Source organism: Somniosus microcephalus, chromosome 7 (genome assembly GCF_052327205.1).
Source record: "Somniosus microcephalus isolate GS21.2 chromosome 7, FLI_Smic_1.0, whole genome shotgun sequence".
Taxonomy (NCBI): domain Eukaryota; kingdom Metazoa; phylum Chordata; class Chondrichthyes; order Squaliformes; family Somniosidae; genus Somniosus; species Somniosus microcephalus.
Window position 1 is genome coordinate 65,727,759 of NC_140993.1, and position 144,179 is coordinate 65,871,937.

Consider the following 144,179-nt stretch of genomic DNA (forward strand, 5'->3'; position numbering starts at 1 on the left):
CTGTGTAATTCTCTACCACAGAAGGCAGTTGAGGCCAATTCATTAAATATATTCAAGATGGAGTTAGATATATTTCTTAAGGCTAAAGGGATCAAGGGATATGGGGAGAAAGCAGGGACAGGGTACTGAATTTGGATGATCAGCCATGATCGCATTAAATGGCGGAGCAGGCTCGAGGGGCCGAATGGCCTACTCCTGCTCCTATCTTCTATGTTTCTATTTTTCTATGGAGCTTGAATTACACTTTGCAAAGTACTTGATTATTTAGGCAGGCAGGATCTAATTACACATTCCAGATAAACTGCTGGATGTGTCTTGTCCTCCAAGGGGACCAAACCAAAATCAGGTCTAATCCACCAAGGTGACTAATCAGAAATCTGGTGTTACATAGAAACATAGAAGATAGGAGCAGGAGTAGGCCATTCGGCCCCTCGAGCCTGTTCCGCCATTCAATGCGATCATGGCTGATCATCCAAATTCAGTACACTCTCCCTGATTTCTCCCAATACCCCTTGATCCCTTTAGCCTTAAGAGATATATCCAACTCCTTCCTGAATATATTTAATGAATTGGCCTCTACTGCCTTCTGTGGTGGAGAATTCCACAGGTTCACCACTCTCTGGGTGAAGAAACTCCTCATTTCTGTCCTAAATGGCTTACCCCTTATCCTTAGACTGTGACTCCTGGTTCTGGACTCCCCAACCATCGGGAACATCCTTCCTGCATCTAGTCTTTCCAGTCCTGTTGGAATTTTATAAGTTTCAATGAGATCCCCTCTCGTTCTTCTAAACTCCAGCGAGTATAAGCCCAGTCGACCCAATCTCTCCTCATACGTCATTCCTGCCATCCCAGGTATCAGCCTGGTGAATCTTCGCTGAACTCCTTCCATGGCAAGAACATCCTTCCTCAGATAAGGCGACCAAAACTGCACACAATACTCAAGATGTGGTCACACCAAGGCCCTGTACAACTGCAGCAAGTCTTCCTTGTTCCTGTACTCAAACCCTCTCGCTACAAAGGCCAACATACGATTTGCCTTCTTAACCGCCTGCTGCACCTGCATGCTTACCTTCAGCGACTGGTGCACAAGGACACCCAGGTCTCGTTGCACTTCCCCTTCTCCCAATTGTTGGAAGTAAACGTGACCCAGATAATTTGCACACAGTCAAAAAAAAAGGAGATGAAACACCTGCCCTTTCACCTATTCCATTCCCACCATTCAGGGCCGAAAACACTTCATTCGGGTGAAACAGCGATTTACTTGTACTTCTTCCAACTTAGTATACTGTATTCGCTGGTCACGATACATCGGGGACCAAACGCAGATTCGATGATCGCTTTGCTGAGCACTTCCGTTCAGCCAGCAAGCATGACCCTGAGCTTCTGGTCGCTTGCCACTTTAATTCTGCATCCCACTCCCAATCGGACTCTGTCCTAGGCCTCCTACACTCTTCCAATGAGGCTAAACAAACAGTCATCGCAAGAATTCTCCTCAATCACCTTCTCCCAGTGGCTGAAGAGCTCCTCCCAGAGTCGCAATGCGGATTCCCCCACTAAGGGGCACAATGGACATGATCTTCACCGCACGTCAAATACAAGAGAAATGCAGGGATCAGCAGCAACCGTTGTACATGGCCTTCTTTACCTCACAAAGGCCTTTGACACTGTCAACCGTGAGGGATTATGGAGTGTCCTCCTCATTTGTCTGCCCTCAAAAGTTTGTCACCATCCTCTGCCTGCTTCATGACGTCATGTAAACTGTGATCCTGACCAACAGATCTACCACAAACCCAATTCACATACGGACCGAGGTCAAGCAAGGCTGTGTCATCGCACCAATGCTCTTCTCGATCTTCCTTGCTGCAATGCTCCATCTCACCCTCAGTAAGCTCCCCACTGGAGTGGAGCTAATCTACAGAACAAACGGGAAACTGTTCAACCTCCATCGCCTCCAGTCCAGATCCATGATCGTCCCATCCTCTGTCATCGAATTACAGTATGCAGATGACTGCGCATACTTGGAGGTCGAACTTCAAACCTTCGTCAACACCTTCACCGAAGCACATGAGAGCATGGGCCTTATACTAAACATCCATAAGACAAAGGTCTTCTACCAACCTGCCCCCGCCACACAATACTGCCCCCTGATTAGCAAAATCCACAACAAGGCCTTGGACAACGTGAACCACTTTCCATACCTCGGGAGCCTGCTGTCAACAAGGGCAGACGTCGATGACTAAGTCCAACACCGCCTTCAGTGTGCCAGTGCAGCCTTCGGTCATCTGAAGAAGAGAGTGTTTGAAGGCCAGGACCTCAATCCTGGCACCAAGCTCATGGTCTACAGAGCAGTAGTGATTCTTGCCCTCCTGTATGCTTCAGAGACATGGACCATGTACAGCAGGCACCTCAAAGCACTGGAGAGGTACCAGCAACGCTGCCTCCGCAAGATCCTGCAAATCCATTGGCAGGATAGGCGCACCAATGTCGGTGTTCTCGCCCAGGCCAACATCCCCAGCATTGAAGCTTTGACCACGCTCGATCAGCTTCGATGGATGGGCCACATCGCCTGCATGCCCGATACGAGACTCCCAAAACAAGCGCTCTACTCGGAGCTCCGACACGGCAAGAGAGCCCCAGGTGGGCAGAGGAAACACTTCAAAGACACCCTCAAAGCCTCCTGGAAAAAGTGCAACATCCCCACCGACACCTGGGAATCCCTGGCCCAAGACCGCTCAAAGTGGAGGAGAAGCATCCGGGAAGGCGCCAAACACCTCGATTCTCTTCGCCAGGAGCAAGTGGAAACCAAGCACAAATAGCGGAAGGAGCACACGTCAACCCAAGCACCCCACCCACTCGCCCCTTCAACCAACGTCTGCCCCACCTGTGACAGAGACTGTAGGTCCCACATTGGACTCGTCAGTCACCTGAGAACTCATTTTTAACGTGGAAGCAAGTCAGCCTCCATTCCGAGGGACTGCCTAAGAAGAAGAAAACAAACAACACCACATCTTTCTACTAGGCACTTAACAGTCTTTTGATCTTAACATTGAGTTTAACAACTTTAGATCTTAACCACCGCACCCATTTTCTCTTGGACAGCGGGCACTGCTAATGGAGGATTGCTATACCAGAGCCACTAGGATTGGAGGAGGTGTGGGCTGGTGCATGGGGTGGAGATCTACTACCGGTACATGGCCGGCTGGGTAGTCTGTAACTTTGGAGTCTACCTACCTTTCTTCTGCCACTTTCCTGGGCCACGGGAGCCTTCTACGCTTTGCCAGATTTTTCAAGCCTCCTTCCTACTCTGCTATTCTACTGTAACCATTTACACCTCATCTGGCCCATATTTTGTTTTTATACTTGTCCCTTTATCGCCACCTTTTGCCTTGCATCATTATTACTTTTGTCATGTAATCTCTTCTGCCCTCCACACTATCACAGACCACCACACCCTGCTACCCCCTCCCCCTCCCTCTCCCCACTCCACTATTACACACACCATTTCCTTGGCTCTGCTATTGCTGTTCATCTCTAACATCTTCCAGTCCTGTTGAAAGGGCATCATCCTGAAATGTTAACTCTGTTTCTCCCTCCAGATGCTGCCTGGCCAGCATTTACTGTTTTTTTTTTTTTTTAAACAGAGCTTAATTCTTAATGTAACTAACATTAAAAAAAAAGTATTCCTGCCAGAATGGACCAGCCAACAGATCCCTGCTTCCTTGCCAAGGTACTTCAGTCAAAAGAGGCCAATTTGCTGCCAATGAAGTCCAAGCAGAACAGATTTGTCTGTTGCCAAAATAGGTTTTCCAAAAAAAAACTAAATTCTAAATGATTTTGTTTTGAAAAATTCAAGGAATTAGGCCCCAGAATGAGGCAATAGGTCCTAGTGTCTGAAACGGACTTTTTTTTTGTTGGAAAGAAATGACAAAATGCAACAGGAAATTCTGATTGGGAACTTCACTTACGAATGCTTCACCTGCTCGCACTACAAATTAGGCCATTTATTTCAAATTAGGCTAATGTTTCCATAAAAACAGCGCTCACGGGAATGCAGCATAGGAACAGGAGTAGGCCATTCACTCCCTCAAGCCCATTCCGTCATTCAATTAGATCACGACTGATCTGTACCTCAACTCCATTCACCCGCCTTAGCTCCATATCCCTTGATACCTTTACCTAACAAAAATCTATCAGTCTCAGTCCTGAAAGCTCCAATTGTCCCAGTATTCACAGCCTTTTGGGGAGAGCGTTCCAGATTTCCATTACCACATGAAGTTCACTGATTGGAATTTCTACTCTTCGAGCATCATGATGTCAATAAACATGCTGTGAAAACAGCGACATTAAAATGATAGATAATTAAACAAGTTACAAAATATACAAGTTGATGAAGCTGTAAGTGAAGCTGCCAGTAAGTTTTATAAATGGAGCCATTGCTTAGGCTGCAGTTAGGATATTGGGGCCAATCTTCCTGATGAATTACGTTAATCTGAGTGGACAATGGATGAAAATAAAGCAGGAAGCCATACCACCAGCCCCCTCCTTCCTCATCACCTGGCTCTATTTCCGGGATTTTTCCCTGGAGGTGATGTCAGGTATACAATACATCCACCTACATAAGATACAAATAATGGGCTAATGGCAATTGGCAGGATGCTGCCATACAACATATTTCTCATTATTTGTGCCTGGGTGTAATGAACTCTACTGTTGGTATAATCCTGGCATTAGCATTGCTTATAGTGGTTTAAAATTTGAATCACCCATTTTCCCAATTCGAAGTGACAAATTAAAAGTTTCAGACTAAATAAATATTTTTACCGATCATCAACTGGCAACCACCAGGTGCACAAAGTACTGTGACAAAGTACCGCAGCAGCTTCGCTCCCTCACCTCACCTCACCTGAGGCAGGTGCTGCAGTGGCAACATAAATGGACTCGGTGCCTGCCCTATGCCTCGATGATCTTGCCTCCAGAGAATGGACCAAGGCCAGAGACACAGGCAAGGGGTGGGAGAAAGTTCCACCCTGCTGAAGATCTCCCACCATTGTGGCAAAGAGGGCAAGTTGGTGTGTACAGCCGTGGCTCTGTCGGTAACACACTTGCCTCTGTGTTAGAAGGTTGTGAGTTCAGCGTCTTGAGCATATAATCCAGGCTGACAGTTCAGTGCATGGAGTGCTGCATTGTTGGAGGTGCTGTCTTTCAGATTAGATGGCATGTTAGGCTTTACTGCAAGGGGGTTGGAGCATGAGAGTAAGGAAGTCTTACTACAGTCACACTCGCCTCACCTTTGGAATTCAGCTCTTTTGTCCATGTTTGGACAAAGGCTGTAATTAGGTCTGGAGCCCAGTATTCCTGGCGGAACCCAAACTGAGCATCGGTAAGTAAGTGCCGTTTGTTAACACTGTCGACGACACCTTCACTTTGCTGATGATTGAGAGTAGACTGACAGGGCGGTAATTGGCCAGATTGATTTGTTCTTTTTGTGGACAGGACATACCTAGGCAATTTTCCACTTTTTCGGGTAGATGCCAGTGTTCTAGCTGTACTGGAACAGCTTGGCAAGAGACACGGCTAGTTCTGGAGCACCAGTCTTCAACCTTGTCTTTTGCACTCTCATGCTGGGCACCGCCATCATTGAGGATGTGTTTGTTCTTGGAGCCTCCTCCTCCCGTTAGTTGTTTAATTGTCCACCACCATTCACGACTGGAAGTGGCAGGACTGTAGAGCTTTGATCTGATCCGTTGGTGTTTTAATGCTTAATTCTGTCTATAGCATGCTGCTTCTGTCATTTAGCATGCATGTAGTCCTGTGTTGTAGCTTCACTAGGTTGACACCTCATTTTTAGGTACGCCTGGTGCTGCTCCTGGCATGTTCTTGTACACTACTCATTGAACTAGGGTTGGTCCCCTGGCTTGATGGTAATCATAGTGTGAGGGATATGTGACTAGTGGGGTACCGCAAGGATCGGTGCTTGGGCCCCAGCTATTCATGATCTATATCAATGATTTGGATGAGGGGACTAAATGTAACCTTTCCAAATTTGCTGATGATACAAAGCTAGATGACCATGTCACAGAAATCACAGAAACCCCACAGTGCAGATAGAGGCCATTTCGGCCCATCGAGCCTGCACCGACACATATCCCACCTGATCCCCGTAACCTCTACACCAACACATATCCCACCCTATCCCCGTGTATTTAATCCCCCTAACACTAAGGGTCAATTAATCATAGCCAATTAACCTAACCCGCACATCTTTGGACTGTGGGAGGAAACCGGAGCACCCGGAGGAAACCCACGCAAACACGGGGAGAATGTGCAAACTCCACACAGACAGTCACCCGAGGCCAGATTCGAACCCGGGTCCCTGGCGCTGTGAGGCAACAGTGCTAACCACTATGCCACCGTGTCAGTTGTGAAGAGGGTGTGAAGAGGCTTCAAGGCGATCTCGACAGGCTCAGTGAGTGGGCGAGAACATGGCAGATGGAATATAATGCGGATAAATGTGAAGTTATCCACTTTGGTAGAAAAAACAGAAAGGCAGAGTATTTCCTAAATGGTGAAAGATTGGGGAATGCAAATGCTCAAAGGGACCTGGGTGTCCTTGTACATGAGTCACTGAAAGTGAATGTGCAGGTGCAGCAAGCCATTAGGAAGGCAAATGGTATGCTGGCCTTCATTACAAGAGGATTTGAGTACAGGAGTAAAGAAATCTTACACCAATTATACAGGGCCTTGGTGAGACCACAACTGCAGTACTGTGTACAATTTTGGTCTCCTTACATAAGAACATAAGAACGTAAGAAATAGGAGCAGGAGTAGGCCAATCAGCCCCTCGAGCCTGCTCCGCCATTCAATAAGTTCATGGCTGATCCGATCCTAACCGCCAATCCACTATCACAGAACCATCTCCTGAATCTAACAGAATTAGACACACGAAATAGGAGCAGGATCAAGCTACACGGCCCCTGGGCCCGCTCCGCTACCCACAGGGCCATGTCCGATCCGAACCTAGACTCATGTCCAAATTCCTGCCCGCTCCCCGTAACCCTTAATTCCCGTTACTTCTAGGAAACTGTCTATTTCTGTTTTAAATTTATGTAATGATGTAACTTCTACAGCTTTTTGGGGCAGCATATTCCATGGACCTACCACCCTCTGAGTGAAGTAGTTCCTCCTCATCTCAGTTTTGAAAGAGCAGCCACTTATTCTAAGACTATGTCCCCTAGTTCTAGTTTCGCCCATCATCAGGAACATCCTCCCCGCATCCACCCGATCCAACCCCTTTACAATCTTATATGTTTCAATAAGATCGCCTCTCATTCTTCTGAACTCCAATGAGTAGAGTCCCAATCTACTCAACCTCTCCTCATATGTCCATCCCCTCATCCCCGGGATGAACCGAGTGAACCTTCTTTGTACTGACTCGAGAGCAAGTATGTCTTTTCTTAAGTATGGACACCAAAACTGTATGCAGTATTCCAGGTGCGGTCTCACCAATACCTTGTACAACTGAAGCAATACCTCCCTATTTTTATATTCTATCCCCCTAGCAATGAAAGCCAACATTCCATTGACCTTCTTAATCATTTGCTGCACCTGCATACTAACCTTTTGAGTTTCGTGCACAAGGACCCCCAGATCCCGTTGTACTTCAGTACTTTCCAGTTTCTTGCCATTAAGATAATAACTTGCTCTACGATTTTTCCTGCCAAAGTGCATAACCTCACACTTTCCAGTATTGTATTCCATCTGCCAAATCTCTGCCCACTTACTTAGCCTGTCTATGTCCCCTTGCAGGTTTTTTATGTCCTCCTCACTCACTACTTTCCCTCCCATCTTAGTATCATCTGCAAACTTTGATATGTTACACTCGGTCCCCTCCTCCAAATCATTAATATAGATTGTAAAGAGTTGGGGACCCAGCACTGACCCCTGCGGAACACCACTAGTTACTGATTGCCAGTCTGAGAATGAACCATTTATCCCAACTCTCTGCCTTCTGTTAGATAGCCAATTCTCTATCCATGCCAGAATATTACCCCCAATCCCGTGATTTTTTATCTTAAGCAATAATCTTTTGTGTGGCACCTTGTCAAATGCCTTTTGGAAGTCTAAATACACTACGTCCACTGGTTCCCCTTTATCCACCCTATATGTTACTTCCTCAAAGAACTCCAGCAAATTTGTCAAACATGACTTCCCCTTCATAAAACCATGCTGACTTTGTCCTATTAAATTATGATTATCCAAATGTCCTGTTACTGTCTCCTTAATAATGGACTCCAAAATTTTACCTACCACAGATGTTAGGCTAACCAGTCTATAGTTTCCAGCCTTCTGTCTACTGCCCTTTTTAAATAAGGGTGTTACATTAGCAGTTTTCCAGTCTGCCGGGACCTTTGCTGAGTCCAGGGAGTTTTGGAAAATTATTACCAATGCATCCACAATCCCTACCGCCACTTCCCTCAAGACCCTAGGATGTAAGCCATCAGGTCCAGGTGATTTATCTGCCTTGAGTCCCATTATTTTACCTAAGGAAGGATATACTTGCCATAGAGGGAGTGCAACGAAGGTTCACGAGATTGATTCCTGGGATGGCGGGACTGTCGTATTAGAAGAGATTGAGTAAACTAGGCCTGTATTCCCTTGAATTCAGAAGAATGAGAGGGGATCTCATTGAAGCATACAAAATTATTACAGGCTTGATAGGGTGGATGCTGGGAGAATGTTTCCCTTGGCTGGGGAGTCTAGAACCATGGGCCACAGCTTCAGGATAAAGGGCCAGCCATTCAGGACTGAGATGAGAAGAAATTTCTTCACACAGAGGGTGGTGAATCTTTGGAATTCTCTATCCCAGAGGGCTGTGGAGGCTCAGTCATTGGGTATATTCAAAACAGAAGTCAATAGATTTCTGGATAGTAAGGGCATCAAGGGATATGGCAATAGGGCCGGTGAATGGAGTTGATGCAGAAGATCAGCCATGATCTCATTGAATGGCGGAGCAGGCTCGAACGGCTGAATGCCTACTCCTGCTCCTATTTCTTATGTTCTTATGTACAGGGCTTTGGTGAGACCACACCTGGAGTACTGCACAGTTTTGGTCGTCTTATCTGAGGAAGGACATAGTTGCCTTAGAGGCGGTGCAACAAAGGCTCATTAGATTGATCCCAGGGATGAGAAGGTTGTCCTATGAGGAGAGATTGAGTAGATTGGGTCTGTACTATCTGGACTTTAGAAGAATGAGAGGTGATCTCTTTGAAACATAAGATTCTGAGGGGGATTGACAGGGTAGATGCTGAGCGGTTAATTCCCCTGGCTGGAGTGTCTAGAACTAGGGGGCAGAGTCTCAGGATAAGGGATCGGCCATTTAAGACTGAGATGAGGAGGAATTTCTTCACTCAGAGGGTTGTGAATCTTTGGAATTCCCAAAGGGCAGTGGATGCTGAGTCATTGAATATATTCAAGGCTGAGATAGATAGATTTTTGGACTCTAGGAGAATCAAGGGATATGGGGATTGGGCCGTTGAGGTCAAAGATCAGCCATGATCTTACTAAATGGCAGAGCAAGCTCGAGGGGCCGTATGCTTACTCCTGCTCCTAATTCTTATGTTCTTAATTTCTTAAACCAAGGCCTAGTCTGCCCTCTCAGGTGGATATAATTGATCCCGTGACACTATCCAAAGAAGAGTTCTCCCCGGTGTCCTGGCCAATATTCATTCCTCAGCCAACATCAACAACAACAACTATAACGCCTTTAACGTAATAAAATATCCCAAGGAGCTTCACAGGAGCATTATAAAACAAAATTTGACACCGAGCCACATAAGGATATTAGGGCATGTCACCAAAAGCTTGGGCAAAGAGGTAGGGTTTAAGGAGCATCTTAAAAGAGGAAAGAGAGGCGGAGAGGTTTAGGGAGGGAATTCCAGAGTTTAGGGCCTTGCCAGCTGAAGGCATGGCCACCAATGGTGGAGCAACTGAAATTGGGTTGCTCAAGAGGCCAGAATTAGAGGACCGTAGATACCTCAGAGCGTTGTGGGGCTGGAGGAGATTACAGAGATAGGGAGGGACGAGACCATGGAGGGATTTGAAAACAAGGATGAGCATTTTAAAATCGAGGCGTTGCTTAACCGGGATAGGTCAACGAGCACAGGGGTGATGGGCGAATGGGACTTTGTGAGAGGACACGGGCAACAGAGTTTAGGATGACCTCAAGTTTAAGGAGGGTTGAACGTGGGAGGCTGGCCAGGAGTGCATTGAAATAGTCAAGTCTTGAGGTAGCAAAGGAATGGATGAGCGTTCAGCAGCAGATGAGCTGAGGCTGGGATGGAGTCGGGCAATGATCCAGAGGTGGAAATAGGCGGTCTCAGTGATGGTGCGGCTATATGGTCAGAAGCTCATCTCGGGGTCAAATATGACACCAAGGATGCGAACAGTCTGGTTCAGCCTCAGAGTTGCCAGGGAGAGGGATAGAGTCAGTGGCTAGTTGGAAGAAATTTCTGCTCATCCAGAACTGGATGTCGGGCAAGCAGTCTGATAATTTAGGTACAGTGGAGGGGCTGAGAGAGGTGGTGATGTAGCCCTGGGTGTCGTCGTGTGGAAACTGATGCTGTGTTTTCGGATGATGTCGTCAAGGGGCAACATGTAGATGAGAAATAGGAGGGATCAAGGATATATCCTTGGGGGACACCAGAGATAATGGTGTGGGAGTGGGAAGAGAAGCCATTGCAGGTGATCCTCTAGCTACGATTAGATAGATAAGAATGGAACAAGGCTAGTGCAGTCCCACCCAGCTGGACGATGGCAGAGAGCCGTTCATAGAATCATAGAAATTTACAGCACAGAAGGAGGCCATTCGGCCTATCTTGTCTGTGCTGGCTGACAAAGAGCTATCCAGCCTAATCCCACTTTCCAGCACTTGGTCCGTAGCCTTGTAGGTTATGGCACTTAAATGCATATCTAAGTACTTCTTAAATGTGATGAGGGTCTCTACCTCTACCACCCTTTCAGGCAGTGAGTTCCAGACCCCCACCACCCTTTGGGTGCAAGAATTTCTCCTCAAATCCCCTCCAAACCTCCGACCAATTACTTTAAATCTATGCCTCCTGGTTATTGATCCTTCTGCTAAGGGAAATAGATCCTTCCTATCCACTCTATCTAGGCCCCTCATCATTTTATACACCTCAATTAGGTCTCCCCTCATCCTGCTCTGTTCCAAAGAAAACAACCCCAGCCTATCCAATCTTTCCTCATAGCTAAAATTCCCCAGCCCAGGCAACATCGCGTAAATCTCCTCTGCACCCCTTCTAATGCAATCACATCCTTCCTGTAATGTGGTGACCAGAAGGAGAGACTAGGCAAATTGGGACTCTTTTGACTAGAACAGAGAAGGTTAAGTGGAGATCTAATAGATGTGTTCAAAATTATGAGGGGTTTTCGATAAGGTAAATCAAGATACTTTACTGAACCAATGTAACATTTTCCAGTTCACCGCTGGCCAATTTCAAAGTAAGATTTCTGAACTAGTGTCAAATAATACCAAATTTATGTTGCAGTCCGCTAAGAACTGGGTTGGAGACAAAACATCCCCTTTCATCCCCTCCCTTGAGTACAGTATTATATGTGTGTGCACATGGATTTATGGTCTGTGAATTGTAAAGGGCATCAAATTAAAATCAGCACCAAGAGAACAAAATGAGAGGTTAGCTGGTCTTTTTTTTAAGACGGAGGATTGCTAGGACATGGAATGCCTTACCAGAACCAATGGTTGAAGCAGAATCCATAACAGATTTTAAAAGGAAAGTGAAAGGGCAGGGAAATGGGACAAAGTGGATTGGCATGGTAGGCTAAATGGCTTTTTTCTGTGCTGAAATTTGTGACTCTTTAACTCTGGGGTCACTTCATCGATCTGATTGCTGAACAGACTAAAGCCAAAAAGTGTGTGACCAGCTGCCGTGTACAGTATAACTCCATTCCGGGTGGACCCAAGTTTGAGAAATTCCCAGTCACTCCATTAAACCGCATGCATATTTTTCCACACTTAAGTTTGAATGTTTGCAATGCTAATAGAAGACATTCCTCAGGGGGAGGGGTTGAGGGGAGTAATGTTCTCCTGCAGCACCACTGTAAATTTGCCAAACGCCCCATAAATAGACAAGGGAAGCCGAAGAGCAGAGAAGATTAAGAGGAGATTCAATAGAGGTTTTCAAAATTATGAGGTGTTTTGATGGAGTAGATAGGGAGAAACTGTTTCCACTAGCAGGAAAGTCGATTAACAGAGGACGCAGAATTAAGATAATTGACAAAAGAACCAGGAGAGAGATGAGGAGAAATGTTTTACACAGCAAGCGTTATAATCTAGAATGCACCACCTGAAAGGATGGTGGAAGCAGATTCAATAGTAACTTTCAAAGGGACTTAGATATATACTTGAAAAGGAAAGATTTGTAGGCTATGGGGAAAGAGCAGGGGAGTGGGACTAAATGGATTGCTCTTTCAAATAGCCGGCACAGGCACGATGGGTTGAATGGCCTCCTTCTGTGCTGTAAGATTCTATGATTCTATTGTATTAAGTTATTGGCTTAGTTACAGTGGCAACAAGAGAAGCCTCAAGTCGATTCACCCCCATAGTTGCACTAATACTGTGGCGAGCTATTTATTGACGTGCAGTGTCAGTTGTTACGTTGACGAGGAACTCGTGTTCTCCTAATCTTAAAATCTAAACGCCAGTAAGAGAATTGGGTTTTATTCCAACAAGGACCTGCTCACCCTGGCATCACTTCATCTGGCGTAGAGAGAGAGGCAAACATAGATGGGAGATGAGGGATAGGGGATTGGGGGAGGGTGGAGGGGGGAGTGGTGCAGCTGTTATGTCTGACATTGGTGATAGGTAATCGATTGCCTTGGCCTGAGCACATGGAGTTTGATAGTGCTGTTATCGTTGTATTGTGTCTGACATTGGATACAGGTATTCGATTGCTTTTGCCTGTGAGAGTGTGTTTGGATCAGCCATTAAAAGCAACATGAACTGAGCTCTGCATACGGCCTCTGGATTATCTTTGCAAACGCAACATTTGGCGATGAGGATGGCTGAAATCTCTCTTCCACCACCTCCTCCCTTCCTTGCACTACCCGGTGAGCCCCCGATCCCACGGGTACGCTGGTTACAGTCCTTTGAAACCTACCTCATTGCTCTTGGACTAGAAAATGTGAGCACAGCACGGAAAAAGGCACTGTTATCCCATTGCTTGGGAGCGGAGGGCCAGCATGTTCTTGGGACATTATGCGCAGCAGACTCAATTCAAACATATGATGTGGCTGTGGCTCTGTTAAGCACACACTTCTTTGCTCCAAAAAGTGCCCTCCTGCGGCGATTCATTTTTAGACAGCGTCACCAACTCCCCGGCGAGTCGGTGCATCAATACGTAGCTAATTTGAGGGGGTTAGCTAGCTCGTGCAAGTTCGGTGCACTACAAGATGAGATGGTGTGTGATCAACCAATAGAGCACACCAACAATGTGAGAGTGCGTGAAAGACTGTTACTCGAGTCCGACGATCTGTCGTTGTCACAGGCAGTCAACATTGCCTTTCAAGTGGAGTCTGCAGCCGAATGTGCAGCGAAACTAGCACACACACCCAGTGACAGCGCCCTCGGCCCCGACAGCTCTGACACTGTAATTCTTGCGCGACGGCAGCAACGCGCGCTACCGCAGCAACAGTGTGGAAACTGCAGATCTCGTTCACATGCTACTAGAGCGCAGAATTGCCCCGCGCGCGGCCAAGCCTGCCACAATTGTGGAAAACAAAATCACTTTGCCAATGTCTGCCGCTCTGCCCCTGTTGCTACAAATGAACACTCTCAGTCCTCAAGCAGTTGGCCTATAATTATAACGTGAGCTCTGGGCCAGTAGTGGCTTTCAAGTCATGCACAATTAACCTGAATGAGGTGTGCATCTCTCTGTTGTTGGATACCGATGCCAGCGTCTCACTGCTGAATGTGGACACATTCAAACGCTTTTTCAGCTCCCTGCCACTCTCTGCGCCCTCCACTGCCCTTTGCGGGTATGGTAATTCGAAAATTGGACTAGTGGGCTCAGTCAACCTCACTGTACGCTATTGAACAAAAGTTTTGCCAGATTTTTGTTTTCATGTGGCATGCCAAGGAGCTAACCTGATGGGACTGGATCTTTTCACTGACCTGGGTTTTTCTCTCTTGGACACCGGCAGGTCTGCGATTCTCCATGCCGCCTCACCGTGGTGCCAAACATGGCCAGCACTCTTCGAGGGTCTGGGCTGCCTGACTGCCTTCACCCACCAGCCCATGGTTGACTCCACCGTTACCCCTGTCATTCAGCCACTGCGCCGCATCCCGCTTGCTCTCCATGACGGGGTCACAGCTGAACTAAAGCAGCTCCTGGAAGCTGGCATCATTGAACCAGTTGATGCCTCCCCATGGGTCTCCAACCTGGTGGTCGCAACGAAAAAGTCAGGTGGTCTACGCGTCTGTGTCGATCTTCGAGCAGTGAATAAGGCCGTAATCCCTGACAAATATCCACTGCCCATGTCAGAGGAACTCACAGCGCAGTTCTATGGTTCCATCCTGTTCTCGAAACTGGACCTTCGACAGGGCTATCTACAGGTTCCCCTCCACCCCAGCAGCAGGGACCTCACTGCTTTTGTGACACATGCTGGCGTCTTTCGGTACACCAGGATGCCATTTGGACTTAGCTCTGCACCCAGCTGCTTCCAAAAGGTGATGTCCTCTGTGCTCGCGGGCATTCCTGGGGTGGCCATCTACCTGGATAACATCGTCGTGCATGGGCCCTCGACCTCCACTCACGACGAACGCCTTCACAGAGTTTTCGTGGCTCTAGCAAAACACAAGCTCACACTGAATGGCGAAAAGTGTGTCTTTGCTGTTTCAGAGATCGAATTTGTGGGGTTTCGGTTGTCGGCTGACGGTATATCCCCACTCCAGTCAAACGTGGATGCCATTCACAGCATCCCAGAACCCAGCTCTGCAGCACAGGTTGCCTCCTTCCTTGGCATGACTGGGTACTACCTGAAGTTTTTGCCCTAGTACTCAGCCACCACAGCCCCACTGCGCCAGCTCCTGCGAAAGGATGTGGTCACAAGCCTGTACGGAAGCTGTTCGTCTCCTCAAGTCGCAGCTCACATCGCCTCCAGTGTTGGCTCACTTTGATGTCGCCAGCCCTACCTTCGTCACCTGTGACGCGTCCGCTGCAGCTGTGGGGGCGGTTTTATCGCAGATATAGAATGGAGTGGAGAAACCAATCGCCTTTGCCTCCCGAGCCCTTAGCCCCACCGAACAGAAGTACTCAGTAGGCGAGCGTGAGGCGCTGGCGTCCGTCTGGGCATGTGAGTGGTGGCACCTGTACACGTATGGTCGTGTCTTCACCCTGCGAACCGATCACCAGGCTCTCACTGCCCTGCTGTCGACATCCGGCACGGGCCACAGACCAATGCGTCTACACCACTGGTCTGACCGCCTCCGCCAATACAATTTCAGTCTCCAGTTCACACCAGGACGTGACAATGTTGTTGCAGATCTGCTCTCCCGCACTGTCTCTGCCCCAGCCCCACTCGTCGAGTCTGAACATGTGGAACAGGATATCGTCCAGATGCTGCACATGCCTCTCCAAACCACAGTCTCTCTCCAGGAGCTCAGAGGCCTCTGAACAGGATCCGACCCTCTCCCAGCTGTGCACCTTCATCAGAGATGGCTGGCCTCGCAAGGTGCCTGAGGAACTGTCTGCCTACTCCAGAGTTAAAGAAGAGCTCTCCTGCTGGAATGACTCTTGTGTTGCACGTGGACTCTGCACTGTGGTCCCAAGTGCCCTTCGTGCGTGTGTTTTATCCATGGCGCACGAGGGCCACTTGGACATAGTGAAGCTCAAACAACGATGCCGAGACCTAGTGTGGTGGCCGGGTATCGACAGGGAAATCGAGGCCCTGGTCAAGGACTGTGCAGCCTGCCTTGTAAGTGGCAAGACTGGCCACCAAGCTCCTCCACCCTGCAACCCCTTGCCTGGCCCTCTCAGCCCTGGGAGCACCTGCAGCTGGACGTCTGCGGGGAGATCCATGGTGTCCTCCACCATCAACAGTTCCTAGTGGTGACCTATGACCTGCACTCAAAATGGCCAGAGGTCACTGCTGTGGGCTCCGTCACCTCTCGGGTCATCATCGATATCCTTGAGTCCCTCTTCTCCCGCTGGGGGCATCCAAGGGCCATCACCACAGACAATGGCCCCCAAATGGTCTCTTTGGAACTCTTCTCTTACCTTGAGAGCAAGGGCATCCGTCACATACGCACAGCGTACTACCACCCTGAGTCAAATGGGGGGTGTGATGAAATATGCCATTCATCAGGCACTCTGTATTCTCTGTGTTTGATTGTGCCTGTGACTGTGACAAGCAGGGGAGTTTAGTTTCAGTTTCATTTCCTTACCTGTATTGTATTGTGTGTAGGGCACCGCCCATACCTGGCCCCTACTTAAGCAGGCCCCAGCGTGTCTCACAGGCAGTACAGCAGATCTCTGGATGAGAGACACTTCTCCACTGTGTATTACTTTCTGAGTTAATAAAAGCCTTGCTTTGCTCCGTTAACGTTGAGTCTCGGATTCATTGAGGCACATCAATTTTATTAACTCAATTTTCAACGCAGTGGATCAATTCTTGAAACCCGAACATTTGGATTTGGACCCGCATGCTTCGGACGCATCGGCATGATTCGGACACTGGTTTAAGTGTATGGAATTCTTCCTGGACAATTCTGCAGCCATCACAGACGCTACGGATGCTGAAAGTATGAAACTCGGAATCCTGCGGAATTGGGTAAGCCACCGGGTTTACCCCCTCATCCAAGACGCCGACACGTACCCGGCCGCCTGCGACATCCTAAAGGCGCATTACCAGCAGCCTACGAACGAGGTGTACGCTAGGCATCTGCTCGCTACTCGCACACAGCGACCTGGGGAATCGCTGGATGAGTTCCTAGTAACCCTGAAAACGCTTGGCAAAGACTGCAAGTGCCAAGAGGTAAAAGCCGCAGTGTACACTGACGAGCTTGTTCATGATGCCTTGATCACAGGCCTCAGCTCCACTTACGTCCGGCAGAGACTACTGGAAAAAACGGGATTGGACCTGAAACAGGCTGTGGACACAGTGCGATCCCTGGATGTGGCCCAGAGAAACTCGGACGCCTACTCTTCAGCCCGCGCCGCCCACGCCGCCACGTGTGCACCAAGGGCGCCGCCATCTTGGAAGGCATCTTCCCCGCCCGGCAGCCTGACACCATCGGGGCCCCGCTCTCCCCCCAGAAGCCCTACGACAGCCGCGACACATCGGGGCCCCAACTGCTACTTCTGTGGGCAGCCGAAGTACACCAGAAACCTGTGCCCGGCGAAAGGCACCACCTGCTTTAAGTGCGGTAAGAAGGGGCACTTCGGGAAGGTGTGCAGAGGGAACCCCGCTGGAAAACCCGCCACCGCCGCGTGTGCGCCGTGGGAGCGGCCATCTTGGACGCCATCTTGCCCGACCTCGTGGGGTCCGCCATCTTGTGAGCAGACAGCGTGGACACCATCTTGTGTCGATCAGGGCCCTACAGTGGCATCGGTCACAGTGGACCAGACCAGACCGCACCCGCTATCCAAATCAATGGTGGACATCGAGGTAAACGGGTGCGGGGTTAAATGTTTAATAGACAGTGGAAGCATGGAGAGTTTTATCCACCCTGAACTAGCACAACAACTCTCTCTAACGGTGGTCCCTGCTCGGGGCACCATCAATCAACATGTACACCCAACTAGATGCCTACCCGCTACCCCGCATATCAGAAATGGTGAACCAAATTGCCCAATACCGGGTGTTCTCCACCATCGACCTCAAGTCAGCGTACCACCAGCTCCCTATCAGACCAGAGGACTGCCCGTACACCGCCTTCGAGGTGAACGGACGCCTCTACCAATTCCTCAGAGTCCCCTTTGGGGTGACGAATGGGGTCTCGGTCTTCCAGAGGGAGATGGACCACATGGTCGATGACCACCACTTGCAGGCAACCTTCCCCTACCTCGACAACGTCACCATCTGCGGTCACAACCAGCAGGATCACGACACGAACCTCGAGAGGTTCCTGAAAACCGCACAAAAACTCAACCTCACTTACAACGAGGACAAGTGCGTTTTCAACACCACGCGCCTCTGCATACTAGGCAGCGTGGTGGAGAATGGGGAAATCGGACCAGACCTCGACCAACGGTGCCCCCACCAACTACCCCTTCAACAACCCTGGCGGCGCCACCAGCAGAGACCCAGGAGGCCACCGGGGACACCCAGCCGACACCCGCGGCACCACAACAGCTACGTCGGTCACAGAGGACTATCAAACCCCCGAACAGACTAAATCTGGAGAAGGGGTGAATGTGATGAAATATGCCATTCATCAGGCACTCTGTATTCTCTGTGTTTGATTGTGCCTGTGACTGTGACAAGCAGGGGAGTTTAGTTTCAGTTTCATTTCCTTACCTGTATTGTATTGTGTGTAGGGCTCCGCCCATACCTGGCCCCTACTTAAGCAGGCCCCAGCGTGTCTCACAGGCAGTACAGCAGATCTCTGGATGAGAGACACTTCTCCACTGTGTATTACTTTCTGAGTTAATAAAAGCCTTGCTTTGCTCCGTTAACGTTGAGTCTCGGATTCATTGAGGCACATCAGGGGGGTGGAGCGTTTTAACCAGACACTGAAAAATGGCCTCAGAGCACACCTATCCCAGGGGTGTGCGTTTGACAAGGCCCTCCTCCACACACTGCTGCACTACAGAGCCCCCCAGCATTCCACTACAGGGGTCTCACCCGCATCCCTCATGCTAGGCCGTGAGCTCATGCCGCCCCTTGGCAGGCTCCGCCCCTCGCTAGCTCAGAGCCCTGCTCCACGGGCTCAAGCCACAGTTGCTAGACAGCAGGAGAAGATGAAACTCCACTTCGACCAGTCGAAGAGGGCCAAGGTGCTCAACATCTCAGTCTCCGATTGGGTCAGAGTCCGCAGGTCTCACCGCAATAATAAGATGGCCTCATTCTGGTCCTCCCCTCTCCAAATCAGCCGCCAACTTGGACCAGCCACTTTCTGCCTCACTGACAGCTCTCGGTGGCATGCCAGCCGCCTTCGGAAGGTGCCAGCACCCCCTTCTTCTTCTTATCATGTCCACGGACAGTCTATACATAGCCCAGCCAGAACTGGACACATTTTTGCGCCTTGTTGTTGAATTCGACAAGATCTGCAACATTGCAGGAGATGTTGCATAGTCTGTGCCTCAGTTCCACATTCACAAGTTGTTGGGCTAGTTGAATATCCCCATTTGCTTAGTGACACCTTTGAGCAACCTACACCGGTCCTAAGTCTGTTAAGGCACTTCCAGGTTGCCCAGTTGCAATTAGCTCCTGGGGGAAGGCTTTCATCAAGTAAAATTTCCATCGCTGGGGGTTGTTCAAGACTGGCGAGCCGGTCTTTCCGCAAGGCGATGCGGGCTTCAGATGAGGTTGATTGTAATGGAACAACGCTGTTCATGAAGCTCTTTCTTGACTTTAGGCGGCTGGGTGTAGGTGTATGACAATGCAGAGGGTGTCTCTCATCTGATGTTTGACGGAGTCGCTCTTTCTTGCTGGCTACTGTTCTTCTTATATCAGGGGGAGCGATACCCACCAGGATATATAGGCTGTTGGTGTTTGTTGGTTTTAAGCAACCTGTGATAAATCGGCAGCTTGCATTCAGAACGGCATCCATCTTCTTGGCATGAGTAGACCTTTCCCATGCAGGGCAGGCGTATTCGGCAGTGGAATAGCAAAGAGCAAGTGCACTGGTTCGCAATGTTTTCGGGCTTGTTCCCCATCTTGTGTTAGTGAGCTTATTCAGGATGTTGTTTCGTACGCTCACTTTTGCCTTTGTCTTCTCGATGTGGTTCTTGAAGGTGAGGCATCGGTCAAGGGTGACTCCTAAGTAGATAGGGTGCTCGCAATGCGTCAGTGTTGCTCCACACCAAGTTACTTTCAGCTGGCGTTTGGCTTCACGGTTTCTGAGGTGGAATGCACAAACTTGCGTCTTTGATGGGTTTGCGCGAAGGTGGTTTTCTTCATAGTAGGATTTTAGTCCCTCCAAGGCCTCAGAAAGCGTTTTCTCCACGGTGTTAAAATCAGTGCTTTGGGCAGTGACACAAGTCATCAGCATATATAAAATGGCGTGTAACACCGTCTATAGGTTGGTCATTCGTGTAAATGTTGTACAGCAGCGGTGCAAGCACACTTCCCTGAGGAAGACCATTCTTCTGAATACGCCACCTGCTGCGCTTCCCACCTAGTTCAACATAGAACCGGCGATTCTGAAGCATGCTTTCTAACAGCTCTGTTAAGTGAATCTCTTTTGTCATCTCTAGAATCTTGCAGAGGAGACGTCTATGGTTCACTGTATCGTATGCTGCTGACAGGTCTACAAAAACAGCACTTGTTACCATCCCTTGCTCAAAACCATCTTCGATGTGTTGTGTGAGGTTGAGCAGTTGGCTTGTTGTTGATTTGCCAGGGCGGAAACCCGCTTGCTCTGGAATGATCTTCTCATCTACAGTTGGTGCTATCCTATTGAGTATCAGGCGTTCAAATAGCTTATAGGTGTGGCAAAGCAGTGAAATTGGCCGAAAACTCTTAAGATCTGAGGGATCTTTTCCAGGCTTTAATAGTGCTATTACATGTGTCTTCTGCCAGATATTAGGTAGCTTGTGTGTTGCCAGACAGTGGTTGAACAATTGTAGGAGCCATTTCTTTGCTTTCTGTCCAAAATGCTTTATCTGCTCCGTTGCTATGTTGTCAAGACCAATTGCTTTCCCGTGTTTTAGACTAGATATACCAGTTCCCTGATGCGGGATTATACGGACCTAATCCCCAAGCCTTACCCCCAGAGTGGCGGGATGCACATGTGGCTCAGCCAGCCAACCCTCAAGCAGCTATTGTGCCTCAGCCTGCTCCTCACCAGTCCCCACTTCAGCCTGCTCTTCACCAGTCCGCACCTCGGCCTGTTCGTACACGTTCTCGCCCTGGCCACCTACAGGACTTTGTCACTACATTTCATGTTTGAAATTCTGTGAGGGGGGAGGAAATGTTATGTCTGACATTGGTGATAGGTACTCGATTGCCTTGGCCTGAGCACATGGAGTTTGATAGTGCTGTTATCGTTGTATTGTGTCTGACATTGGATATAGATATTCGATTGCTTTTGCCTGTGAGAGTGTGTTTGGATCAGCCATTAAAAGCAACATGAACTGAGCTCTGCATACGGCCTCTGGATTATCTTTGCAAACGCAACAGCAGCAGTTCCCACTGATTGCTCATAACTTTCAACAATGGTTGGAGACACGCGTCAGCTGTGGCTCAGTGGATAGCACACTTGCCTCTGAGTCAGAAGGTTGTGGGACCCAGTCCAGGAACTTGAGCACATAATCTAAGCACAAAAATCTAGGCTGACACTCCAGTGCAGTGCTGAGGGAGTGCTGTGCTGTCGGAGGCGGCGTCATTTTGAATGAGACGTTAAGCCGAGGTCCTGTCTGCTCTCTCAGGTGGACGTAAAAAATCTCATGGCACTATTCCGAAGAAGAGCAGGGGAGTTATCCCCGGTGTCCTGCCCAATATTTATCACTCAATCAACATCATAAAAACAGATTATCTGGTCATTATTACATTGCTGTTTGTGGGAGCTTGTTGTGCACAAATTGGCTGCCGTGTTTCCTACATTACAGCAGTGACGACACTTCAAAAAGTACTTTTGGACGTCCTGAGGCCGTGAAAGGTGCTATATAAATACATGACTGACTTTCTTTTCTTTCTTATTGGCCTGGATTTTAACCTGGAGTTCTGTGCCGGGGGTGCTGTTATGAGGTCAGGAAATCCGGAAGAATGGGTTTCCCAAATGTCCTGCAGAATTTAACTGCAGGGCTCCTTTAAATGGGGTTCCCGCCCACAGGCAGCCTGATTGACAGGCTTGGAGGCCTTTCGGGCAGGAAGCCTGCTTCACAAGGCTGAAGCCTACAAGAGCAGGTAGGTGTATTGAGGAAGTGAGAGCAATCAGGGGCGGCGGGGGTGGGGGTGGTCTGGATCGTGGTGGGGGGTCCGATGGTGGTTGGGGCGGGGGAGGGGTTGATGCGGAACAGACAGATCATTGGAGGGAGGTTTTACTGGTTAGCTTGTTGGCCCACAAGCAGTGCTGTAAAGGCACATCACGGATTCAGCCCTTTGCGCCTGCTTTCAGCTGCCAAGTTTACCAAGGCCCTGGAAACACGGCCGCCTGAGGTTAAAAATAGAATCACTTAAAATGAAGGCAGGCAGTCTCATAATATTTAAATGACCAGCCTCCTTCCTGCGAGCAGATTGCTTGCCCGCCCCTTGCCCCGCCTCCGTTGAAACTGGAAGTGGGCGGGTTTGGTTCTCATTCCAGATGTTTTGCATTTTAACCTTTGACACGACACCAATCCACCTGTTTTAGGGAGTTAAGATTCAGCCCATTATGAGAGTCTTGCATTTCTATAGTATAACAGTTAAGGACAGATTCTTGGGCCTAGAAATTGAGTGGGGTTAGCGCCCATTTTGAGGCGCTAGAGGGCCTAGCGCCGCAAGTACAGCCGATTGAGAAATTCACTTGGGCGCTGCCATCGGCATTAGCCGGTTGCGCTGCGCCGGCACCGATGACGTCATCGGTGTGCGCAGCGTCCCGGTTGCCGTGGCAACGCGCCCGAACGCCGAAATTGAGTTGCGGCCGCCTCGCCCGTGGCAGCCGCAACCAACGATTTTTCAAAAGTTCGCTACGGGTCTTAGCACCGGCGCATTAAGGTCGCGCGGCGGCCGGCCGCTTTCCCGGCGGCCGCCTGCCCGCACCTCCCTCCCCGGACTCCTCCAACACCCCCCCGCGGCACAGATGCGTGTGGGCCGCGAGCCCGGCACTTCTCCGAGGTGCCGGGCTCATTTTTCTCCACAGATCAACGGCCAGCGGTCGGGTGCAGGCAGCTCCTCCTTAACGGAAGGAGGAGGCCTGCACTTCCCCAGCCTGCCGCACCGCATCGGGTGCCGCAGCGGCGGATTAGCGCCGCAATGCGGCAGTCAGCGCCCATTGCGAGGCGCTGACACCCTCCAGTAGCGCCGGCAGCCGTCTGGGCGCAGCGCTACTGAATTTTTGGCGCGCGCAGGGGGACTTAGCGCCGGCGCTAAATTTCCGGCGCTAAAGCCCTGGCGCGGCGCCAACTCAATTTCTAGGCCTTGGGCTATTATTGGTAACATGAGAAATTTAATGTTAATGTTTTTTCCAAGAAAGAGCCATTGGGGTACCCTACAAACAAACAACCTATTCATCATTCATGAGGCTTGAATCTCCATGACGATAGTGCCAAGCTCCCTACTCTGCCAGACCGTGGGAAGACTCAAATACTGGCTGACAGGTGACTATGAGACAATCCCAGGTGTCCTGCCTATGGCTGTTACCACTGGGAGCCCTCCATACGATTCCTATTTGTCTTGTTGAGGCTGTGTTTGCTCCACATGCTGTCCAGAGGGTCTCCTCTCCTGCCAATGCCACTATTCTAAGAAGTTGGGCAGCCAACCAACAGCCTCCACGAATCAGCAACCTCCACAGTGGTCAATTTTGGCAGTGCCAGACCCATCAAATGCCAACCATATATATTCACACATACATATGCACACACATACCCACATACACATGCACGCACACATGCACACACAGACCTGCGTGCATGTATACACATACACAGGTACATGTGCGCACACTCATGCATTCAAGTACATATACATGCACTCACATGCATGTGAACACACACAACATTGGAGAGAGGGATAAAAAGGGATGTTTTGTCTCAAACCGAGTTCTCGGTGGACTATGAGTTTGCAGCATAAATATTAGAATATAAGTTGGCACTAGTTCAACAATCTCACTTCAAAATTGGGAGTTGGAAGGTGTTACGTTGATTCAGTCAAGTAACATTATTGGGCTAGTTTAGAGGGAGCTGTTCCTTGATCTATGCTATGAGGAAAAAAAATAAACAACAATAATGACCTGTTTTAATGATGTTAGTTGAGGGATAAATGTTGGCCAGGACACCGGGGAAAAATTCCCTGCTCTTCTTCGAATAGTGCCTTGGAATCCTTTATGTCCACCTGAGAGGGCATCTCATCCGAAAGACAACACCTCCAACAGTGCAGTGCTCCCTCAGTACTGCACTGAGGACCTAGATTTTGTGCTCAAGTCTCTGGAGTGGGATGTAATGTGATACGGTCCCATGGATCAGCTCCAGATTTCAATCATGTGGCAGCAGTGGAGTTGCCAAGTAGCCCTTCCACTTAGATGCCATGAACAGCCCACCTCCTAATATTGGTTCCCCTCTTTTCTCTCACTGGACTGTGAGAGAAAGATTGAGATCAGCACCAATGTGGCGATTTTCTGACTTCCCTCTCAGTCAGAAGTGTCACCCACTGGAAGCACGTATCAGAGATTTAGGCACATGCGCGATTTTACGACAATGGTTGCTGCCAAAAGCACAAAGTCAGAAAATTGTGCCTTAAATTACAACTCGACCAAGTAACCACTGAGAATGAGTATGGAACCTGGGCCCTTGCTCACGGGGTATATTCATCCATTAAGTAATTGAAAGAACCCCCAATCCTTTCCTCTCCCCTCCCCCTTCCCTCCTGTCCCAGCCTTTATTGCTTGAGTAAAACTGAAAACTTGCCTCGCTCACACACTCACACACCATCAAACACAAGCTCTTTGCTTTTCACACCATCCTTTGTCCCTTGTGACAAGAGTACACTCTCTTTTCTGAAGAGGTTCTTCTGTAATCTGTGGAGTTGGTACACATTTTCCTTAGTGAGGTGAATTGGACTGTTGACAGAAGGCATTAGGCCTAGGCGATAAACCCAGCTGGTGTTTGACTACTATGGAGGAACTAAAGCACATTTTGACATCTCTGGCAAATGAACTGTTGACTCCTCAAGTTACAGAGTTAGTCTCAGCTGTAATGTGTTTTCCAATTGATCAGACACTAGATGATTGATTTAAGAGCAACAAAACGTTTAATTATTTTCTCATGATGGATTCCTTAACCCTTCCCAATCTCAGTTCTTTTAAAATCTTTGCTTAAAAAAAACTACACGTGATAATCACAATTGTACGGAGACGTGGTGAATTAACTAATCTGAAATAGGATGGTTGTAAATCTGGTAATTGGCCTTAGTTGCCCCTGAGCCAAGGAGTGGGAGGAAGGAGAAATCAGCACGAGTTCCTGCTCCTGATCCAATGCAGTGATCCCAGTCATAAAGAGTGTTGGCGTGAATCTTCTCTCCCCAATCCCTGCCTGCCACGAGGTTTGGTAGTCCGCTGCGATCACATATGAAGAGTATCCAGTTGGGTGAAATGTCTGGAGGAGGTCCGTCAGTCACAGGCATGAGTTCAACTCCATGAGGAGAAGAGGGGGGCAAAACCATGAGAGAAAACCCTAGAACGGGTGGTCCTACAAAAGCACTGTAGTAAACTGAGCACAGAAGAAAAATATTTAGCCTTTCTACTGCCAATCTGTGGGGCTCACTGCCTTCTGGCATTAAATAATTCCAGTCCTGCCAGGCTTTGGAGCTCCTAGCCCATTGGCTTCAAAGAGGCTTCATCCTGCCAACATGTGTTGTTCCCTGCCTACTGGGACAAAGTAATCTTCATCTTTATTGGTATAATGACTATGGGCCATATATTTTCCTGGTAATAAACTATTATAGGTGCTGTAACAGGAAGAAGGTAGGACTGGTTTAGTGACAATGGTCAACGGGTATGGTAGTGTAATTGTTATATTACTGGACTAGTAATACAGAGACCTGGACTAATAATACAATGAATATGAGTTCAAATACCACCATGACAGTTTGAGAATTTGAATTCAGATCTTTTTTTAAATCTGGAAATAAAAAGCTGGTGTCAGTAAAAGTGACCATGAAGCTGTTGGGGTCTCGTAAAAACCCAATTGGTTCACTAGGGAAGGAATCCTGTTGTCCTTGCCCGGTCTAGCCTACATGAAACTCCAGTCCCACACTAACTTAATTGACTCTTAACTGCCCTTGAGGTGGCCTAGCAAGCCACTCAGTTGTATCAAAACACTACAGTCCCTACCTAACAACGTTGTGGGGGCACCTTCACCACATAGACTACAGCGGTTCAAGAAGAAGGCCCACCACCACCTTCTCACCTTTGTTAGTTAAGGTTATTAAGGGATATGGGATCAAGGCGGGTAAATGGAGTTGAGATACAGATTAGCCATGATCTAATTAAATGGCAGAACAGGCTTGAGGGGCTGAATGGCCCTGTTCCTATGTTCCTCAGGACAACTAGGAATGGGCAATAATTGCTGGTCTTACCAGCGATACCCACATCCCAAAAATGAAGAAAACAAAAGGAGATACATTAAAAGACTTATTTTATGAACATGCCCGCTTAGCTTAATTAGTAACACTCTTGCCCGCCAGTCAGAAAAGAAAGAACTTGCATTTGTATAGGCTGCAGATTCAAGTTGTATAACAGAGCTTGAGTCACAAGATCATGGGTACAAGGCCCACTACAGGGATGTGAGCATTTTCCAGTACTGAAAGAATTTTGCATTGTCAGAGGTGCCATCCTTCAGATAAAACATTAAGCTGAGGCCCTCTCTGACTATTCAGGTGAATGTTAAAGATTCCTTGGCGCTATTTGAAAAAGAGTGTGGAATTCTTCCATTATACTGGCCAATATTCTTCCTTCAACTAACACTAGTAACAAAAAATAGTTATATAGATAGAACTTGCATTTATAAAACATCTTTCATGACCTCAGCACATTGGGATTCCCTGCTGTTCTTCAAATAGTGCCATGGGATATTTTACATGCATTTTGAACAAGGAGATGGACCCTCAATAAATGCTTCATATGAAAGATGGCACCTCTAGCAGTGCAGCACTAAAGTGATAGGCTAGATTGCATGTTCAAGTCTCTAGAGTGGGGCTTGAACCAACAACCTTCAGGCTCAGAAGTGAGACTCCCATCACTGAGCCAAGGCTGAAACCCACTGTCCAGCCTCTCAAAGAAGAAGGGACATTTTGGTGAAGAACTTGAAGGCAGCTGATGGACATGAATCTGTACTGTATGTTACACAATATCTATATATTATTAAAAACCTTTCTTAGGGCATACACCTCCTACCTACAAACCTTACTTTTATCACGATTTTTGTTCACACTTTTTTGTCAACATTTATCATTATAAACTACTATGTCAACATTTCCCATTCAATTTTGATATGTCAACAGTCACAATGTAGTTGCGGGCACTGACCACTAGGTAAAGTGAAGTTCTGCAACCTCTCCCAACTCCGTCACCATCATGTATATTGTATATAAAAAAAATCATCTATATGTACTTCCTATCTTTACAAAATGTGTACATATGCATTGTACACAATGTACATGAAGTACTATATGTAGCATACAACGCATTATTTAATGTTAAATATATCTATCTATAACATATTACACACTTTCGTATTTCCTGTATCACAATTTTGTCACACCTTGCAACACTTCTTAACAAGCTATCATCTGTATGCATTATTTTTAAGAGGTAGCCAGTGACCCTCACTGTCCTAACCATGTTTCACTCCTTCTACACTAGGTATTGATTTACTAGAATGGCACCAAGGATGAGGGACCTCAATTATGTGGACTAGAGAAGCTGGGTTTGTTCTCCTTAGAGGAAGATTAAGTGGAGATTTAATACAGGTGTTCAAAATTATGAAGGGTTTATTAGAGTAGACAAAGAGAAATTGTTTCCACTGGCAGGAGGATTGGTAACTAGAGGACACAGATTTCAGATAATTGGCAGAAGAACCAAAGAGGAGATGAAGGAATTATTTTTACGCAGCGAGTTGTCATGATCTGGAATGCGCTGCCTGAAAGTGTGGTGGAAGCAGATTCAATAGTAACTTTCAAAAGGGAATTGGATAAATACTTGAATAGGAAAGATTTGTAGGGCAGGGAGGTGAGTGGGACAAAGCAGCCCACTTGATTGGCACCTCATCCACCACCTTAAACATTCACTCCCTCCACCACTAGCACATCATGGCTACAGTATGCACCATCTACAAGATGCACTGCAGCAACTCGCCAAGGCTTCTTCGGCAGCACCTCCCAAACCCGTGACCACTACCACCTAGAAGGACAAGGGCAGCAGGCGCATGGGAACACCACCAAGTTACACACCATCCCGACTTGGAAATATATCGCCGTTCCTTTATCGTCGCTGGGTCAAAATCCTGGAACTCCCTCTCTAACAGCACTGTGGGAGTACCTTCACCACACGGACTGCAGCGGTTCAAGAAGGTGGCTCACCACCACCTTCTCAATGGCAATTAGGGATGGGCAATAAATGCTGGCCTTGCCAGCGACGCCACATCCCATGAAAAAAATTGGATAGCTCTTTCAAAGAGCCACCACAGCATGGCACAAGGGGTTGAATGACCTCCTTCTGTGCTGTAAAATTCTATAATTCTGATAGAAAAATAGAAACTTAGAAGATAGGAGCAGGAGTAGGCCATTCGGCCCCTCGAGTCTGCTCCGCCATTCAATGAGATCATGGCTGATCATCCAAATTCAGTACCCTGTCCCTGCCTTCTCCACATATCCCTTGATCCCTTTAGCCTTAAGAAATATATCCAACTCCTTCTTGAATATATTTAATGAACTGGCCTCCACCGCCCTCTGTGGCACAGAATTCCACAGGTTCACCACTCTCTGGGTGAAGAAATTCCTCCTCATCTCAGTCCTAAATGGCTTACCCCTTATGCTTAGACTATGACCTCTGGTTCTGGACTCCCCGGCCATCGGGAACATCCTTCCTGCATCTAGTCTGCCCAGGCCTGACAGAATTTTATAGGTTTTGATGAGATCCCCTCTCAATCTTCTAAACTCCAGTGAGTATAAGCCCAATCGACACAATCTCTCCTCATACGTTATTCCTTCCATCCCAGGTGTCAGCCTGGTGAATCTTCGCTGCACTCCCTCCATGGCAAGAACATCCTTCCTCAGATAAGGCAACCAAAACTGCACACAATACTCAAGATGCGGTCTCACCAAGGCCCTGTACAACTGCAGCAAGACATCCTTGTTCCTGTACTCGAACCCTCTTGCTACGAAGGCCAACATATCATTTGCCTTCTTAACCGCCTGCTGCACCTGCATGCTTACCTTCAGTGACTGGTGCACAAGAACACCCAGGTCTCTTTGCACTTCCCTTTCTCCCAATCTATTGCCATTCAAATAATAATCTGCCTTCCTGTTTTTGCCACCAAAATGGATAACCTCACATTTATCCACATTATAGTGCATTTGCCATGTTTCTGCCCAATCACCCAATCTGTCCAAATCATACTGGAGTTTCACGACATCCTCCTCACAGCTTACCCTCCCGCCCAGCTTTGTGTCGTCTGCAAATTTGGAGATATTACATCCAATTCCCTCGTCCAGATCATTAATATATATTGTGAACAGCTGGGGTCCTAGGACCGATCCTTGTGGTACCCCACTAGTCACTGCCTGATTTTGATTCTATGATTCTATGATTCTGATTCTATGACTTTAAGATTCTTAGTTTCTAAGATTCTATACATCTATGATTCTCTGATTTTATGATTCTATGATGATGATTCTGATTATATGATCCTATGATGATGATTCTGATTATATGATTCTATGGCCAGGAAATTTACCTCTGTAGCGCTGGTGCATTTGTCCATTAAAAAAAAAAAATGGTGTCCACCTCGCTTCCACCCACATCCGCCACAGCCCTCACCATTCGCCATCTTGGTGAGGGCGATAGTGTGGGCGGTATGTGCACACGCCAGCAGTATGCACAGTAGCCAGTCAGTCAGCATTTAACGCTGATTTGATGCACGACCTGCCATTTTTGACATCGCCGCTCCATTCAATGTCCTTTCCTGAACAATCACAGCTGAACGTGTGTTCAGCTGCACCCACCAGCGCTATTTAAAGGGATACATCCAACTTGCAAGTAAGTTAGAAAACACTAGTTTGACTTCAACTGGAAGGATGTGAAGGCCTTAGAGAGGGTGCAGAAAAGGTTTACAAGAATGGTTCCAGGGATGAGGGACTTCAGTTACGTGGATAGACTGAAGAAGCTGGGGTTGTTCTCCTTAGAGCAGAGAAAGTTGAGAGGAGATTTGATAGGGGTGTTCAAAATCATGAGGGGTCTAGGCAGAGTAGATAGAGAGAAACTGTTCCCATTGGCGGAAGGGTCGAGAACCAGAGGACACAGATTTAAGGTGATTGGCAGAAGAATCAAAGGTCGACATGAGGAAAAACCTTTTTACGCAGTGAGTGGTTATGATCTGGAATGCACTACCTGAAGGGTGGTGGAGGGGGATTCAATCATTGCTTTCAAAAGGGAGTTGGATAAGTACCTGAAGGAAAAAAATTTGCAGGGCTACAGGGAAAGGGTGGGGAGTGGGACTAGCTGAAGTGCTCTTGCAGAGAGCCTGCACGGGCTCGATTGGCCAAATGGCCTCCTTCTGTGCTGTAACCATTCTATGATTCTGAATTTGCTTATTGCTTTTGTACTGGCTCTTACAGCATTTGTAGGAGTACTGGGTTGCTGTAAGAGATTTCAAAAGTTGTTAAAGTGGGTAGGGAGTGCTGCTGGATGTTGGGATGGTGTTGACTGCTCCTGAATGGCCTCTGAGTACACCACTTGCTCCCAGTCCTGGGGGCTCTAGTTACAGTCTCCATTGGGCTGCAGGGAGATGGCGAAGAGGCAGCAAAGAAGACAAGCTGCTCATAGAGGGAGGAGGAGGGCTCTCAGGAGGAGGCCTTACACACCTAGGGTCTTCAGAGAGCAGTTCTGCCTGCACCTATGCCATGAGCAGTGTGTTCGTCGACTCCACTTCACCAAGAAGGTGCTCACAGAACTGTGCCACCTCTTGGAACCAGACCTGCAGCCTCAGAGCAGGGTGATGACGGTGCTCAAGGTGACTGTGGCCCTGAATTTCTTCGCCAGCGGATCCTTCCAGGCAGAACCTGTGACAGAGCAAATATCTCGCAGTTCGCCGTCCATCACTGCTAACCCACTAGCTGTAGCATGGCTGGTGAAAGGCTGCTGACTTTCAGTGCGCAAGAGTGCAGATGGCCTTGCAGAACAACCTCGCGCGGCTCTCGGCCTCAGAGGCCTGTCGGCGGACTGCACCACCTCGGCATGGGTGGCAGCAGTCTGGGCTGGCTGGCTAACAGGCAACAGCAAGGGCATTGGTGGAGTGGCAGTGGTGGGAGAACGAATGCTGTCATCCTGAGAGCAGACAACAGGTTCGTGCTCCATGGAGTCACTGCCGCTTCCCCGGGATGGCGCCTCAGCAATCCTAGTAAACAGTTGGAGGACAGGCTGTTGGACTGCTGTGACACCCTGCAAGCCCCTTTCAACACTGGTAAATGCAGCCACGATGGCAGCAGTCTGAGCTTGTATGGCAGCAAGCTGAGCCTGCATGGCAGCAGTCTGACCTTGCATGACAGAAGTCTGAGCTTCCACTGCAGCACTCAGATGTTGGGTTGCTTCCACTTCTGCTGCGATGAAAGCTGAGATGCGGCCATCAGACCCTGCATCATGGTTGGGTCCACAAGTGCGCTAATGAAGTTGCCCATCACTTCCATCCTGGAAATTATGGGCTCCAAGCTCTGCGCAATGCCCTGTGCAAAATTGGTGCCGGACTCCTCCATGTTCCTTGACAGTGACAACAGGCTTTCTTGCAGGCCTGCCAATGCACCAATCATTTCTGTGTGCATGACCATCAGCCTTCTTCTGTAGTGTAGGGGGTGGTGTGGTTGGGTGGCACGTGCGCCCAGTCAGTTATGCCCCTGGCTGTTTGTGAGCAGTTCAAATCGCTCCCATGCCCCTGGGTTCTAGACACCGGACTTAGGTACAGGTGGCGATACAGAAAAGACTCGAGTAGACAGTTCTGATGAAGGGTCCCAGACCTGAAACGTTAACTCTGTTTCTCTCTCCATGGATGCTGCCTGGCCTGCTGAGTATTTCCAGCATTTTCTGTTGTTATTTCAGATTTCCAGCATCCGCAGTATTTTGCTATTATATTAGTGTAGACAGGTGGTTTGGATGTAAGAAAACCAAGATTTTATTAAAATAGAAATTAACAGTCCTACGAGAAATTACTAGTATAAAATTACAGGCAAATACAAATAACTATTATACTTATACAAGGAATGGGGAGCACACAGCACATCGAGGGAAAACAAACTACCTTAACAATCCCCTTATCCTTATCCCACCCCTTATACCTAACTAGATTAAGCTATGAGGGGCCAGAATTCATGCTCACCAATCCAAAATAGAGCCAACTGTTAACGAGTGCGAGTTTTGAGGTCTGGTCTTTGGTCCTTCTAGGTACCCCTCGCCACGTGGTCTTCAGGGGCGCGGTGCTGGATCTGCTACTGCGACACACCTTCTCCCCTCCGCTGCCGTCGTCATCTCGTCGCGATGGATTCTCCTCTTCTTCTCCCTCGGGCGGTCTTCGGCGGCAACGTTGTGCCTACAGGGCAGTTGGCAGTTTTAACTGCCTAGATTTTCCTACCCAAGCTTAAGAATGCCAGTCTATTCGTCGTGGCGTGGCCACCTGCGTTCTCGCAGTGTTCAACAAGATGTTCGTCTTCCCAAGCGCCAGCTTATAACTAGGCGCTTCATCTTTATCGATACGTTTTCCGCTGCCCTGCTCTGCCCTTATCGAGTTGTTATCGTCTTCTTCGTCTCTACTCGTCTCGTCTCACCGGACTACTATACAAGTCCTGGGCTACCTGCTCAACTTCGTCTCGCCCCTTTCTGCAGCCTGGGCGTCTTGGATGGCTATGGACTTGGGTCTCGTTCCCCTCCCCTGCTGTTGGTATGGTGCAACTGGTTACTGAAAATCTACTACGGGGAGCGAGGAGAGAACCCGCCACGAGGCCAGGGCACGAGTACGAGCAGCAGCCCAAGAGGCCGGGGCCACGAGAGCAGGGACCAGAGCAAGCGAGCAAGAGAGAGATTGCTACCCGGTGCCTACAGTTATACTCCTCACGAAAACCCTTATCTGCGCGCCAAATCAGGTTAGTTCATTGTTCCAATCTTGGCGGGCTAGTTTAAATAATTGTAGCAATCTAAACTAATTGTTTTTAGATGGTTGTTTATCGCACCTACTGGCCTGATGTCTGAGCTGTATTGTTATTAATGCATTTTATCGGCCTGTCCAGCCTCGATGGTTTCCTTAAGCTGTTTCCGATTATAGATGCAAACAACTTGATGGCCTCAATTATAGGCCTAACTGGTTTTGGTCTGTCTACGATTTGGCTTAATGCATATTCAATGTTCTGTCTGCTTTCCAAAATACAAAGTCCTTCTTCACAGAAACTGCATTTTAGGTTTCGATTTCCCCAAAAGCTGCCTGTGCCACAGAGTCCAAGCTTTTAAAATCTTGCAGGCTTTTGGTCACGAGGTGCGGACACCATTTTTGGGTACCCTTTTTAAAATGTCCATGCAGGGTCCCTTTTATTATTAATAACCTTTGGGGCAAATGTGGAAATTTTGCGAATCTTACAGTAGGCCGTCCCATCGAAGTCTTTATCTGAGTCCTCTGTAGCAGGACTCATGTGCAACCATGCCCTCCTGGGAGTTGGCACCTGCGCTAACCTTTCCCCCGGCCTGGCTACAGTCCACTCGTGCCCGGTGACTCACCACATGCAGATGCTGCCTCTATACTACCCTCTAAAGTCCGCTCAGTGCCAGTATCTGAGCTGGTGCCTGCGAGTGTCAGATCAAGTGATGGTGTCTTTTCTTCTCCCTCACTCTCCTCTTCCTCCACTGGCTGGCCAGGTTGATGTTCTTGAGTATCTGAAAGGAGAAAGGCACAAGGGTAGGCTTGTGGTGAGGGTAGGGAGGGAAGCAAGAGGTGCATGCTTACAAAATTAGCTGTTTGCAAGTGAGAAGAGATAGTGGGATGTGAGAAGGAGGATTAGTTATGAGCATAGCGTCATCTTGAACGGTTTCAGCCTTGCTAATCGCAACGGCTCAGTGACGGCCAGTCCATTCATGTCGATCACCATCTCCTCCACCTGGGTAAGGACATGCAGGCTTGCCCATCCCCTGCCAATTAGGTGCTGCTGCCTGAGATTATGAAGCACATTGCCCTGCAAGAGAAAAGGTGTGTCAGTGAGTATGGTGCAATGTCTATAGGTGATGTGTGTCAGTGAGTGTGGTGCAATGTCTATAGGTGATGTGTGTCAGTGAGTGTGGTGCAATGTCTATAGGTGATGTGTGTCAGTGAGTGTGGGGCAAAGTCTATAGGTGATGTGTGTCAGTGAGTGTGGTGCAATGTCTATAGGTGATGTGTGTGTCAGTGAGTGTGGTGTAATGTGTTTGGGTGATGTGTGTGTCAGTGAATGTAGTGCTATGTGTTTGGGTGAAGTGTGTCAGTGAGTGTGGTGCAATGTGTTTGGGTGAAGTGTGTCAGTGAGTGTGGTGTAATGTGTTTGGGTGAAGTGTGTCAGTGAGTGTGGTGCAATGTGTTTGGGTGAAGTGTGTCAGTGAGTGTGGTGCAATGTGTTTGGGTGATGTGTGTCAGTGAGTGTGGTGCAATATGTTTGGGTGATGTGTGTCAGTGAGTGTGGTGCAATGTGTTTGGGTGATGTGTGTCAGTGAGTGTGGTGCAATATGTTTGGGTGATGTGTGTCAGTGAGTGTGGTGCTATGTGTTTGGGTGATGTGTGTCAGTGAGTGTGGTGCTATGTGTTTGGGTGATGTGTGTCAGTGAGTGTGGTGCAATGTGTTTGGGTGATGTGTGTCAGTGAGTGTGGTGCAATATGTTTGGGTGATGTGTGTCAGTGAGTGTGGTGCAATATGTTTGGGTGATGTGTGTCAGTGAGTGTGGTGCAATGTGTTTGGGTGATGTGTGTCAGTGAGTGTGGTGCAATATGTTTGGGTGATGTGTGTCAGTGAGTGTGGTGCTGTGTGCTTGGGTGATGTGTGTCAGTGAGTGTGGTGCAATGTGTTTGGGTGAAGTGTGTCAGTGAGTGTGGTGCAATGTGTTTGGGTGAAGTGTGTCAGTGAGTGTGGTGCAATGTGTTTGGGTGAAGTGTGTCAGTGAGTGTGGTGCAATGTGTTTGGGTGAAGTGTGTCAGTGAGTGTGGTGCAATGTGTTTGGGTGAAGTGTGTCAGTGAGTGTGGTGCAATGTGTTTGGGTGAAGTGTGTCAGTGAGTGTGGTGCAATGTGTTTGGGTGATGTGTGTTTCACTGAGTGTGGGGCAATGTGTTTGGGTGAAGTGTGTCAGTGAGTGTGGTGCAATGTGTTTGGGTGATGTGTGTCACTGAGTGTGGTGCAATGTGTTTGGGTGAAGTGTGTCAGTGAGTGTGGTGCAATGTGATTGGGTGAAGTGTGTCAGTGAGTGTGGTGCAATGTGTTTGGGTGAAGTGTGTCAGTGAGTGTGGTGCAATGTGATTGGGTGAAGTGTGTCAGTGAGTGTGGTGCAATGTGTTTGGGTGAAGTGTGTCAGTGAGTGTGGTGCAATGTGTTTGGGTGAAGTGTGTCAGTGAGTGTGGTGCAATGTGTTTGGGTGATGTGTGTCAGTGAGTGTGGTGCAATGTGTTTGGGTGAAGTGTGTCAGTGAGTGTGGTGCAATGTGTTTGGGTGATGTGTGTCAGTGAGTGTGGTGCAATGTGTTTGGGTGAAGTGTGTCAGTGAGTGTGGTGCAATGTGTTTGGGTGATGTGCGTCAGTGACTGTGGTGCAATGTGTTTGGCTAAAGTGTGTCATTGAGTGTTGTGCAATGTGTTTGGGTGAAGTGTGTCAGTGAGTGTGGAGCAATGTGTTTGGGTGATGTGTGTCAGTGAGTGTGGTGCAATGTGTTTGGGTGATGTGTGTCAGTGAGTGTGGTGCAATGTGTTTGGGTGATGTGTGTCAGTGAGTGTGGTGCAATGTGTTTGGGTGATGTGTGTCAGTGAGTGTGGTGCAATGTGTTTGGGTGATGTGTGTCAGTGAGTGTGGTGCAATATGTTTGGGTGATGTGTTTCAGTGAGTGTGGTGCAATGTCTATAGGTGATGTGTGTCAGTGAGTGTGGTGCAATGTGTTTGGGTGAAGTGTGTCAGTGAGTGTGGTGCAATGTCTATAGGTGATGTGTGTCAGTGAGTGTGGTGCAATGTGTTTGGTTGATGTGTGTCAGTGAGTGTGGGGCAGTGTGTTTCGGTGATGTGTGTGTCAGTGAGTGTGGTGCAATGTGTTTGGGTGACGTGTGTGTCAGTGAGTGTGGTGTAATGTGTTTGGGTGATGTGTGTCAGTGAGTGTGGTGCAATGTGTTTGGTTGATGTGTGTCAGTGAGTGTGGGGCAGTGTGTTTGGGTGACGTGTGTGTCAGTGAGTGTGGTGTAATGTGTTTGGGTGATGTGTGTCAGTGAGTGTGATGCAATGTGTTTGGGTGACGTGTGTGTCAGTGAGTGTAGTGCAATGTGTTTGGGTGATGAGTGTCAGTGAGTGTGGTGCAATGTCTATAGGTGAGGTGTGTCAGTGAGTGTGGTGCAATGTCTATAGGTGATGTGCTTATCATGGTTGAATAGTTGGTAGTGTGGACAAGGTGTGAGATGTGGGTGTGAGGCTTGCAGCAGTGGTAATTGTGTGAGGGTGAGGTGAAGCTATGAATGTGAGATATGAGTCGTGATTGATAGAGATTGTTGGTAGGTGAGTGATGGGGGTGTGATACATTGTGCAGTGTGTGGGGCTAATGGTGCAGTTGGTGGGAGATGGCTTTTGAAGATGCATTCACTGACATTGACCATTTGTGTGAGGTCATTGAATTTCTTTCAGCACTGGATCCAGGTCCTCGTGGCAACACTGCTAGCAGTGACCACTTCGGCTATCTGATCCCACTGCCTTCTCACTGTGCATCTAGAGGGTCTCCTGGCCCCCTGCAGGTAGAGGACCTGTCTCCTCCTTTCCATCCCCTGCACTAAGGCCGCTAGTGCTGCGTCCGAGAACCTTGGTGCCCTTTCTCTGCCCTGGTGAGCCATTATTCTTTCACAGTTGCCTTCACAAGCAGTTCCAGCAGCTGTTGAATGCAGAATGCAGAATGCACTTCACCTTTAAGAGGTGCAGACTGCCTTTACGAAGTGGAGGCTAGCTTTAACTAGAGCTAGCCTCGTACGAACTTTGGCCCCCTGCTGAGCGCTCAACCATTCAGCAGCACAACCAGTGCTGTAATCATGATAATTAGCAGGCAGCATAAAGTTGCATGCTGCCTTCATTACTTTGAACAAGTGCGGGCCGATCGAGTATCACGATTCCCGCACCCGTTTTCGTGCCTAATCAAATTTTTAGCCCTATGACTCTTTGATAGGTGGCGCAGCTCCTGTTCTGTCAGTCTACTATCTCAATTGACAAGACCTGAGGCTCTTTCCTCCTCACTGCCACAAAGTTGAAGCTACTTTATTTTAAAAAGAATCAGCTCCTAAATGTTTTAGTAATTATTTATTATTTACACATTTTTAGAAATCCTATTTCTTGTTATCACTGGCATTGATTAAAAAAATAAGTCACTAACACACTACCACTGCAGCTGCTGGCTGCTCAATATATTAAAGAAAAGACGTAAAGGTTTTTGGAATTTACAGAAAACTCTAAATGTTTTGGCTTCTCTTTATTCCACAAGGAATTAATATTTTGCTGCCCGTTATTACTTCCATGATATTTTGCCCCTGGCTTGACAACAGAATACATAACTCTTGCCATTGCAGCTGCTGACTCCACAGTGCATTGAAGATGAAGTTTCCTTTTTATAGTATCAATAACAGTCTTGGACGTTCCACTCTAGTGCGCTCCTGTTGTACTATTGATGCAGGGGCAGCCGATTGTTGGCGTTGTGCACTGTGTAGGTGATGTGCTGATGTCCTCATCACAAACCTTTTCCTGTGGTGTGGGAGCCAGTGTTGGTGGATTTAATGTGCATTGTTTTACCTGGGTTCAGTGCTCCTGCTGTTGTATAGTGACTAAACAAAACATTTCTCAATTATTAAAGCTCTCTGAATTAATCATTTTTTAACGTGTACCACCTTTCAGTAGAATATTCTGTCTTCCACTGCTTTAAGGATTCTTGCCATCACATTCTTCAGTTCAACATTACACTGGCCTTTGAAAGCAAGACTTATATTTATACAGTGCCTTTCATGACCTCATGACATCCCAAAGCACTTTACAGCCAATAAAACACTTTTGAAGTGTAGCTACTGTTATAATGTAGGATACTGGCAGCCAATTTATACATAGCAAGGTCTCACAATGAGATAAATTGTAGTGTATGTACCTTTAAGAGAGAACTACTTTTACAGCTCCTGTATACTGTAGTACCGGCAGTGACCACACCTGTATATAAGCCTTGAGCATGCCTCTGTACCCCAGTCTTGAGACTACCCTACTCCAGTAAATACCTGTTGATTGTTAAGTTACAGCATCCGTGTGGTTATTGAAAAACATCATACTCTCCGAATCACGGATCTAACAGTGGCAACGAGTGTCGATTCGAATCTACCTGCAACTCTGCATTTCCCTTCGAGGATTCGCTCCGGGAGGGCGGTGGAAGAAAGTCGAGGCCAGAAACACGGGCGTCGACCACGAGCAACCGCCCAGTCATCCGGCAGAGAGTGAACATCGCAGGGGAGGCTGTGGAGAGCCGGGCTTGGTTCCCTAGCCACGACGATCAGCAATAGACTGACGACAGGTGCAGCGCAGACCCTTCCCGGACAGCGGCGACTGGAGCTGACCGACGGCGGAGAGAAAGCCGAGCAGCGTCGACGGGGTAAGACAGAGGGTGAAGTGCACAGGGCGCAGCCGGGGGTTGAAAACCGAGCGGCGTCGAGGAAAAACAAAACGGAGAGAGAGAGGGTAAAGCAACAGCCGGGTTCAGGACCGAGCGGCGGTAATGGGAAAGGCACACAAAAAAAAGAACGCGCAGAGCACAGCCAGGGCTCAAGGGCTAAACAATGTCCGCGGGGAGAAGAAGGGAGAGCACGGGAGATGCCATTGAGCCGCGGAGAAGAAGGGAGAGCGCGGGAGATGCCATTGAGCTGCGGAGAAGAAGGAAGAGCACGGGAGATGCCATTTTTAGAAGCCGCAGCGGAGAAGAAGGGCGAGCGCGGGAAGGAAGGAAAGCGCGGGAGACACCATTTTGTGCCAGCGGAGAAGAAGGGGAAGCGCGGGAGACACCATTTTTGACAGTTAAATCACACCCAGGGATGCCGAAGAGTGGCAGTATCTCTACGTTCGACAATGAAGTCGAAGATTGGGCGACATATGTGGAACGTATTGAGGTGTACTGCAGGGCGAATGAAGTGCCAGATGCTAGGAAAGCACTGGTTTTGTTAAATTCCATGGGTGCAAAAACTTATGGGTTACTGCGAAACCTAATAACCCCAGAGAAGCCGGTGAACAAGAATTTCGAAAGCATAGTAGAAATCCTACAGGACCACTTAAACCCCACACCGCTGCTGATAGCAGAACAATTTAAGTTCCATAAAAGGAACCAATACAAAGACAAAAGCAATGCTGAGTACCTAACGGAACTGCGCAAGCTATCGAAACACTGCCAGTTTGGAGCGGGACTAGCAGATACGTTAAGGGACAAGTTTGTGTGTGGGCTGCAAAGTGAAGGAACCCAGAAACGGCTTCTATCAGAAAAGGATCTTACGCTGGACAAGGCTTTCAGTATGGCAGTATCACACGAAGCAGCTGGCGCTGCAGAGATGCAACGGAGACTGCAAGAATATGGCACCAATGAAATGTTCTATGGAACAGGGAAGTGCTATCGCTGCGGCAGAACAACACATGACCAGAAGGATTGTTGGTTCAAGGACCAAGTGTGCAGACAGTGTGGAAAAGCAGGACACATAGCAAGAGTCTGCAGGTCTGGAAAGAAAACCAACAGTAAGAAATCTCCACAGGAGAAGTACAAAAAGGTACACCAGGTGATGGACAGTAGTTCAGACGAACAGAAAAGTGACACAGACTCCGGAAGCAAGGAGCTGGGTTGTCTGAAACTACATAAGGTAACCAAAATGGAGGATCACCAGACTATCTGGGTTACACTCAAGATAGACGGAGTTCAAGTGAAAATGGAATTGGACACAGGATCAGCCCTAATCGTCATAAACCAAAGGGACTACAAGCGGCTATTTTCACATATACCCTTGAAAGCTACAGAGATTGTCTTGAAGACGTACACGGGGCAAAAAGTCTACCCCAAAGGAAAAATAAGGGTGAAAGTGATATATAAAGGCCAGGAAATACCTAAAATGGATATATATGTATTGCCAGATGGAGGACCACCACTGCTAGGACGTGAATGGATCCAGAAGATACAATTAGATTGGCATTCCATACAGGCACTGAAGGTTGAGGCCGAAAAGGATGACGACGTCACACCTGGACGACTGTCAAAATTGCTAACTGACGCAAAAGAAGTGTTCCAGGAGGGACTCGGAACACTAAAAGGCATAACAGCAATGATTAAAATAGAGGAAAAGGCAAGCCCAAAGTTTCTTAAGGCCAGACCAGTGCCTTATGCGATCAGACCAGCTGTTGAAGCAGAGCTGGAAGGGTTGGAACGTTCAGGAGTACTGTCCAAAGTAGACTGGAGTGAGTGGGCTACACCCATCGTTCCTGTAATGAAGAGGTCGTTGAGTAATATGCCTGGGGAACCAAAGAAGGTCCGCATCTGTGGGGATTTTAAGGTGACAGTGAACCCAGTCCTTCACATGGTACAATATCCGCTTCCACGAATTGAGGATATTTTCGCCTCGCTATCTGGAGGTAAACGCTTCACCAAAATTGATCTAGCCCAGGCGTACTTGCAAATGGAGGTAGAAGAAGCCTCGAAACAATACCTTACGATCAACACTCATAAACGTCTTTATCAATACAACCGGCTGGTGTTCGGGGTAGCATCAGCTCTGGCTATTTGGCAAAGGGCGATGGATCAAGTCCTGCAAGGGATTACAGGGACCCAGTGTTATTTGGACGACATCCTGGTCACGGGCGAAAATGACAGTGATCACCTCGCCAACTTGGAGAAGGTGCTCACCAGATTAAAGGAATATGGGCTCCGAGCTAATCGCCACAAGTGCGAGTTTTTCCAGAAGCAGATCTCGTATTGTGGCCATGTCATCGATGAAGAGGGGTTACATAAGTCCCCTGAAAAGATTGAGGCAGTAGTCAAAGCTCCAGCACCGGAAAATGTGTCACAACTGAGGTTGTTCCTCGGGCTGCTAAACTACTACCACAAGTTCTTACCTAAATTGTCCACGGTATTACACCCACTGAACACCCTACTGCAAACATGGGTACCATGGAAGTGGAATGACGAACGTAGACGAGCTTTCCAGAAGTGTAAAGAATTGATCACATCAAAAGAGGTGTTGGCCCATTTCAACCCAGCACTACCAATTCATTTGGCATGTGATGCATCACCCTATCGTATTGGAGCGGTGCTGTCGCACAAATTCCCAGACGGGTTGGAAAGGCCAGTAGCCTTTGAGTCTCGGTCACTAACCTCAGCCGAGCGCAACTACGCCCAGATTGACAGGGAGGCCCTCAGCCTAGTATGGGGAGTAAAAAAATTCAACCACTATCTGCATGGGCAGAAGTTCACCTTGCTGACTGACCACCAACCACTTGTCTCCATCTTTAATCCTAAGAAGGGCGTTCCAGTAATGACGGCACAACAGTTACAAAGATGGTCCCTGTTTCTTGGGGTGAATCAATATGAAATAGAATATAAAGGCACGAAACAGCATGGAAACGCTGATGGGCTATCATGCCTGCCACTGCCTACTGTGGAGGAAGCACCAGCAGTGGACCCTATCGAGATATTTTATTCATCAATAATTGAACGATTGCCAGTAACGAACGCGGATATAGAGAAGGAGACCTGCAATGATCCGACGCTGTCTCGGGTATATGATTTGACGGTGAGGGGATGGCCAACACATGGCGACTCACTGTTGCCAGCATTCTCATCCAGAAGAGAACAGCTGTCAGTATGCCAGGGGACAGTGATGTGTGGATCCAGAGTGGTGATTCCACCCAAGTTAAGGGAGAGAGTGCTAAATGAGCTACATGAAGGTCATCTGGGGGGAGTGAAAATGAAAAGCCTTGCTAGGGCTTATGTGTGGTGGCCGGGAATCGATCAACAAATCGAAGACCTAACCAAGAGCTGCTCAGGATGCCAGAAGGTCCAAAATGCACCACCACATGCCCCTCTACACCCATGGGAGTGGCCCTCCTCTCCGTGGCAACGGGTGCATATTGATTTTGCTGGTCCATTCATGGGCTCAATGTTCTTAATAGCAGTGGATGCTCATTCGAAGTGACCTGAGATGAAAAAAATGTCCTCAACCACTACAGAGAAAACGATTGCAGTCCTACGGACCGTATTTGCCAGAAACGGCTTGCCAGAGCAGATTTGCTCTGATAATGGACCACAGTTTGTGTCTGAAGAGTTTTGAAAATTTATGAGAAGGAATGGGGTAAGGCATTACACTTCCGCCCCATATCATCCAGCCACAAATGGATTGGCTGAGAGGTTCGTAGAAACCTTTAAGAAGGCGATAAAGGCCATGTGCGACGATGAAATTCCACTACACAGCATAAGGTGGACAATTTCTTATTAGCCTACCGAAACGCGACACATGCAGTTGCCAACCAGACCCCGGCCATGATGTTCTTTAACCGAAGGTTGCGATCTCGTCTGGACTTGCTTAGACCAAATGTGCGAAGAAATGTTGAGGATAAACAATTCCAGCACATCAATGAGAAGCCGACAAGGAGCTTCAATATAGGATAACCAGTCTTGTCCCGTGACTACCGAACAGAGAAATGGCAACCCGGAACGATATGCACAAGGCAGGGGCCATTAATGTACACAGTGGATGTCGGGGAGAACATTGTGAGACGCCACGTTGATCAGATCTTAGCGTCACAGGAACGAGTCAACCCCATGTCTTGCGTACCTGGGGATGAACCCGACATACCGGTAGCATCTACCTCCGAACCAGTAGCAGTGGAAACCGATGAACTAACCGATGAAAAGGGGCCAGAATTGCCTCCGCACCAAGAACAAGAACCTCAGGAAAGGTGCTATCCCGAAAGGATCAGGAAGCCGCCCCAAAGACTGAATCTATAAATGGACTATTGTTGTTTAATGTACATGTTAAAGTGTTAATTGTTATTTGAATATTATGGGTACTACTAATCTAAAAGGGGAGGAATTGTAGTGTATGTACCTTTAAGAGAGAACTACTTTTACAGCTCCTGTATACTGTAGTACCGGCAGTGACCACATCTGTATATAAGCCTTGAGCATGCCTCTGTACCCCAGTCTTGAGACTACCCTACTCCAGTAAATACCAGTTGATTGTTAAGTTACAGCATCCGTGTGGTTATTGAAAAACATCATACTCTCCGAATCACGGATCTCACATAAATGATAACAGAAATGAGTTAAATGCCCAGATAATCTGTCTTTAGGGGTTGGTTGAGGACTAAATATTAGCCAGGACACCGAGGAGCACTCCCCTGCCCTTCTTCGAATAGTGCCACAAGATCTTGTACGTCCATCGCAGAGGGCAGGTTTAACGTCTTATCCGAAAGATGGTACATCTGACAGGGCAGCAGTCTCTCTGTACTGCACCAAAGGGGGGAATTTTAACCTAAACAAAACAGGTGGGTTGGGGGAGTGGGGGTAATTAAAGTGTTAAAAATTGAAATCCCTACCTCAACCTGCCTCCAACACGCCCACTTCTGGTTTTAACGGAGGTGAGACGGGGGTCGGGCAGCTAGTCCGCTGCCAGGAGGCGGGTCGTCTATTTAAATATTATAATGAGGCTGAAAGCCTCTGCTTTAACTGTAGTGTATGTAACCGTTCTACCTTTAAGAGAACTATTTTAGGTGTTGCACTACTTTATCTTGGCTGCGGTATACTGTAATACCGATGGTGACCACACCGGTATATAAGTGCTGTGTAATGAGTGATTGGGCAGATTCGCCCTGACCTTCGAATAGTAAAGTCCTGTTAAAGTTTACTCTTGTAGTCTGTGTAATAATTTGCAATATAACACACAGATTTTACAGTGGCGACGAGTTCGATCTTACCCTGCGGCAGCGATACATCCGAAGCAGTTAACGAGCGTCGAGATGAGGCATCCGCCCTCGTCGTTCTGCTGAGAGAAGACTCGAGTCTGCAGAGCAAGGAAGAAGGAAGAATTCAGACACGAAGCCTTCCATCAGCAACAGGCAGTGATCGTCCCTTCTGTCACGGTGGTGAGTGAGCCGATCAGCCACGAGAAGCAAGTCGGCCACGTTGACTGTGAGTAGGGGGGAAATAAAAAGAAACGGAGGATAAGGGCGGTGAACTCGACCACGGTCGGGGGAAAGGAGCCGGACAGAAGTCGGGGCCAGAGACGCTGAGACTGGGGCAGCGTAGGGCACGGAAGCCACGGTACAAGCGGGAACGCAGCCGGTGTGAGAGACCGGGCTACAAGCGGGAACGCAGCCGGTGTGAGAGACCGGGCTACAAGCGGGCTGGGAGATGCAACAGCATCGGGAGACAGCTCGACCGCGACCGGCGAAAAAGGCCGGGCAGCTACCGAGGCCGCGAGGCACTGCGACCGGGATCGTAAGGCGCGGGAAGAAATAAAAAAATAATAAATAAATAAAACCGCGGAGAACTCAGCCGCAGCCGGGGGAGGAAAGGACCGGACTGCGAGAGGGCTGGGAGGCGCGATTGGAAGCCGCTGAGGGAGAGACAGAGCCCGAGCGAGCGGGAGAGACAGAGCCCGAGCGAGGGGGAACGGGACCGAGCGAGGGAGACCGAGCGAGATTCCGCCCAGCAGCTGGAACTGTTCGCCGCCAATGGGTTGTCCCCAGCGCCGGTTGCCCTGCCGAGAAAAGGGAACAAGGAACGCACTGAAGCCGGCGCGCAGGCTGCGAACCCCGAAAGCCAGCGGTCGTCACCCGAGAGCAAAGCTTACCCCTCCCGCCAGGGGAAGAAACGCGGGAAGCCGCCAGTAGGCGGGGAAGAAGACAGGAGCGGGAAACCGCCATTTTGAAAGTGGGCGGGGAAGAAGACAAGCGCGGGAAACCGCCATTTTTGGAAAAAAAAAGTAACGAACAAATTCGTTGTTGTTTCTCAGAAAGATAGTGAAGATGCCTAAGCATGGTAACATCAACGACTTCGATTCCGAGGTGGAAGATTGGGCCACGTATGTAGAACGCATCGAGATATATTGTGAGGCCAATAAAATAGCAGATGATGATAAAGCTCTAACCTTACTAAACTCAATGGGGGCAAAGACATACGGGCTATTGAAGCATCTTCTATCACCAGCTAAACCGGCAGATCAGACTTTCGCTAATATTGTTGCTGTCCTGAAGGATCATTTGAACCCCACACCGCTGATGTTGGCGGAACGATTCAAATTTTATGCGAGAACGCAACGGAAAGAGGAAAGCGACGCGGAATACTTGGTTGAACTGCGTAGATTAGCGAAATACTGAAAGTTTGGGGAAAATCTGACAGAGGCATTGAGAGACAAGTTCGTGTGCGGGTTGTCGAAGGAAGGAACACAAAAGCGACTGCTAGAAGAGAACGATCTTACACTTGATAAGGCTGTCCTTATTGCAGCATCGCACGAAGCCGCAGCGAGAGGCACTGCAGAAATGCAGCTGAAGGCAGCGGTACTCAGCGTGGATCAAATGACTTCGGGTACAACGAAATGTTATCGTTGTGGGAAGACAACACACGACCAGAACCAATGCTGGTTTAAAAACCAGGAATGTAGAAAATGTGGCAAGCTTGGTCACATAGCTAAAGTATGCCGGTCAGGAAAGAAGACCAGCAACAAAAAAAAGTCACCGCAGGAAAAGTACAGCAAGGTACACAAGGTGGCTGAGAAGAGTTCGGATGAACAGAATTCGGATTCAGACCCAAACGGCCAGGAACTGGGTAGTCTGAGAATTCACAATGTGAGTAAGGAAGCTGACCTACAAACTATCTGGGTCATGCTAAAAATAGCCGGAGTCCAAGTAAAAATGGAATTGGACACAGGATCAGCCCTATCAGTCATAAATCGAAGGGATTACAACCGGCTATTCTCACATATACCCTTGAGAGATACCAAGATCGTATTGCAGACATACACGGGGCATAAAGTATACCCCATCGGAAAGATAAAAGTCAAGGTGAGAGACAAGGGCAAAGAACACCAAGGAATGGACTTATATGTACTACCTGAGGGAGGTCCACCACTTCTGGGACGGGAGTGGATCAGGGAAATAAACATGGAATGGCACTACCTAAAAGCAATAACGAGTGAGAACTCGGTGAAGACAATCAGCTCAGACTCTGAAACTGATGACGATAAGACCAGCCCAGGTGCGAAAGACAAGTCTAAAATGGACTTGCTGACTAAGGTTGGAAAAACGAAGGAGTGCATAAATGCTTATGCTTCAGAGGAGAACAAAGTTTCAGAACAGAATTCCACTGAACAACAACAACATAGTTTGACAGAGAATTCTGAGTCTGTCCAGTTTACAGACACGCACAATTCTGAGGAACACCGGGCTCGAACTCAACTCCATTTCAAATTACAACAGCAATTAGAACAATTGAGTTGCCGTCTTGAGCAAGAGATGAAAGCAATGAAAAAGTTCTTTGACACAGAGTGGGAGAATCTGGAAAGACAACAGAAGCAGCTGATGGAGAAAAGGGAGCAGGAGCACACAAACTGTCTGCGCGAGGAGGCCAAACGAATCAAAGCTGATTCGGTTTCTGAAGGTGCGTGCTCTAATCTGGTGGAGCAAGATGTTCAGCAACTGAAGGCGCTTGTTAGCAGGTTGCAGGCAGAAAAGGCTGATTTGGTCACCATGAATTCCGAGCTCCTACTGAAGTTGGGTGCAGCATCACCGGATGATTCATTTGTGGAAATTCGAATGGTGGAGGCTGCGGATGATGGCGAAGTAGAAACAGCAAAGGAGCCCCAGGGCAAGGTTATAAACATCCCTGCAGCTACTGGGAAACGGATGATGTCAGAAGAGTTAACGGTCAGCCAACTCCTTCATATGCTGAGGGACAAGACTCTGAAATGGGAACAATTTGAACATGAGCTTAAATCTTCAAAGGAGAGGGGTTTGGAGCTCTCAAAAGTTATTGAAATAGCTGAGGTTGCAACACAGACTGAGAAGATGGCAGCAGAGCAACCCTTGGATGCCAAAAGTACGCTGACTCACGTCAATGTTGAACAACAGAATGCTGAAACAACTGCTCCAGTAGAGGGATTGAATAATACGATCAATCAATCTCCGAATGAAGTTGAAGTATTGAAATCACGAATGAGGTCATTAGTAAAAGACTTGCAGGAAGCCCAGAAAAAGCTGGAGGAAGCTGAAGACATGAAGAAGTCTCTTCAGGAGAGATGTCTGGAATTGGAACAAAAGCTGACTAATGTCCAGCTGGGCATGGAGGAAATAAAAGACCCTCTCGCTGGCCTAGCTCAGGACGACACCGATTATTACCACATCCTGTTGAACGACACCGAATATAACGATGACCTGTTCTGCCCAGCTTGTGGGGAAATCTTCCGAAGTGCAAAAACCCTGAAGAATCACAAAAAGTCTAAGAAACACCGGGAGATGGTGGCGCTGCTAAGGCAACAGGAGAAAGAGGAGGAGGAACTGTGCATGCGGCTGGCAGCGGAGCACAGAGAGTCTCCAAGAAGCAGGAAAGGAAAAGACAAAACAGAAGAAGATGACCCATCTGAACCATTATCACCCCTACCAGATCACGCATGTGGTCCCTCCGAACGGAACCATATCAGTTTGGAAGTAGAAAACTTCCCAAGGTACTCAAGCTTTTAGAAGTCAGCAATGCTGGTTCAGAAGTGACGGAAGTTCAAGCTGTTAAGTCCAGTGAAGGACTATTGGATGAGTCACCCCAGCAAAGTGAACCGACTACACCACAGGGAACTGCTACACCACCGAGGCATTGTCCAGACCGAGTCAAGAAGCACAGGAGGCGCCTCCACAGAGACTGAATCTGTGAACTGTTTTCCGCAGAGACTGAATCTGTGAACTGTTTTCCGCAGAGACTACATCTGTGAACAGTCTGCAGCCTTCCGGACTCAATATCGAGTTCAACAATTTCAGATCATAAGCTCGGCCCCCATTTCATTTTCTCTTGTAATTGTTCCACTCCTTCCCCCCCCCCTTTCCTTTTGTTTCTCTCTCACACCTGGCAGCTATCTTTTGCCCTGCCAGTACACTTTACACCTAATCCCAGCCTATTACGATCTCGTCTAGCTTCTAATCTCTTTTACTTCTTTTGTCCGATCGCAGCCCTGCCTCCGATCTAGTTTCTTTTCTTTCCAGTTTTGAAGAAGGGTCCAACCCGAAACGTCAACTCAAATTTCTCTCCACGGATGTTGCCTGACCTGCTGAGTTTTTCCAGCATTTTCTGTTGTTTTTACATGAAGTTGGATATATGTTATGATGTTATGTTTAATGGGGAATAAGTATGTTGTAAGCTAAAAAGGGAGGATTGTAGTGTATGTAACCGTTCTACCTTTAAGAGAACTATTTTAGGTGTTGCACTACTTTATCTTGGCTGCGGTATACTGTAATACCGGTGGTGACCACACTGGTATATAAGTGCTGTGTAATGAGTGATTGGGCAGATTCGCCCTGACCTTCGAATAGTAAAGTCCTGTTAAAGTTTACTCTTGTAGTCTGTGTAATAATTTGCAATATAACACACAGATTTTACATTAACCTCCATTTTAAATTTAACAGTGGCTGGTCAGGTTTTGCACGCCTCGTGAAACCCGCCAGCTAATGCAAGGCGAGGACTGCTGGATCCAGGAGATAAGTGCCTTTACACTTACCTCCTGAATCCAGGGTTCCTGCCTAACCACCCCCCCCAAGGCCTCCAATCCCCCCCTCCCAGGCCTCCGTTTCCCCACGAGGCCACTCCCTGCTCCTTTGGCCCCCACCGTGCTACTCCTCCGGCTCCCAATCCCTTCAGACTCCTCCCGTGCTGCTCCTCCAGCCCCCGATCCTGTTCAGACACCCCACTCCATGCTGTTCCTCCAGCCCCCATCCTTTCAGATCCCCACCCCCAATCCTGCTCCAGCTAACCCCGGCCCCCGATCTTCTTGCCGACCCGCCCCCCCTCGATCCCCTTGCCGCTGCCGGCCCCTACGCAATCTTTTACCGCTCCCCTCTCCCCGATTTTCTTGCCGATCCCTCCCTTCTCTAGTGCCGCAGGCCTACTCGCCTGGAGCCAGCCAGCCTCTCAATCTGGCTGCCAGGAGGTGGGAAACAGGCTACTCATTCAAATCAGGCCTTGTCGTTAAATTTGGCAGGGCCTGCGGGAAACCCGTTCTCCCAGGTTTCCCGACCGCCTCGGAGCCCCTCTGCCCCAACCCGCCTTCCCCATGAAAATCCCGCCCAAAGTGTTTATCTACATTTTGTGCTCAAGTCTCTGGAGTTGGACTTGAATCAAACAACCTTCTGATTCAGAGGCGCGAGTGCTACCACTGAGCTACAGCTAGAACATTGCTTTCCATCTGCAATGCCACGAGACATTGCCTAGTAATATATTAAAATTCTTGAGTTGGTAATACTGTCGCTCTCCTTGTCCTTTGAAATCAATGAGGAGGACAGACTTCTGGATGACATAGACAGTCTGATGAAATAGGCAGACACATGACAGATGAAATTTAGAGCAGAGGTGTGAAGTGATACATGTTGGTAATGAGAAGAATGAGGAAAAGCAATATAAAATAAATGGTACAAATTTAAAGGGGTGCAGGAACAGAGGGATCTGGTTTTGTATGTACACAAATCTGAATGTCACAGGGCAAGTTGAGAAAGCTGTTAAAAAAAGCACACGGGATCCTTGACTTTATAAATAGAGGCAGAGTATAAAAGCAAGGAAGTTATACTAATCCTTTATAAAACACTGTTCAGGCGTCAGCTGGAGTATTGTGTTTAATTCTGGGCAACACACTTTAGGAAGGATATCAAGATCTTGGTGAGGGTGCAGAAGAGACTTATTGGAATGGTACCAGGGATGAGGGACTTCAGTTATGTGGAAAGACTGGAGACGCTGATGTTGTTCTCTTTAGAGAAGAAAAGGTTAAGAGAAGGTTTAATAGAGGTGTTCAAAATCACAAAGGATAGTGTAATTAAAGAGAATATGTTGCCAGTGGTAGAAGGGTCGGTTACCAAAGGACACAGATTTAAGCTGATTGGCAAAAGAACCAGAGGCGATATGAGGAAAAAAAAATATGCAGTGAATTGTTGTGACCTGGAATGCACTGCCTGAAAGGGTGGTGGAATCAAATTCAGTATTAACATTCAAAAGGGAATAAGATAAATACTTGAAGGGAAAAAAATTACAGGGCTACGGGAAAATAGCAGGGGAGCTGGACTAATTGGATAGCGCTACCAAAGAGCTGGTAAGGCACGATGGGCCAAATGGCCTCCTTCTGTGCTGTATAAATATATGATTCTATGGGGGAACTTTAACCCCCAAGAATGGGTGGGTTGGGGGCAAGTGCGTAGTTTGGAATGTGACTGCAACCCGGTTCCAATACGTCCACTAAAGGATTTAATGGAGGTGCGTTTGGATGCCTGTGAGTAAACTATTCGCCGCAGTTGGAACGCTAATTATTGGAGGTGGGCTGGGATTTATCATAGCAATTAACGTCCTTATGAGAAGTTAATTAGGTCTTTTTAAATTGAATATCACTCAAATTTAATCTCTCCAGAACGGCGCAGCTGAAGGGAGGATGAAACAGGTTTGTGCTTTTCCATCACTGCTTGTGGGCCAGGAGGAGCAGGAGTGCTTCCCCCCCCCCAGGGCACCAAGCTACCATGTAAACCACTCTGCGATCTGACCCCCTCGATCGGACCCCCACCCAAGATCAGACCCCCGATGTCCAACTCGCTTCCCGACCTCCGATGTCCAACTCTCCCCCCTCCCCCAACCTCCCCCCCACCTCCCCCCCACCTCCCTCCCAACCTCTACCCCTCCCCCAACCTCCACCCCCTCCCCCCAACCTCCCCCCTCCCCCCCAACCTCCTTCCCTCCCCCCCACCTCCTTCCCTCCCCCCCCCAACCTCCCCCCTCCTCCCCCCCTCCCAGTTGCAATTGTCCCCTGATTGACCTCACCAGTTTGCAATTACAGGTTAGTTGCTAACATTAAAATCGTGCTCCAGACCTCAGAGTATGCAGGAGTCACAGCAAGGGAGATCTGCTATGATTATACTGGTTTACCTAAAGTATGCTTCATATAGAGAATACTGACTAGTTGTCATTAAATTACAAAGCAATCATCCAATTGAGGGCTACAGATAACGTAAGAGTGAGATTTATGGACATGCCTCTGTGTTATGCGGTACCTCCAACTGGATCATAGTCAATGAAATTGACAGACATCCAACCGGTGTTATTAACTTAATCTTGTTAGAACTGTAACAAATGAAGATTGAAGCATCGATGTTCAATATCTCTGGCATCTACATTAAAGCAAAGACACATGATCAAGGGGACCACAGGACATTAAATTAATGACAAAGGACCCCATGGAGTCCCAGATTAATTTCAGTGCTGAAATAGACAAATGTCTCTTGTTAAATAATTAGCAACAGCCAGTTAGTATTCTCTACATAGTGTACTAGCTGGGGGGGCCCGGCGTGCCAGGGCAGTTTAGAGGGCCGCGCAGTTGATGGCCGGCCGCTGTCGCTCCCCCGCTCTGTGTCTCGGGCTGCGCGGTTGATGGCCGGCCGCTGCCGCTCCCCTGCTCTGTGTCTCGGGCCGAGCAGTTGTCAGGCCTGGCCCGAGTGACCCCATCGGCCCGAGTGACCCCAACTCATGTCCCGCTCCGGCAGGCCGCCGCAGCTGGTAAAAGCAGGGGGAAAAAAATGGCGGCAATGTTTTGGGAGGCTGCAGGATTAGGTCCCACCGTGACGCACCGATTGGTCAACCATCAGGTCACTGAACTGTAGGATTGGTCAACCATCACGTCACTCAACGTTAATGAGCGGTAGGATTGGTCAACTGCTATTGAATGGATTTTTGAACGTTTTTTGTATACTGTCTGAACAATTTTTGTCTGACCAAAAAGTAAATACACCTATGACACTCCCCTGAGCATCAGCTTTCTTTTGATATAACATATGTGTAGGTACGCTCTATAACTTTTGAGTGTATAGTGGACATACAGACAGACATACAGACGGACAGACAGACGGACAGACACCACTATCCTTTTTATATATATAGATAGATACTGTACATGGACTAGAGTGAATAATATAGTTCATATTAGATCTCTTGTGGTATTACTTATACATAATATGGGGACTAGAGCAGGCTTGTTAATGCTAACCTGGCCAGTGCTCTTATGAGGCAAGAGCATGTGCTTATAAGCGGCAGGCTGGAATTTACAAAATAGTCATAACTGCCTGCTGCGAGGCTCTTGGATACTTTACATAAATGCAACTTATTTTTTCTTGACAGCTACTGACACCTGACCCAGGTGGCCATTCTTCATGTGTGACCCTAGCCTGTGAGTGCTGGCATGCTATTCAACTATGAAGGCATTGCAGGCAAGTTTCCTCCTGTTTCTGGGGGAGTCATTGGATACTGATCAGGAATGTGAATGCTGAATGATTTCTCCTCTCCCATGCCCAGAGATGATGATCTAAACACTGGTATCCCCACCCCTGGCTGACTTGGCACAGGCCAGGGATTGAACCTAGCACCTTCCTGGTCTGTATAGCTCAGCACCTCACTGGAAATGGCACAATTGACGCAGTGAGGAAAAGGACATAAGGTAGTTTCAACTCATTGGACCAAATTACACAGCAAGGAAAGGCCTAGAGCACACAGGCTCAATTAAACACACAAAATCAAATCTTGTTTTGAAGCTTGGTAGACAAAAATGCTTTATTTTCCACACTTTGTGCTTGAAACTGTTCTGTGCTCCTCTCAGATCGCTTAAACAAAATCACTAGCTGCTATGTTAGGACTTTTTAATCAGCTGGACTACCTGTCAGGCTTCTGAAAGCAGGGGTGTCCTTTCACTCTGTGTGTTTCTTCTCCTCCCCCTCCCCCTTTTCTCTTATCGCAGGCTTATCTGGGACCTTTCACTTCGATCTCTGCCGCTATCTCAGCTCTGATTGGAGTTTACAATAGGGTCAAGGCTCATAGTCAGACTGGATTTAATGAATTGCACAAACAGAGGCCGCCACTCAAATAAACATAAAGACCAATTAATCAGCTGGATTTAATATTGCAGTGTAATTGGCCTCTCTTAAAGGTATAGCCTGGCTCCCTGGACAGCTGATTGTGGAGCTGAGTCCTACATACCAGGTCCCAGGTTCCACTTCCCTCATCTGTGCTGAGTAAGCTAACCTCAGACAGGGCTCGGGAGCAGGAAAAATGTATCCAGCTACTGCTCCTGATTGCTACTCAGTGACCTCCTGGGCCAGGGCCAGGGCCAGGGCAATCTTTATCAGACAGGGAGCCCAAAACTGAATGCAATATTCTAAATAAGGTCTGACCAGTGCCCCGTGTAACTGTAGTGCCACTTTCATTGTTTTTATATTTTATAACCTAAAAATCACTGGCAATATTAGTGGATGGAAATTTAATGCATTGTTTGCCATTCCACTGTCCTCTATTTAACAGCCTTTAACCAGTTTATTGCAACCAGATTAACATCTCTTTAAAAGATGAGGACAGTTGGGATAAAAGGGGCAGGGTAGCAGCATGGATACAAAATTGACTAAAGGATAGAAAATGGAGAGTTGTGCTGAATGGCTGTTTTTTGGACTGGAGGGAGGTATACAGTGGCATTCTCCAAGGTTCAGCACTAGGACCACTGCTGTTTTTGTATACATTAATGACTTGGACTTGGGGGTATAGAGCACAATTTTGAAATTTGCAGATGACATGAAACTTGGAAGTGTAGTAAACAGTGAGGAAGATAGTAATAGACTTCAAGAATTGACAGTCTGGTGGAATGGGTGGACACAAGGGCCTAGAAATTCAGTTTTGCCAGTTTTGGGGCGCTAACGTTAGCGCCCGCCCGACTTTAGCGCCCGCCCCAAAGTTGCGCCCCCTTCGCCGAAATTCAGTCGCTTCGCCCTAAGAGGTTGCTGGAGCGCTAAAAGAGGCGTTACACGACTATCTTTAGGCGCTAAGCCGGCGGTGCAGAGGGATAGCGCCGAGGCGGGGCGCAGCGCGGGTGCGGTCATTTTTTGATTGACAGCAGACCCCGTGGCGCCGGCCAGCTCTTAAAGGGGGAAGGGATGATTTGGTCTGCTGCCACGCCCTGCACACTGCAGCTTTCAAACTAGGCCTCAACACTGCTGCTGAGCCCAAGGAGCCATGGCAACGCATGAGAAGGCCCGTGAGCGTGCCCTGCGCTTCTCAGAGCGTGATCTGGATATCATGCTGACAGCATTGGAGAAGAGGCGCAGGATCTTGTTCCCAGACACTGGCAGGAATCCCACCCACCGCGTCTACACCAAAGCCTGGAGGGAGATCGCCACCAGGGTGTCATCCTACGGCGATGCCCCCAGGGACAAGGTGCAATGTCGGAAGAAATACAATGACCTGACCAGGATTGTCAGGGTGAGTACCCTTTCCACTCTCCTCCTCATTCTTGCATGTACACCTGACATGATGGGCAAAGGGACCTGAAAGGCCTAATGGGCAGCCCTCAGCCAGCAGCTTTGGGACAGTCATGAGCATCAATTGCACATTCTGCACTTTACACACTGGCCAAGCTATTCCACCATGGGAGGCAGTGCACACTAGATCAGGGCTACACTCTGGCCAAGCTATTCCACCATGGGAGGCAGTGCACACTACGTCACGGCTACACACCGTACTTAGAGCCCGTCCTTTCTCTTGCAGGCTAAAGTTGCGAATAATCGCAAGCGCCGCGACATCACCGGGGGAGGCCGCCCCAAGTTCCAGAAGCTCACTCCCCTGGAGGAGCGCGTGAGTGGCCTCATGGGAGGCCGGGTGATTGTGCCCAGAGCGTGCGGAGAAGCCGACCCTCCGCTGCCCGGCAATGGTAAGGACCTCGCCTTTTGGCCCTCTCTCGTCGCACTTGCGCACCCGAGCTACCTCCTTTGCCACTGTGCCACCAATGCGCTGAATGCCACCAGTCATGACTCCCTCGCTGACGCCCTCTCCTCACTCTGAAGCTACTCTTGTGCCTTCCTGCTTTCAGCTGGTGACGAAGAGCTCCCTGAAGCTGCCAGTGACAGCCCCTCCAAACAGGAGGAGGAGGAGGAGGAGGAGGAAGAGCAACCCGGACCATCAGGGGAGGACTCAGGTCCCGCAGCAGAGGGTGAAGTGTTGGACACGTCTTCCCTGGACGAGAGCCTGGAGCAACTTTCGGAGGGGAGTGCAGCTGCTGGGACCAGTGGCGTCCAGCCACCCAGGAGGGCTGCGGGTGGGCCGCGGCCTTCCCCCCAGAGGGGGGAAGGATCGGAGGGGAGTGCAGTTGCTGCGGACATTCGGCGCCAGCAACGTGGCAAGGGTCGCCTAGCTCGGACCCCTGCTCCCCAGCGGGAGAGTCCCGCCTCCAGTCCGGGCACCTTCACCTCGGAGGAGGCGCGCCAGCTGGACAAAGTGGCCGAGGATTCGGACCGCCGCCACACAGAGCTCATGCAGGTGGTGGGACGGATGCCTGAGGCCGTCGAGTCGCTGGCGACCAGTGTGCGGGAGTTTGGGGCATCAAATGCCGAGAGTGGCTGGATGATGATGGAGGTAGTGGAACGGATGCCTCCGGCGATGGAGTCGCTGGCTGATGCCGTCAAGTCAGTGGCGGATGCGATGCGGGCGCAGACCAGGGCAACAGGGGCACTCACTGCTGCCACACGCGCTGCCTCAGCCAGGCATCGCCAGGACACCCGCCGCGCTGCAGCAGCACAGCGATCCGCCCTTCGGCTGATTGGTGCGGATCCTGCAGTGCGGGCCCGGGCGAGTGCCAGCGTGCGACATCACCAGCCAGCGCCTCCAATACGCCAGCTTGCCCACATTGCGCCATCCGTCGCCGCCACTCCCCCAGTGGAGCATCAACGGCAAGCGGCTGGAGCTGATGGTGGGCAGGCACATGTGCGCCAATCAACAGCCGGCCCCTCGAGGCCCAAAGCCCGTGTAGGCCGCCCCCCAAGGCCATCTGGCGGAAGGACATCTGACCCTCAGGCGCCTTCCCCCAGCCTCGCAGCAGCCACTGGGCAGAGCTTGCGGAGGAGCAGCAGGCCGGGCAGGGGCGCCAAAAGGCTGGACAAGGTCTCGCCCTCGCGGGCCACTAAGTAGAGGGTGTGGCCAGCTTTCATTTTATATGGCTGTGGACATCTTTATTTTGGCCATGGTTGTTTTGTTTATGGGTATGTTTTTTGCGTTAAGGCCGAGGTTGAGGCCTGGTCTGTTCAAATGTGGAGTTACTCCTCCCCAGGTTGTGGGAGTGAGTCGTTTGTTACACTTTTTGTGGGGGCCGTTGATTGTTTTTGGGATTCATGTGGGAAGGGGTTTCATTTTTGTCAAAAAAAAATGTATCTTTATTCAGACAGTGTCCATGGTTGTTCTTGTTAGTCTTTGTTGCCTTCGCCGGCTGAGGGCTTGCGGAGCGGCTGCATTCATCTTCCTTCATGGCCACAAGGCATTCCCTGACAGGGGGCTTAGAAGTTACGTTCAATAAGCTGGCGACGGACGGCCCTTGGACCTTGTCGCTCCCTCCTGGGAACGTACTCCTCCTCCTCCTCCTGCTCCTCCTGCTCCTCCTCCTGAGGTGGTGGTCCAACGTCAGGTGGCAGTGCCTGAATCCTGCGGAGAGCCAGGTTGTGCAGCATGCAGCAAACTACGACAAATTGGGAGACCCGGTGCGGCGAATACTGCAGAGATCCGCCGGAACGATCAAGGCAGCGGAACCGCTGCTTGAGGACCCCAATAGTTTGCTCGATGATGTTTCTGCTCGTTTGATGGCTCTCGTTGTATGCCTCTTCAGCAGCGGTCCTGGGCGCGCGGAGTGGGGTCATGAGCCAGGTACACAAAGGATAGCCTTTGTCCCCGAGTAGCCATCCTCTTGGGGGAGGCTGTGCCTCGAACATGTCATGCACAGTACTCTGCCGCAGGATAAAGGCATCGTGGCAGCTGCCTGGAAAGCGGGCATTGACAGCCAGGATGCGCTGCTTGTGGTCACACACCAGCTGCACATTGAGAGAATGGTAGCCATTCCGGTTGCGATACTGCTCGCCATGCTCCAGAGGTGCCCGCAAAGCCACATGCGTACAGTCAATGGCGCCCTGCACCAAGGGGAAGGCCGCGAGTCTTGCAAATCCCACTGCACGCTGATGCTGGCTCTCCAGGGCCATGGGGAAGGAGATGAATTGGCGTCTCCTTCTGAAAAGGGCATCGGTCACCTGGCGATGCAGCGATGCACGCCGAACTGGGATATGTTAGCTATGTCCCCAGCAGCGGATTGGAAGGAGCCGGTGGCATAGAAGTTCAATGCCACCGTCACCTTCACTTCCACCGACAGAGACGTCCTGCACCTGAGCTTTGGACGCAGATCTCTGCGAAGCAGGTGGCAGATCTCTGCAACCACCTCCTTTCGGAATCTCAGCCTTCTTACACATCGCGCGCCACTCATGGTGAGGTAGGAGCGCTGCTGGCGGTATACCCTGACTGGGTAAGGCCTATGTTGCCGACGCCTGTTGCCCCCTCTGCCTCTAGCCAGGGCTGCCCCTCTGACCCCACGTCTGCGAGCCCTACGCACATGGTGCTGAAACTCCGCGTTGGCACCCCATGCAACCCCCATCAAATGCTGGCAAACAGTCAAATTTCCAACAGGGCACTTGCAGCGCTTTGGCCTGAGTCCAAAAATACCTGAGCTATTGCTGCGCGAAACCAGTTAGCTCTCCTCCTTGTTGTGTGTCCAGAAATCCGTTGCACAAGAGTGTTTGCTGCAAAATGGCTGCCCTTTATACTGCAGGGTACGTGCCCTTTAATTTGCGCTCCCCGGGGCCCGCGTCGGCTGTGTTGCGTTCCATTTTACAAACGCTCTGGCCGCCAGCCGCACAATGGGGCGGTCCGACTGAAGTTTGGAATCGGGGCGCGCAAAGGGCGTTGCACGAGGATGTGACGTCATTTTCTGCGCGCGCAGCCGGGCGGGCGCTAAACTTTGCGCCGGCGCTAAGGGTCAACTTAATTTGGGGCGAGGCGCAAACTGCGCTGCGCCCGGGCGCTACACGCATAGCGCCCGAAATTCACTTCTCTTAAGGCGCTAACTGCTGGCGCAACCAACTGAATTTCTAGGCCAAGGCAAATGAAATTCAAAGCAGGAAAGAGTGAGTTGATACATTTTAGTAGGAAGAATGAGGAGAGACCATACAAGCTAAATAGAAACACAGAAACATAGAAAAAGAGGAGCAGGAGTAAGCCATTCGGCCCTTCGAGCCTGCTCCACCATTCAATATGATCATGGCTGATCATGGCTGATCCTCTATTTCAATACCATATTCCCGTGCTCTCCCCATACCCCTTGATGCCTTTTCTGTCTAGAAATCTATCTATCTCCTTCTTAAATATATTCAGTGACTCGGCCTCCACAGCCTTCTGTGGTAGAGAATTCCACAGGTTCACCACCCTCTGAGTGAAGAAATTTCACCTCATCTCAGTCCTAAATGTCCTACCCCGTATCCTGAGACTGTGACCCCTCGTTCTAGACCCCCCAGCCAGGGGAAACATCCTCCCTGCATCCAGTCTGTCTAGCCTTGTCAGAATCCTATACATTTCAATGAAATCCGCTCTCATTCTTCTAAACTCCAGTGAATACAGGCCTAGTCAACCCAATCTCTCCTCATACGAAAGTCCTGCCATCCCAGAAATCAGTCTGGTGAACCTTTGCTGCACTCCCTCTATGGCAAGTATATCCTTTCTTAGGTAAGGAGACCAAAACTGCACACAGTACTCCAGGTGTGGTCTCACCAAGGCCCTGTACAACTGTAGTAAGACATCCTTGCTCCTGTACTCAAATCCTCTTGCAATGAAGGCAAACATACCATTTGCCTTCCTAACTGCTTGCTGCACCTGCATGTTTGCTTTCAGTGACTGGTGTACAAGGACACCCAGGTCCCTTTGTACATCAGCATTTCCCAATCTAGCACCATTTAAATAATACTCTACCTTTCAATTTTTCATACCGAAGTGGATAACTTCACATTTATCCACGTTATACTGCATCTGCCATGTATTTGCCCACTCACTCAACTTGTCTAAATCACCTTGAAGACTCTTTGCATCCTCCTCACAACTCACAATCCCACCTAGTTTTGTGTAGTCAGCAAACTTGGAAATGGTACAATTTTAAAGGAGGTGCAAGAACAGAGAGACCTGGGGATGTTTGTGCACAAATCTTTGAAGATGGCAGGACAGGTTAACAAAGCAATTAATAAAGCATACAGGATCCTGGGCTTTATAAATAAAGGCATAGAGTACAAAAGCCAGGAAGTTGTGCTAAACCTATATAAAACACGAGTTCGGCCCCAGCTGGAGTATTGTGTCCAATTCTGGGCACCACACTTTAGGAAGGACGTGAAGGCTTTGGAGAGGATACAGAAGAGATTTATTAGAATGGTTCCAGGGATGAGGGATTACAGTTAAGTGGGCAGACTGGAGAAACTGGGGTGCATAAGAATATAAGAAATAGGAGCAGGAGTAGACCATATGGCCCCTCGAGCTTGCTCCGCCATTCAATAAAATCATGGCTGATCATCGACCTCAAATCTACTTTCCCACTGGATCGCCATGTCCCTTGATTCCCCTAGTGTTCAAAAATCTATCTATCTCAGCCTTGAATATACTCAAAGACTCAGCATTCACAGCCTTCTGGGGCAGAGAATTCCAAAGATTCACAACCCTCTGAGTGAAGAAATTCCTCCGCATCTCGGTCTTAAATGGCCTACCTCTTATCCTGAGACTATGCCCCTAGTTCTAGACACTTAAGCCAGAGGAAATAACCTCTCAGCATTTACCCTGTCAATCCCCTTCAGAATCTTGCATGTTTCAATGAGATCACCTCTCATTCTTCTAAACTCCAGCGAGTATCGGCCCATTCTACACAATCTCTCATCATAGGACAACCCTCTCATCCCAGGAATCAATCTAGTGAACCTTTGTTGCACCGCCTCCAAGGCAAGTATATCCTTCCTTAGATAAGGAGACCAAAACAGTGCACGGTACTGCAGGTGTGGTCTCACCAAGGCCCTGTACAATTGTAACAAGACTTCCTTACTCTTATACTCCAACCCCCTTGTAATAAAGGCCAACATGCCATTTGCCTTCCTTATTGCTTGGGATTACGGAAACGTGGCTCAAGGACGGCCAAGACTGGGAACTCAACATCCAGGGGTATTCGATATTCAGGAAAGATAGGCAAAAAGGAAAGGGAGGAGGGGTAGCATTACTGGTTAAAGAAGGGATTAACACAATTGTATTGAAGGATATTAGCTCTGATGAGGTGGAATCTGTATGGGTAGAATTGAGAAATACTAAGGGGAAAAAAACATTAGTGGGAATGGTATATAGACCTCCAAACAGTAAGGCGGAGGTTGGGGATGGCATTAAAAGGGAAATTAAAGAAGCGTGCAATAAGGGCACAGCAGTCATCATGGGTGACTTTAATCTACATATAGATTGGGCTAACCAAATGAGTAACAATACTGTGGAGGAGGAATTCCTGGAGTGTTCACGGGATGGTTTCCTGGACCAATATGTCGAGGAACCAACCAGAGATCAGGCCATCTTAGACTGGGTATTATGTAACGAGAAAGGATTAATTAGCAATCTTGTTGTACAAGGCCCCTTGGGTCGGAGCGATCATAATATGATCGAATTCTTCATTAAGATGGAGAATGAAGTAATTGACTCAGAAACTAGGGTCCTCAAGGAAACTACGATGGTCTGAGGAGCGAGTTGGGTAGGATTGATTGGGGAATAGCACTCAAAGGGTTGACGGTGGATAGGCAATGGCAAACATTCAAAGACCGAATGGATGAACTACAGAATTTGTTCATCCCTGTTTGGCATAAAAATAAAACAAAAAAGGCGACTCAACCGTGGCTAACAAGGGAAATTAGGGATAGCATAAGATCCAAGGAGAGGGCATACAAATTGGCCAGAAAAAGCAATAATCCTGAGGATTGGGAGCAGTTTAGGATTCAACAAAGGAGGACAAAGGGATTAATTAAGAAAGGGAAAATAGAATGTGAGAGTAAGCTTGCAGGGAACATAAAAACTGACTGTAAAAGCTTTTATAGATATGTAAAGAGAAAAAGATTGGTGAAGTCAAGCGTAGGTCCCTTGCAGTCAGAATCGGGGGAATTTATAATGGGGAGCGAAGAAATGGCTGACCAACTAAATACATATTTTGGTTCTGTCTTCACAAAGGAGGACATAAATAACCTCCCAGAAATACCACGGAACATAGGGTCTGATGAAAGGGTGGAACTGAAAGAAATCAGTATTTGTAGGGAAATGGTGTTAGGAAAATTGATGGGACTGAAGGCCGATAAATCCCCAGGGCCTGATAATCTACATCTCAGGGTACTTAAGGAAGCAGCCCTAGAAATAGTAGATGCATTGCTGGTCATCTTCCAGAACTCGATAGACTCTGGAATGGTACCCATGGATTGGAGGGTAGCTAATGTTACCCCACTATTCAAAAAAGGTGGCAGAGAAAAAGCGGGGAATTATAGACCGGTAAGCCTGACATTGGTAGTGGGGAAAATGCTAGAGTCCATTATAAAAGATGTAATAGCAGAGCACTTGGAAAGCAGTGACAGGATCGGACAAAGTCAACATGGATTTACAAAAGGTAAATTATGCTTGACTAATCTAGTGGAATTTTTTGAGGATGTAACTGGTAAAATAGATAAGGGAGAACCAGTGGATGTGGTGTATTTGGACTTTCAGAAGGCTTTCGATAAGGTCCCGCGTAAGAGGTTAGCATGCAAAATTAAGGCACATGGGATTGGGGGCAAGGTATTGACTTGGATAGAGAACTGGTTGGCGGACAGAAAGCAAAGAGTTGGAATAAACAGGTCGTTTTCCGAGTGGCAGGCAGTGACTAGTGGGGTACCGCAAGGATCGGTCCTAGGACCCTAGATGTTCACAATATATATTAATGATCTGGATGAGGGAATTGGATGTAATATCTCCAAATTTGCAGACGACACAAAGCTGGGTGGGAGGGTATGCTGTGAGGAGGATGTCATGAAACACCAGTACGATTTGGACAGGTTGGGTGATTGGGCAGAAACATGGCAAATGCACTATAATGTGGATAAATGTGAGGTTATCCACTTTGGTGGCAAAAACAGCAAGGCAGATTATTATTTGAATGGCAATAGATTGGGGGAAGGGGAAGTGCAAAGAGACCTGGGTGTTCTTGTGCACCAGTCGCTGAAGGTAAGCATGCAGGTGCAGCAGGCGGTTAAGAAGGCAAATGGTATGTTGGCCTTCGTAGCAAGAGGGTTCGAGTACAAGAACAAGGATGTCTTGCTGCAGTTGTACAGGGCCTTGGTGAGACCGCACCTTGAGTATTGTGTGCAGTTTTGGTCACCTTACCTGAGGAAGGACGTTCTTGCCATGGAGGGAGTGCAGCGAAGATTCACCAGGCTGATACCTGGGATGGCAGGAATGACGTATGAGGAGAGATTGTGTCAATTGGGCTTATACTCACTGGAGTTTAGAAGATTGAGAGGGGATCTCATCGAAACCTATAAAATTCTGTCAGGTCTGGACAGACTAGATGCAGAAAGGATGTTTCTGATGGCCGGGGTGTCCAGAACCAGGGGTCATAGTCTAAGGATAAGGGGTAAGCCATTTAGGACTGAAATGAGGAGGAATTTCTTCACCCAGAGAGCGGTGTACCTGTGGAGCTCTCTGCCACAGAGGGCGGTGGAGACCAGTTCATTAAATATATTCAAGAAAGAGTTGGATATATTTCTTGAGGCTAAAGGGGTCAAGGGATGTGGGGAGAAGGCAGGGACAGGGTACTGAATTTGGATGATCAGCCATGATCTCATTGAATGGCGGAGCAGGCTCGAAGGGACGAATGGCCTACTCCTGCTCCTATCTTCTATGTTTCTATGTACCTGCATGCTAGCTTTCTGTGTTTCTTACACGAGGACACCCAAATCACTCTGAACACCAACATTTGAAAGTTTCTCACCATTTAAAAAATATTCTGTTTTTCTATTCTTCCTACCAAAGTGAATAACCTCACATTTCCCTACATTATACTCCATCTGCCACCTTACTGCCCACTCACTTAGTCTATCTATATCCCTTTGCAGACTCTTTGTGTTCTCCTCACAGCTTACTGTCTCACCTAGATTTGTATCATCAGCAAACTTGGACACATTACACTCGGTCCCTTCATTTAGGTCATTAATATAGATTGTAAATAGCTGAGGCCCCAACACTGATCCTTGCGGCACCCCACTAGTTACAGCCTGCCAACCTGAATAAGACCCGTTTATCCCTACTCTCTGCTTTCTGTCAGTTAACCAGTCCTCTATCCATGCTAATACATTACCCCCAACTCCATGAGCCCTAATCTTGTGTAATAATCTTTTATGTGGCACCTTATCGAACACTTTTTGGAAATCCAAATATACTACATCCACTGGTTCCCCTTTAACTACCCTGCTAGTTACATCCTCAAAAATATTCTAATAAATTTGTCAAACATGATTTCCCTTTCATAAAACCATGTTGACTCTGCCTAATTATGTTATGATTTTCTAAGTGCCCTGATACCACTTCCTTAATAATGGATTCCAGCATTTTCCCGATGACTGATGTCAGACTAACTGGCCTGTAGTTTCTTGTTCTCTCTCTCCCTCCTTTCTTGAATAGCAGTGTTACATTTGCAACCTTCCAATCTGCTGGGACTGTTCTAGAATCTAGGGAATTTCAGAAGATCAAAACAAATGCATCCACTATCGCTTCAGCCACCTCTTTTAGAATCCGATGATGTGGGCCATCAGGTCCAAGGGATTTGTCGGCTTTTAGTCCCATTAGTTTCTCTAGTACTTTTTCTCTACTTATATTAATTACGCTAAGTTCCTCACCCTCATTTGACCCTTGGTTCCCCACCATTTTTGGTATGCTTTTTGTGTCTTCTACTGTGAAGACAGATACAAAGTATTTGTTTAACGTTTCTGTCATTTCCTTATTCCCCATAATAATTTCTCCTGTCTCAGCCTCTAAGGGACCAACGTTTACTTTTGCTACTCTCTTCTTTTTTACATACTTGTAGAAGCTGTTACAATCTGCTTTTATATTTCTTGCTAATTTTCTCTCATATTCTATTTTTTCCCTTTTTATCAATTTTTTGCTCATCCTTTGCTGGTTTCTGAAACTCTCCCAATCCTCAGGCTTACTACTATTCTTTGCAACATTATAAGCTTCTACTTTCAATCTAATGCTATCCTTAGCTTCTTTAGTTAGCCACAGTTGAATTACTTTTCCCATGGAGTTTTTGTTTCTCAATGGAATGTATTTTTGTTGAGAATTATGAAATATTTCTTTAAAGGCTAGCCAATGCTTATCTACCACCATACCTTTTAATCTATTTTTCCAATCTACCTTAGCCAACTTGCCCCTCATACCTATGTAATTGGCTTTATTTAAGTTTAAGACTCTAGTTTCGGATTTAGGCAAGTCACTCTCAAATTTAAAGTGAAATTTTATCATATTATGATCACTCTGCCCCAGCGGATCCTTTACTATGAGATTGCTAATTAATCCTGTCTCATTACACAATACAAGATCTTAAATAGCCTGTTCCCTGGTTGGTTCCATAACATATTGTTCTAGGAAACTGTCCCAAATGCATTCCATGAACTCGTCCCCCAGACTACCTTTGCCAATTTGATTTGTCCAGTCTATATGAAGATTAAAGTCCCCCACGATTATTGCATTACCTTTGTTACAAGCTCCTACTATTTCTTGATTAATATTCTGTCCTATGGTATAGCTATTGTTAGGGGGCCTATATACTACTCCCACCAGTATTTTCTTCCCCTTGTTATTCCTTATCTCCACTCATACTGATTCGGCTTCCTGATCTTCTGAGCTCAGATCCTTTCTCTCCACTGTGCTTATGTCATCCTTTATTATCAGGGCTACTCCCCCTTCTTTTCCATTCTGCCTGTCTTTTCGAAACATCAAGTACCCTCCAACATTTAGTTCCCAACCTTGGTCAGCTTGCAACCACATCTCTGTAATGGCTATTAGATCAAACCCATTTATCTCTATTTGTGCCACTAGTTTGTTTATCTTATTACGAATGCTTCGTGCATTCAGATAAAGAACCTTTAATTTTTTTTTACCATTACACCCTGCATTGAACTTATTCTCTGCTGCACTGCTACCGTTAAACTCTCTAGGGGAGAAATTGGGTAAGTCCTGGCGATGCGCAAAGTTTAGCGCCAGGCGCAATTTAGCGCCACCTGGCGCGATATTGGGTTGCAGCGCCCCTGAAGGTGATTGCGGTGCTAAATCAGGCACTGCACAATACTCTTAAGGCACTAACCCGGCGGCGCAACCCAATTTCGCGGCGGCAGGGTGCAGCGCAGGTGCTATCAATAATCACTTTCCCTGAGACACACTGGCGTCGGCCAGCTCTTAAAGGGGCGGGTCATCAGCCATGGGCACAGAGGATAGCCCTTGTCCCCGAGAAGCCAGCCTCCTGGGTGAGCCGGGGCCTCGAAAAGGTCTGCAACAGAAGTCTGGCGCAGGATGAATGCGTCATGGCTGCTGCCTGGGAACTGCGCATTCACTGCGAGGATCAGCTGTCGGTGGTCACAGACCAGCTGGACATTCAAGGAATGGAACCCCTTGCGGTTGCGGAACTCCTCCAATTCTCTACAGGCGCCCGCAAAGCCACGTGCGTGCAGTCAATGGCACCCTGCACCATGGGGAAGTCCGCTATTGCAGCGAAGCCCTCTGCGCGCTCCCGCTGCTTGTCCGGGGTCATTGGGAAGGAGATGTACTGCCGCCTCCTTTTAAACAGGGCATCAGTCACTTGACAGATGCAGCAATGCACCGCAAACTGCAAGATGTTGGCTATGTCCCCAGTTGCGGCCTGAAAGGAGTCGCTTGCGTAGAAGTTTAGGGCAACAGTCATCCTCACAGCCACCAACAGAGATGTCCTGCACCTTATCTGAGGCTGCAGATCTGGCTGAAGCAGGTGGCACAGCTCAGTCACCAGCTCCTTTTTAAAGCGCAGCCTTCTGATACACTGCTTCTCCGACATGTTCATGTAGGAAAACTGCTGTCAGAAAACCCTGGCAACGTAAGGTCTGGTGTGGCGACGTCTGTTGGTCCTCCTCCGTCTGGCCATGCCTGCCCCTCTCTCCCTGCGTCTCTGTGCCCTTTCCAAATGATTCAGCAGCAGGACGTTCCCCTCCAATGCAGTCCCCATAATAAGTGCGCAAAGAAAGTTTTGCCATTGGAAATGCTCACCAACAGCAAGGTGATGGTCAGAAGGCTGAAGTTCCTCTGCCAGCGCTGGCTCAGTGGTGAAATGGCTCACAGTGTGCAGCCCAGCAACTCTCTGTAACTCTCGAAGAAGTTGTGAGCCAAAAAGGCTGCCGCTTTTAAACCACACCAGTGCCCTTTAAATAACGCCCCTCCAGCCCGAGAGCGACCGGGAAAGGCTCCAGGTAAGCTGTCCTTATTAGCGCCAGGCGCTACGGAGGGGGGTGCCACTGAATTTCTGGTCCGGGGAGCCCAAAAGGCGTTGCACACTCAAATGACGCCATGATTTGCCTGCGCCCGTGAGCGGGCGCTAAGATTTAGCGCCGGCGCTAAATGTATGCTCAATATGGGGTGAGGCGCTGGGTTCACTGCGCCTGGCCGAAAATTGGCTAATGCCCCACTTCTCGGCCTCTTTAGGCGCTAATTGGAGGCGCAACCAACCAAATTTCTCCCCCTCTGTCTCTTCCTGTCACACTCTGCTTACTTTTACCCAAATCTCTACACTGCTCTATTGCCTTGACCTTTAGAGTTCTAAATTTTCCCTCACCTGACCCTCCCCGCCTTTTTTAGTTTAAAGCCCTATCTACAGCCCTACTTATTCGATTCACCAGGATGCTAGTCCCAGCACGGTTTAAGTGGAGCCCGTCCCAATGGAACAACTCCCTCTTTCCCCAGTACTGGTGCCAGTGCCCCATTGAAACCCCTTCTTCCCACAACACTCTATGAGCCACGCATTTAACTCTCTGATCTGCTTGACCCTATGCCAATTTGCACGCGGCTCAGGTAGTAATCCAGAGATTATTACCCTTGAGGTTCTGCTTATTAATTTAGACACTAGCTCCTCAAACTCCCTCATTCTTAGTTCTACCTATGTCATTGGTTCCTACATGGACCACGACAACTGGATCCTCCCCCTCCCACTCCAAGTTCTTCTCCAGCCGCGAGGAGATATCCTTAACCCTGGCACCGGGCAGGCAACATAGCCATTGGGACTCTCTTTCGCGGCTGCAGAGAACAGTACTTATCCCCCTGACTATACTGTCCCCTACTACTACCACATTCCTTCCTTCTACACCCACTTGGAAGGCCCCCTGTACCACGGTGCTGTGGTCAGTTTTCCCATCCTCCCTGCAGACCTTTTCCTCATCCATACAGGTAGCAAGTACCTCATACCTGTTGGGCAAGGTCCAGGGCTGAGGCTCCTCCATCACTACATCCTGGGCCCCCATACCTTCCTGACTCGCCGTCACACCCTCCTGTCCCTGACCACTGATGAACTCTAAAGTACTACTTAACCTAAAGGGTGTGACTGCCTCTTTGAACAAAGGGGGAAAAATTCAGTTGTTTGCGCCTCCCATTAGCGGTGCAAAGCAACTAGCGCCCGGGTGCGGCGATGTTTGCGCTGCTTGCAAAATTAACTAGACATTTTACGGCGGTGCTAAACACTACCGCCATGATCTCCTGCGCCAGCAGATTGTGATGTCAGTCGAGTGCGCAATGCCCGTTAGCGCCCCAGACCGGATATTGAGTGGCGCCCCCTGCCTTACCGCCTGCCGCTAGCAATGACAGGTTGAGGGGAGCGTTATGCTGTCAGAAAGGGACTAGGGGAGCGCTATTTAAAGGTGACCGCTTCCTGCCTTTTTTTGTCGGTGACATTTTTGCACCACACATTTTGAGAGAGAGAGAGAGAGACTTCTGGAGAGATTCAACACTTTGTGAAGTGAGCAGCACTTTGCAGTTTTATTTTGATTTGCCGTTCCTTGCTTCGCCAGCGCTCTGAGGTAGCGCCTCGCTCCTCGGCCTTTGCGTCTTAAGACAGGAGTGAAGCGCCAGATTTAGCGCTCCAATCACCTACAGGGGCGATAAAAGCCAAGTTCGCTGTCGGAGGCGATAATTAGTGGCAGGCGCTAAACTTTGTGCACGGCCGATAATGGCGCCCCAAATGGGGTGATACCGAATTTTTCCCCCAAAGTGTCCAGGTAACTCTCCTCCTCCCTGATGCATCGCAATGTCTGCAGCTTGTACTCCAGCTCAACACTTCTGAGCCGAAGTTTCTCGAGTCGCAGACACTTACTGCAGATGTGGTTGCTCGGAATCACGATGCTCTCCACAAACTCCCACATGCTGCAGTTATGACACTTCACATGTCCTACCATTTCTAACCTTGTTTTATTTACTAACTAATTAGTTAAAGCTTTTATTCAATCGATATTTTAGTTTTATTTTTGATTATTTTATCTAGTTTAAGTTAGTAATTTAATAAGTACCAGCAAGTTACAGTTTCTCAGATTTTAATTTAACCCCCTTCCCTAACTTAGAGAGCAAAAAAAGCTATAATACTCACCCTATTCTCCTTGGAGCAGAGAAGGCTAAGAGTGAAAGGATCATTACTAGCCCTAGCCCCTGTAGGGCTACCTCAGATCAAGCGTATTCCCCAGACATTCACCTTCAACTAAAGTTAGAGGTAGCCGAATCCTAAAGACACTTAATTGGGTCTAAAGTTCAGACTAACTCTCCCTAAAGGAAAGGAATGACCTGAAGATGTTACCGTCCTCCAGATAGCACTTTTAATAAGTTTAACTAGACTGTAACCTTCAGGATATTATGAGGGTCTGGAAAACTCCTCCAGAATTTTGCAACTCCTCACCAAAGAGTGTACAGAGATTGAGTTTGCGAGTTTGATACAGAAGTACTATGTGAGACAACTCAAAAAAATATAGATTTATTAAAGAACCGACATGTAACTTACAGCTTGTGATTCAATTGCAACATTAACAGTTCAAAATACAGAAAACTTACAATTCATGTTATCAGTGATCCTTATTCTCAAATCTTAACTTTGTTACATTTTTACATTTCTTAATCTTATTCCAGGATATCCACCAAAATCATATACCTTTGATACCCGAGACTCAAAGAGTTAAAAACTTATAGAGTTTGCCTCTGAAGCGTTAGAATCACTTTGCCCCTTTCAGCGAAATCTGTCTTCCCATTTGAAAGTTCTATATATATACCCTTCCTTTGAAGTTTTCTGCTGATGTAAGCTAATTATCTCTAGTCATTTTTCTGTTGACTCCTTCTATTCTTACTGTCAGTTCAACTGTTAACTTGCAGAATTATGTCTGCTGTGTAGGTGTCTCAAGCTTTTCATAAAAACAATGTGACAGCAATGGTTCTATTTGATTTCATTTTTATCAAAGTCTCCTGTTTGTATCTTTTGCATTTAGAACACCTCAACTGGTTGGAACACAGAGGTAGGGATTGTGGATGCATTGGTAATAATTTTCCAAAACTCCCTGGACTCAGCAAAGGTCCCGGCAGACTGGAAAACTGCTAATGTAACACCCTTATTTAAAAAGGGCAGTAGACAGAAGGCTGAAAACTATAGACCGGTTAGCCTAACATCTGTGGTAGGTAAAATATTGCAGTCCATTATTAAGGAGACAGTAACAGGACATTTGGATAATCATAATTTAATAGGACAAAGTCAGCATGGTTTTATGAAGGGGAAGTCATGTTTGACAAATTTGCTGGAGTTCTTTGAGGAAGTAACATATAGGGTGGATAAAGGGGAACCAGTGGACGTAGTGTATTTAGACATCCAAAAGGCATTTGACAAGGTGCCACACAAAAGATTATTGCTTAAGATAAAAATCACGGGATTGGGGGTAATATTCTGGCATGGATAGAGGATTGGCTATCTAACAGAAGGCAGAGAGTTGGGATAAATGGTTCATTCTCAGACTGGCAATCAGTAACTAGTGGTGTTCTGCCGGGGTCAGTGCTGGGTCCCCAACTCTTTACAATCCATATTAACGATTTGGAGGAGGGGACCGAGAGTAACATATCAAAGTTTGCAGATGATACTAAGATGGGAGGGAAAGTAGTGAGTGAGGAGGACATAAAAAACCTGCAAGGGGACATAGACAGACTAAGTAAGTGGGCAGAGATTTGGCAGATGGAATACAATACTGGAAAGTGTGAGGTTATGCACTTTGGCAGGAAAAATTGTAGAGCAAGTTATTATCTTAATGGCAAGAAACTGGAAAGTACTGAAGTACAAAGGGATCTGGGGGTCCTGGTGCACGAAACTCAAAAGGTTATTATGCAGGTGCAGCAAGTGATTAAGAAGGCCAATGGAATGTTGGCTTTCATTGCTAGGGGGATAGAATATAAAAATAGGGAGGTATTCCTTCAGTTGTACAAGGTATTGGTGAGACCGCACCTGGAATACTGCATACAGTTCTGGTGTCCATACTTAAGAAAAGACATACTTGCTCTCGAGTCAGTACAAAGAAGGTTCACTCGGTTAATCCCGGGGATGAGGGGATGGACATATGAGGAGAGGTTGAGTAGATTGGGACTCTACTCATTGGAGTTCAGAAGAATGAGAGGCGATCTTATTGAAACATATAAGATTGTGAAGGGGTTGGATCGGGTGGATGCGGGGAGGATGTTCCCGATGATGGGTGAAACTAGAACTAGGGGGCATAGTCTTAGAATAAGGGGCTGCTCTTTCAAAACTGAGATGAGGAGGAACTACTTCACTCAGAGGGTGGTAGGTCCATGGAATATGCTGCCCCAAAAAGCTGTAGAAGCTACATCATTACATAAATTTAAAACAGAAAGACAGTTTCCTAGAAGTAAAGGGAATTAAGGGTTACGGGGAGCGGGCAGGAATTTGGACATGAGTCTAGGTTCGGATCGGTCATGGCCCTGTGGGTAGCGGAGCGGGCCCAGGGGCCGTGTAGCCTGATCCTGCTCCTATTTCGTGTGTCTAATTCTGTTAGTTTCAGGAGATAGTTCTGTGATAGAGATTGGCGGTTAGGATCAGATCAGCCATGACCTTATTGAATGGCGGAGCAGGCTCGAGGGGCCGATTGACCTACTCCTGTTCCTATTTCTTATGTTCTTATGTTCTTATGTTCTTAAGGGCAGGATTTTCATTTGGCCGTGGAGGTGGGATTGGAGGCATGTGGGCGGTTAAAATCGCGAAATCGGGGGGCACGAACCCATCCCGCCCCCAATCCGCCTCCATGCCAGTTTCAAAGGAGGCGGGTGCCTGACCCGCACTGGGACCCGCCTCCCCGAGGCGGGAAGGGGATTAATGCCAATTAACTGCCTGTTAACAGGTAGTTAACAGGCAGTTTTTAGCCTAATCCCTATTTTCATTCTTGAAGTGTGGGATTCCTGATGGCTCCAAACCACGGCAAGTTAGCAAGGCGGGCCGTCGGCTGAAGGGCTTGGAGGGGTCGAGATGTCCGGTGTTCAGGTGAATGATGAGTGCATGAGTGCAGAGCTAAGTGTGTTTGGTGTGTTTAAAGTGTTTAAAGAAGTTTTACTTACCTTTACAGCCTTCCTTCCTTCAGGTCTCGGGAGTCCCTCATCTCACCAGCACAGAAAGCAGAATGGCTGCGATCTGTCAAAAATTGCAGCATTCAGCTTTCTGTTCCAGAGAGATCTTTAAATCATTCTGAGAGGAAGGAATTAACTTGGAGTACAGATTGTCAGTGTTTGACAGCTTTAAACAGCTGTGAAATGATGATATTTCATCTGTCAAAAGGTCTTGACAGATGAAATATCAATCTGTGATGTCACCTGTTGCCGGGTGGCCCTTAATTGGCCTGCTGAGCCCGTTGGGTGGGCTCAACAAGGTCAATCAAGTCAAAATCGCGTGGGTTAGCTACAACTCGATGGAGGCGGGACTACAACCCCGAAAGTTGTAGTCCCGCCTCCTACCCCCCTCCTCAATGAAAATCCAGCCCCATGTCTCCTAGGTGTTCCAAGTTCAACACAAAAACAATGTGATGATTGTTGCCTCCCGTGTTTCATTTGATGTTATTTTTACAAAGGCATTCTGTGCAATTCTTTTTACAACATGTAAATTAAAAACACCTCAACTAGGGTGATCTATACAATTCTTATTTACCTCAGTTGGTTGTAACATTGTCTTCTTATTTCATTTGATGTCATTTTTACAAAAGGCACATGTTTCTTTAATCTTTCTGTGTTTCTTTCCAAAGTGTTGGTTTATAACACTTAACTGGGTATATACCATTGTGTTCCTTCCAAGCTGCAGACCTCCCGGAACCTCCAACCTGCTGCTTCAACAGTGTCAACAACTCATCTTATCTCAAAAGCCTGTATGCTGTTTACAGTTTTTGATTGTTAAGGCTTCCAGACTTCCAGACCCAGTATGTCATGTTTTAATAAAGTCAAAATTCTGTTCATAGGATGGTGTATTTTTCGGAATATGGCTATTCCTTCACAAGAGGAGATTTGATGGAGGTGTTTAAAATCATGAAGGGTTTAGATAGAGTAAATGAAGAGAAACTGTTTCCAATGGCTGAAGGGTCGCTAATGAGAAGGCACAGATTTAAGGTGAATGGCAAAAGAACCAGAGACAACAGGAGGGAAAACATTTTTATGCAACGAGTGGTTAGGATTTGGAATAAACTGCCTGATAGGGTGATGGATACAGACTCAATAGTAGCCTTTAAAAAGGAATTGGATAAATACTTGAAGGAGAAAAAAATTGCAGGGATATGGGGAAAGAGCGGGGGAGTGGGACTAACTGGATTGCTCTTCGAAAGAGCCAGCGCAGACTCGATGGGCCGAATAGCCTCCTTCTGTGCTATACTATTCTATGATTTTATGATACTATGAAATGCATTAAACATTTATCTGTCAATAGTGATCTCTTTACTTATGCTGACACCCATCAGTCTTTTTGATCACTTGCACACGCTTGCCAGCTTTTACCAAGACTCAACAGCAGTACTCACCCCGAAGCAAATGGTCAAGATTTGACTGTCCTGCTAAGCCAGCAGATTGGTCCACAGGAGAAGTCAGCTCCTGGCGGTGGGGGATTCCCCTCATCATAGCAGATGTGCCAGTTATTCACATTGCACTTAAGAGGCTTCTACAGTATGTCTGTCGAATGAATGACATTTTATCCCTCCCCTTTTCCTTTCATTCTCTGAGGCGCGCCTGAATCAGGCTAGACCAGAGTGCATTCCACTTACAGCCACCTCGCTCAAGTGGTTATTCATCACACATGAGCCTGGGCAGTGAGTGGCAGCTGGCCAGTCAGCCATGGAATTGAGCTTGTTCCTGTTCTCATCCGAGATCGTCGACTCACCTTCCAGCAGAGGTCCCTGGATCGGGAGTGGAAACCTGGGCTGATTTTGTTTTACCCTCATCCTAACGCAAAGTTACGGTAGCATAATGGTTATGGTACTGGACTAGTAATCCAGAGGCCTGCAGTAATAATCCTGTAGACGTGAGTTTCAAATCCCATCACGGCAGCTGGTGCATTTAAATTCAGTTAATAAAAAAAAAAATCTGACCATGAAACTACCGGATTGTCATAAAAACGCATCTGGGCCACTCATGTCCTTTAGGGAAAGAAACCTGCTGTACTTACCTGGTCTGGCCTATATGTGACTTTTGAACCACTCTTAACTGCCCTCTGAAATGGCCTAGCAAGCCACTCAGTTGTACCAAATCGCTGCGACAAAGTCAGCACTGTGGGAGTAACTAACTACAGCGGCTCAAGAAGCGGCTCACCACCACCTTCTCAAGGGCAATTAGGGATGGGCAATAAATGCCAGTCTTGCCAGTGACACCCATATCCTATAAACGAATAAAAAAAGTCATTGGTGCCAATTATTTTATCCAACTGTTGAAATCAGCTACCTGAGCACAGTACAGGAATTGACTGAGGGACCTTCCCACTTTGTATGGCTCAGTACTGCCCACTGTATTCGCCCACTGAACCAACAGGAGAATGCTGAAAATAAAACTTGCAGAGTGAAAGAGCGAAACCTTCTGTGTGCTCTTACTATCTAATTAGTAAGACCCAGGGGAACAAGCCTAATGTTAGTGTTTGTACAGGTCAAGGATTTAACTGGATGTAATATATTATACTCTGTGTATACCATCGGTCCATAGAGGAAGCATAGGGATACAAGCATGCCAGTAGTGTCAAATAAAAACAGAAAATGCTGGAAGGTCATCGACCTGAAACGTTAACTCTGTTTCTCTCTCTACAGATGCTGCCTGACCTGCTGAGTATTTCCAGCATTTTCTGTTTTTATTTCAGATTTCCAGCAGTATTTTGCTTTTGCCACTAGTGTCAGTTTGGCTAAGTGGTAGCACTCTCATTTCTGAGTCAGAAGCTTGTGAGTTGACAGGATTTGACCATGTAAGCTAGGCTAATCATTTAGAGCAGTACCGATGGAGTGCCATCTCGTCCTTTAAACTAAAGTCCCAGCTGCCTGTTTGGGTGGAGGCACAAAATTCAGCAACACAATTTGAAGATCCGCAGCAAGTTGTCCCGACATCCTGGCTAAAGTTAATTCCTCAACCTATACCATCAAAACATATTAACTTGTCATTCATCTCAATTGCTGTTTGTGGGACCTTGCTATGAGAACACTGGTTGCTGCGATTCCTTACAGGACAACGTGACAACACATTAAAAAATAATGAATTGGCTATGAAGTGCTTTGGGATGTCCTGAGGAGGTGAAAGTTTATCTAAAGGTAAGTTTCCTCTTTGTTCTCCTGTTCCACTGTATTAACAGCCTGTAACTCACTCCTGGGTACCCATTATTCTATGTATAAACCACTCGAACCCTTCGATTATATTCCAGCCTATAACTCACTCTCAGGTATCTATTATTCTAAAAAAAACATCTGAACCCCTTGATTAGATTCCAGCCTGTAACTCACTCCTGGGTATCCATTATTATTTTCTATATATAAACCAGCTGAACCCCTCGACTAGAGTCCAGCCTGAAACACACTGCTGCTAATCTGTTATTCTATACATAAACCATATATGAATGCCTCGATTAGATCCCAGCTTGAAACTCACTCCCAGCTAGCCATTGTTCTCTATATAAAATGGGATGTGTAAGCTTCATAAAAGAAGCTCTATGGAATTGTGCACTATGCAGGGGAGTGCTTTTTTCATTCTACCATCTTCTGAAGATCGTTGCAGTGCCTCATCATAGTCGGCCCTCAAGGGTGGGGCACCTTGTGACATTGACCTCAGGAAGCTGAGATTGTGCTGGATGGTGGATCTCTGGTCTACGTGCAGTACCTATCGCATGAAAATCATTAACCTCCAGGCCCATTGGACCATTTGCAATTTAATCGTTCCTTCTACATCATCAGAGAGCCAAAGCAGTCAGTCTGCTGCTCACTCCAACATCTTTGGGCTAATTTTATGAAAATTTATAGCTAACCCTAACCCCTCCGGGCAAATTCTCCTGAATTTATTTTTTAATATGCAGCCTCCCTGAAACTCTCTGCGGGCCAGTTTTTTTTTCTCTTCGTGAAAATGTTACCAGTTCCATGGAACAATACATTATAAAGAATAACAAGTGTCTGGCAGGGGCTTGTAGGCAGTAATTCAATCTGTGGATTCTGCTGACATTGGTAAAACCACTCCCTTGGTCGCAGTCTTGCACTTTACGATGGTTTGGGAACTGCTCAAAACAAATTACCAGCTTGTAACTCAAAGCCAGCTATCTACTATGTGAAAAAAATACCTGGGACAGCTCCAGGTCAGTCTGAAGGCTTCCGTTGGTGTTTTAAACTGCTGTAGCTTAATGCTTATGGTTTACACTGTTATCATACCTCTCTTATTCCACATACACGTTAGATAAAAACAGAATGCAGTCAGTTCTGGTGAATGGCAGGCTCAATTGCCTGGAAATGTTGTGCTTGCATCAGGAATTGCTCTGTAATTCCCCCCACTCTTGCTATTCCTGGCCAATCCCAGGATTCATCTGAGAGTTACATTCCTAAACCACGTGCTGCCTGGTGGAGGGATATAAATCACAGCACGGAGACGGTGTAACAACTACAGCACAAACGATTAGAGAATCAGTTGTTTGACATCTCTCAGATGATCCAGGCTTCTTGTGCGTGGACTGGAACTGAGTAGAAGCTTGCTTCAGAAGGGATTGGGGATTCAGTGAGGGTCCAATGAAGACAATCCAAATAGCCAACAGACTGCCTTGCATCTAACCATCTCGGAATAGCCCAGACGTTTGTTTCCCACCTTTCACTGTCACAACCTTTCTCTGTTTTTTTTTGATACAATGATCATTCCTCCTATTAACTTTCATGTACTGTTCCTCCTCAGCAACAAATATACCACCCCACACACCCTTCTGCCTTTCTGGATTCCTACTGTGCTAAAATCATAACTAGTTGCACAGTCTTCCATGCTAACTCATTCTTTCCCAGGATTTTGAAAATGTAGAACACTTTACATCCCTCAGTCTTCACTTTGTCCTACAGCCTTGAGGCTTTTAAAGCCTAAACTGTAGTAGTTATTTTACTGGGCTAGTAATCCAGACAACATGAGTTCAAATCCCACCATTACAGTTCGAGAATTTGAATTCAGTTTTTTTTAAATCTGGAAATAATATCATAAAACCCAACTGATTCACTAATGTCCTTCAGGAACGGACACCTGCCGTCCTTACCCTGTCTGGCCTATATGTGACTCCAGACCCACAGCAATGTGATTGAATCTTAACTGCCCTCTGAAATGGCCTAGAAAGCCACTCAGTTGTATCAAATTGCTACAAGGACATATCTGCTACAAGGGAGTACATTCAGCACGCGGGCAGCCAGCTCATTGCCAGGAGGCGGGTTGTCATTTTAAATATGATAATCATAGAATCATAGAATGGTTACAGCATGGAAGAAGGCCATTTGGCCTGTCGAGCCAATGCTGGCTCTCTGCAAGAGCACCTCATCTAGACCCACCCCCCCGCACCGTCATTTCCCCACAGCCCTGCAAATTTTTTTCTTTCAGGTACTTATTGAGCTCCCTTTTGAAAGTTGTGATTGAGTCTGCCTCCACCACCCTTTCAGGCATTGCATTCCAGATGCTAACCATTCGCTGCGTAAAAAGGTTTTTTCTTATGTCGCCTTTGGTTCTTCTGCCAATCACCTTAAATCTGTGTCCTCTGGTTCTTGACTCTTCTGCCAATGGGAACAGTTTCTCTCTATCTAGACACAAAAGGCATCAAGGGGTATGGGGTGAGAGCGGGAATATGGTATTGAGATAGAGGATCAGCCATTATCATATTTAATGGCGGAGCAAGCTTGAAGGGCCAAATGGTCTACTACTATTTTTCTATATTTCTATCTACACTGTCCACACCTCCCTTGATTTTGAACGCCTCTATCAAATCTCCTCTCAATCTTCTCTGCTCCAAGGAGAACAACCCCAGCTTCTCCAGTCCATCAAGGTAACTGAAGTCCCTCATCCCTGGAATCATTCTTGTAAATCTTTGCTGCACCCTCTCTAAGGCCTTCGCAACCTTCCAAAAGGGCAGTGCCCAGAATTGGACACAATACCCCAGTTGAGGCCGAACCACTGTTTTATACAGGTTCATCATAATTTGCACACTTTTGTACTCTATACCTCTATTCATGAAGCCCAGGATCCCGTAAGCTTTATTAACTGTTTTCTCATCCTGCCCTGCCACCTTCAACGATTTGTGCACATATACCCCTAGGTCTCTGTTTATGCAGCCCCTTCAGGATTGTACCCTTTAGTTTATATTTCCCCTCTTCATTCTTTCTACCAAAATATATCACTTCACACTTTTCTGCATTAAATTTCATCTGCCACATGTCTGCTCATTCCACCAGCTTGTCCATGCCTTCTTGAAGTCTATCACTATCCTCCTCACTGTTTGCTATACTTCCAAGTTTTGTGTCATCTGCAAATTTTTACATTGTTTCCTGTACACCCACATCCAAGTCATTAATATATATCAAGAAAAGCAGTGAACCTAGAACCGACCCCTGGGGAACACCACTGTGTTTTTTTTATTCGTTCATGGGATGTGGGCGTCGCTGGCAAGGCCAGCATTTATTGCCCATCCCTAATTGCCCTTGAGAAGGTGGTGGTCAGCCGCTTTCTTGAACCGCTGCAGTCCGTGTGGTGAAGGTACTCCCACAGTGCTGTTAGGGAGGGAGTTCCAGGATTTTGACCCAGCGATGATGAAGGAACGGCGATATACTTCTAAGTCAGGATAGTGTGTGACTTGGAGGGGAACTTGGAGGTGATGGTGTTCCCATGCACCTGCTTCCCTTGTCCTTCTAGGTGGAAGAGGTCACGGGTTTGGGAGATGCTGCTGAAGAAGCCTTGGCGAGTTGCTGCAGTGCATCTTGTAGATGGTACACACTGCAGCCACGGTACGCTGGTGGTGGATGGAGTGAATGTTTAAGGTGGTGGATGGGGTGCCAATCAAGCGGGCTGCTTTGTCCTGTATGGTGTCGAGCTTCGAGTGTTGTTGGAGAGAGTATTCCATCACACTCTTGACTTGTGCCTTGTAGATTGTGGAAAGGCTTTGGGGAGTCAGGAGGTGAGACACTCGCCACAGAATACCCAGCCTCTGACCTGCTCTTGTTGCCACAATATTTATGTGGCTGGTCCAGTTAAGTTTCTGGTCAATGGTGACCCCCAGGATATAGATGGTGGGGGATTCAGCGATGGTAATGCCATTGAATGTCAAGGGGCGGTGGTTAGACGCTCGTTTGTTGGAGATAGTCATTGCCTGGCAGTTGTTAGGTGCGAATGTTACCTGCCAATAATTAGCCCAAGCCTGAATGTTGTCCAGGTCTTGCTGCATGTGGGCATGGACTGCTTCATTATCTGAGGAGTTGTGAATGGCACTGAACACTGTGCAATCATCAGTGAATATCCCCACTTCTGACCTTATGATGGAGGGAATGTCATTGATGAAGCAGCTGAAGATGGTTGGGCCTAGGACACTGCCCTGAGGAACTCCTGCAGGAATGTCCAGGGGCTGTGATGATTGACCTCCAACCACCACAACCATCTTCCTTTGTGCTAGATATGACTCCAGCCAGTGGAGAGTTTCCCCCACGATTCCCATTGACTTCAGTTTTACAAAGGCTCCTTGATGCCACTCTCAGTCAAATGCTGCCTTGTTGTCAAGGGCAGTCACTCTCGCCTACCTGTGGAATTCAGCTCTTTTGTCCATGTTTGGTCTGGAGCTGAGCGGTCCTGGCGGAACCCAAATTGGGCATCAGGGAGCAGATTGTTGGTGAGTAAGTGCTGCTTGATAGCACTGTCGACGACACCTTCCATCATTTTGCTGATGGTTGAGAGTAGACTGATGGGGCAGTACTTGGCTGGATTGGATTTGTCCTGCTTTTTGTGGACAGGACATACCTGGGCAGTTTTCCACATTGTTGGGTAGATGCCAGTGGAACAGCTTGGCTAGAGGCACGACTAGTTCTGGAGCACAAGTCTTCAACACGACAGCTGGGATGTTTTTGGTGCCCACAGCCTTTGCTGTATCCATTACGCTCAGCTGTTTTTTGATATCACGTGGAGTGAATCGAATTGGCTGAAGACTGCTTTATACATAGATACATAGAAGATAGGAGCAGGAGTAGGCCTTTCGGCCCTTCGAGCCTTCTCCGCCATTCAATGAGATCATGGCTGATCATCCAAATTCAGTACACGGTCCCTGCCTTCTCCCCATATCCCTTGATCCCTTTAGCCTTAAGAAATATATCCAACTCTTTCTTGAATATACTTAATGAACTGGCCTCCACCGCCCTCTGTGGTAGAGAATTCCACAGGTTCACCACTCTCTGGGTGAAGAAATTCCTCCTCATTTCTGTCCTAAATGGCTTACCCCTTATCCTTAGACTATGACCCCTGGTTCTGGACTCCCCGGCCATCAGAAACATCCTTCCTGCATCTAGTCTGTCCAGGCCTGACAGAATTTTATAGGTTTCGATGAGATCCCCTCCCAATCTCCTAAACTCCAGTGAGTATAACCCCAATCGACACAATCTCTCCTCATACGTCATTCCTGCCATCCCAGGTATCAGCCTGGTGAATCTTCGCTGCACTCCTTCCATGGCAAGAACGTCCTTCCTCAGGTAAGGCGACCAAAACTGCACACAATACTCAAGGTGTGGTCTCACCAAGGCCCTGTACAACTGCAGCAAGACATCCTTGTTCTTGTACTCGAACCCTCTAGCTACGAAGGCCAACATACCATTTGCCTTCTTAACCGCCTGCTGCACCTGCATGCTTACCTTCAGCGACTGGTGTACAAGAACACCCAGGTCACTTTGCACTTCCCCTTCTCCCAATCTATTACCATTCAAATAATAATCTGCCTTCCAGTTTTTGCCACCAAAGTGGATAACCTCACATTTATCCACATTATAGTGCATTTGCCATGTTTCTGCCCAATCACCCAACCTGTCCAAATCATGCTGGAATTTCACGACTTCCTCCTCACAGCATACCCTCCCCCCCAGCTTTGTGTCGTCTGCAAATTTGGAGATATTACATCCAATTCCCTCGTCCAGATAATTAATATATATTGTGAACAGCTGGGGTCCTAGGACCGATCCTTGCGGTACCCCACTAGTCACTGCCTGCCACTCGGAAAACGACCTGTTTATTCCAACTCTTTGCTTTCTGTCCGCCAACCAGTTCTCTATCCAAGTCAATACCTTGCCCCCAATCCCATGTGCCTTAATTTTGCACGCTAATCTCTTATGCGGGACCTTATCGAAAGCCTTCTGAAAGCCCAAATACACCACATCCACTGGTTCTCCCTTATCTATTTTACCAGTTACATCCTCAAAAAATTCCAGTAGATTAGTCAAGCATGATTTACCTTTTGTAAATCCATGTTGACTTTGTCTGATCCAGTCAGTGCTTTCCAAGTGCTCTGCTATTACATCTTTTGTAATGGACTCTAGCATTTTCCCCACTACCGATGTCAAGCTTACCGGTCTATAATTCCCTGCCTTTTCTCTACCACCTTTTTTGAATAGTGGGGTAACATTAGCTACCCGCCAATCCATGGGTACCATTCCAGAGTCTATCAAGTTCTGGAAGATGACCAGCAATGCATCTACTATTTCAAGGGCCACATCCTTAAGTACCCTGGGATGTAGATTATCAGGCCCTGGGGATTTATCGGCCTTCAGTCCCATCAACTTTCCGAACACCATTTCCCTACAAATACTGATTTCTTTCAGTTCCACCCTTTCATCAGACCCTATGTTCCCCGGCATCTCTGGGAGGTTATTTGTGTCCTCCTTTGTGAAGACAGAACCAAAATATGTATTTAGTTGGTCTGCCATTTCTTTGTTCCCCATTATAAATTCCCCCGATTCTGACTGCCAGGGACCTACGCTTGACTTCACCAATCTTTTTCTCTTTACATATCTATAAAAGCTTTTACAGTCAGTTTTTATGTTCTCTGCAAGCTTACTCTCATATTCTATTTTCCCTTTCTTAATTAATCCCTTTGTCCTCCTTTGTTGAATCCTAAACTGCTCCCAATCCTCAGGATTATTGCTTTTTCTGGCCAATTTATATGCTCTCTCCTTGGACCTTATGCTATCCCTAATTTCCCTTGTTAGCCACGGTTGGGTCACCTTTTTTGTTTTATTTTTATGCCAAACTGGGATGAACAAATTTTGTAGTTCATCCATTCGGTCTTTGAATGTTTGCCATTTCCTATCCACCGTCAACCCTTTGAGTGCCATTCCCCAATCAATCCTACCCAACTCGCTCCTCAGACCATCATAGTTTCCTTTATTTAAATTGAGGACCCTAGTCTCCGAGTGAACTACTTCATTCTCCATCTTAATGAAGAATTCGATCATATTATGATCGCTCCGACCCAAGGGGCCTCGTACAACAAGATTGCTAATTAATCCTTTCTCGTTATATAATACCCAGTCTAAGATGGCCTGATCTCTGGTTGGTTCCTCGACATATTGGTCCAGGAAACCATCCCGTAAACACTCCAAGAATTCCTCCTCCACAGTATTGTTACTCATTTGGTTGGCCCAATCTATATGTAGATTAAAGTCACCCATGATGATTGCTGTGCCCTTATTGCACGCTTCTTTAATTTCTCTTTTAATGCCATCCCCAACCTTCACCTTACTGTTTGGAGGTTTATAAACCACTCCCACTAACGTTTTTTTCCCCTTAGTATTTCTCAATTCTACCCATACAGATTCCACCTCATCAGAGCTAATATCCTTCATTACAATTGTGTTAATCCGTTCTTTAACCAGTAATGCTACCCCACCTCCCTTTCCTTTTCACCTATCTTTCCTGAATATCGAATACCCCTGGATGTTGAGTTCCCAGTCCTGGCCTTCCTTGAGCCACGCTTCCGTAATCCCAACCAAATCGTATTTGTTTACTTCTATTTGCGCAGCCAATTCATCCACCTTATTACAAATGCTCCTCGCATTAAGACACAAAGCCTTCAGGCTTGTTTTTTTAAAGCACTTAGACCTATTATAATTATTATTTACTGTGGCCATGTTTGATTTAAACCGTTGATTTCTCTGACTGCCACTTTTGTTTTTCTCCTTCCTATCTTTTGCTTTTATCCTTGTTTCCCTTTCCTCTGTCTCCCTGCTCAGGTTCCCAAAACCCTGCCATTTTAGTTTAAACCCTCCCCCACAGCACTAGCAAACACTCCCCCTAGGACATTGGTTCCAGCCCTGCCCAGGTGCAAACCGTCCGGTTTGAACTGGTCCCACCTCCCCCAGAACCGGTTCCAATGTCCCAGGAACTTGAATCCCTCCCCCTGGCACCATTCCTCTAGCCACGTATTCATCTGAAGTATCCTTCTATTTCTACTCTGACTAGCACGTGGCACTGGTAGCAATCCTGAGATTACTACCTTTGAGGTCCTGTTTTTTAATTTATCTCCTAACTCCCTATACTCCGCTTTTAGGACCTCATCCCACTTTTTACCTATATCGTTGGTGCCTATATGCACCACGACAACTGGCTGTTCACCCTCCCCTTCCAAGATGTTCTGGAGTCGCTCGGAGACATCCTTGACCCTTGCACCAGGGAGGCAGCACACCATCCTGGAGTCTCGTTTGCGGCCGCAGAAACGCCTATCTATTCCCCTTACAATTGAATCCCCTATTACTATAGCTCTACCCCTCTTTTTCCTCCCATTCTGTGCAGCAGAGCCACCCCTGGTGCCAGGAAGTTGGCTGCTGCTGCCTTCCTCTGATAAGCCAACCCCCCAACAGCACTCAAAGTGGTGTATCTGTTGGAGAGGGGGATGGCCACAGGGGACCCCAGCACTACCTGCCTGCGCCTATTACACTGCCTGTTGGTCACCCGTTCCCTTTCTTCCTGTCCAACCTCTACCTGCGGTGTGTCCAACTCCGTAAATGTGCTATTCACATTGTCCTGAGCATCATGAATGCTCCAGTATGTGTCCAATCGCAGCTCCAGCGCCGCAATGCGGTCTGTCAGTAGCTGCAGCTGGATGCACTTCCTGCACATGTAGTTTTCAGGGACAGAGGAAGTGTCCCTGAGTTCCCACATATCGCAGGAGGAGCAGATCACGGGGCCCGGCTGTCCTGCCATGACTTACCCTTTAATTAATTGAATTTAAATTAAATCAATCAATCCCACTAATTACACTACAGTTAACTGGTTTACCAACAGTCCCTGCTACACCAGAGAGACCTTAGAAACTATAAACCAGAGTTAAAGTTTAAAAAAAAAGAGAAATACTCACCAACCAAATACTCACCAACCAATCATTTACCTGCTTCCTGGTGACGTCACACTTTGATTACTTTTTACCTCTCTCCCCTGCTGTTGAACTGCTATGCTGCTCCTGACTCACTGCTGCCGGTGTAAGTGCTGCCGATGCTGTGTTCCCACACAGGCCCGCTCTAGTCGGGCTGCTCCTGACTCACTGCCGCCGGTGTAACTGCTGCCGATGCTGTGTTCCCACACAGGCCCGCTCTAGTCGGGCTGCTCCTGACTCACTGCCGCCGGTGTAACTGCCGCCGATGCTGTGTTCCCACACAGGCCCGCTCTAGTCGGGCTGCTCCTGACTCACTGCCGCCGGTGTAACTGCCACCGATGCTGTGTTCCCACACAGGCCCGCTCTAGTCGGGCTGCTCCTGACTCACTGCCGCCGGTGTAACTGCCGCCGATGCTGTGTTCCCACCAGATGAACCGGCGGATAAGACGTTCGAACAGATTGTTACTGTCCTAAAAAATCATCTTAGCCCCACGCCGCTGATGCTAGCGGAACGATTTAAATTTTACGATAGAAGACAGCTGCAAAATGAAAGCAATGCTGAATATTTGATGGAATTACGTAAGCTAGCAAAATATTGTAGTTTGGAACGGGACTGACAGAGGCACTTCGAGATAGATTTGTGTGTGGTTTATTTAAACAGGATACACAAAGGCGACTGCTCGAGGAGAATGAGCTGTCTCTCGAGAAGGCGGTCACTATGGCAGCAGCACACGAGGCCGCAGCGAGAGGCACGGCAGTAATGCAGCTACGGCCACCGGAACTTGGTACAAACAAATTGGGTTTGAGTTCTGTCAAATGTTATCATTGTGGAAAGACAACGCACGATCAGAACCAGTGTTGGTTTAAAAACCAAGAATGCAGAACGTGTGGCAGGCTTGGCCACATAGCTAAAGTATGCCGGTCAGGAATGAAGACCAGCAGTAAAAAGTCACCGCAAGGAAAATATGCAAAGGTACACAAGGTGACAAAGAACAGTTTGACTGAACAGAAGTCAGATTCAGACGCTAGCAGTAATGAACTGGATAGCTTAAGAATACACAACGTTGGTAAGGATACAGACCTCCAGACAATTTGGGTCACTCTTAAGATAGCAGGAGTCCAAGTAAAAATGGAATTGGACGCTGGATCGGCATTGACGGTCATGAATAAGAAAGATTACAGAAGGTTATTCCAACATATTCCCTTACAGGATACGGAGATTATATTGAAAACGTACACGGGGCAAAGAGTGTACCCCATCGGAAAAATAGAGGTAGAAGTGGTCCACAAGGGCGAAGGAAGCCAAGTAATGGACTTATATGTGCTACCTGAAGGAGGTCCACCACTACTAGGACGGGAGTGGATTTGGAAAATGAATATGGACTGGCACTCCTTGAAAGCACTAACGGTAGATTCCGGGGAAACAGCTGTCAAACCTAAACGATTGTCCAGAATATTGGATGAGGCGAAAGAGGTGTTCCATCCGGGACTGGGAACACTGAGAGGAATTATGGCAAACATCAAGATTGATGAACATGCACAACCAAAATTTTTTAAAGCCAGACCGGTACCCTATGCAATACGACCTGCGGTTGAAGCGGAGCTGGAAGCACTAGAACGTTCAGGGGTACTGTCTAAAGTAGATTGGAGTGAGTGGGCTACACCTATTGTTCCCGTTATGAAACGTCCTGCGAACAATAAGCCAGGAGATCCAGGGAAGGTTCGCATCTGTGGAGATTTCAAGATCACCGTTAATCCAGTGCTTCACACGGTGCAGTATCCGCTTCCACGGATTGAGGATATTTTCGCTTCACTGTCTGGCGGGAAACACTTCACCAAGATAGACCTGGCGCAGGCGTACTTGCAGATGGAGGTTGAAGAAGAGTCACGCCAATACCTCACGATCAACACGCATCGAGGGTTGTACCGGTACAATAGGCTGGTTTTTGGTGTGGCATCGGCTCCAGCAATTTGGCAGAGGGCCATGGAGCAGGTATTACAGGGAATTCCAGGCACACAATGTTACCTGGACGACATTCTGATCACAGGTGATGGTGATGAACAGCATCTTGCTAACTTGGAACTGGTGCTCAACAGACTGAAAGAGTATGGACTTAGAGTAAATCGGCAGAAATGTGAGTTCTTCCAGAAGTGGATCTCGTACTGTGGTCATGTCATTGACCGGGAGGGGCTTCATAAGTCCCCTGACAAGGTAGCGGCAGTTGTAAAGGCTCCCGCTCCGGAGAATGTCTCTCAGTTGAGGTCGTTTCTAGGATTAATTAACTACTACCATAAAATTCTGCCAAATCTATCCACGGTGCTGCATCCGTTGAACGCTCTTTTACAGAAAGGGGTACCATGGGACTGGGGCGAAAACTGTAAGAAGGCATTTCGCAAAAGCAAAGAATTGATCACCTCAGAGGAAGTGTTGGCTCACTTCAACCTGACACTGCCTATTCGGTTGGCTTGTGATGCTTCTCCATATGGTATTGGGGCAGTACTCTCACATAAATTGCCAAATGGCACGGAAAGGCCAGTCGCGTTTGCATCCAGATCATTGACCTCCGCTGAGCGCAACTATGCACAGATCGATAGGGAGGCCCTTAGCCTTGTATGGGGAGTGAAGAAGTTTAATCATTACCTACAGGGCCAAAAATTCACACTTCTGATGGACCATCAACCGTTGGTGTCCATTTTTAACCCTAAGAAGGGTGTTTCGGTGATGACAGCAGAGCGTCTCCAGAGATGGTCTCTTTTCTTAGGGGCACATCAATATCAGATAGAATTCAAAGGTACGAAACAGCATGGCAATGCTGATGGCCTGTTGCGCCTGCCACTACCTGAAGATGAAGACACGACGGAAGTTGACCCTGTTGAGTTATTTCATTCGACCATTATCGAGTGTTTACCTGTCACCAACGCAAGTATTGAAAGAGAAACCAGGAACGACCTGACACTGTCCAGAGTCTACGAGGTGACAGTGAAAGGATGGCCAACACGGGGTGATCCTCTGTTACCGGCATTCTCGGCAAGGCGAGAGCAGCTGTCCGTCTGCCATGGTACTTTGATGTACGGGACAAGAGTGATTATTCCTCCCAAGTTAAGGGAAAGAGTTTTAAAAGAACTACATGAAGGTCATCTGGGGGGAGTTAAAATGAAAAGTCTTGCTAGGGCTTACGTATGGTGGCCGGGTATTGACCAACAGATTGAGGAGTTAACGAAAAGCTGCGCTGGGTGTCAAAAAGTGCAAAATGCACCTCCGATAGCACCGCTACACCCATGGGAATGGCCTTCAGCCCCATGGCAACGCGTACACATTGACTTTGCTGGTCCATTCATGGACTCCATGTTCCTAATCGCGGTGGACGCACATTCCAAATGGCCAGAAGTCATCAAGATGAATACCACTACTTCAGAAAAGACAATTGCGGTGTTAAGAACAATATTCGCAAGGAACGGATTGCCAGAACAGATCTGTTCGGACAACGGACCACAGTTTGTATCGGAAGAATTCCAACAATTCTTAAAGAAGAATGGAGTTAAACATTATACCTCTGCCCCATATCATCCGGCGACAAACGGGTTGGCTGAAAGATTTGTCCAGACATTCAAAAAGGCTATTAAGGCCATGAATGATGATCAGATTCCGCTGCAACACAAGGTCGATAAGTTCCTGATGTCATATAGAAACGCTGATCATGCCGTGACTAACCAAAGTCCTGCTATGATGTTTTATAACAGGAGGTTGCGGTCCAAGTTGGACTTGTTAAAACCAAATGTGCGGAGGGAAGTGGAAAACAAACAGTTTCGGCATATTAACAGCAAGACCACTCGAACTTTCGACGTAGGACAACCAGTGATGGCAAGGGGCTATGGAAACGACAAATGGCAGTCCGGAACAATCCGGGCCAGACAAGGACCTCTGATGTACACCGTAGATATTGGTCATAATGTGATAAGGCGTCATGCGGATCAACTGGTAGAGTCGAGAGCAAGGGTCGAACCCATGGTTGTGACAGAGACAGCCGTGGAAGACGTTCATGAACCTGAAGCATCTACCTCGGCCGAGAATGTATTTGATGATGATGACACCCAATACATTGGCAACCAACTAGAGGAGGCACCTCAACAACAAGAATCAGAGACCACTGAAAAGCGTTATCCAAGCCGAATCAGAAAGCCTCCTGAGAGACTGAACCTTTGAACTGTTATACCTGAAGTTATATATGTATATATGTTATGTTTATTTGGGGATATGACTGTTAAGCTAAAAAGGGAGGATTGTGGTGTATGTAACCTGTTCCACCTTAAGGGAACTTAAGCCTGGTCCACCTTAAGAAAGGTACTACTTTCTTTGGCTGCTGTATACGTAATACCCGTGGTGACCACACCGGTATATAAGCACAGTGTAATAATATTGTATTCAGTATAGTCCGACCTCCAACCAGTAAAGACCTGTTGAATTTACTCTTGTGGTCTGTGTAGTAATTCTCACTATAACACACAGACTTAACAACTGCCGCCGGTGTAACTGCGGAGGAGGCCGATATGGATCATCCACTCGGTACTTCTTTTGCACTCACGTGCTGGGCTCCACCATCATTGAGGATGGGGATATTCATGGTGCCTCCTCCTCCCGTTAGTTGTTTAATGGTCCACCACCATTCACAACTGGATGTGGAAGGACTGCGTAGCTTTGATCTGATCCATTGATTATGGGATCACTTAGCTCTGGCTATAGCATGCTACTTCCGCTTTTTAGCATGCCTGTAGTCCTGTGTTGCAGCTTTCCCAGGTTGGCACCTCATTTTTAGGTACTGGTGCTGCTCCTGGCATGCTCTTCTACACTCCTTATTGAACCAGGATTGGTCTCCTGGCTTGATGGTAATGGTAGAGTGAGGGATATGCCGGGCCATGAGGTGGAATATGTAATGTATACAACATTGAAGGGACTACTTTGTATTGCGGATGTATATCCTTAGTTGTGAGCGTATATAACAGATGCGTATCGTTATGTACAGTCAGTGCCGAAGTTCCAGTTAACTAGTAAAGATCACTTGAAGTTACTCTCAGTCTCTGCTGCTTTATTATTTTATGTAGTTGTGTATAGCGGTACAAACACAACAAATTGGCGATGAGAATTATGAACCTACGTCTTCCTATTCTGGCATCGCATCCAGAGGACACCGAAATTTGGAAGAAAGGAGCGAGAAGGTAGAGAAGACGGAGCACGCTTGCTAAGCTAGGCAGGGGATACGTAAGTCAAGTGAAAAGTGCACAGGACTTGCATGACGCTAGCTAACTAGTAAAGAAAGAAAAACGGGTTTGGAAAAAATAAATGGCGATGATTGGCACTATTGCGGCATTTGATAGCAGCATTGAAGACTGGGCAACTTACATTAAAAGAGTGAAGTTGAAATGTGAGGCTAACGGAGTGGAGGTAGAAAAGAAATCCACTGTTTTGCTGAGTGTTATGGGCGCGAAGACATACGGGCTACTACGTAGTTTATTAACCCCTGAAAAGCCAGCAAACAAAACATTCAAACAAATAGTGGACACACTCCAAGACCATTTAAGCCCCAGACCACTGCTCATAGCTGAAAGATTTAAATTCCATAAACGGGACCAGAGCAAAAATGAAAGCATTTCTGAATATTTGGCAAAGTTGCGCAAATTATCAGAACATTGCCAATTTGGAGTGGGCTTATCAGACGCATTGAGGGACAGATTTGTGTGTGGCATGCAAAATGAAAGCACACAAAAGAAGCTCTTGTCTGAAAAAGATCTCACCTTGGAGAAGGCTCTAAGGCCTAGAAATTCAGTTGGTTGCGCCAGCCGGTAGCGCCTTAGGAGGAGTAGATGTCGGGCGCTAGGCGGCTAGCGGCCGGGCGCAGCGCGATCTGCGCCTCTCCCCAACTTCACTCACGATTTAGCGGCGGCGCAAAGTCTTTGCGCGTGCTCAGCTGCGCGCGCAGATCCTGACGTCATTTCCTCGTGCAACGCCCTTTGTACGCCCCAAACCGGAAATTCAGTCGCAACGCCCTATTGTGCGCCTGGCGCCCCTAGCGACTGGTAGAGTGGAACGGTCCTCAGTCGATGCGGGGCGCGGGGGGCGCAAATTAAAGGGCACTCCTCCTGCACTAGAAAAGGCTGCCATTTCGCAGCACTCCTTCTTGAGAGACGGATCTTTGCAGAGAGACCAAGGTAGAGAGCTTTCTGCTTTGGCTCAACACTCGGACAGGCACTTGTGGCTTCAGGCCACAGCTTTCCACTTGTCTTTGCCTTCATTGACATATCATTGTTTGCTAACATATAATGGGGGCTGCAATGGGTGCAAACGCTGGCCTTCTCCATTGCATCCAAAGGGCTCACAGATGCCGTGAGAGAGTGGCAGTCCTGGCTAGACGGAGAGGGGGCAACAGGCGTCGGGAACGGAGGCCTTACCCACCCAGGGTATACCGCCAGCAGTTCTCCTATCTCAACATGTCTGACGAGCAGTGTGTTCGGAGGCTGCGATTCAGAAGGGAGGTGGTCACAGAGATCTGCCACCTGCTTGGCGGTGATCTGCAGCCACATCTGAGGAGCAGGACGTCTCTGTCGGTGGCAGTGAAAGTGACGGTGGCTCTCAACTTCTATGCCACCGGCTCCTTCCAATCCACTACTGGGGACATTTCCAACATCTCCCAGTTCGCCGTGCATTGCTGCATCCGCCAGGTGACCAATGCCCTTTTCAAAAGGAGACGTCAGTTCATCTCCTTCTCCATGGCCCTTGCCAAGCAGCAACAGCGTGCAATGGGCTTTGCAGCATTCGCGGGCTTCCCTATGGTGCAGGGCGCCATTGACTGCACGCATGTGGCTTTGTGGGCACCTCTGGAGAATTCCGAGGATTACCGCAACCGGAAGGGCTACCATTCGCTCAACGTCCAGCTGGTGTGTGACCACAGGCAGCTCATCCTAGCTGTCAATGCCCGCTTTCCAGGCAGCAGCCACGATGCCTTCATCCTGCGCCAGACTTCTGTGGCAGACATGTTCCAGGCCCAGCCTCACCCACGAGGATGGCTTATCGGGGACAAAGGCTATCCTTTGTGTACCTGGCTGATGACCCCGCTCCGTGCGCCCAGCACCCCTGCTGAAGAGGGATACAACGACAGCCATCAAGCGACCAGGAACATCATTGAGCAAACAATCGGTGTCCTGAAGCAATGGTTCCGCTGTCTGGATCGTTCCGGTGGAGCCCTACAATATTCGCCGGAGCGAGTCTCCCATTTCGTGGTCGTGTGCTGCATGCTGCACAACCTGGCTATCCGCAGGACTCAGCCACTGCCACCAGAGATTGGAGGACCACCTGAGGAGGAGGAGGAGGAGGACCAGCACAGGAGGGAGGCAGAAAGTGCAAGGGCCGCCCATCGCCGGCTTATTGAACGTCGGTTCTAGGCCCCCTCACAGGGAATGGCTTGTGCCAATGTCAGCAGATGAATGTAGCCACTCCACAAGCCCTCAGCCAAGCAGGGCAACCAGGACTTGCCAAAAAAAACATGCACAGTGCGATTTAAGAACATTCATTTATTGCAAACCTCTGCCCTTCCCACATTACAACCTCGTGTGGAGAAGCCCCCTCCAAAAACACAAAACTAACAGTCTCGGCCTTACAAAAACAAAAAAAGACACCAGTCTCGGCCTTACTAAAACAAAGAAAGACACCAGTCTCGGCCTTACAAAAACAAAGAAAGACACCAGTCTCGGCCTTACAAAAACAAAGAAAGACACCAGTCTCGGCCTTACAAAAACACAACTACACCAGTCTCGGCCTTTCAACAACCACAAAGCATTTGTGCAGACCTTCTACTTTTTGCCCTGCGAGGGCGATGCCTTTCGCATCCTTGCCTGGCCCCTGCCCGCCCTGCAGCTCCTCCTCAATGGGAGCCCAGTGGCTGCAGCAAGGCTGGGGGAAGGCTGCTGAGGGGCAGATGGCGAGACGGCAGATGCCCTTGGGGGTCGGCCTGCACCAGCTCTGGCCTTGGAGTGGCCGGTTGCTGACTGCTCCAACTCTGGCTGGGCGGCAGCAGTCTGTCCAGCGGCTCGTGGCAGCTGCAATGGCGGAGTGGCATTGTCGGCTGCAGGAATGGTGCCAACCTGACAGATCGCAGGTGCTCCCTGGTCGCCTGATACATTGGCACTCGCACGGGCCAGCACTGCAGCATGCGCAGCAAACAGCTGAAGAACAGACTGCTGGGCTGCTGCTGCGCGGCGAGTGCCCTGGCGATGCCTGGCTGATCCAGCGAGGGTGGCAGCAGTTAGTGCCCGTGTGGCCCTGGTCTGTGTCCGCATGACAACAGCCAGTGAATGGACGGCACGACTGAGCACTTGGCTCGAAGCCGCCTGTGCTGCCGCGAAGTCCTGTAGACTCCTGGCCTGTGCTGCTCCAAATTGCTGCACACTCCTTGACAAAGACTCAATGGAGTCAGGCATCCTTGCCACTGCAGCCATGAGCTCATTGTGCCTGCGCTCAGCCTGGACGGCCATTTCCTCCAGGAGCCGCACCTCCTCTGCGCTCACCGTCGCAGGACTGGAGGCCGCACTCACCCTCTGGGGAGAAGTCCGCCGAGCTTCCCCACCCCTCCCGCGTTGCTGCAGGCCACTGGGCCCCGGAGCTTCACTCTCCTCCGACCCTTCCCCCCGGCTCCCCTCCAGGGAAGACGTGTCCCCTTCATCGCCATGGGCTGGCGCGGCTGAGGGTGGCACCGATGGGCCGGCTTCCTCTTCCTCCTCCTCGAATTCGGAATCGCTGTCAGTGGCAGCTTGAGGGCCCGCCTCCTCACCTGGCGATTCACCATCTGAAAGCAGGAAGGCACAAGAGTAGCTTTAGAGTGAGGACAGGGCAGCAGCGAGGGAGGCATGAGTGCTGCCATTCACTGCATTGGTCGGACAGTGGCAAAGGATGCTGATCTGAGGCGCAAGTGGAAAGAGAGAGGTCCAAAAGGTGATGCCCTTACCATTGGTGCCCAGAACAGGGTCGGCATCTCCACTGGCAACGGGGCCAATCAGCCGGCCTGCCATAATGCGCTCCACATGCTGGTCGAGGTCGGAGAGCTCTTTGACGTCAGGATGGCCTCCCCCGGTCTCACTTAGTTTCCACCGGTTGTGCGCCACCTTGGCCTGCAAGAGAAAGGACGGCCTCTAAGTACAGTGTGAAGCCCTGATCTTGTCTGCAATGCCTCCCATGGTGGACTGGCCCTGACAGTGTGAAGCCCTGATCTTGTCTGCAATGCCTCCCATGGTCGAATAGCTTGGACAGTGTGTAAAGTGCTGAATGTGCAAGTGATTTTCATGACAGTCCCATAGCTGCTGGATGAGGGCTGGCCATTAGGGCTTTCAGGTCCCTTTGCCCATAAAGTGAGGTGCACATGCAGGGATGAGGAGGACACTGGAAAGGGTACTCACCCTGACAACCCGAGTGAGGTCGTTGAACTTTTTCCGGCATTGCACAGGAGTCCTGGCAACCACGCTGTTGGAAGACACCCTGTTGGAGACCTCCCTCCAGGCTTTCCGGTAGGCGCTGGGCAGTGGCCTCCTGCCACCTTCTGGGAACAGAACATGGTGCCTGCGCTCCACTCTGCCAACCAGCACCCTCAGGTCTCCGTCGCTGAAGCGCTGCGCTCTCTCCCTGGCCTTCTCCATAGCCCTGGGCGTTGTGCAGATGAAGCTGAAGTGGTCAGGCCTAGGTTGAGGGCTGCAGTGTGCAGGGCGTGGCAGGCAAACAAATCGACCCTCCCCCTTTAAGAGCTGACCGGCGCCAGAGTGTCTGCCGTCAATCAACAACTCGCCGCACCTGCGCTGCGCCCGGCCTCGGGGGTATCGCTCAGCACCGCCGGGTTAGCGCCTAAAGATAGTCGTGTATCGCCTGTTTTAGCGCAGCAGCAACCTCTTGGGGCGATGCGACTGAATATCGGCGAAGGTGGCGCGACTTTGCGCCGGGCGCAAACTTTAGCGGCCGCCCGACTTTAGCGCCCCAAACGTGGCTATACTGAATTTCTAGGCCTAAGTATTGCAATTTCAATGGAAGTAGCAGCACGTGGCGCTTTAGAAATTCAACAAAAATCCCTGGAATATTCCACTGACAAAATGTCACTGAAACAAAAAAAGAAGGGCTATTGCTGTGGTAAAATGTCACATGACCACAATGACTGTTGGTTTAAAGACAAAGATTGCAGACAATGTGGCAAACGAGGGCACATTGAAAGAGTTTGCAAAGCAAAGAAGCAGAAAACTGATACAAAGGCACACCAAGTGACTGAAAACAAGAAACCTTTCAAAGATAGATACAAGAAGGTACACTACGTGACTGGAGACAGTTCAGATAAAGAAAAAAGTGATCTGGCTTATCTAAAACTACACAGTGTGAAAGAAACAGAGGATCACAGAATAATATGGGTTACTCCAGAAGTGGCAGGAGTTAGGCTGAAAATGGAGTTGGACACAGGCTCAGCTTTAACAGTGATCTCTGTACATGACTACAAACGACTGTTATCACACATACCGCTAAGGCCAACTAAAGTACTGTTAAAAACATACACAGGACAAAGAGTGTGCCCCAAAGGTAAAATAAAAGTGACAGTGACATACAAAGAAAAAAAAATACCGCAATTGAACCTCTATGTAGTGGAAAATGGAGGACCACCATTGCTGGGACGCGAATGGCTCAGGAAAATACAGTTGGATTGGCACACCATCCAAGCACTGTTTGTGTCAGCAAAGGAGGACAGCAACGCCACTCCTGAGAGACTGTCACAAATACTCTCTGACTCTCAGGAAGTGTTCAAGAAGGGAATAGGAACACTTAAGGGCATGAAAGCAAAAATTAAGATTGAGGAGAACGAAAATCCAAAGTTCCATAAGGCCAGATCAGTGCCTTATGCAATTCGCCCTTCAGTAGAAGCAGAGCTGGAGAACTTGGAGCAGTTAGGGGTCCTGTCCAAGGTGGATTGGAGTGAATGGGCCACACCTATAGTTCCAGTGATGAAGAAAACCTCCAGCACAAAACCAGGAAAGCCAAGAAAAGTGCACATTTGTGGAGACTTTAAAGTGACTGTTAACCCAGTCCTCCACACAGTACAGTACCCATTGCCTCGCATTGAGGACATCTTTGCTTCCCTGTCAAGAGGGGAATGCTTCACAAAGATTGACTTGGCCCAGGCCTATCTCCAAATGGAAATTGATGATGCATCAAAGAAGCACCTGACAATAAATACGCACAAAGGCTTTTACCAGTACAATCGGCTGGTATTTGGAATAGCATCAGCTCCTGCAATCTGGCAAAGGGCAATGGACCAAGTCCTGCAGGGGATCCCAGGTACTCAGTGTTATCTTGATGACATCATCATTACTGGCAAGAATGACAACGACCACCTTTCCAACCTTGAACAGGTGCTCATCAGGTTACGGGAGTATGGGCTCCGAGCGAACTGAGACAAGTGTGAGTTTTTCAAAAAGGAAATCTCATACTGTGGACATGTGCTTGACAAGGACGGTTTACACAAGTCTCCAGACAAGATTGAGGCTGTGATTAATGCACCAACACCTGAAAATGTGTCTCAGTTGAGATCATATCTTGGACTGGTGAACTACTATCACAAGTTCTTGCCCAATCTATCCACAGTGTTACATCCACTAAATGCACTGCTACAGACAGGGTCACAATGGAAGTGGAGTGACAGCTGTGAACAAGCTTTTCAAGAGAGTAAAAGACTCATTACTTTAGAAAAGGTGCTAGCTCACTTTGACCCATCCTTACCTGTTCGACTGGCATGTGATGCTTCACCCCATGGCATTGGTGCCGTGTTGCCACATAAGTTCCCAGACGGCTCAGAAAGACCAATAGCCTTTGCGTCAAGATCATTCACTACAGCTGAACGCAATTATGCACAGATTGACCGAGAGGCCCTCAGCCTTGTGTGGGGAGTCAAGAAATTCAACCACTACTTGTATGGTCAACAGTTTACACTGTTAACTGACCACCAGCCTCTTGTTTCAATCTTCAACCCAAGGAAGGGCGTTCCAGTGATGACAACACAATGGCTACAGCGATGGTCACTCTTCCTAGGGGCTCACCTGTATGATATTGAATACTAGTGGACCAAGCAACATGGCAACGCCGATGGTTTGTCACTTTTACCACTGCCGACCTCAGAGAGAACTACAACAGTTGACTCAGCAGAGGTATTTCACACAACAATAGTTGAGCAGCTACCGGTGACAAACTCCCTCATTGAAAGGGAAACACGCAATGACCCTACATTGTCAAAAGTTTATGACATCACTGTGAAGGGATGGCCAGCGCATGGTGACTCATTGTTTCCAGCATTCTCAGCTAGGAGGGAGCAGTTATCAGTGTGTCGAGGAACACTGATGTGCGGATCACAAGTTGTGATTCCTCCCAAGCTTCGTAACCGAGTGCTAGATGAACTGCATGAAGGCCACTTAGGTACGGTAAAGATGAAAGCCTTGCCCGTGGTTACGTGTGGTGGCCGGGAATTGACAAACAGATCGAGGACCTGACAAAGAACTGCTCAGGATGTCAAAAGGTCCAGAACGCACCACCACAAGCTCCTCTCCATCCATGGGAATGGCCCTCATCACCATGGCAACGTGTGCACATCGACTTTGCTGGACCGTTCAGGACTCCATGTTCTTGATTGCAGTTGATGCTCATTCCAAATGGCCTGAGGTCATTAAAATGAAATTAACCACATCTGAAAAGACCATTTCAGTTCTGAGGACCATGTTCGCTAGAAATGGACTACCAGAACAAATCTGCACAGACAATGGACGACAATTTGTCTCTGATGAATTCCAAAGGTTCACGAGGAAAAATGGAATCAAGCACTACACATCTGCCCCGTACCATCCAGCTACAAATGGCTTGGCAGAAAGATTCGTACAGACTTTCAAGAAGGCCATCAAAGCAATGTACAGCGAGAATCTACCACTGCAACACAAGATAGACAAATTCCTCTTTGCTTATCGGAACGCAGTACACGCAGCCACTAATCAGACTCCAGCGATGATGTTTCTGAACAGGAACCTGAGATCTCGCATGGACCTTCTTAAACCGAATGTACGTCGTGATGTAGAGAACAAACAGTTCAAACATTTGAACGCTAAGCCAACAAGAAGCTTCAGTGTGGGACAATCAGTTCTTGCTCGTGATTTCCGGACGGAAAAGTGGCAACCAGGGACAATATCCACAAGAGAGGGACCACTGATGTATACAGTGGATGTGGGAGAGAACCTTTTGAGACGTCATGTGGACCAAATTCTGGACATTCAGGTGGAAAACACCCCTATACCTCGCCCAGACTCACCTGACATGGAAACAGACACTCCTGATTCATTAGCATCAGCACCAGCCTCATCCTCAGCTGAGAGCTCTACCTGTGCTGATAGCTCATCTGATGTAACTGTACCTGTACAGTCTCATTCCCCAAAGCAAAAGAGTCTGGAGAGACGTTACCCAGAGAGGCAGAGGAGGCCTCCCCAGAGACTTGACTTGTAAAAGGGCTGTTGACAAAATAAAATGTTATGTTGGAATTTGAATTTTGTTACTGTAAAGACAGGCTCTGTATGTTAATTATAGAAATTTTGCGTTAATATACTATTAAACTAAAGGGGGAGGAAGTGTCATGTATACAACATTGAAGGGACTACTTTGTATTGCAGATGTATATCCTTAGTTGCGAGCGTATATAACAGACTCGTATCGATTTGTACAGTCAGTGCCGAAGTTCCAGTTAATTGGAAAGATCACTTGAAATTACTCTCAGTCTCTGCTGCTTTATTATTTTATGTAGTTGTGTATAGCGGTACAAACACAACAGAATACAATTCTGCTTTTGCTGATGGCCCACAGTGCCTCATGGATGCCTAATTTTGAGCTGCTAGATCTGTTCTGAATCTATCCCATTTAGCAAGGTGGTCATGCCGCACAACACAATGGAGGGTGTCCTCAGTGTGAAGATGGGACTTCGTCTCCACAATGACTGTACCCTCCTCCAGTCCGAAAAACAGCCATTCACCACTACTCTCTGTTTCCTGTCACTTAGCCAATTTCATATAAATGCTGCCAATCACTCTTTTATAGAAACATAGAAACATAGAAGATAGGAGCAGGAGTAGGCCATTCGGCCCCTCGAGCCTGCTCCGCCATTCAATGAGATCATGGCTGATCATCCAAATTCAGTACCCTGTCCCTGCCTTCTCCCCATATCCCTTGATCCCTTTAGCCTTAAGAAATATATCTAACTCCTTCTTGAATATATTTAATGAATTGGCCTCAACTGCCTTCTGTGGTAGAGAATTCCACAGGTTCACCACTCATTGGGTGAAGAAATTCCTCCTCATCTCTGTCCTAAATGGCTTACCCCTTATCCTTAGACTGTGACCCCTGGTTCTGGACTCACCGGCCATCGGGAACATCCTTCCTGCATCAAGTCTGTCTAGTCCTGTTAGAATTTTATAAGTTTCAGTGAGATCCCCTCTCATTCTTCTAAACTCCAGCGAGTAATAGCCCAGTCGACCCAATCTCTCCTCATACGTCATTCCTGCCATCCCAGGTATCAACCTGGTGAATCTTCGCTGCACTCCCTCCATGGCAAGAACATCCTTCCTCAGATAAGGTGACCAAAACTGCACACAGTACTCAAGATGTGGTCTCACCAAGGCCCTGTACAACTGCAGCAAGACATCCTTGTTCCTGTACTCGAACCCTCTTGCTACAAAGGCCAACATACCATTTGCCTTCCTAACCGCCTACTGCACCTGCATGCTTACCTTCAGCGACTGGTGCACAAGGACACCCAGGTCTCGTTGCACTTCCCCTTCTCCCAATCTATTGCCGTTCAGATAATAATCTGCCTTCCTGTTTTTGCCACCAAAGTGGATAACCTCGCATTTATCCACATTACACTGCATCTGCCATGCATCTGCCCAATCACCCAACCTGTCCAAATCATACTGGAGTTTCTCGGCATCCTCCTCACTGCACACACGCCCACCCAGCTTTGTGTCATCTGCAAACTTGTTGATATTACATCTAGTTCCCTTGTCTAGATCATTAATATATATTGTGAATAGCTGGGGTCCTAGGACCGATCCCTACAGAACCCCACTAGTCACTGCCCACCACTCGGAAAAAGACCTGTTTATTTCAACTCTTTGCTTCCTGTCTGCCAACCAGTTCTCTATCCAAGTCAGAACCTTGCCCCCAATCCCATGTGCCTTAACTTTACACGTTAATCTCTTATGCGGGACCTTATCGAAAGCCTTCTGAAAGTCCAAATACACCACATCCACTGGTCTCCCTTATCTATTTTAGCAGTTACATCCTCAAAAAATTCCAGTAGATTAGTCAAGCACGATTTACCTTTTGTTAATCCATGTTGACTTTGTCCGATACTGTCACTGTTTTCCAAGTGCTCTGCTATTACATCTTTTATAATGGACTCTAGCATTTTCCCCACTACCGATGTCAGGCTTACCGGTGTATAATTCCCCGCTTTCTCTCTACCACCTCTTTTGAATAGTGGGGTAACATTAGCTACCCTCCAATCCATGGGAACTGTTCCAGAGTCTATAGAATTCTGGAAGATGACCAGCAATGCATCTACTATTTCTAGGACCACTTCCTTAAGTACCCTAGGATGTAGATTATTAGGCCCTGGGGATTTATCAGCCTTCAATCACGTCAATTTCCCTTACACCATTTCCCTACAAATACTGATTTCTTTCAGTTCCTCCCTCTCATTAGTCCCTATGTTCCCCGACATCTCTGGGAGGTTATTTGTGTCCTCCTTTGTGAAGACAGAACCAAAGTATGTATTTAATTGGTCAGCCATTTCTTTGTTTCCCATTATAAATTCCCCTGATTCTGACTGCAAGGGACCTACGCTTGACTTCACCAATCTTTTTCTCTTCACATATCTATAGAAGCTTTTACAGTCTTGTTCCCTGCAAGCTTACTCTCATACTCTATTTTCCCCCTCTTAATTAATCCCTCTGTCCTCCTTTGCTGAATCCTAATCTGCTCCCAATCCTAAGGTTTGCTGCTTTTTCTGGCCAATTTATATGTCCTCTCCTTGGATCTTATGCTATCCCTAATTTCCCTTGTTAGCCACGGTTGATTCACCTTTTTTGTTTTATTTTTATGCCAAACGGGGATGATCAAATTCTGTAGTTCATCCATGCGATCTTTAAATGTTTGCCATTGCCTATTGTAAGAAATAGCTATTCGGTTCAAAGATGGGTTTTAATTCTTAGAACAGAGACTGACAACATGCAACTGGGAACAGATAGCAGAAATGCCAGCAAGGTCGAATATCAAGCATCAAAAGACAAATAGAAGTGATAAGGGGATCGTAAAATGAAAAACATCACAGGGTGGTGGGATAATAGACAAAAATGGAGCTGAAAAGTCATAAACTGTCCTTAAAGAAACATAACAAAACATTCCTCAGAAAGGTAAGAGGAAGGCTTCATCAGCCATGCAGAAAGGGACAGTGAGGGATGCCTTCCCTCAATTGGACAATAGGATGGGGATCAAATGATTGACACCGGGTGATTACCAGCCCACCGAAATAACTATAAATATAGATGGCCGAGAGAGGAAATCAGGCAATCAGGGGAGAAGGCTTCCCCAAGGTGGCTACGGCCTAACACCTTGGTCAAGTTTAGCCTCTGAGGTGGCTGATGGCCTAACACCTCCAGCAGCTTGAGAGATAACCCAACGGAAGTGACCACTGCAGCAGACTGCAGGAATCCACCCAATCCGAGACCACCCTACTGCCTCCCCGTCCGTCTGGTCGTGTCATTCCGCTTCGGGGAGTCGTAGGTCGCTTTCTACTGTCATGGGTTGTATGTCTATTATACTCAGGTTAAACCATATGTAATATCTGATTGTGCTTTAAAACTGTAGCTCTTTAATAAAAGCCTTGCAACTGCTAAAACCCTGTTGGGTAATCTGTGTGAGCCTGTGATTCCTAATCTTACACTATCCACCTCAACCCTTTGAGTAACATTCCCCAATCAATCCTACCCAACTCGCGCCTCATACCATCGTAGTTTCCTTTATTTAAATTCAGCACCCTAGTCTCTGAGTCAAATACTTCACTCTCCATCTTAATGAAGAATTATATCATATTATGATCGCTCTGACCCAAGGGGCCTTACACAAAAAGATTGCTAATTATTCCTTTCTCATTACATAATACCCAGTCTAAGATGGCCTGATCTCTAGTTTGTTCCTCGACATATTGGTCAAGAAAACCATCCCGTATACACTCCAGGAATTCCTCCTCCACAGTATTGTTACTAATTTGGTTAGCCCAATCTATATGTAGACTAAAGTCACCCATGATAACTGCTGTGCCCTTATTGCACGCGTCTCTAATTTCCTGTTTAATGCCATCCCCAACCTCCGCATTACTGTTTGGGGGTCTGTATACAACTCCCACTAACGTTTTCTGTCCCTTGGTATTTTCAGCTCTACCCATACAGATTCTACATCATCAGAGCTAATATCCTTCCTTACAATTGTGTTATTCTCCTCTTTAACCAGCAATGCCATGGGCTTCAAGTTTGCTCGCAAGCCTATTATGTGGCACTTTGTCAAACGCCTTTTGGAAATCCATGTACACCATGTCAACCGCATTGCCTTCATCAACCCTCTCTGTTACCTCATCTAAAAACTCCATCAAGTTGGTTAAACACGATTTGCCTTTAACAATTCCATGCTGGCTTTCCTTAATTAATCCACAATTGTCCATGTGACTGTTAATTTTGTCCCTGATTATTGTTTCTAAAAGCTTCCCCACTACCGAGGTTAAACTGACTGGCCTATAGTTGCTGGGTTTATCTTTACACCCTTTTTTGAACAAGGGTGTAACATTTGCAATTCTCCAGTTCTCTGGCACCACCCCCGTTTCTAAGGAGGATTGGAAGATTATGGCCAGTACCTCCGCAATTTCTTCCTTCACTTCCCTCAGCATCCTAGGATGTATCCCAACCAGTCCTAGTGACTTATATATAGAATCATAGATTCATAGAAAGTTACAGCATGGAAGGAGGCCATTTCGGCCCATCGTGTCCACGCCGGCCATCAAAGAGCTATCCAGCCTAATCCCACTTCCCAGCTCTTGGTCCATATCCTTGCAGGTTAGAGCATCCCAAGTGCACATCCATGTACCTTTTAAATGTGGTTAGGGTTCCTGCCTCTACCACCTTTTCAGGCAGTGTGTTCCAGACCCCCACAACCCTCTGGGTGAAGGAATTTCCCCTTAAATCCCCTCTAAACCTTCCACCAATTACTTTAAATCTGTGCCCCCTGGTTTTTGACCCCTCTGCTAAGGGAAATAGATCCTTTCTATCCACTTTATCTATACCCCTCATAATTTTATACACCTCAATAAGGTCTCCCCTCAGCCTCTTCTGTTCCAAGGAAAACAGACCCAGTCTATCCAGTCTTTCCTCATAGCTAAAATTCTCTACTCCCGGCAACATCCTTGTAAATCTCCTCTGTACCCTCTCTAGCGCAATCACATCTTTCCTGTAATGTGGTGACCAGAACTGCACGCAGTACTCTAGCTGAGGCCTAACTAGTGTTTTATACAGTTGAAGCATAACCCCCCCTGCTCTTGTATTCTATGCCACGGCTAATAAAGGCAAGCATTCCGTATGCCTTCTTAACCACCTTATCTACCTGGCCTGCTACCTTCAGGGATCTGTGGACATGCACTCCAAGGTCCCTTTGTTCCTCTACACTACTCAGTGTCCTACCATTTAATGTGTATTCCCTTTCCTTGTTAGCCCTCCCCAAATGCATTACTTCACACTTCTCTTTATGCATCTACTTTATGTATAGCCAGCCTTTCTAGTACCTCTATTTATATGCCTATAGAAGACTTTTGGATTACCTTAATGTTAGCTGCCATTCTATTTTCATACCCTCTTTTTGCCCATTTTGTTTTCTTTTTCTCTTCTCCTCTGAACTTTCTATATTTAGCCAGGTTCTCAGATGTATTCTCGGCCTGACATCTGTCATACCCGCTCTTTTTCATCTTACTCTCAATCTCTTTCGTCATCCAGGGAGCTCTGACTTTAGTTGCTCTACCTTTCCCCCTAGTTGGAATGTGCCTTGACTGTACCTGAACTATTTCCTTTTAAGGCAGCCCATTGTTCCACTACAGCTTTGCTGGGCCAGATCTGTTCTCGTCCCACTGAACTTGGCCTTCCTTCAATTAAGTATTTTTGCTCTAGATTGCTCCCTGTCCTTTTCCATAGCTAATCTAAACCTTATGATACTATGATCACTGTTCCCTAAATGTTCACCTATTGGCACTTGTTCCACTTGACCACCTCATTCCCCAGAACCAGATCCAGCAATGCCTCCTTCCTCGTTGGGCCAGAAACATACTGATCAAGAAAGTTCTCCTGAACACACTTCAGAAATTTTTCCCCTTTCTGTATTTACACTATTACTATCCCAGTCTATATTAGGATAGTTGAAGTCCCCCATTATCACTGCTCTATAGTTCTTGCCTCTCTCTGTAATGAAGCCTGAAGCCTCTGCTTTAACCTGTTGTGCAGATTTTACTGCGGCCCGCCGGGGATCCTGGGCCTCAGGATTCTGGTTGCTACAGTGAGGTGGACACAGCCTTGGAGCGCAATCCTTGTGGCCCAGGAGGAGCAGGAGTGCTTCCCGGGATCAGGAATTGGAGCTGCGGCGTCCTCCATCCAATGTTTCCCACCCGACTGGAAGCCAGCCTGTCAGTCAGGAACCCGCCCATTATTTCACACGCACGGTGTGCTCCACAGAGAGCCGGGAAACTTGGGCTTCCTGGTTTCCCACGGTCTACCAGCTGCCCCCCACTCCGGTTGTGTCGGAAACAGGAAAATCCAGGCCATAGACAGAGTTTGCACCGATGTTACAGTGGCGGAGAAGCCCACAGGAAATTCACTCCCATAGTTCAGTAGCACAAAGATACCAAGAATTCAATGCAACTCGGATCTAAGTTGCCAATCTCAATTAGACAGGACAGCTGATCGGGGACACATGTGCAGTAGGGGGCACTCTTTTAATACATGAGTTAAAACGTATTATTGGAACAATGTAGAGGGTCCTTTACTTAGCATCAAGGCCATATAGAGGGGCTTTTACTTAGCATCAAGGCCATATAGAGGGACCTTAACTTAGCATCAAGCCCAGTTAGAGGAAATGTTATTCTTCCCTTGCCCCTACCTATAACCTCCACCAGTCCTATAACCCTCCGAGAACTCTGCATTCCTCCAACTCTGGCCTCTTGGGCATCCCGCTCCCCTTCACCCCACCATTGGCAGTCATACCTTCAACCTTCTAGGCCCTAAGCTCTGGAATTCCTTCACTAAACCTCTCCGCCTTTCCAATTCACTCCTACTTTAAGGACCTCCTTAAAAAGTACCTCTTTGATCAGCTTTTATTCACCTCCTAATATCTCCTTCTTTGGCTCGTTGTCAATTTTTATTTGATTATGTTTTGTGAAGTGCCTGGGACATTCTTCTATTTTAAAGGTGTTCTATAAAGGCCTGAAACCTACTCCTGGGGGAAACTTTCAGGTGGACTCCCCTCTATCTCTCCCTTCATTCTCTTGGTGATGATTTTAAAATAATGCTCTCTACTGTCCAACTCACCAACCAGTTTTTTGATTTACCTCATCAAAACCCTTCATAATTTTGAACAACTGACTCAGATCTCCTCTTATCCTTCTCTATTCTAGTGAATTGAGTTCCAGATTCTCTAGTCTCCCCTCATAACTAAAATATCTTGCATTTATATAGCGTCTTTCACAACCTCAGGACGTCTTATAGCGCTTTACCGCCAATTAAGGATTTTTTGAAGTGTAGTCACGTTGTATTGTAGGGAAACACAGCAGGCAATTTATGCACAGCAAGGTCCCCACAAGGAGCTATGCGATACTGTCCAGTTTTAGTGATGTTTATTGAGGGATAAATGTTAAGTAGAATACAGAAGAGAACTACCCTGCTCTTCTTCGAATAGTGCATTGGGATCTTTTGCGTCCATCTCGAAGGGCAGACTGTTTAACATCTCATCCGAAAAGCGGCAACTCCAACAGTGCAGCACCCCCTCAGTACTGCACTGAGGTGTCAGCCTGGATGATGTGCTCAAGTCACAGGTCTGACTCAGAGGCAAGAGTGCTACCACAGAGCCAAGGCTGAGACATTGACTAAAACCCCTTAAACCTGCCATCATCTAAATAAATCTCTTCCCTCTGCTCCTCAAAAGTGCTCCAGCTGAATTACGCTGAACGTCAGGCCAACATACAAGAGGTGCCAACACATACCCCAGACAGAGATTTATAAACCAGAGCCTTGGAGACCCTAAAAGAGGCTGGTATTAATGCTAAAACTATCAAAAACAACAGGATAACAGAAAGAAAGTAGGAACTTAGTACATCCCCAAAATGTTGCAAAGCAATTTTTTATTATTCAGTCTTTGGATTTGGGCATCACTGGCAAGGCCCGCATTTATTGCTTATCCCAGGTTGCCCTAATAGCAGCTTTATACAACTGAGTGGCTTGCTGGGCTACTTCAAAGGGCAGTTAAGAGTCAACCACATTGGTGTGGGACTAGAGACACATATAGGCCAGAATGGGTAAGAACAGCAGCTTTCCTTTCATAAAGGACATGAGTGAACCAGTTGGGTTTTATACGATAATCTGACAGCTTCACGGCCACTTTTACTAATACCAGCTTTTTAATTTCTTCAAAATGATTCAAATTCTCAAAAGGTGTTACAGTAGTAGGATTTGAACTCATAGTTTCTGGATTACTGGTTCAGTAAGATAACCACTACACTCTCATACCCTATTGACTGAGCTACCTTTGGAGTACAGGGACTGTTGTGACATTGACAAACACAACAGTCATTCTGCTTCAGCAACGTCCCACAAACAGCAGTGAGATGAATGACCAGTTAATCCCTTTTGTTTCAGTGGAATTGGTTGAGGCAGCCATGTTGGAGAGAACTACCAGCTTTTCAAATAATGCACGGACCTATAATGTCTACCAGACACAAGCTCAGATTAATATCTCATCCCAAGGATGGCACCTGCAACAATGTGGCACTAACTGGAGTGTTGGCCGAGAATACACATTCAATGTTGGGCTTGAACCCATAGCCTTCTAATCCAGAGGCATGAGTTCTATTAACTGAGTCATGAAGGAGAAACTGGCCGCCCTGCTGCCCAAATCAACTATTACCTGAGAGTTGCAGGGGTGAGATTGAAGCCATGGTGACTGGAACAAACCACTCCAAGTTCATTAACAGCCATTCATCAGTCTGATAGCTTCCCTCCTGGCACTGCTTATCCAGGTGCACCTCCTTTTGATGTCGGACATGAAAAGCACACAGACGCCATCTGCTCCAAGGGTCCCACGCTGGCGCTCCTCTAGATAGCGGGACCGTGAGAGTGATTAATCGTCTTGAAAGCGTTAGATGTCCCGTGAGGGTTTCCGGGGCTGTGGGACTTCGATGAATGTGCGCATTGTTTTGTCCAGGGAGTGATGTGAGAGGGGAGGGGGTGTTTGCAATGACTGACAATATCATTGGTTGCAAGTGTAAGTCTAGCTTTTTTTCTGGTCCCTTTTCTTTTGAGAGGTGCTGTCAAAGTGTCCACTCAGTCTCCCAGGAAACTGCACTTAAAAATGGGCGTATTTAATATCTCATAGACCAGGACCTCATTCAATCAGTCTAAAGTGTCATAAAACAAAAAAACAGGACTTTGCCTTGTGCTGTCTGCAGCCATGGAGCCTTCCCTTGGTCCACCTGCTCTTGTGATAACATTGTGTAGCTGTGGCTGTAGCATAAAAGCTTCAGAATGTTTCATTTACTTTTCAGCTACTTGGGCAAGACATGGATTTTTTTTCCCTTTTCTTTACACTTCTCTATTATTTTTAATCAAAGGGTCAGTGTCACCACACTGACTGTGGAGAGAGGGAAGGGGAATGACGGGAGAGAGAGGGAAGGGAAATGACGGGAGAGAGGGAAGGGAAATGACTGGAGAGAGGGAAGGGAAATGACGGGAGAGAGGGAAGGGAAATGACAGGAGAGAGGGAAGGGAAATGACTGGGAGAGGGAAGGGAAATGACTGGGGAGAGGGAAGGGAAATGACTGGGAGAGGGAAGGGAAATAACAGGAGAGAGGGAAGGGAAATGATGGGAGAGAGGGAAGGGAAATGATGGGAGAGAGGGAAGGGAAATGACGGGAGAGAGGGAAGGGAAATGACTGGAGAGAGGGAAGGGAAATGACTGGGAGAGGGAAGGGAAATGACGGGAGAGAGGGAAGGGAAATGACTGGGAGAGGGAAGGGAAATGATGGGAGAGGGGAGGGAAATGACGGGAGAGAGGGAGGGAAATGACTGGGAGAGGGAAGGGAAATGACTGGGAGAGGGAAGGGAAATAACAGGAGAGAGGGAAGGGAAATGACGGGAGAGAGGGAAGGGAAATGACGGGAGAGAGGGAAGGGAAATGACTGGAGAGAGGGAAGGGAAATGACTGGAGAGAGGGAAGGGAAATGACGGGAGAGAGGGAAGGGAAATGACTGGAGAGAGGGAAGGGAAATGACGGGAGAGAGGGAAGGGAAATAACTGGAGAGAGGGAAGGGAAATGACTGGGAGAGGGAAGGGAAATGACTGGAGAGGGAAGGGAATTGACTGGAGAGAGGGAAGGGAAATGACTGGAGAGAGGGAAGGGAAATGACTGGGGAGAGAGGGAAGGGAAATGACAGGAGAGAGGGAAGGGAAATGAGGGGAGAGAGGGAAGGGAAATGACTGGAGAGAGGGAAGGGAAATGACGGGAGAGAGGGAAGGGAAATGACGGGAGAGAGGGAAGGGAAATGAGGGGAGAGAGGGAAGGGAAATGACTGGAGAGAGGGAAGGGAAATGACGGGAGAGAGGGAAGGGAAATGACTGGAGAGAGGCAAGGGAAATGACTGGAGAGAGGGAAGGGAAATGACTGGAGAGAGGGAAGGGAAATGACGGGAGAGAGGGAAGGGAAATGACTGGGGAGAGAGGGAATGGAAATGATGTGGAGAGGGAAGGGAAATGATGGGAGAGAGGGAAGGGAAATGATGTGGAGCGGGAAGGGAAATGATGGGAGAGAGGGAAGATAAATGACGGAAGAGAGGGAAGGGAAATGAGGGGAGAGAGGGAAGGGAAATGACTGGAGAGAGGGAAGGGAAATGACGGGAGAGAGGGAAGGGAAATGACTGGAGAGAGGCAAGGGAAATGACTGGAGAGAGGGAAGGGAAATGACTGGAGAGAGGGAAGGGAAATGACGGGAGAGAGGGAAGGGAAATGACTGGGGAGAGAGGGAATGGAAATGATGTGGAGAGGGAAGGGAAATGATGGGAGAGAGGGAAGGGAAATGATGTGGAGCGGGAAGGGAAATGATGGGAGAGAGGGAAGATAAATGACGGAAGAGAGGGAAGGGAAATGATGGGGAGAGTGAAGGGAAATGACGGAAGAGAGGGAAGGGAAATAACTGGGGAGAGAGGGAAGGGAAAGGCCATAGACGTGACTCCAGGATGGTTTGTTGCTTCCCTGGTGCCAGGGTCAAGGATGTCACTGAACGGCTGCAGGGCATTCTGAAGGGGGAGGGTGAACAGGCAGAGGTAGTGGTTCACACTGGGACCAACGACCTATGTAGGAAGAGGGATGAGGTCCTGCAACAAGAATTTAGGGAGCTAGGTAGCAGATTAAAGAGCAGGACCTCAAAGGTTGTAATCTCTGGATTACTCCCAGTGCCATGTGCTAGTGAGTATAGGAATAGGAGGATAGAGCAGATGAATGCGTGGCTAAAGAGTTGGTGCAGGAGGGAGGGCTTTAGTTTCCTGGATCACTGGGCCTGCTTCTGGGGAAGGTGGGACTTGTACAAGTCGGATGGGTTGCACCTGAACCAGAGCGGGACAAATATCCTTGCGGGGAGCTTTGCTAGCTCTGTTCGGGGGGGTTTAAACTAAAATGGCAGGGGGTTGGGAACCTGAGCAGGGAGACAGAGGAAAGGAAAACAGGGATAAAAGCAAAAGATAGGAAGGAGAAAAACAAAAGTGGCAGTCAGAGAAATCAACGGTTTAAATCAAACGTGGCCACAGTAAATAATAATTCGAATAAGTCTAAGAGCATTAAAAAAACAAGCCTGAAGGCTTTGGCCTAGAAATTCAGTTGGCGCCGCGCCAGGGCTTTAGCGCCGGAAAGTTAGCGCCGGCGCTAAGTCCCCCTGCGCGCGCCAAAAATTCAGTAGCGCCGCGCCCAAACGGCTGCCGGCGCTACTGAAGCGTGTTTGCGCCTGAAAATGGGCACTACCTGCCGCATTGTGGCGCTATTCCGGCGCTGCGGCGCCCGATGCGGTGCGGCAGGCTCGGGAAGTGCAGGCCTCCTTCTTCAGTTAAGGAGGAGCTGCCTGCACCCGCCCGCTGGCCGGTAAAATCTTCACAAAAATGAGCCCGGCACCTCAGGGAAGTGCCGGGCTCGCAGCCCAGAAGCATCTGTTCCGCGGGGGGGGGGGGTGGAGGAGTCCGGGGAGGGAGGTGCGGGCAGGCGGCCGGCGGGAAAGTGGCCGGCCGCCGCACGACCTTAATGCGCCGGCGCAAACTCCTGTAAGACTCGGTTGCCAGAGTCTTAGTTGCGGCTGCCACGGGCGAGGCGGCCGCAACTCAATTTCGGCGCTGGGGCCCGTCACCACGGCAACCGGGACGCTGCGCACACCGATCACGTCATCGGTGCTGGCGCAGCGCAACCGGTCTACCGCCGATGGTAGGGCCCCAGGGAATTTCTGAACTGGCTGTAAGTCCAGTGCAATGACCTCTAGCGCCGCAAAATGGGCGCAAAGCCCACTCAATTTCTAGGCCTTTGTGTCTTAATGCGAGGAGCATTTGTAATAAGGTGGATGAATTGGCTGCGCAAATAGAGGTGAACGAATACGATTTGGTTGGGATTACAGAAACGTGGCTCAAGGATGGCCAAGACTGGGAACTCAACATCCAGGGGTATTCGATATTCAGGAAAGATAGGCAAAAAGGAAAGGGAGGTGGGGTAGCATTACTGGTTAAAGAAGGGATTAATACAATAGTAATGAAGGATATTAGCTCTGATGATGTGGAATCTGTATGGGTAGAATTGAGAAATACTAAGGGGAAAAAAACATTAGTGGGAGTGGTATATAGACCTCCAAAAAGTAAGGTGGAGGTTGGGGATGGCATTAAAAGGGAAATTAAAGAAGCGTGCAATAAGGGCACAGCAGTCATCATGGGTGACTTTAATCTACATATAGATTGGGCCAACCAAATTAGTGACAATACTGTGGAGGAGGAATTCCTGGAGTGTTTACGGGATGGTTTCCTGGACCAATATGTCGAGGAACCAACCAGAGATCAGGCCATCTTAGGCTGGGTATTATGTAATGAGAAAGGATTAATTAGCAATCTTGTTGTACGAGGCCCCTTGGGTCGGAGTGATCATAATATGATCGAATTCTTCATTAAGATGGAGAATTGAAGTAGTTGACTCAGAGACAAGGGTCCTCAATTTAAATAAAGGAAACTACGATGGTCTGAGGAGCGAGTTGGGTAGGATTGAGTGGGGAATGGCGCTCAAAGGGTTGATGGTGGATAGGCAATGGCAAACATTCAAAGGCCGAATGGATGAGCTACAGAATTTGTTCATCCCAGTTTGGCATAAAAATAAAACAAAAAAGGTGACTCAACCGTGGCTAACAAGGGAAATTAGGGATAGCATAAGATCCAAGGAGAGGACATATAAATTGGCTAGAAAAAGCAATAATCCTGAGGATTGGGAACAGTTTAGGAGTCAACAAAGGAGGACAAAGGGATTAATTAAGAAAGGGATAATAGAATATGAGATTAAGCTAGCAGTGAACATAAAAACTGACTGTAAAAGCTTTTATCGATATGTGAAGAGAAAAAGATTGGTGAAGTCAAGCGTAGGTCCCTTACCGTCAGAATCAGGGGAATTTATAATGGGAAACAAGGAAATGGCAGACCAACTAAATACATACTTTGCTTCTGTCTTCACAAAGGAGGACACAAATAACCTCCCAGAGATGCCGGGGAACATAGGATCTGATGAAAGAGAGGAACTGAAAGAAATCAGTATTTGTAGGAAAATGCTGTTAGGAAAATTGATGGGACTGAAGGCCAATAAATCCCCAGGGCCTGATGGTCTACATCCCAGGGTACTTAAGGAAATGGCCCTTGAAATAGTAGATGCATTGCTGATCATCTTCCAGAACTCGATAGACTCTGGAACGGTACCCATGGATTGGAGGGTAGCTAATGTTACCCCACTATTCAAAAAAGGTGGTAGAGAAAAAGCGGGGAATTATAGACCGGTAAGCCTGACATCGGTAGTGGGGAAAATGCTAGAGTCTATTATAAAAGATGTAATAGCAGAGCACTTGGAAAGCAGTGACAGGATCGGACAAAGTCAACATGGATTTACAAAAGGTAAATCATGCTTGACTAATCTACTGGAATTTTTTGAGGATGTAACTGGTAAAATAGATAACAGAGAACCAGTGGATGTGGTGTATTTGGACTTTCAGAAGGCTTTCGATAAGGTCCCACATAAGAGATTAGCATGCAAAATTAAGGCACATGGGATTGGGGGCAAGGTATTGACTTGGATAGAGAACTGGTTGGCGGACACAAAGCAAAGAGTTGGAATAATGGGGCGTTTTCCGAGTGGCAGGCAGTGACTAGTGGGGTACCGCAAGGATCGGTCCTGGGACCCCAGCTGTTCACAATACATATTAATGATCTGGACGAGGGAATTGGATGTAATATCTCCAAATTTGCAGACGACACAAAGCTGGGCAGGAGGGTAAGCTGCGAGGAGGATGTCGGGAAACTCCAATACGATTTGGACAGGTTGGGTGATTGGGCCGAAACATGGCAAATGCACTATAATGTGGATAAATGTGAGGTTATCCACTTTGGTGGCAAAAACAGGAAGGCAGATTATTATTTGATTGGCAATAGATTGGGAGAAGGGGAAGTGCAAAGGGACCTAGGTGTCCTTGTGCACCAGTCGCTGAAGGTAAGCATGCAGGTGCAGCAGGCGGTTAAGAAGGCAAATGGTATGTTGGCCTTCGTAGCAAGAGGGTTCGAGTACAGGAACAAGGATGTCTTGCTACAGTTGTACAGGGCCTTGGTGAGACCACACCTTGAGTATTGTGTGCAGTTTTGGTGACCTTACCTGAGGAAGGACGTTCTTGCCATGGAGGGAGTGCAGCGAAGATTCACTAGGCTGATACCTGGGATAGCAGGAATGACGTATGAGGAGAGATTGTGTCGATTGGGCTTATACTCGCTAGAGTTTAGAAGATTGAGAGGGGATCTCATCGAAACCTATAAAATTCTGTCAGGTCTGGACAGACTAGATGCAGGAAGGATGTTTCTGATGGCCGGGGAGTCCAGAACCAGGGTTCATAGTCTAAGGATAAGGGGTAAGCCATTTAGGACTGAAATGAGGAGGAATTTCTTCACCCAGAGCTTGTGGAATTCTCTGCCACAGAGGGTGGTAGAGGCCAGTTCATTAAATATATTCAAGAAAGAGTTGGATATATTTCTTGAGGCTAAAGGGAACAAGGGATATGGGTAAAAGGCAGGGACAGGGTACTGAATTTGGATGATCAGCCATGATCACAGTGAATGGCGGAGCATGCTCGAAGGGCCGAATAGCCTACTCCTGCTCCTATCTTCTATGTTTCTGTGTGTCTATGACTGCAGAGAGGGAAGGGAAATGACTGGGGAGAGGGAAGGGAAATGACTGGAGAGAGGGAAGGGAAATGACTGGAGAGAGGGAAGGGAAATGATGGGAGAGAGGGAAGGGAAATGACTGGGGAGAGGGAAGGGAAATGATGGGAGAGAGGGAAGGGAAATGACTGGGGAGAGGGAAGGGAAATGATGGGAGAGAGGGAAGGGAAATGACTGGAGAGAGGAAAGGGAAATGACGGGAGAGAGGGAAGGGAAATGACAGGAGAGAGGGAAGGGAAATGACTGGAGAGAGGGAAGGGAAATGATGGGAGAGAGGGAAGGGAAATGACGGGAGAGAGGGAAGGGAAATGACTGGAGAGAGGGAAGGGAAATGACGGGAGAGAGGGAAGGGAAATGACGGGAGAGAGGGAAGGGAAATGACGGGAGAGAGGGAAGGGAAATGACTGGAGAGAGGGAAGGGAAATGACGGGAGAGAGGGAAGGGAAATGATGGGAGAGAGGGAAGGGAAATGACTGGGGAGAGGGAAGGGAAATGACGGGAGAGAGGGAAGGGAAATGACTGGAGAGAGGGAAGGGAAATGATGGGAGAGAGGGAAGGGAAATGACTGGAGAGAGGGAAGGGAAATGACGGGAGAGAGGGAAGGGAAATGATGGGAGAGAGGGAAGGGAAATGACAGGAGAGAGGGAAGGGAAATGACTGGAGAGAGGGGAGGGAAATGACGGGAGAGAGGGAAGGGAAATGACTGGAGAGAGGGAAGGGAAATGACTGGAGAGAGGGAAGGGAAATGACGGGAGAGAGGGAAGGGAAATGACGGGAGAGAGGGAAGGGAAATGACTGGAGAGAGGGAAGGGAAATGATGGGAGAGAGGGAAGGGAAATGACTGGGGAGAGGGTAGGGAAATGACTGGAGAGAGGGAAGGGAAATGACTGGAGAGAGGGGAGGGAAATGACGGGAGAGAGGGAAGGGAAATGACTGGAGAGAGGGAAGGGAAATGACTGGAGAGAGGGAAGGGAAATGACGGGAGAGAGGGAAGGGAAATGACGGGAGAGAGGGAAGGGAAATGACTGGAGAGAGGGAAGGGAAATGATGGGAGAGAGGGAAGGGAAATGACTGGGGAGAGGGTAGGGAAATGACTGGAGAGAGGGAAGGGAAATGACTGGAGAGAGGGAAGGGAAATGACAGGAGAGAGGGAAGGGAAATGACTGGAGAGAGGGAAGGGAAATGACTGGAGAGAGGGAAGGGAAATAACGGGAGAGAGGGAAGGGAAATGACTGGAGAGAGGGAAGGGAAATGACGGGAGAGAGGGAAGGGAAATGACTGGGGAGAGGGAAGGGAAATGACGGGAGAGAGGGAAGGGAAATGACTGGAGAGAGGGAAGGGAAATGACTGGAGAGAGGGAAGGGAAATGACTGGAGAGAGGGAAGGGAAATGACTGGAGAGAGGGAATGGAAATGATCGGAGAGAGGGAAGGGAAATGACGGGAGAGATGGAAGGGAAATGACTGGAGAGAGGGAAGGGAAATGATGGGAGAGAGGGAAGGGAAATGATGGGAGAGAGGGAAGGGAAATGACTGGAGAGAGGGAAGGGAAATGATGGGAGAGAGGGAAGGGAAATGACTGGAGAGAGGGAAGGGAAATGACTGGAGAGAGGGAAGGGAAATGACAGGAGAGAGGGAAGGGAAATGACTGGAGAGAGGGAAGGGAAATGACTGGGGAGAGAGGGAAGGGAAATGACTGGAGAGAGGGAAGGGAAATGACTGGGGAGAGAGGGAAGGGAAATGACTGGAGAGAGGGAAGGGAAATGACGGGAGAGAGGGAAGGGAAATGATGGGAGAGAGGGAAGGGAAATGACGGGAGAGAGGGAAGGGAAATGACTGGAGTGAGGGAAGGGTAATGACTGGAGAGAGGGAAGGGAAATGACTGGAGAGAGGGAAGGGAAATGACTGGAGAGAGGGAAGGGAAATGACTGGAGAGAGGGGAGGGAAATGACGGGAGAGAGGGAAGGGAAATGACTGGAGAGAGGGAAGAGAAATGACTGGAGAGAGGGAAGGGAAATGACGGGAGAGAGGGAAGGGAAATGACGGGAGAGAGGGAAGGGAAATGACTGGAGAGAGGGAAGGGAAATGATGGGAGAGAGGGAAGGGAAATGACTGGGGAGAGGGTAGGGAAATGACTGGAGAGAGGGAAGGGAAATGACTGGAGAGAGGGAAGGGAAATGACAGGAGAGAGGGAAGGGAAATGACGGGAGAGAGGGAAGGGAAATGACTGGAGAGAGGGAAGGGAAATGACGGGAGAGAGGGAAGGGAAATGACTGGAGAGAGGGAAGGGAAATGACGGGAGAGAGGGAAGGGAAATGACTGGGGAGAGGGAAGGGAAATGACGGGAGAGAGGGAAGGGAAATGACTGGAGAGAGGGAAGGGAAATGACTGGAGAGAGGGAAGGGAAATGACTGGAGAGAGGGAAGGGAAATGACTGGAGAGAGGGAATGGAAATGATGGGAGAGAGGGAAGGGAAATGACGGGAGAGAGGGAAGGGAAATGACTGGAGAGAGGGAAGGGAAATGATGGGAGAGAGGGAAGGGAAATGATGGGAGAGAGGGAAGGGAAATGACTGGAGAGAGGGAAGGGAAATGATGGGAGAGAGGGAAGGGAAATGACTGGAGAGAGGGAAGGGAAATGACTGGAGAGAGGGAAGGGAAATGACAGGAGAGAGGGAAGGGAAATGACTGGGGAGAGAGGGAAGGGAAATGACTGGAGAGAGGGAAGGGAAATGACTGGGGAGAGAGGGAAGGGAAATGACTGGAGAGAGGGAAGGGAAATGACGGGAGAGAGGGAAGGGAAATGATGGGAGAGAGGGAAGGGAAATGACGGGAGAGAGGGAAGGGAAATGACTGGAGTGAGGGAAGGGTAATGACTGGAGAGAGGGAAGGGAAATGACTGGAGAGAGGGAAGGGAAATGACTGGAGAGAGGGAAGGGAAATGACTGGAGAGAGGGAAGGGAAATTATGGGAGAGAGGGAAGGGAAATGACGGGAGAGAGGGAAGGGAAATGACGGGAGAGAGGGAAGGGAAATGACTGGAGAGAGGGAAGGGAAATGACGGGAGAGAGGGAAGGGAAATGATGGGAGAGAGGGAAGGGAAATGACGGGAGAGAGGGAAGGGAAATGACTGGAGAGAGGGAAGGGAAATGACGGGAGAGAGGGAAGGGAAATGACTGGAGAGAGGGAAGGGAAATGATGGGAGAGAGGGAAGGGAAATGACGGGAGGGAGGGAAGGGAAATGACTGGAGAGAGGGAAGGGAAATGATGGGAGAGAGGGAAGGGAAATGATGGGAGAGAGGGAAGGGAAATGACTGGAGAGAGAGGGAAGGGAAATGACTGGAGAGGGGGAACGGAAATGACAGGAGAGAGGGAAGGGAAATGACTGGGAGAGGGAAGGGAAATGACTGGGGAGAGAGGGAAGGGAAATGACTGGGAGAGGGAAGGGAAATGACTGGAGAGAGGGAAGGGAAATGACTGGGGAGAGAGGGAAGGGAAATGACTGGAGAGAGGGAAGGGAAATGACTGGGGAGAGAGGGAAGGGAAATGACTGGAGAGAGGGAAGGGAAATGACGGGAGAGAGGGAAGGGAAATGATGGGAGAGAGGGAAGGGAAATGACTGGAGAGAGGGAAGGGAAATGACGGGAGAGAGGGAAGGGAAATGACTGGGGAGAGAGGGAAGGGAAATGACTGGAGAGAGGGAAGGGAAATGACTGGGGAGAGAGGGAAGGGAAATGACTGGAGAGCGGGAAGGGAAATGATGGGAGAGAGGGAAGGGGAATGACGGGAGAGAGGGAAGGGAAATGACTGGAGTGAGGGAAGGGAAATGACTGGAGAGAGGGAAGGGAAATGACTGGAGAGAGGGAAGGGAAATGACTGGAGAGAGGGAAGGGAAATGACTGGAGAGAGGGAAGGGAAGTGATGGGAGAGAGGGAAGGGAAATGACGGGAGAGAGGGAAGGGAAATGACGGGACAGAGGGAAGGGAAATGACGGGAGAGAGGGAAGGGAAATGATGGGAGAGAGGGAAGGGAAATGACGGGAGAGAGGGAAGGGAAATGACGGGAGAGAGGGAAGGGAAATGATGGGAGAGAGGGAAGGGAAATGATGGGAGAGAGGGAAGGGAAATGACTGGAGAGAGGGAAGGGAAATGACTGGAGAGAGGGAAGGGAAATGACTGGAGAGAGGGAAGGGAAATGACGGGAGAGAGGGAAGGGAAATGATGGGAGAGAGGGAAGGGAAATGACGGGAGAGAGGGAAGGGAAATGACTGGAGAGAGGGAAGGGAAATGACGGGAGAGAGGGAAGGGAAATGACTGGAGAGAGGGAAGGGAAATGATGGGAGAGAGGGAAGGGAAATGATGGGAGAGAGGGAAGGGAAATGATGGGAGAGACGGAAGGGAAATGACTGGAGAGAGGGAAGGGAAATGACTGGAGAGATGGAAGGGAAATGACTGGAGAGAGGGAAGGGAAATGATGGGAGAGAGGGAAGGGAAATGACGGGAGAGAGGGAAGGGAAATGACTGGAGAGAGGGAAGGGAAATGACGGGAGAGAGGGAAGGGAAATGACGGGAGAGAGGGAAGGGAAATGACTGGAGAGAGGGAAGGGAAATGACGGGAGAGAGGGAAGGGAAATGACAGGAGAGAGGGAAGGGAAATGACTGGAGAGAGGGAAGGGAAATGACTGGAGAGAGGGAAGGGAAATGACGGGAGAGAGGGAAGGGAAATGATGGGAGAGAGGGAAGGGAAATGATGGGAGAGGGAAGGGAAATGACGGGAGAGAGGGAAGGGAAATGACTGGGAGAGGGAAGGGAAATGAGGGGAGAGAGGGAAGGGAAATGCTGGGAGAGAGGGAAGGGAAATGACTGGAGAGAGGGAAGGGAAATGACGGGAGAGAGGGAAGCGAAATGACTGGGAGAGGGAAGGGAAATGAGGGGAGAGAGGGAAGGGAAATGATGGGAGAGAGGGAAGGGAAATGACGGAAGAGGGAAGGGAAATGACGGGAGAGAGGGAAGGGAAATGACGGGAGATTGGGAAGGGAAATGATGGGAGAGAGGGAAGGGAAATGATGGGAGAGGGAAGGGAAATGACAGGAGAGAGGGAAGGGAAATGACTGGGAGAGAGGGAAGGGAAATGACGGGAGAGAGGGAAGGGAAATGACGAGAGAGAGGGAAGGGAAATGACAGGAGAGAGGGAAGGGAAATGACTGGGAGAGGGAAGTGAAATGACAGGAGAGAGGGAAGGGAAATGCTGGGAGAGAGGGAAGGGAAATGACGGGAGAGAGGGAAGGGAAATGACGGGAGAGAGGGAAGGGAAATGACTGGGAGAGGGAAGGGAAATGACAGGAGAGAGGGAAGGGAAATGACAGGAGAGAGGGAAGGGAAATGATGGGAGAGAGGGAAGGGAAATGACTGGAGAGAGGGAAGGGAAATGACAGGAGAGAGGGAAGGGAAATGACAGGAGAGAGGGAAGGGAAATGACGGGAGAGAGGGAAGGGAAATGACGGGAGAGAGGGAAGGGAAATGACGGGAGAGAGGGAAGGAAATGGCGGGAGAGAGGGAAGGGAAATGACTGGAGAGAGGGAAGGGAAATGATGGGAGAGAGGGAAGGGAAATGACAGGAGAGAGGGAAGGGAAATGACTGGGAGAGAGGGAAGGGAAATGACTGGAGAGAGGGAAGGGAAATGACGGGAGAGAGGGAAGGGAAATGATGGGAGAGAGGGAAGGGAAATGACTGGAGAGAGGGAAGAGAAATGACGGGAGAGAGGGAAGGGAAATGACGGGAGAGAGGGAAGGGAAATGACGGGAGAGAGGGAAGGGAAATGACTGGAGAGAGGGAAGGGAAATGAGGGGAGAGAGGGAAGGGAAATGACGGGAGAGAGGGAAGGGAAATGATGGGAGAGAGGGAAGGGAAATGACTGGAGAGAGGGAAGGGAAATGATGGGACAGAGGGAAGGGAAATGACAGGAGAGAGGGAAGGGAAATGACTGGAGAGAGGGAAGGGAAATGACTGGAGAGAGGGAAGGGAAATGACTGGAGAGAGGGAAGGGAAATGACGGAAGAGGGAAGGGAAATGATAGGAGAGAGGGAAGGGAATTGATGGGAGAGGGAAGGGAAATGACGGGAGAGAGGGAAGGGAAATGACTGGGAGAGGGAAGGGAAATGAGGGGAGAGAGGGAAGGGAAATGACGGGAGAGAGGGAAGGGAAATGACTGGAGAGAGGGAAGGGAAATGACGGGAGAGAGGGAAGGGAAATGACGGGAGAGAGGGAAGGGAAATGACGGGAGAGAGGGAAGGGAAATGACTGGAGAGAGGGAAGGGAAATGACGGAAGAGGGAAGGGAAATGACTGGAGAGAGGGAAGGGAATTGATGGGAGAGGGAAGGGAAATGACGGGAGAGAGGGAAGGGAAATGACTGGGAGAGGGAAGGGAAATGAGGGGAGAGAGGGAAGGGAAATGAGGGGAGAGAGGGAAGGGAAATGACTGGAGAGAGGGAAGGGAAATGACGGGAGAGAGGGAAGGGAAATGACGGGAGAGAGGGAAGGGAAATGACTGGAGAGAGGGAAGGGAAATGACGGGAGAGAGGGAAGGGAAATGACTGGAGAGAGGGAAGGGAAATGACTGGAGAGAGGGAAGGGAAATGATGGGAGAGAGGGAAGGGAAATGACGGGAGAGAGGGAAGGGAAATGACTGGAGAGAGGGAAGGGAAATGACGGGAGAGAGGGAAGGGAAATGACTGGAGAGAGGGAAGGGAAATGATGGGAGAGAGGGGAGGGAAATGACGGGAGAGAGGGAAGGGAATTGATGGGAGAGGGAAGGGAAATGACGGGAGAGAGGGAAGGGAAATGACTGGGAGAGGGAAGGGAAATGAGTGGAGAGAGGGAAGGGAAAGGACTGGAGAGAGGGAAGGGAAATGACGGAAGAGGGAAGGGAAATGACGGGAGAGAGGGAAGGGAAATGACTGGGGAGAGAGGGAAGGGAAATGACTGGAGAGAGGGAAGGAAAATGCCTGGAGAGAGGGAAGGGAAATGACGGGAGAGAGGGAAGGGAAATGATGGGAGAGAGGGAAGGGAAATGATGGGAGAGGGAAGGGAAATGACTGGAGAGAGGGAAGGGAAATGACTGGGAGAGGGAAGGGAAATGAGGGGAGAGAGGGAAGGGAAATGCTGGGAGAGAGGGAAGGGAAATGACTGGAGAGAGGGAAGGGAAATGACGGGAGAGAGGGAAGGGAAATGACTGGGAGAGGGAAGGGAAATGAGGGGAGAGAGGGAAGGGAAATGATGGGAGAGAGGGAAGGGAAATGACGGAAGAGGGAAGGGAAATGACGGGAGAGAGGGAAGGGAAATGACGGGAGATGGGGAAGGGAAATGATGGGAGAGAGGGAAGGGAAATGATGGGAGAGGGAAGGGAAATGACAGGAGAGAGGGAAGGGAAATGACTGGGAGAGAAGGAAGGGATATGACGGGAGAGAGGGAAGGGAAATGACGAGAGAGAGGGAAGGGAAATGACAGGAGAGAGGGAAGGGAAATGACTGGGAGAGGGAAGGGAAATGACAGGAGAGAGGGAAGGGAAATGACAGGAGAGAGGGAAGGGAAATGATGGGAGAGAGGGAAGGGAAATGACTGGAGAGAGGGAAGGGAAATGACAGGAGAGAGGGAAGGGAAATGACAGGAGAGAGGGAAGGGAAATGACGGGAGAGAGGGAAGGGAAATGACGGGAGAGAGGGAAGGGAAATGACGGGAGAGAGGGAAGGAAATGGCGGGAGAGAGGGAAGGGAAATGACTGGAGAGAGGGAAGGGAAATGATGGGAGAGAGGGAAGGGAAATGACAGGAGAGAGGGAAGGGAAATGACTGGGAGAGAGGGAAGGGAAATGACTGGAGAGAGGGAAGGTAAATGACGGGAGAGAGGGAAGGGAAATGATGGGAGAGAGGGAAGGGAAATGACTGGAGAGAGGGAAGAGAAATGACGGGAGAGAGGGAAGGGAAATGACGGGAGAGAGGGAAGGGAAATGACGGGAGAGAGGGAAGGGAAATGACTGGAGAGAGGGAAGGGAAATGAGGGGAGAGAGGGAAGGGAAATGACGGGAGAGAGGGAAGGGAAATGATGGGAGAGAGGGAAGGGAAATGACTGGAGAGAGGGAAGGGAAATGATGGGACAGAGGGAAGGGAAATGACAGGAGAGAGGGAAGGGAAATGACTGGAGAGAGGGAAGGGAAATGACTGGAGAGAGGGAAGGGAAATGACTGGAGAGAGGGAAGGGAAATGACGGAAGAGGGAAGGGAAATGATAGGAGAGAGGGAAGGGAATTGATGGGAGAGGGAAGGGAAATGACGGGAGAGAGGGAAGGGAAATGACTGGGAGAGGGAAGGGAAATGAGGGGAGAGAGGGAAGGGAAATGACGGGAGAGAGGGAAGGGAAATGACTGGAGAGAGGGAAGGGAAATGACGGGAGAGAGGGAAGGGAAATGACGGGAGAGAGGGAAGGGAAATGACGGGAGAGAGGGAAGGGAAATGACTGGAGAGAGGGAAGGGAAATGACGGAAGAGGGAAGGGAAATGACTGGAGAGAGGGAAGGGAATTGATGGGAGAGGGAAGGGAAATGACGGGAGAGAGGGAAGGGAAATGACTGGGAGAGGGAAGGGAAATGAGGGGAGAGAGGGAAGGGAAATGAGGGGAGAGAGGGAAGGGAAATGACTGGAGAGAGGGAAGGGAAATGACGGGAGAGAGGGAAGGGAAATGACGGGAGAGAGGGAAGGGAAATGACTGGAGAGAGGGAAGGGAAATGACGGGAGAGAGGGAAGGGAAATGACTGGAGAGAGGGAAGGGAAATGACTGGAGAGAGGGAAGGGAAATGATGGGAGAGAGGGAAGGGAAATGACGGGAGAGAGGGAAGGGAAATGACTGGAGAGAGGGAAGGGAAATGACGGGAGAGAGGGAAGGGAAATGACTGGAGAGAGGGAAGGGAAATGATGGGAGAGAGGGGAGGGAAATGACGGGAGAGAGGGAAGGGAATTGATGGGAGAGGGAAGGGAAATGACGGGAGAGAGGGAAGGGAAATGACTGGGAGAGGGAAGGGAAATGAGTGGAGAGAGGGAAGGGAAAGGACTGGAGAGAGGGAAGGGAAATGACGGAAGAGGGAAGGGAAATGACGGGAGAGAGGGAAGGGAAATGACTGGAGAGAGGGAAGGGAAATGACTGGAGAGAGGGAAGGGAAATGACGGGAGAGAGGGAAGGGAAATGACGGGAGAGAGGGAAGGGAAATGACTGGAGAGAGGGAAGGGAAATGACGGGAGAGAGGGAAGGGAAATGATGGGAGAGGGAAGGGAAATGACGGGAGAGAGAGAAGGGAAATGACTGGGAGAGAGGGAAGGGAAATGACAGGAGAGAGGGAAGGGAAATGACTGGGAGAGGGAAGGGAAATGACGGGAGAGAGGGAAGGGAAATTACGGGAGAGAGGGAAGGGAAATGACAGGAGAGAGGGAAGGGAAATGACTGGGAGAGGGAAGGGAAATGACGGGAGAGAGGGAAGGGAAATGCTGGGAGAGAGGGAAGGGAAATGACGGGAGAGAGGGAAGGGAAATGACGGGAGAGAGGGAAGGGAAATGACTGGGAGAGGGAAGGGAAATGACGGGAGAGAGGGAAGGGAAATGACTGGAGAGAGGGAAGGGAAATGACTGGAGAGAGGGAAGGGAAATGACGGGGGAGAGGGAAGGGAAATGACAGGAGAGAGGGAAGGGAAATGACTGAAGAGAGGGAAGGGAAATGACGGGAGAGAGGGAAGGGAAATGACGGGAGAGAGGGAAGGGAAATGACTGGAGAGAGGGAAGGGAAATGACGGGAGAGAGGGAAGGGAAATGACAGGAGAGAGGGAAGGGAAATGACTGGAGAGAGGGAAGGGAAATGACTGGAGAGAGGGAAGGGAAATGACGGGAGAGAGGGAAGGGAAATGATGGGAGAGAGGGAAGGGAAATGATGGGAGAGGGAAGGGAAATGACGGGAGAGAGGGAAGGGAAATGACTGGGAGAGGGAAGGGAAATGAGGGGAGAGAGGGAAGGGAAATGCTAGGAGAGAGGGAAGGGAAATGACTGGAGAGAGGGAAGGGAAATGACGGGAGAGAGGGAAGGGAAATGACTGGGAGAGGGAAGGGAAATGAGGGGAGAGAGGGAAGGGAAATGATGGGAGAGAGGGAAGGGAAATGACGGAAGAGGGAAGGGAAATGACGGGAGAGAGGGAAGGGAAATGACGGGAGAGAGGGAAGGGAAATGATGGGAGAGAGGGAAGGGAAATGATGGGAGAGGGAAGGGAAATGACGGGAGGGAGGGAAGGGAAATGACTGGGAGAGAGGGAAGGGAAATGACGGGACAGAGGGAAGGGAAATGACGGGAGAGAGGGAAGGGAAATGACAGGAGAGAGGGAAGGGAAATGACTGGGAGAGGGAAGTGAAATGACGGGAGAGAGGGAAGGGAAATGCTGGGAGAGAGGGAAGGGAAATGACGGGAGAGAGGGAAGGGAAATGACGGGAGAGAGGGAAGGGAAATGACTGGGAGAGGGAAGGGAAATGACAGGAGAGAGGGAAGGGAAATGACAGGAGAGAGGGAAGGGAAATGATGGGAGAGAGGGAAGGGAAATGACTGGAGAGCGGGAAGGGAAATGACAGGAGAGAGGGAAGGGAAATGACAGGAGAGGGGGAAGGGAAATGACGGGAGAGAGGGAAGGGAAATGACGGGAGAGAGGGAAGGGAAATGACGGGAGAGAGGGAAGGAAATTGCGGGAGAGAGGGAAGGGAAATGACTGGAGAGAGGGAAGGGAAATGATGGGAGAGAGGGAAGGGAAATGACAGGAGAGAGGGAAGGGAAATGACTGGGAGAGAGGGAAGGGAAATGACTGGAGAGAGGGAAGGGAAATGACGGAGAGAGGGAAGGGAAATGATGGGAGAGAGGGAAGGGAAATGACTGGAGAGAGGGAAGGGAAATGACGGGAGAGAGGGAAGGGAAATGACGGGAGAGAGGGAAGGGAAATGACGGGAGAGAGGGAAGGGAAATGACTGGAGAGAGGGAAGGGAAATGACGGGAGAGAGGGAAGGGAAATGACGGGAGAGAGGGAAGGGAATTGATGGGAGAGGGAAGGGAAATGACGGGAGAGAGGGAAGGGAAATGACTGGGAGAGGGAAGGGAAATGAGGGGAGAGAGGGAAGGGAAAGGACTGGAGAGATGGAAGGGAAATGACGGAAGAGGGAAGGGAAATGACGGGAGAGAGGGAAGGGAAATGACGGGAGAGAGGGAAGGGAAATGACTGGAGAGAGGGAAGGGAAATGACGGGAGAGAGGGAAGGGAAATGACGGGAGAGAGGGAAGGGAAATGACTGGAGAGAGGGAAGGGAAATGATGCGAGAGGGAAGGGAAATGACGGGAGAGAGAGAAGGGAAATGACTGGGAGAGAGGGAAGGGAAATGACAGGAGAGAGGGAAGGGAAATGACTGGGAGAGGAAGGGAAATGACGGGACAGAGGGAAGGGAAATGACGGGAGAGAGGGAAGGGAAATGACAGGAGAGAGGGAAGGGAAATGACTGGGAGAGGGAAGGGAAATGACGGGAGAGAGGGAAGGGAAATGCTGGGAGAGAGGGAAGGGAAATGACAGGAGAGAGGGAAGGGAAATGACTGGAGAGAGGGAAGGGAAATGACTGGAGAGAGGGAAGGGAAATGACGGGAGAGAGGGAAGGGAAATGATGGGAGAGAGGGAAGGGAAATGATGGGAGAGGGAAGGGAAATGACGGGAGAGAGGGAAGGGAAATGACTGGGAGAGGGAAGGGAAATGAGGGGAGAGAGGGAAGGGAAATGCTGGGAGAGAGGGAAGGGAAATGACTGGAGAGAGGGAAGGGAAATGACGGGAGAGAGGGAAGGGAAATGACTGGGAGAGGGAAGGGAAATGAGGGGAGAGAGGGAAGGGAAATGATGGGAGAGAGGGAAGGGAAATGATGGAAGAGGGAAGGGAAATGACGGGAGAGAGGGAAGGGAAATGACGGGAGAGAGGGAAGGGAAATGATGGGAGAGAGGGAAGGGAAATGATGGGAGAGGGAAGGGAAATGACGGGAGAGAGGGAAGGGAAATGACTGGGAGAGAGGGAAGGGAAATGATGGGAGAGAGGGAAGGGAAATGACGGGAGAGAGGGAAGGGAAATGACAGGAGAGAGGGAAGGGAAATGACTGGGAGAGGGAAGTGAAATGACGGGAGAGAGGGAAGGGAAATGCTGGGAGAGAGGGAAGGGAAATGACGGGAGAGAGGGAAGGGAAATGACGGGAGAGAGGGAAGGGAAATGACTGGGAGAGGGAAGGGAAATGACAGGAGAGAGGGAAGGGATATGACAGGAGAGAGGGAAGGGAAATGATGGGAGAGAGGGAAGGGAAATGACTGGAGGGAGGGAAGGGAAATGACAGGAGAGAGGGAAGGGAAATGACAGGAGAGAGGGAAGGGAAATGACGGGAGAGAGGGAAGGGAAATGACGGGAGAGAGGGAAGGGAAATGACGGGAGAGAGGGAAGGAAATGGCGGGAGAGAGGGAAGGGAAATGACTGGAGAGAGGGAAGGGAAATGATGGGAGAGAGGGAAGGGAAATGACAGGAGAGAGGGAAGGGAAATGACTGGGAGAGAGGGAAGGGAAATGACTGGAGAGAGGGAAGGGAAATGACGGGAGAGAGGGAAGGGAAATGATGGGAGAGAGGGAAGGGAAATGACTGGAGAGAGGGAAGGGAAATGACGGGAGAGAGGGAAGGGAAATGACGGGAGAGAGGGAAGGGAAATGACGGGAGAGAGGGAAGGGAAATGACGGGAGAGAGGGAAGGGAAATGATGGGAGAGGGAAGGGAAATGACGGGAGAGAGAGAAGGGAAATGACTGGGAGAGAGGGAAGGGAAATGACAGGAGAGAGGGAAGGGAAATGACTGGGAGAGGGAAGGGAAATGACGGGACAGAGGGAAGGGAAATGACGGGAGAGAGGGAAGGGAAATGACAGGAGAGAGGGAAGGGAAATGACTGGGAGAGGGAAGGGAAATGACGGGAGAGAGGGAAGGGAAATGCTGGGAGAGAGGGAAGGGAAATGACGGGAGAGAGGGAAGGGAAATGACGGGAGAGAGGGAAGGGAAATGACGGGAGAGAGGGAAGGGAAATGACGGGAGAGAGGGAAGGGAAATGACTGGAGAGAGGGAAGGGAAATGACGGGAGAGAGGGAAGGGAAATGACGGGAGAGAGGGAAGGGAAATGACGGGAGAGGGAAGGGAAATGACGGGAGAGAGGGAAGGGAAATGACTGAAGAGAGGGAAGGGAAATGACGGGAGAGTGGGAAGGGAAATGACGGGAGAGAGGGAAGGGAAATGACTGGAGAGAGGGAAGGGAAATGACGGGAGAGAGGGAAGGGAAATGACAGGAGAGAGGGAAGGGAAATGTCTGGAGAGAGGGAAGGGAAATGACTGGAGAGAGGGAAGGGAAATGACGGGAGAGAGGGAAGGGAAATGATGGGAGAGAGGGAAGGGAAATGATGGGAGAGGGAAGGGAAATGACGGGAGAGAGGGAAGGGAAATGACTGGGAGAGGGAAGGGAAATGAGGGGAGAGAGGGAAGGAAATGCTGGGAGAGAGGGAAGGGAAATGACTGGAGAGAGGGAAGGGAAATGACGGGAGAGAGGGAAGGGAAATGACTGGGAGAGGGAAGGGAAATGAGGGGAGAGAGGGAAGGGAAATGATGGGAGAGAGGGAAGGGAAATGACGGAAGAGGGAAGGGAAATGACGGGAGAGAGGGAAGGGAAATGACGGGAGAGAGGGAAGGGAAATGATGGGAGAGAGGGAAGGGAAATGATGGGAGAGGGAAGGGAAATGACGGGAGAGAGGGAAGGGAAATGACTGGGAGAGAGGGAAGGGAAATGACGGGAGAGAGGGAAGGGAAATGACGGGAGAGAGGGAAGGGAAATGACAGGAGAGAGGGAAGGGAAATGACTGGGAGAGGGAAGTGAAATGACGGGAGAGAGGGAAGGGAAATGCTGGGAGAGAGGGAAGGGAAATGACGGGAGAGAGGGAACGGAAATGACGGGAGAGAGGGAAGGGAAATGACTGGGAGAGGGAAGGGAAATGACAGGAGAGAGGGAAGGGAAATGACAGGAGAGAGGGAAGGGAAATGATGGGAGAGAGGGAAGGGAAATGACTGGAGAGAGTGAAGGGAAATGACAGGAGAGAGGGAAGGGAAATGACGGGAGAGAGGGAAGGGAAATGACGGGAGAGAGGGAAGGGAAATGACGGGAGAGAGGGAAGGAAATGGCGGGAGAGAGGGAAGGGAAATGACTGGAGAGAGGGAAGGGAAATGATGGGAGAGAGGGAAGGGAAATGACAGGAGAGAGGGAAGGGAAATGACTGGGAGAGAGGGAAGGGAAATGACTGGAGAGAGGGAAGGGAAATGACGGGAGAGAGGGAAGGGAAATGATGGGAGAGAGGGAAGGGAAATGACTGGAGAGAGGGAAGGGAAATGACGGGAGAGAGGGAAGGGAAATGACGGGAGAGAGGGAAGGGAAATGACGGGAGAGAGGGAAGGGAAATGACGGGAGAGAGGGAAGGGAAATGACGGGAGAGAGGGAAGGGAAATGATGGGAGAGAGGGAAGGGAAATGACTGGAGAGAGGGAAGGGAAATGACTGGAGAGAGGGAAGGGAAATGACTGGAGAGAGGGAAGGGAAATGACGGAAGAGGGAAGGGAAATGACAGGAGAGAGGGAAGGGAATTGATGGGAGAGGGAAGGGAAATGACGGGAGAGAGGGAAGGGAAATGACTGGGAGAGGGAAGGGAAATGAGGGGAGAGAGGGAAGGGAAATGACGGGAGAGAGGGAAGGGAAATGACTGGAGAGAGGGAAGGGAAATGACGGGAGAGAGGGAAGGGAAATGACGGGAGAGAGGGAAGGGAAATGACGGGAGAGAGGGAAGGGAAATGACTGGAGAGAGGGAAGGGAAATGACGGAAGAGGGAAGGGAAATGACTGGAGAGAGGGAAGGGAATTGATGGGAGAGGGAAGGGAAATGACGGGAGAGAGGGAAGGGAAATGACTGGGAGAGGGAAGGGAAATGAGGGGAGAGAGGGAAGGGAAATGACGGGAGAGAGGGAAGGGAAATGACTGGAGAGAGGGAAGGGAAATGACGGGAGAGAGGGAAGGGAAATGACGGGAGAGAGGGAAGGGAAATGACTGGAGAGAGGGAAGGGAAATGACGGGAGAGAGAGAAGGGAAATGACTGGAGAGAGGGAAGGGAAATGACTGGAGAGAGGGAAGGGAAATGATGGGAGAGAGGGAAGGGAAATGACGGGAGAGAGGGAAGGGAAATGACTGGAGAGAGGGAAGGGAAATGACGGGAGAGAGGGAAGGGAAATGACTGGAGAGAGGGAAGGGAAATGATGGGAGAGAGGGAAGGGAAATGACGGGAGAGAGGGAAGGGAATTGATGGGAGAGGGAAGGGAAATGACGGGAGAGAGGGAAGGGAAATGACTGGAGAGAGGGAAGGGAAATGATGGGGGAGAGGGAAGGGAAATGACAGGAGAGAGGGAAGGGAAATGACTGGAGAGAGGGAAGGGAAATGACGGGAGAGAGGGAAGGGAAATGACGGGAGAGAGGGAAGGGAAATGACTGGAGAGAGGGAAGGGAAATGACGGGAGAGAGGGAAGGGAAATGACTGGAGAGAGGGAAGGGAAATGACGGGAGAGAGAGGGAAGGGAAATGACTGGAGAGAGGGAAGGGAAATGACGGGGGAGAGGGAAGGGAAATGACGGGAGAGAGGGAAGGGAAATGACGGGGGAGAGGGAAGGGAAATGACGGGAGAGAGGGAAGGGAAATGACGGGAGAGAGGGAAGGGAAATGACTGGAGAGGATAGGGAAATGACTGGAGAGAGGGAAGGGAAATGACTGGAGAGGGAAGGGAAATGACTGGAGAGAGAGGGAAGGAAAATGACGGGGGAGAGGGAAGGGAAATGACTGGAGAGAGGGAAGGGAAATGACGGGGGAGAGGGAAGGGAAATGACGGTGGAACGAAGGGAGGGAAGGTCTAAATTCCAAGAAAATATCTGTGGTGATGATCGCATTCTTGCCTCTGAGCCAGAAGGTTGTGAAGTCAATGTTTACTCTAAGACCTGGTGTTATCAGTATTTGTAGGAAAATTGTGTTAAGGAAATTGACAGGATTGACGGCCGATAAATCCCCAGGGCCTGATAATCTACATCCTAGGGTACTTAAGGAAGTGGCCCTAGAAATAGTAGATGCATTGCTGGTCATCTTCCAAAATTCTATAGATTCTGGAACAGTTCCCATGGATTGGAGGGTAGCTAATGTTACCCCAAGATTCAAAAAAGTTGGTAGAGAGAAAACGGGGAATTACAGACCGGTAAGCCTGACATCGGTCGTGGGGAAAATGCGAGAGTCCATTATAAAAGCTGTAATAGCAGAGCACTTGGAAAACAGTGACAGTATCGGACAAAGTCAACATGGATTTACAAAAGGTAAATCGTGCTTGACTAATCTACTGGAATTTTTTGAGGATGTAACTGATAGAATAGATAAGGGAGAACCAGTGGCTGTGGTGTATTTGGACTTTCAGAAGGCTTTCGATAAGGTCCCGCATAAAAGATTAGCGTGTAAAGTTAAAGCACATGGGATTGGGGGCAAGGTATTGACTTGGATAGAGGACTGGTTGGCAGACAGGAAGCAAAGAGTTGGAATAAACGGCTCTTTTTCCGAATGGCAGGCAGTGACTAGTGGGGTACAGCAGGGATCGGTGCTCGGACCCCAGCTATTCACAATATCTATTGATGATCTAGACGAGGGAACTAGATGTAATATCTCCAAGTTTGCAGACAACACAAAGCTGGTTGTGCATGTATGCTGTGAGGAGGATGCCGAGAAACTCCAGTATGATTTGGACAGGTTGGGTGATTGGGCAGATGTATGGCAGATGCAGTATAATGTGGATAAATGTGAGGTTATCCACTTTGGTGGCAAAAACAGGAAGGCAGATTATTATCTGAACAGCAATAGATTGGGAGAAGGGGAAATGCAATGAGACCTGGGTGTCCTTGTTGTAAGGAATTTTTGCTAGGTCTCTCTCTCTGGTGAGACCTCTCTCTCTTTTGCACAGTAATTTCCCGAGTGGTTCGACCCACTCACCCCTTAGGTTCTGTACACTGGACATTCTGGCAGGAACTACAATGCAGAGAATACTCTGTAGACCAAGTTTAATGAAACAAAGTGAAATTTTATTGCATAAAGGAAAAATTGAATGTAAGCCAAAATAAGGTACATGGGAGGGAAAAACAAATCATAATACAGTACTAACCAATATATCCACAGGCATATTATACTTTACAAGGTTCATCATAAAATAGGGAAACACACGGAACATCGAGGGACAACAACTCATTGTTAATTATCCCCTATAATGCCCACCCCCTAAACCTAGCTAGGTTAGATTATGAGGGGCTAGAAACATGCTCACCAGTCCCAGTTAGAAAAGTCTTCAAAACGTCTCCGATCCCAATCGTCTACCGAATCGTCTTCTTCTTCCGAGTCTGAACGGCCTCGCTACCGAACCCGAACTCCTAACCGAACTGCGCCTTCTTCGGACCCCCGAACGATCTCTCGAAAATGATCTCTACAATGCTCTTCCTGCTCTTCCGCACTGCTCTCTCTCCGAACTCGAACTTCTAATGGCTACCCCAGGTCTCCAGTTATACTTCTCATGGAGGCCCTTATCTCCCGCCATATCAAGGTTAGTCTTTGTTTAAATTTTGGTGGGCTTGTAGCACAGAGGGGTAGTCATTGTGTTTAAAGTACTTTCGGGATGGCCAGTAACTGCCATCTCTGGTCTGGAATGACCTTGTGTTGTCTTTAATGGGTCTTGATGTTCCCTTTTGAATTTGAAGCTGTTTCCCTTTGTCTGGGTAAACATTTTGATGGCCTTTATCTACAGGCCGATCTGATTGGATTTGTATCCAATCCATATGTATGGGGTTCTGTCTGGTTTCGCATTCTCCGAAATTGCATTCCAGAACTTACTGTGGGCTGAATCCACAAAAGCTGTCTGTGGACTGCAGGAACCATTTAAAAATGTCCCAAAGAGCTGGTCACAGGGTCTGGTGGCCATTTTGTGTACCCCTTTTCCTGGGCTTCTTTTAAAACAGCCTTTAAAATTAAGGCCTTTTCTGCCAATAGACCCTTATAGGACAATGTTCAATTTTGCAAATCCTACATTGTGCACCAGTTGCTGAAGGTAAGCATGCAGGTGCAGCAGGCGGATAAGAAGGCAAATTGTATGTTGGCCTTCGTAGCGAGAGGATTCGAGTACAGGAACAAGGATGTCTTGCTGCAGTTGCACAGGGCCTTGGTGAGACCACGCCTTGAGTATTGTGTGCAGTTTTGGTCGCCTTATCTGAGGAAGGATGTTCTTGCCATGGAGGGAGTGCAGCGAAGATTCACCAGACTGATACCTGGGATGGCAGGAATGACGTATGAGGAGAGATTGGGTCAATTGGGCTTATATTCGTTGGAGTTTAGAAGAATGAGAGGGGATCTCATTGAAACTTATAAAATTCTGACAGACTAGATGCAGGAAGGATGTTCCCGATGGCGGGGGAGTCCAGAGCCAGGGGTCACAGTCTAAGGATAAGGGGAAAGCCATTTAGGACAGAGATGAGGAGGAATTTCTTCACCCAGAAAGTGGTGAACCTGTGGAATTCTCTACCATAGAAGGCAGTTGAGGCCAATTCGTTAAATATATTCAAGAAGGAGTTAGATATATTTCTTAAGGCTAAAGGAATCAAGGGATATGGGGAGAAGGCAGGGACAGGGTACTGAGTTTGGATGATCAGCCATGATCTCATTAAATGGCGGAGCAGGCTCGAGGGGCTGAATGGCCTACTCCTGCTCCTATCTTCTATGTTTCTATGTTACACTGTATGCATGTGAGGCCCCGACAGCAATACAGTCAGTCACAAATACCCCCTATAATCTTGGCTGATATTTCAGTACTGTATAGAGTGAGTACAGCATTCTCGGAGGAGACATCCTTCAGGGATGTCAAACAAAGATACTGTCTGCGTGCTTGAGTGACCCTAGAAATGTAATGGGAAGACAACTGAATCATAGAATTTAACAGCACAGCAACAGGCTAATTGGCCCATGAAATCTGTCCCAGTGTTTTTCTCCACAAGAGCCACCTAGTCTAATTCCACTCTCCTGCTCGCTCCCCATACCCGTTAATATCACAACAAATCTATTCCCACTCTCCTGCTTGCTCCCCATACCCATTAATATCACAACAAATCTATTCCCACTCTCCTGCTTGCTCCCCATACCCTTTTATCTCACCTAGTCTAATTCCACGCTCCTGCTCACACCCCATATCTTTTAATATCCCACCTAGTCTAATTCCACTCTCCTGCTCACACCCCATACCTTTTAATATCTCACCTAGTCTAATTCCACTCTCCTGCTTACTCCCCATACCCTTTACTATCCCCCCTAGTGGAATACCACATTGTTGCTCGCTTTCCTATCCTTTAATATTCTTTTATAAGTAGCTATTGAAGTTGCTTTCAAAGGAATTTATAGACTCTGTTTTAACAGTGGTTTATGACAGAGAATTCCACATTCTAACCACCCTCTGTGTAAAGAGATATATTTCTAGACTGCCCTTTAATTCTTTTACTTTGCTTCCTCCCGCCACCATCTCGTTGACCAGTGAACAAATTATCATTATGTACCTGATCATAACCCTTCATAATCTTGAAGTTCTCCATTAGATCACTCCTTAACTATTTCACCTTTAGTGAAAAAGGCCCTAATTTTGCAAGACTCTCCTCATAACTGTAAACCCTCATCCCCGGTAACATCCTAGTGACTCAATGTTGTTTCCATTACATAGAAACATAGGCCTAGAAATTCAGTTAGGGGCGCCCAGCTCGCCTGGGTGCCGGAATTACCGCTGCGTGCGGAGCCACTTGCGCCAGCGGGAAATTCAGTTTCAGCGCCCCAAGTTGAAGCCGGCCGCTAAACAAGAGTTCGGGGCGCTGAAACTGAATATCGGCGTGTAAGGTGCCGCAGCGCCACCCGCTGCGGCACGGCAGCCTGCGGTACTGCAGGCCTTCCTCTAATTCTTAAGGGGGAGGTGCCTGCAACAGCGCGATCACCGCTCGCGAGTGCCGACAAATGAGCCCGGCACCAAGGAGAAGTGCCGGGCTCTCTGGCAACAGCCGGCAATGCCGCGGGGGGGGGTGGTGTAGGAGGCCGGGGAAGGAGGTGCGGGCAGGCGGCCGCCGAAAAAGCGGCCGGCCGCACCTCCACCTTAAATCGCCCCACTACTGGCACAGGTAGGCCCCGTGTACCGGTCGCTGTTTGCGGCCGGCGCGGGGGAGGCGGCAGCAACCAAATATGGCCAGCGGGGCGATAGCGGGGCGCTGCGCACACCGATGACGTCATCGGTGGCGGCGCAGTACTAATGGCTAACGCCGCCATTAGCGCCCCGCTAAATACCGTGGTAGGTTTGCACAGTGGCGCAAAAGCCCTCTTTGGGCGCAAACTGGTGGCGCAGGCCACTGAATTTCTAAGCCATAGAAACATAGAAGATAGGAGCAGAAGTAGGTCATTCGGCCCCTCGAGCCTACTCCGCCATTCAATGAGATCATGGCTGATTATCCAAACTCAGTACCCTGTCCCTGCCTTCTCCCCATATCCCTTGATCCCTTTAGCCTTAAGAAATATATCTAACTCCTTCTTGACCTTCCTATGCTTTCTATATTGGGATGCACAAAACTACACTGAATTCCCCAACTGCAGCCTAAATAAAGTCTCATACAAGTTCAACATTACCTCTTTGCTTTTGTATTCTCAGTCTCTGATACAAAACCAAGGATTGTATTTGCCTTATTTATGGCCTATGTACTTGCACTGTCATAAGAACATAAGAACATAAGAAATAGGAGCAGGAGTAGGCCAATTGGCCCCTCGAGCCTGCTCCGCCATTCAATAAGATCATGGCTGATCTGATCCTAACCGCCAATCCACTATGACAGGACTATCTCCTGAATCTAACAGCATTAGACACACGAAAACAGGAGCAGGATCAGGCTACACGGCCCCTGGGCCCGCTCCGCTACCCACAGGGCCATGACCTATCCGAACCTAGACTCATGTCCAAATTCCTGCCCGCTCCCCGTAACCCTTAATTCCCTTTTCTACTAGGAAACTGTCTATTTCTGTTTTAAATTTATGTAATGATGTAGCTTCGACAGCTTTTTGGGGCAGCATATTCCATGGACCTACCACCCTCTGAGTGAAGTAGTTCCTCCTCATCTCAGTTTTGAAAGAGCAGCCCCTTATTCTAAGACTATGCCCCCTAGTTCTAGTTTCACCCATCATCTGGAACATCCTCCCTGCATCCACCCGATCCAACCCCTTCATAATCTTATATGTTTCAATAAGATCGCCTCTCATTCTTCTGAACTCCAATGAGTAGAGTCCCAATCTACTCAACCTCTCCTCATATGTCCGTCCCCTCATCCCCGGGATTAATCGAGTGAACCTTCTTTGTACTGACTCGAGAGCAAGTATGTCCTTTCTTAAGTATGGACACCAAAACTGTATGCAGTATTCCAGGTGCGGTCTCACCAATACCTTGTACAACTGAAGCAATACCTCCCTATTTTTATATTCTATCCCCCTAGCAATGAAAGCCAACATTCCATTGGCCTTCTTAATCACTTGCTGCACCTGCATACTAACCTTTTGAGTTTCGTGCACCAGGACCCCCAGATCCCTTTGTACTTCAGTACTTTCAAGTTTCTTGCCATTAAGATAATAACTTGCTCTACGATTTTTCCTGCCAAAGTGCATAACCTCACACTTTCCAGTATTGTATTCCATCTGCCAAATCTCTGCCCACTTACTTAGCCTGTCTATGTCCCCTTGCAGGTTTTTTATGTCCTCCTCACTCACTACTTTCCCTCCCATCTTAGTATCATCTGTAAACTTTGACGTGTTACACTCGGTCCCCTCCTCCAAATCGTTAATATAGATTGTAAAGAGTTGGGGACCCAGCACTGACCCCTGCGGAACACCACTGGTTACTGATTGCCAGTCTGAATATGAACCATTTATCCCAACTCTCTGCCTTCTGTTAGATAGCCAATCCTCTATCCATGCCAGAATATTACCCCCAATCCCGTGATTTTTTATCTTAAGCAATAATCTTTTGTGTGGCACCTTGTCAAATGCCTTTTGGAAGTCTAAATACACTACGTCCACTGGTTCACCTTTATCCACCCTATATGTTACTTCCTCAAAGAACTCCAGCAAATTTGTCAAACATGACTTCCCCTTCATAAAACCATGCTGACTTTGTCTTACTAAATTATGATTATCCAAATGTCCTGTTACTGTCTCCTTAATAATGGACTCCAAAATTTTACCTACCACAGATGTTAGGCTAACCGGTCTATAGTTTCCAGCCTTCTGTCCACTGCCCTTTTTAAATAAGGGTGTTACATTAGCAGTTTTCCAGTCTGCCGGGACCTTTGCTGAGTCCAGGGAGTTTTGGAAGATTATTACCAATGCATCCACAATCCCTACCGCCACTTCCCTCAAAACCCTGGGATGTAAGCCATCAGGTCCAGGTGATTTATCCGCCTTGAGTCCCATTATTTTACCAAGTACTACTTCCTTAGTGATTTTAATCGTATTTAGCTCCTCCCCCCCTATAGCCCCCTGCTTGTCAAGTGTTGGGATATTCTTGGTGTCCTCTACTGTAAAGACTGATGTAAAATATTCATTCAGTGTTTTTGCCATCTCCATATTTCCCACCATTAATTTCCCGGTCTCATCCTCTAAGGGACCAACATTTACTTTAGCCACCCTTTTTCTTTTTATATAACTATAAAAACTCTTACTAACTGTCTTTATATTTTTTGCTAATTTACTTTCATAATCTATCTTCCCTTTCTTAATCAATCTTTTTGTTATTTTTTGCTGTCTTTTAAAGTTTTCCCAATCCTCTATCCTCCCACTAGATTTGGCTACCTTATATGCCCTTGTTTTTAGTTGAATACTACCCTTAATTTCTTTACTTAGCCACGGATGGCTGTCTTTTCTTTTACACCCTTTTTTTCTCAGTGGAATATACTTTTTTTGGAATTTGTAAAATAACTCCTTAAATGTACACCACTGATCATGTATCGTCTTATCCTTTAACCTATTTTCCCAATCCACTTTACTCAATTCCGCTCTCATACCTTCATAGTCTCCTTTATTCAAGCTTAGCACGCTTGTTTGAGATACAGCCTCCTCACCCTCTAACTGAATATGGAATTCAACCATGTTATGGTCACTCATTCCAAGGGGATCCTTTACTAGGACATTTTTAATTAATCCTGTCTCGTTACACAGGACCAGATCTAAGGTTGCTTGCCCCCTGGTTGGTTCAGTTACATACTGCTCAAGAAACCCATCCCTAATACACTCAATGAACTCATCCTCAAGGCAGCCCTGCCCAATTTGATTCGTCCAATTTATATGATAGTTAAAATCCCCCATAATTATAGATGTTCCCTTATTACAAGCCTCAACTATTTCCTAATTGATACTCCGTCCAACCGAGTTGCGACTGTTCGGAGGCCTATATACTACACCCACTAGTGTTTTTTTCCCCTTATTATTCCTTATCTCCACCCAAACTGTTTCATTATCCTGATCCTTTGACCCAATATCATTTCTCTGTATTACAGTGATTCCTTCCTTTATTAACATAGCCACCCCACCTCCCCTTCCTTCCTGCCTGTCCTTCCTGATTGTTAAATAACCTGGTATGTTTAATTCCCAGGCATTGTCACCCTGCAGCCATGTTTCTGTAATGGCCACAAGATCATACCCATATGTAGCTATTTGTGCCTTTAACTCATCTATTTTGTTACGAATGCTACGTGCATTCAGATAGAGAACTTTCAAATATGTTTTGTGACACTTAGTTCCTGCTATTGCCCTTTTTATTACTTTACCTTTTACTCCACACCTTCTACCCCTTCCTGACACGCTCTGGTTTTTAATTTCCCCACTGCTACCTAAGTCTATGACCTTCTCTGTTGTCATTTGTATTATTTGCTCTCTGGGAACCTCCCCCCCACTAGTTAGTTTAAAGCCCTCTCTACAGCCCTAGTTATATGATCCGCCAGGACTCTAGTCCCAGCACTGGCCAAGTGAAGCCCGTCCCAACGGAACAGCTCCCTCCTGTCCCAGTACTGGTGCCAGTGTCCCAGGAAGCAAAACCCATTTCTCCCACACCAGTCTTTGAGCCACGCATTTAACTCTCTTATTTTATTTGTCCTAGCCAAATTCGCTCGTGGCTCAGGTAATAATCCAGAGATTATTACCCTTGTGGTTCTGCTTTTTAATTTGGCCCCTAGCTGCTCAAACTCCCTCAGCAGAACCTCCTTCCTTGTCCTATCTATGTCGTTGGTACCAACATGGACCACGACAACTGGATCCTCCCCCTCCCACTCCAAGTTTCTGTCCAGCCCAGAGGAGATGTCCTTAACCCTGGCACCGGGTAGGCAACACAGCCTACGGGACTCTCGCTCTTGGCTGCAGAGAACTCTATCTATCCCCCTAATAATACTATCCCCTACCACTACAACATTTCTATTTACTCCCCCCTCTTGAATGGCCCCCCTCTCCACGGTGCTGTGGCCAGGTTGCTCATCCTCCCTGCAGCCCCTGCTTCCGTCTCCACAGGGAGTAAGAAGCTCGAACCTGTTGGACAAGAGCAACGGCTGCGGCTCCTCCAACACTACCTTCTGGATCCCCGTACCTGCCTCACTCATGGTCACACCGTCCAGTCCCTGACCATGGGCTACATCTGAATTAATTAACTTCATAGGTGTGACCACCTCCTGAAACACAGAGTCCAGGTACTTCTCCCCCTCCCTGATGTGTCGCAGTATCTGAAGCTCAGACTCCAGCTCATCAACACGGAGCTGGAGATCCTGTAGCAGCAGACACTTGTCACAGATGTAATCACCGTTAGCCTCAATGGGGTCTACCGGCTCCCACATCTCGCAACAGTAACACATCATCTGCTCCATTCTATGTAATTAATTATAATTTTTTTTATTTAATTAGATTAAATCAATCCCTCTAAATTACACCAGTTTAATGGTTAACCAACTGTCTCCCTTACAGCACAGACCCTAGAAAAAAACCGCCGAATTTAAGCTTGTAATAAAAAGAAGAAATACTCACCAACCAATCCAACCAATCACCTACCTGCTTCCTGGTGATGTCACTCTTGGATTATTTTTTACCTCTCTCCTCTGCTGTTGATTTGGCATGCCTCTGGTCGCTGCCGCTGGTTTTTATGCCGGTTATAGCTCCTCCTCCTGACCTCGCTGCTCACTCCTAGGTCCAATGCTGGTCTCGGGCCTCTGGTCGCTGCCGCTGGTTTTTATGCCGGTTATAGCTCCTCCTCCTGACCTCGCTGCTCACTCCTAGGTCCGATGCTGGTCTCGGGCCTCTGGTCGCTGCCGCTGGCTTTTATGCCGGTTATAGCTCCTCCTCCTGACCTCGCTGCTCACTCCTAGGTCCGATGCTGGTCTCGGGCCTCTGGTCGCTGCCGCTGGTTTTTATGCCGGTTATAGCTCCTCCTCCTGACCTCGCTGCTCACTCCTAGGTCCGATGCTGGTCACCTTTAATGACTTGTGTATTTGCACACCAAGGTCCATCTGCTCCTCCATTTTAAGTCTTACTATTTAAGGTTTACTTCTTTTCCTTATTTATATTTCCAAAATGTATTACTTCACATTTTCTTCTGTTAAACTGTGTCTGCCACCTATCTGCCCATCTTGCTCATCTATCTATGTGGTGTCTTCTTTCACAATCCTCATCACAATTTCAATTACTCCCCAATTTGGTGTCACCAGCAAATTTTAATATTGTTCCCTTCACTTCCTAAGTTTGGATCATTTATGTATGTATTGAATAACCACAGTCCTAAAACAGTGCCCTGTGGAACACCACTTTCCAGTCCTTGAAATTTCCCTTTACCCCACCCTTTGCTTTTGCCCTCCAAATGACTCTCTCTCATTGTGATCACATTCTCTCTAATTCCTTGTACCACTATCTTTGCATTAAGCTTCTTAGGTGGTACCTTAACAAGTACATTTTGAAAATCCAGATAAACCACATCCACTGCATTTCCTTTATTGATCTTCTCTAATATTTCTTCAAAAAATTCTATAAGGTTCATGAAGCTGAACCTGCCTGACTGACCTTGAATTACTCAAGTTTTCCCAAATTCTCAGTAATTTTATCTCATATCAAATTAAATACTCTCGTAGTTTATCTACAACTGAAGTAAGGCTAACTGGCCTATTAATTCCTGTCTTATCCCTGTCCCCTTGTTTGTCAAGCATTGCCACATTTTCCACCCTCCAAGACTCTGGCACAATTTTCCTTTCATTGAATTGTGGAAAATTACAGTAGGAGCCTCTTCTCTAGCTTCCCTCAGAATCCTCAGAGGTAAACCATCAGGTCCTGGGGATTTGTCACCTGAAGTTTGAGTAACTTCTTTCCTACCATCTCCCTTTGAACAGCAACCTCTACTGACTGTTCTAGACCCACCTCTGATAGTTCTACAATCTGAACATTCACCCGCTCTGTGAAAACTGAGGAAAAGTATTTACTTAGAACATTCCTTCACTCTCCAATACAAGCTTACCTCCATCTCTTAGTGACTCTATACTTACCTTGCCTATCCTCTTACCGATGTGCTGTTAGAAAGCTCTTTTACTGCCCTGTTGTAGGGTTGGTATTCAGGAAGGAAGAAATCAACTGAGCTAAATGGCCATCTTCATCCTTACCTACTTCTCCAAATCATCCAGATCACAATTTAATTTATGGAAAAGTGATAAAAAGAGAAAGACCTCAGCAATGATACCAGGGAGCAAAGTTCTCACGGAGCTTCTCCACTCACCATATAGGATAAGAACAGAATCTTTAGGAACAGGGAAGGCCCAACAAACTTCAGGCTTAAAGAGCTGGGTCAATTTATTTTAGAGCAGTGGAGACTTACACGTGACCTGATAGAGGTCTATAAGATCATTAAAGGGCTGGATACCGTGCCTATTGATAGATTATTTCAGTTTACCAGATTGGGAGGATCAGGGGACATGAGTTTAATGTAAGAGTAGGAAAAGACTGGATATTTGGCGGTTCTTCTTTTTCCAGAGTCTAGTGAGCCTCTGGAATACATTGATGGATGGTGTGGTGGGTGCTGACTGCATGCCTTCAAGAGGGAGCTAGACCGACTTGTGGCTGGGGCAGAGATTGCATCATATAGAAGGTACAGTAAGTGGTTTTACAGATAGCGCATGGTCCATGTGATCTCCTGGACTGGTTATGATTACTGTGAGGGTGGGGGGGGGGGGGCATTGGAGAAAACATTTCCATAGTATTTTTTATCTTATTGGTCCGGGGTTTATCTCTGTTTGTCTCTCAGGAGATTATCTATGGGTGGGGGAGGGTGGGGGGAGGATGTGACTAGTCATGATGCTACAGCCATCATGAGTTTGGGGCAGGCTTGTTGGACCAGCTGGTCTTTCCCTGCCCGTCAATTTTGTATGTCTGTATAATAGATCTCAATGCTGCTGACCTGCTTTCCCAATTCCTTCTGTCTCCAGGAGTGCATGTGATTGTCAGCCTTGGCTCAGTGATAGCACTCTTTTCTGTGTGTCATAAGGTCTATGGTTCAAGCTCCACTCCAGGATCTAAGCAAGGCTGAAACTTCAGTGCAGTACTGAGGGAGTGCTGCATTGTTTGAGGTTAAACCGAAACCATGTCTGTTCTCTTGTCTAGATGTAAAAGATCAAATGATGCTTTTTGAAGGTGAACTGGGGCATTCTACTGGTGTCCTGGCCAACATTTATTATTCAACCAGCATCACCAAAAACAGATTAACTGGTCATTAATCATATTGCTGTTTGTGGGACCTTACTACGTGCAGATTGGCTGCTGCATTTCCCTACATTACAACAGTGACTGCACTTCAAAAGTGCTTTGGGACATCCTGAGGTTGTGAAAGGCACTATATAAATGCAAGTTCTTTCTTTCTTTAGTTACGGCCTGTGGCTGTAAAAAAAAGTGTCTCTAGGTGGCGCTATCTGAGAATGAGTATGGAGATGTAGCTACACTACTTGTGTTTCATTCCCATCGGCCTCTCCCTCTCTCTCCCTCTCCTGTACAGGCTCCCACAACCTGCTTATTGAAATATTACACATGGCACTTGTTAAAAATTAACCCTTTAATGTCAATTTTGAAAATTTTACATGGTGCAAACTTGTTTCTGTATTTTTACATTGATATTGAATTTTCCATCTTAAATTAGTAGGAAAGAGCTTGTGTTTATATGGAGCCATTCATGTCCTCAGGTGGGCAGCACGGTGGCATAGTGGTTAGCACTGTTGCCTCACAGCGCCAGGGACCCGGGTTCAAATCCGGCCTCGGGTGACTGTCAGTGTGGAGTTTGCACATTCTCCCCGTGTTTGCGTGGGTTTCCTCTGGGTGCTCCGGTTTCCTCCCACAGTCCAAAGATGTGCGGGTTAGGTTGATTGGCCATGATAAAAATTGGCCCTTAGTGTTAGGGGGGATTAAATACGTGGGGTTACGGGGATAGGGCTTGGGTGGGATGGCTGTCGGTGTAGGGACCGGGTGCTAGGGTTTGGATGATCAGCCATGATCTCGTTGAATGGCGGAGCAGGGCCGAATGGCCTACTCCTGCTCCTAGTTTCTATGTCTATGTCTATATCACAAAGCACTTTGAGCCAATTGAAGTGCAGTCACTTTTGCTTTGCTGCTAAATCCAGGAGTCAATTTGTGCACAGCAAGGCCTCACAAACAGCAGTGTGATGTGTGACCAATTCCTCTGTTTTGGTGATGTTGGTTGAAGATTAAATGTTGGACAGGACACCGGGAGAACTCTCTGCTCTTCTTCAATGTGACATGGGATCTTTTACATCCACCTGGACAGGCAACCAAGGTCTCTGTTTAATATCTCATCTGAAAGGCATCGCCTTCTGACAATGCAGCACTCCCTGAGTACTGCACTGAAGTGTCAGCGTAGATTATGTCCTCAAATCCTGCAGTGGAACTTAAATGTACAACCTTCTGTCTCAGAGTGTGACCACTGAACTAAGCTGAAACCTTAAAATTATTTTTACCAAGCCAGAGGTTTTTTTTTCCATGAAGGTTTCTCCCTTCGTTTCCTGAAGGCACTGACATTTGCTGGGATATTCTCCCATGAGCACTAGTCACCCAACATTGCCTTGTTCAAGTGACTGTCCTCCAAATGTGCACTTAGATGATGAGTGTTGGCAGTGCGGCTGAGCCTGATCCTGCCCTCAATTCGATGTCCTCACACCTGTACTTTTCACCAGCAATCACTGAACGCTGATCCAGAATAAGAAATCAGGCTGGTTCCTGCTCCCCTGCCTACCTAGAGGCACTCAGGCCTAGCTGAGGTTAGTTAGTTCAATACACAGTGGGGATTGAACCTGGAGCCTGCCTAGTTTCTACAGTTCAGTATCACATAGGCTGTCTGTTGTTACCACTCTCAATTGCACGTCGGCTGTGGCTCAGTGGTAGCACTCTTGCATCTGAGTCAGAAGATCATGCGGTTAAATCCCAATCCGGAGACTTGAGCACAAAATCTAGGCTGTCACCCCAGTGCAGTGCTGCCCTGTCGGAGATGCTGTCTTTTGGATGAGACGTTAAGCCTGCCCTCTCAGGCGGACTTAAAGGATCCAATGGCACTATTTCGAAGAAGAGCAAGGGAGCACTCCCTGGTGTCCTGGCCAATATTTATCGCTCAACCAGTAGGAGCTTGCTGTATGCAAATTGGCTGCCGGGTTTCCGACATTACAACGGTGACTGCACTTCAAAAGTTCTTCATTGGTTGTAAAGCGCTTTGTGATGTCTTGAGGTCGTGAAAGATACTAAATCAATACAGGTCTTTCTTTTTTTCAATCCCCCTCCTGAATTCAGGACGGTAAATGGGGCAAACTTTAAACCCACCATTCCAGTGGCAGAGCCCATGCTATTGTTTAACCTGTGCGACTGTGCCCCTATCAGGGAATAGTAGACTGCCATTGGCCGCAGTTGAAAGCCCTGTGCTACGGTATTCAATGTTGATGCTTGAGTTCAAAGGGCACAACATTTATTAGGTTGAATAAATAACAGGTGCAAACAGAAGGAGAGATGGATAGAGCGGCTGTGTAGTAAAAAAGGCTGATGCTGAAACATGGCTACCCTTGGTAAAGCCTCAAACTGAACCCATTCTGAGTTAAATGGTGATTACAGCGCTTAAACCATACCCCCTGCCCGCCTGTGTTACTCAGTGCGAGACTGGAATGCTTTACCACCACACGTTGTTCTGTCTCACAATTCCACTCAGACCGTCTGGTCAGGAAACAAATGCTCTCATGTTTGTGCTAACAGGCCACCCAGAGACTCTGTTAAAACATCACCAAGCAAGTCTTTAAACAGTTGTCAAAGCTGCAATGTCAGAGAGGGCCCGAGGGACGAATGCTCACATTTATCAGACTTTGAATTTAGACAAAATCAGAACGCAAGAAAGCATGAAATGACAAAAGGCCATTCAGCCCATCAGGCCCACTCCTACTATAGACTAATTCCAATCTACCCCACCATGTACTCTATCCCACCCACTTAATGTCCTTCTACAAACCCTGTGCATTCTACCCTAGAATGGACTCTGTCCACCCATTTGATTTCCTTCCACAGACCCTGGACAGTCTATCCTATCATGGAATCAACCCACCCATATAAT

General features: G+C 48.2%; 1 long non-coding RNA gene across 1 annotated transcript; it reads left to right on the forward strand.

Annotated features, from left to right (window-relative positions):
• Positions 1-22,053: 22,053 nt before the first annotated feature.
• LOC147114676 (uncharacterized) lies at positions 22,054-73,023 on the forward strand. Its single transcript, XR_015078913.1, has 4 exons — positions 22,054-22,104; positions 23,368-23,495; positions 32,543-33,237; positions 72,867-73,023. It is a non-coding gene; the product is annotated as an uncharacterized LOC147114676 (long non-coding RNA).
• The last annotated feature ends 71,156 nt before the right edge of the window (positions 73,024-144,179 follow it).